Genomic DNA, 141,698 nt, shown 5'->3' with positions numbered 1-141,698 from the left:
ATAAGGCAGCTCCCTGTGTTCATATTTTCTCAACTCCATTAGGGTTAAGGAAGGGTGGGTTAGGGGAAAAAAGCAATGAGCCAGGAGGGAGCACCTGCCCCCCCTGTTTATCCTTTTTACACACTTTTGCTTGTGCACAAAAAGTGTAAGGTCCAGAAGGTGCACAAGGTCCATGGAGCTCCAGAGGAGATGCACTTGACAGTCAACTCATTTTTATGCTCCCAGCCATTCTCCTGAGCATAGCTTAGGCTGTCCCAGTGAGTTTCATAGCTGAATGGGGATATGAGCCTGGAGCCCCTTGATAGTGTTCCTCTCAACAAGTTCCCTGTTAATCCGATACTTCTGTTATGATTTGAGAAACAGCCCCCCCAGCAGCGTTTTTTACTGTTGTTTTGGCTCTTTCTACATTTGGCAGCCTTTGCCAAACTGGTGCCCTTCCACTGTTTTAAACTGCAACTCCCATTGGCCACAGCCAACAGAGCTGTGCTCCAAAAATACCACAGAATGCCTTTTTATCTCTCATATTAAATGCTTCTTTTCTAGTAACTTATTTAAGCGATGATGGTAGTTAGTTGTTGCAATTGACATTTGGAACAAGATAAATATATTTGGAACAAAGAAGTCCACCAGCAATTCTTGCTTTTTGAGAAGTGGAGCTTGAGATGTAGATTACTGTTTGCTCTCTTGACTTCTTATTTAGATAGCACCCTCAGTGTGTAAAGTACAAAGAGAGGAGCTTACAGTGTAAAATTTGACTCAAAAGAAGGAAAATGGAGGCAGGGGATGATATCCAGTTGTGCCCCTCTGCAAGTGAAATGGACTTCTGCTCACATAATGGGCTTCCTCTGCCTCCCATGGCAGCCCCTGTATGCCCTCAGATCTGCTCTAGAAGTTTGGGAGAAGATTTGGTAATAGGAGGAAGAGGAAATCTGGTCAGTGTTGGATATCATCTCTAGGGTAAATAGGAGATGATGCACATAAATAGGCATTGGAAGAATGATTTCTCTGAATGTTAAGTAAATGTTCTTGTCTCTCTCTCCCCTACCCCATCTCCTTCTGCTCTTTCCAGACAATGCAGGGGGAACAAAGTCCAACGACTTCCCTCATTGACAGAACCATTGAGATGAGGAAAGAAACGGAAGCAAAGAAAGTGGTCTTGGCATGGGGACTTCTTAACCTCTCAATGGCTGGCATGATTTATACTGAAATGTAAGAGAGACAAACTCCCCAAGTGTGTTACATCCTTCATGAAGCTGGTGGGGTTTGGCAGCCCAGTGTATCAGCAGTGAACCAGAAAGTTCACAGCTGCTCCCATGAATTCATCGAGGAGGTTTTTTGTCAAGCCACTCTGTCTTGGCCTCGGCCACAAGGGTGATGTTGAGCTGTTGTTCAAGGTTGTTATAGGAATTTCGAATGTTCATGGAAGTTCTTTTTAACACTAAACTGCTTTTTATGCACGCTAAGGTGTTGTTAATGGGTAAAGTTGGATGAATGCTGGGTTCAGAGTGGAAGGCCAACCCTCACAGCCCAGATTTGGAGGAGAGAACTTGGAAGGCCATTGTGAGGTACTGGAAACCCAGGTTCAAATTTCTGTGGAGCCATGACGTTCATCTTGGGGAAAATTTTATCTGAATCATGGGGAGCATTGTGAGGATAATTTCAGCTATATGTTATAAAACACTGAAAAGTAGCTGGTTCTTCCATATTGTGGGGCTACAAATTACCTTTGCCTGCCTTTCTTTTCTAGGTCTGGAAAAATAATAAGTTCCTATTATAACATTTCGTCTTGGTTACTATGGTATATTGGTAAGTACTTTGGACTAGATTCACCTGGGAACCTCTAGAAGAACGCAGAGGTTGGTTAACTAGACTGAGGATATCTGTGCGTTTGTGCCTTTTTTTTCTTTTAAGTGAGGAGATGATCCTCCTTTCCTTAGTTTAAGCCACCTTGTCCCCATGCTTGCTCACCCTTCCATCTTTGTTTCATCCATATTGGGGTGTAAATATGGTCAAATGCAAACAGAATACTGGCTTTCTGCAAACTGTGGTTTGCAATTCAAGGGCTAACCTCAGGATGTACACTCTCTCCTCACCCCTCCCCACTCTCTGTGGTGCGCAAGCCCCCTTTCCTTCCCATAAAAATAGTTCAGCATTACATGTGCCAGCATCCATGGCCGGGGCTAACTCTGATTAGACCACTTCTATGTTACGTTATGGTTTATTTCTAGGCGGCCTTTCCAAGGTGGCTTACACACAAATAGAAAAACACAAATGCAAATAAAAACAATACAATTTACAAAAATTCAAGCCAACAAAATCCTAGCGTTTCTAGAAAGCAACAACAGCTAAAAACCAAAAGCATTCATCTTCCTGGTAAAGGACAGTCCCCAGAAAAATGTCACTAAGAGCAGGGGTGGGGGGCAAAGCAGGTGGAAAAGCGTGCCCCTGATGGTCCCAGCACAGTCTTACCCCTGCAGCAGTCTATGGGTTAAGTGCGTGTGTATGTGGCAAATTACAAAGGATTAACTGTCCCTGACAGCTTTGGTTGCCAGGCAAGAGCATAAATGAAATGCGATTGGTATTTGCATGTACCCTCTGGTCCACTGTATGTGAATTAAGGAATTTCAGGCATTAGCTAAGCTAATCCCTGATGTTAAACTTCCACTGAGAATGCAAATACTACATAATAACTTGATGTTTACATTTGTAACAATATTTTTTAAAGAAACAGTGCTTGACAAAAAATACCTAGGAACAGAGTTTGAAACAGTATTGGTTTTAAGAAAATGTAAGAGTTTTATTGACCTTGCGATTATGTATTACTCTGATTTGCTCTTCTGGAATCTCAGATCAGCTGCTTTGGCAATATGCCCTTATCTTGATGGCTGATACCAAATAAACAAAGGGGTAATTTTGTATACAATGACTGCTGGGGGAGGGGGGAGTTGATACAGCTTGTGAAAATTCCTAAGGGTCCTGTGGCAACCTAAAGTCTTAATCTTGTGGCATAAGCTCTTGTGAGTCGCTGCCCACTTTGTCGGATGCAGGGAGCTGTCATCTGAGTGGGTAATTATATACACTCTGGCTACATAGAGAAGAAAGACCCTTATGATCCGTATTTATTTCTGCTTTATGTTGTAATATGACATCTGTGAGCTCTGGCCCATGAAATCATATGACATAATCACTGCAAGGCTCTTTGGCTGAATTCAACAATCCTTCTAAGCCCCGTGTGCAAAGGAAGGGTGTGTGCAAGCACAGCACCTCTTTGGAGGATTGTCTGAATCCAGTCACTGTTTTTTCTGCAAGAGACCATCACTATACATATTAACTTTTTAAATTATGCAGATATTTTGATAATCTTGATTACTTTAATTGTTGTAAACCGCCCAGAGAGCTTTGGCTATGGGGTGGCATATAAATGCAATAAGTAATAATAATAATATTTGGTGAAACCAGCATCTTCTGTACAATAAAATCTCAGAGTGGCTGTCAGTGTAAGTTCTTGCTGGTCTCGTGCCATTTTCAAACTGTTACGATCTCATATTTTGTTCTAGAACTTGTGTTTGCATCTTTGTTCAGCCTCAACGCCTTATTTGATTTCTGGAGGTATTTTAAATATACTGTGGCCCCAACCAGCTTGGTTATGAGTCCTGGACAGCAGACCCTCTTGGGCTTACAAAATGCAGGTAGGTGTGTTCTGCTAGCGCTTTTAAAAAAATCTGTAGTTCAAGTAAGTCATCATCAAAAATGTTTGAAACACTCATGCAAATACTGAACCGACAGAAGCGATGTGCAGTTGATATTCTTTGTGGTGAGAATTGTTGTCTCTTTCCAGCTTTCGCTGCACCCCTGGAGAGTAGAAAAGTTTAAAAACAAAAACAAATGCCTGAGCACTGTAGTGTGCTAAGATCTTGTGGGATATGCAGAAACTTCCTCAAGGACCGTATTTAGCCTACTCATAGGAACGTAGGAAGCCACTTTCTACGGAGTCAGGCCATTGGTCCATCTAGCTCAGTATTGTGTACCCTGACTGGCAGCGCCTCTCCAGGGCTTCAGACTGGGGACATTCCCAGCCCTACCTGGAAGATGCCGTTAGGGATAGTATATAGCAGACTCTCTTACCATTCAGCCATGGCCTTCCCTTCAGGGCCATATTGTCTTGTCTGCTGCTGCTCCGGGTTTTTTTTTTAAAGGTTAATTTAATTTCAGCTGTCCAGACTACTCCGCCACGTGAGCTGCTGCCAAAGAAAACGCCTCCTTCGACGACGCCTCCTCCTATCCAGGGGCAGAGTGTGCTGAGCTTCAGCCCTTCCCGCTCGCCTAGTGCCAGCCCCAAATTTGCCACCAGCTGCATGTCTGGCTACAGTCCTCAGCTTCAGGCTCTGTCGGGTAGCGCCGGCTCTTACAGTACAGCGATGAGCTATTCCCCAGGCAGCTGCTACAGTAAGGTACAGAGCTTTGTCATCCTGCTCTTCCCTTCTAAAAGCAATTAGTGTTTATAAGAGTGTTTTTTCATTTAGGGCTCAGAGCTCTGTGTGTGTGTGTTAGGGACATGTTACCTCTGCGTTATTAACTTAGATGGGCAGGCTGGGACTGGAACAGTGGCTGTGTTTGCTGATAAGATTTGAATAGAGGACTTGCACCTCATTTTCTTCTCTGCTCCAGCATGGTCTTGTGTTCAGCTGCCAGAGGTGACACGCTTATCCTTTTGCAATGCAGAGGACAGAATCCTTCTTCTTTTTTTTTCTTTTTTTTACAATAATTTTTATTCAAATTTTCATAAAACATACAAAACAAAATCATAAAACATTCAAAGACAAAAAACAAAACAAAACATAAATGATTAAACAAAAAAATAAAATGTTGACTTCCCATTTGTTGCAGATCAAATCAGTTATAGGTCTACAATATATAACAATCCTGTCCCTTAAATTATATTATAAAATCACTTTCCTCCAGTAGTTATCTTAATTAATCATCAAATCTCATTCTTTCCACAAAAAGTCAGAGAGGTTTCAATTCTTTAAGAAATATATCTATCAATTTTTCTCCAAATAAACATGTCGATTAATCCATCTCGTTAATAATAATAATAATCTTATTGTCATAACCATAATCCAAATAAACATATTGATTAATCCATCTCATCAAAATCTGTTAAGTCCAATAATTTCAATAGCCATTATTCCATTATCCATATTAATTCCATCTTCCATCTTCAATAGTCCTGTTAAGTCCGGTAATTTCAGTGTCCAATCTTCCATTATCAGTATTCCATAATAATCTTGCTGTCATAGCCATAGTCATATAATAAGAGTCTGATGGGAATTTCCTCTATCCCAAATATTTTCTTGCCATCAATTCTGAATAAGTTGCTGAAATATTGTAAAGTCATATCTCTGTTCTTCTTTTTTACAAAATGCACTGGCTCATCTCTTGAGAGTTTTTCCATTGTCACATGGCTGCAGTTAATTCCATAGATTTTCTCTATATCAAGCTCCATCACGTCATTCCAGTCCAGAAGATTATCCAAGCCATTGATAACTTTATCTCTAATATCTTCATTAATTTCTTCAGAGATAACGTTAAATTCCAAACAGTAGATTTTATTTCTAATATCCATAAACTCCAGATCTTTTTCCAATTCCACATTTGTTCCAATCTCCAAGGCTTGTATCTTCCCTTTATTTTTTCTTTTCTCATCTCTGATCTCATTCTCTCTCATCTCTGATCTCATTCTCCATAGGACAGAATCCTTCTAAGGATTTCTTCCTTATGGACTCCCTTCCCTTTTGGCTGTCTGCCAAGTGCCGCGGGCACGAACCAAGGTTAAAGGGTTAAAAGTCTATACTTGCCCCTGTATCTGACTGTAAAATTGCAGCTCTTCAGTACAGTATAAACGGGGAAGAGGCTGCTCAGCCGCTTGTTGGGATTCCGAGCTGTGTTCCAAGTAGTATATTCCATTTTGCTCCACGTAGGTCCCACCTTTTAGCCCTTCCCCGAGTACTACACCGTACCCTACCAGCATCGGTCCAATGGACAGCAGCGGAATGAGGTCCCGGTATCGCTCTTCGCCAACTGTATACAATTCCCCTACTGGCAAGGAAGACTATATGACAGACCTAAAGTCATTAGACGCCTTCCTTCGGGGGGAGGAAGAGAAGCACCATAGAGTTCAGCTGGGTAAGCAGTTCTGCTCCACAGAAATAATGTGCTTTTCCATGGAGTGTGGGGGCAAGCTGCTGACACCTGAATGAAAAGTATTGCTGGCCAATGTGTTCTGTATGTTTCTGATCATGTACTTACAGGGAGCTCAGATTCCAGTTCTCCTTCTAGCAGTCCGACCTTTTGGAACTACAGTCGTTCCATGGTAGACTATGCCCAGATGCTCAGGAAGTTCCAGTACCAACCTGCGTGCAGGTCCCAAGCCCCCTCAGCGCACAAGGATGAAGCCGAGTTGAGTTCCAAGCAAGCTGCTGAAGAGGTAAATAGAACAATGACATGAGATTGCTGGGTGGAGTGGGGAAAGGTTGCTTTTTGAGTGTTCTCAAGAAGCATTACATTCTAGTGCTAGACATCCTCATCGGGGTAGTAAGGCTTAATTTTTTGTAAAAATGCGTAGGATCAGTCAGTGACCCTCTGACTGGCTTGTTATATTTCTAGAAGATGGTATGATACTTTTGTGAAATTTCCTCCTACAGCTGTGCTCGGAGTTGCCATACATGTCGTCTTTTACAGGTTTGGGCAAGAGTGTCAATGAGCAGGCAACTGCTCGATCACGTCGACTCCTGGACTGCTAAATTCAGAAATGTGAGTTCTGCCATTGCTCTTTGAAACAAAGTGCGTCACTTGTCTGGGTGGTTTCTTGTTTGACTTTGGGGGAGGTAGTCAAATTAAGCTAATTAGGGATGGCTAGTAGATCATTCAGTGGGCCAGCTGCAATAGCCTGAAGGCCCATGATGCAGTTCTGTTCCTAAAGCGAAGTAGGTCTGGATTGTGTTTAAGTTTCTTGTTTGGGAGGAGCAATATTTATTGGTAGAATTCCACCTTTTGCTGTAGACTAATAAAAACAATAAAATACTAGCCTAAAGAACAACAAGCAAGATAAAAACAGATAAAAGACCTTTGAAGGGATCCCAGTTATCACAAAAAACCACAAGAGAACAGGACAGGCTTTGCATGGCACCTAAATATAATGAGAGGTGGTGCCAGGTGGATGGGGTTGGGAAAGAATTCCATGATTTGGATGCATTCACAGAAAAGGTCCCTTTTCCAGTAGACTCCTGCCAGACTTTAGAAGTTCAGGAACACCTGGTAAAGGATCTCTGAAGCTTATGTGAAGTGCTCCTTGAAAGAAGAGTGGGGAAAACATTTTTCTTCTTCTGAAACGGAAAATGATGACCAAAAATGAGTTCTCCTGATTTGTGGAACTCCTTCCCAAAGGGTATATAGCCATTTTCCATTAGTTCTGGCCTTGAAAACACTTTTGTTTAAAGTTGCTTTTATCTGCGATGCTGAGCTGAATTCCTGGTTATTTACTATTATATCATTTTTCATTTTAAATTGTTTTTCCAGTGGCTTAATTAGTTTTGAATGGGTGATGTTAGTCATGCTCAGTGTTCACCCATTGAAATAAATGGACTTAAGTAACATGTCCATTGATTTCAGTGGGTCTTCTCTGACTACAGCTGTTGGATATCATTCTGTGAGTGCTGAGCTGGATTGTGAGATTAGCAACTGCTGTTTTTAAGTGATTGTATTTCATTTAAGTGAGCTATTACCGTTTTTATAGTTTATAGCTGCCTTAGGAGGGCTTTGCCCTGAAAGGTGGGCTAGAAATATTTAAGATTAGATATTTAGTAATTAGGTTAAGAACACACAGGAAGCAGCTTTATGCTGAATCAGCAGACGGTTGGCCCATCCAGCTCAATATTGTCAATACCGATTGGCAGCAACTCTCCAGGATTCCAGGTAGGGGACATTCCCAGCCCCACCTGCAGATGCCAGGGATCGAACCTGGGACCTTTTATTTATTTATTACATTTATATACTGCCCCATAGCCGAAGCTCTCTGGGCAGTTTACAGCAATTAAAAACATTAAAAACAAATATACAAATGTTAAAACAAAAACAATTAAAAAACACAATTTTAAAAAATTTGAGAACAATTTAAAACACATGCTTAAAATGCCTGGGAGAAGAGGAAAGTCTTGACCTGGTGCTGAAAAGATAACAGTGTTGGCGCCAGGCACACCTCGTCAGGGAGATCATCCCATCATTTGGGGGCCACCACTGAGAAGGCCCTCTCCCTTTTGCATGCGAAGCTGTTCTCCTTCCACTCAGATGTGGCCCTTCAACCTTTTTATAAGTAAATTGCAGGGGGGGGGGGTAATCTTTCTATTGTACTGTGTTCCTTTAAGTTACATCCAATTAGTTCATTCACTGGCAGGTGGGTTGATTCTCCTTGCTCTTTCTGTTTATAATATTGTGTTATTTTTGGTTGTTTTTTCTTTGAAGATTTTTTACTTATATTACTTTTACTTATATTCACTTGTAAATCCATGACTGTAGAGGGGGTAATACTCTGCTCTCTGTAAGATTGCCTTGTTATGACCATTTTATTTCAGTTAATCCCAACTCCTTTTTATAGTGCACACAGTTCGGTCTTTCTTTTTTTCTTTCTTTCTAGCACTATCTGTTTATTATCTTATTTAGTTTTTCTTCTCTTCATGAAAATATTTCAAGAGTTTCAAGGCTCCGGGTTGAAGAAAATAACCGTCCTTCTATGATAAGACTATGATAAGACTAGAGTTTGAAGGGAAGTGCTTTGAATTATAGCTGCGTTATTTACTGTCTCTGACGTCGAATGGCCTTCGAATAGATATATACAAAGTTTATAAATTGTAGAAGTCCTGCATTCATCAAGCTAGTAATATCTTTTAGGGAGTAGTATAGAAAGAAAATCTGGAATTTATGAGTCTTAGCAGTAAAGTTAAAATGAGATAAAATATATTCACGGAGCTTCGTTGCTATGCGTCTTATCCTGTAGCCATCTTGGGGGGGGGGGAGAGAGTTGGGCAACTTCATTTTTTCCTCTAGCATTTGCCATGTTGACATGGGTATTAAAAATTTCTCACTGCTCCTTCAGTTTTCCTTTGTGTTTTTCTTTTCCCTCCTCTTTCTGCCATTTAGTGGATTAATGAAACAATTTTAGTGCCGCTTGTTCAGGAGATTGAGTCTGTGAGCACTCAGCTGCGGAGAATGGGGTGTCCAGAGCTGCAAATTGGAGGTATGATGACTTAGACAAAGGCTGTGTGCTGTTATCTCTTGCTGAAGGTGAAATTACTGGGTCTAAGTGGGGGAGAAACCTTCAAGAGAATTTATCAGTAGGGAAAAAAGATTCTTACAACGTGGTAGTAATACCTGTGCTCTCAGTAGTATTTAATAATTAAAGATGTCAGACTGGCAGGCACGCAGGTACTCCCCAAGCCTTGGAATGCCCTTCCCCAAGAAGCCTGCTCTGCTCCTTCCCTGATGGCGTTTTGGAGACTTCTGAAAACCATCTTGTTCCGGAGAGTCTTTGAGGAGGGACTGAACGCTGAGCCTGAAAAAGGCTTTATTTTTATTTTTTTACTTTTCCCCCCTTTCTAGTTTTAGCTCTTTAGTTCCTTCTTAATATCACTCCCCTTGAATTGTTATCTGTATTTTATGTATTTTTATGTTTTAAGGTATGATGGTATCGTGAGCCTCCCTGAGTGCCCCATTGTAGAGTACAGTAGGGCCCCGCTTACTGGCGCTTCGCATTCCGGCGTTCCGCTAATGCGGCAGCTTTCAATGAGAGGAAATTCCCTGTTTTAAAGCCGTTTTTGCGCTTTTGTGGCATTTTCACGTCATTCTCGTGCGATGCGCCCCATTATATTCAATGGGTTCTGCTTTACGGCGATTTCCGCTTTACGGTGGCAGTCCGGAACGGAACCTGCCGTATGAGCGGGGCCCGCCTGTAGAAGGGTCAGATATAAATATTTTAAATAAATAAGTAATATCTCAATGCTAAGAGGAAAAAGCATTGTGCCGTAGCAGCAGCTGTGGGGCATTTATTTTCCAGTAATGGTGGTATAAAGAGTTAGAGGGCCAAGGATGGCTTGGTAGAGAGGGGTGGCTCACCTACATCACAGAAGCTCCCTTTGCTGCTGCTGCCGCTGGTGACTTCAGTTCCATGGTGTGAGTGAGAATCAATTTTGCCTGAGGGTTCCTTTTGCCATTAACTCTGCAGCAGAAAACTCTTACTACGTGCTATAAAAATTTATTTCACTGTATAGTTTTCAAGTGTGATTCCCCCCCCCCCCGAGTCCACTTTTGCCCATATTTTGAGGTAGAGTTGGGAGTCAGGTGGCCGTGGTCTGCTGGGACACTATACGGATATATTTGCATATTTGTGGGCAGCAGAATATAACCTTACAGGTGAACTAAAAGGAAGTAAACAGGCCTTGTCATGACTGCTTCTTGAACCTCTGAGGCTTTTGCTGTCTGGAGGGTTTATGCGCTCTTGGTTTTTGTTTTTTTGCAGATGCCAGTATCAGCAGTCTGAAGCAAGCCGCCTTGGTAAAAGCTCCACTTATTCCTACACTAAACACAATTGTGCAGTACCTGGACCTTACGCCAAACCAGGAATATTTGGTAGAAAGGATCAAAGGTAATGAGTCGTCCCATAGAGTGAAGGTGTTTGTGTGCATGTTTGTTTTATTTTTTGCACCAGGTGTAATTTGCACTGTTTTTAAGCAAGCTTCTATTGCGTCAGCAAAAGGTCTCTGAACTTTGGTCTCTGTTTAGGCAGAGCTGTTGGGGGTGGGTGAAAGAGGGCCTGAGTTTTGAACAGCAGATTTTACAAATTGGCAATGCAGCACTTGGTGGCGATCCTGCTGAGGCTTTCACTATGTTGAAACCAAATGATATCGGTCTAAACCACCCTTTTGCCAACCTGGTGCTCTCCAGATGTTTTGAACTCCCATCATCCCCGGTCAGTACAGTGGTCCAAAGCATCTGGAGGGCACCAGGATGGCGAAGGCTGGCCTAAGCTTTTGAAACAGGGGTTGATAGGAATGTTTTGTTACTTTGTTTTTGCTGTGCTTTTCGTTGTTTGTTTGTATATGTTTTTGTATTTTTATTATGATATATTGTATTTTATTTTGTTTGTTCACCGCCCTGAGAGCTATTTCGCTAAGGGCGGTATATAAATTGAATAATAAATAAAAAATAAATAAAATAAATAAATTAGAACTGCCTTGTTCACTATCCTGATATATTATCATTGTATGACACAGTGACAGCTGCTTCAAGAACTGAATCTTTTTAGACCAAGAGAGTTCTTAAACCTTCCTTCAATCCTGCCCCCAAATAATTTACTATACAATTCTGCCAACCTACAGAGCTTTCTCAAGGAGGGTGCATGAGTTCATTCAGATGGAATCGAGGTGGAGACTTCAAAGCACGCAAATGGGACACTGATTTGCCAACAGACTCTGCAGTAAGCTTTGCGTGTTGTCCGCTGTGAATATACTTTATTAAGGCTCCATAGAATAAGGTGGGAGCATAAATTACTACAGACCTTAGAAGCAGGCGTTGCTCATTTCACCCACCTAGTCCTCTTACGTTTAAATGAGGTTACGTGGAACATATCTGGGTTGACATTCTTCCAGATTCTCATCATATGAGCTGTTCTGTTTGGATCTAAGCTGATGGCTGACTTGGCTGCATCAGATTCACCTTGTATTTTTTTATATTAGTTATATGCTACTCTTTTTAGAAACGATAGAATAAAACTGATTCCTAGTTGCATAAACACAAATCATTTGTTAGCAGGCATGAAGTAGATTGGTTGGTTCTGTCCCAGCTTGATTGAATGTGGACCTTTTGCTCTGACCTTGCCTGGTATGTGGTTTGCAACAACTTCTCCCCATGGGGATGTAGCCCTTGGCCCTGAAAACATTGCTCATCCCTGCCCTATACAGAACCTGGAAGATTGTGAACTAGATACATTTTTTGTAACCTCATTGCAGTAATCCCTTCTTCATTGGTTCAGTTGTCGAGCATCAGGTTTTCTTTTGGCGATGGTGGGGAAATGGATCAGTCAGATTGTTGGGCAAACCATGCAAGAATCCTTAAAATCTAACGTTGAGAAACTGGGGGAGCTTAACCTCTTCTACATATCTTCAAGGGAGTTACTCTAAACTCCCTAGGCTTGAGCCAACAATCAGTCCCTTTGTACATACAGGGAACTTTGATGTACTCACAGAGCTCCCTTGCTTTGCAGTTTTTCTCCCTGTTGCTTTCAATAGAGGAACCAAATATGCATGCACGTTCCTTGGTTCTTGCTGATCTCCATAGGAATGAGCAGTATATCTTATTCATCTGCACCTCTGGGCATATCAGGACACATGCAAGTTTAGGTTTTATTTATTTTATTATTTGATTTATATCCCGCCCTTCCTCCCAGCAGGAGCCCAGGGCAGCAGTTATAGTGAAATTGCCGGTTATAGTGGACAGGTATAGTGGGCGGTTATAGTGAAATTATAGTGGGCAGTGTGATGTCCCTGTATATAGATATTACTGTAAATATGGTAAGTGTGGGTTTATTAGAATAAATGAGGTAAGTAGGCGGAGTGAGAGGGGGAGTACATGGGCTAGAATGCTGCAGAATGCTGTATGATGGTTGGCTGAGCGTTTGAGTGGCTGAAGGTATAAATGAGAGGATGACAGTTGAGAAAGGGTTCTGTTGGTGAAGTTTGGGAGTTCTGTCAGTTGTTGTGGGTTAGAGTTGGTTGTGGGTTGGATTAAATTAGGCTGGTATTGAGGCAGATTATATATAACTAGAAACATAAAGAGTAACACAATATATGAAACCATACGCTTGTTATATATACCTTAAGTAATCTTGTTATTTCCTGGTGTTTATAAATAAATATTTCCTTGGTTTACCAAAGGCCTGATCCTTGGCTGGGGCTTTCACAGACCAGAGGGGTGAGCAGGGTATTTACCAAGGTGGAGAAACAGTATCAAATGGTGGCAGCGGTGAAGAGATAGTGTAACATCATCAAGTATCCAGGGCAACCCAGGGCTGTATGCTTTATTGGCACAAAGATACAGGGGGGTTGTGGCCTGTAAGTGCACCCAGGCACAACGTAGCAATAAGCCAGAAGGGAGACTAAGGCAAAGTCTCAAAGCAATATTGTGAAATAGGGAGTGGCTGGTGGTGCTGTCCAGCAGTGGGATCTTGCGAGATCTGTGCTAGAGCTGGTGAGAGAACAAATAAAAACCAGGATCCTGACTGGAGGGACCTTACAGGAGGTGGCAGCAGGTGGGATCCTGACAGGCAGTTATTATGAAATTTCGCACATATATACCACCTCTTGTGTCTTTTTAAGAATGAAGCTGTACTTTGTTGCTAATTAAGTAAAAATCCCTACATACAGTGATGGATAGATCAAAATAAGGCAGACTTTTCTTGTCGTTTTCAAAAATATTATTTTAGTATCATACAATGGGGAAATTTGTCTAATCCAATCCTGCAACTGCTGAAGAAGGACAGTACTGTGGAGTGACCCCATTTCAAAAGGCTAGTAGTCTGGACTGTGTTGGGATCCAGAGAGGAATGTTTATGATTCCTCATATTCTTTGCTCTAGGGCCATGCTGGCTTTTTCCCATTTGATCTCTGTAATCCAACTGTGAAGGAGAGTTCATTTGGTATCTGAATGTATCCAAACCATACCCACATTTGAAGGGTTGACTCTGCTGAATTGTAGCTAGCACTGAACTTGAATCTCATTAGATTTCATTTTTTGTGTACTGTAGCCAGCATCAAATCAGGAAACATGGAGGTTAAGTCTATTCAGGCAATCCATTTTATAACTGGCCGCAGAATGTAGGAGATTTTTCTTCCTCCACCTAACTGCTGGTTCTTAAGTGTCTGTGGGATGGGCACTAAACTGCGTTCCTTTCTCTTCTTTCAGATCATTATGCATGTGTTCTGCACATACCTTGACTCCAGGCTGCCACCTCATCCAAAATATCCTGATGGCAAAACGTTTACCTCTCAACACTTCCTTCAGACACCTGATAAGCCAGGTAATAGCATTCTTCTCGCATCTTATTACCCGAGGTGGGATGGTGTTTTGCCTCAACGGTGGTGGTATGCATGCAGTGATCATGAGGGGCATGTGAAGCTCCACACAAGCAGGGATGCCTCTGCTTCTGTGGAGCTCTGTATGCACACTGGCGCTTCAGAAAACATTTGAATATGACTTTTATGTATAACCAGCTGTACCCTGCCAGCTATGGGCTGGGTAACATAATTTCCTTTTATATAAACAAACACATAGGATTGTATCCAGTGATGATGCTGAGCTCATAGTAAGGCTTCCATCAGTGGAATGGGGTGGAAGCAATCTTCAGCTATTCTTCCTACTCCTGAGCCCCCCCATCTGCTCCAGAGGTTTTGGAGACCCTCTAGAGCTGTTTGAGGGGGGCTGGATTGGGAATTACTGAGGATTGCTTCATTCCCTGTTACACTGATGGAAGCCTTACCATCAGCTGAGTGACTCGTTGATCAAGGCAAAATATGAACTTGTCGTTCACAGACATTTCAAATGAGAACTTGTTTTGCATCTACCAGAGCATCATCAACCCTCCTCATTATGAACTTATTTACCAGCGACAAGTCTACAATCTTCCCAAGGTAGGAATGCAGCGGCTTCCCATTGATTCCCCCAGAACAGTGGGGAAACGTGGAAAGACTTGGATGGTGTTGAAAGCGCTAAGGGAGGCTCCCTGTGGGTGGGGATTTGAGCCATCTGTTAGAACGGGATATGACCCCACCTGTTGAGCGGTCATCTGTCTGTAAGAACTGGCAATTGCAACATTCCTTGAAACATGCAGATGCATCTGTTGCTGGAATGGGCTACAAAGCACTGGTCTTCTCCATTAACTAGGCTTGCCAGTTATCCTTCATTGTAAGTGATAAGACCTGCAACAAAATGTTGCATTGCATAGTGCTTCTGCTCAGAGCGCCAGCCAGCGACGCGCTTTTCTAGGCTCCTAGATATCAGTCCCGCTCCCGAGTACAGTCAACCAGTATCCAGTTCTTACTGAACACACTTAGTCCTCATTGTGCTGTTTTGGGGGTTCCTCCCTTTAAGGGTGTTTTCCCCCCTAAAGATTTCTTGTACTCTGCAAGCCTTGGGACTTCACTGAGCCTGCCGATACCTCCCTCATGTATAGATGGTGCTGTCTCAGGATCCGTGCTGCTGAGAATGAGCTCATTTTTAGTATATAGGTTACTTAGGATTATGGAAAAAATGGACTGCCTTCTAGTCGATTCCGACTTATGGCGACCCTATGAATAGAGTTTTCATGGTAAGCGGTATTCAGAGAGGGTTTCCCATTGCCTCCTCTGAGGCTGAGAGGCAGTGACTGGCCCAAGGTCACCCAGTGAGCTTCGTGGCTGTCTGGGGATTCGAACTCTGGTCTCCCAGGTCTTAACCACTACACCTCAGGGGGAAAAAAGTTTACTGTTGAACTATACTACTTTGGTATCCTGCTCTGTAGTCCTGAGAAGCTCTCAAAGTGGGTTATGAAAAGTTCTCACCAAAAAAAATGACATTCATATCTGGTATTGGGAACAGGCACGTCCTACTGAGGTTCTCTGATGCAAGAGAATGGGGCTGAGTAGCTAGATCTAGGCCTTGCTGACCCCGTAGCGAGGGCAAGTCTTGAGCCATCACTTCTGGGTTGGATTATGCTGAGTATTAAAAGGCTCGTCCATGTTTGACTTCATTATTCTTCTCTAAGGTCCCTCTCGTTCCTGATGCAATTTTAAAATGCTATGTAGGTCCCATATCTGGATGAACCAGTATTCTGTGTAATGTTGCTGTCAAGGCCAGAGTTTGAGGGCAGATGTCCAGGGCTCCCCTCAGCCCACAAGCAGGAGAACATCCAAACTCAGCAGGGCTGGTTTATCATATATTTTGAAGTAACTGAAGCTATACACACAACCATCTATAAACTGTCCACCCCATAAGATTAGTCCAAGGTCTAAAATTACTGAACACCACCACTGATTCTGTGCCACGGTCATGGAGCTTTGCCCAAGAAAAACCCAACTTCATGACCTGAGTAGCTTAAGCAAATGTATTGTGTTGTAGAGCTGGACAGCCACCCGTTGGGTATGCTTTAACTTGGATTCCTGCATTGAGCAGGGGGTTGGACTTGATGGCCTCATAGACCCCTTCCAACTCAACTATTCTATGATTCTATACATGCTTTTGAACAACTGCTTTTGCGTATGGGAGAAGCCAAAATGCTATGTAGAGTGCTAAAGGGTTCTTCTCTCCCTCCCCTCCCAGTAGGAAGCTGAGATTCTCAGGATGCAGAATTGTGCACCAACAGACTCTTGTGTGACTCAGCCAAGTGTGTATGCAACGTGAGCCTACCATAGTGCAGCTGCCTCTGGATTTGACCTTCTTTAACAACTCATTGCAGTTTAGGGGCTAAAAGCGATAGTAGGAACATACAAGACAAGCAGAGCAGTCGAGTTGGTCGGTCTAAATGAGACATGGAGAATACGTGCCCCATCCACCCCAGATGACGCTGGCCTCTGGCTCCCATCAGCCCCAGCCAGCAATGCCAGTGATCAGGGATGTTGAGTCTTGCTGTCCTCCCCGTGCTGCTGGATTACAAGTCTCCATCCTTGTCATGTGACTCCCTTCTTGTTCATTCTTACCCCTTTGTCTTTGAATTTAGGGCAGAAACAACTTGTTCCACACCTTGCTTATGTTTCTGTACATCATAAAGGCTAAAGAGTCTGGGATGCTTGGGTAAGTATGGTATTCTATGCATTCCTTTACCCAGGCTGATTTTATGCCCTTCTGTCTGGGAGGGAGGGAGAGGATGGCCATGTTGCCGGCTCTTCTTTTTTTAGCACATCTTTATAACGTCTTGAGCGATCAAGTCATCTATACTTCCTTTTCTTTCCTGCTGTGCAAGTCTGAGGTTGCTCTGAAATAAGTGTTTGCCTATTGAACTTCTGTATCGTTGGTGCTGCCTAAGAGGCTCTAAGCTCTCCAGCTGTTTATGAAGGGGCCATGGCTCAATGCTAGAGCATCTGCTTTGTGTGCAGAAGGTCCCAGGTTCGGTCCTTCATCATTCCCAGGCAGAGCTGCCAGTGTCCTGTCTGAAACACTGGAGAACTGCTGTTGGTCAGTGTTGGCAATATTGAACTAAATGGACTAGTGGTCTGACTTGGTATAATTTATTACATTAAATTTGTATCCTGCCTTTCCACCCAAAGGAGACTGTGTAAGGCAGCTTTCTATATCCGTCAGGAAGGAGAAATGATCTGGTCCCTGCCCAGAGAGCTTACCGTATTTGGATGGTGGGGGGGAGATAACAGATGCTGATCAATGGAGTGTGGAGGAATGACAGGTGGAAATATGTAACCTGTAGCAGAAAGCTCCAAAAACAGCTGTGGTGGCCCGCAAATGTTTTTTTGGCTAGTGTGAGGGGGTGGGGGCTGGAGGCTTGGGGAATAAAATTCCACAGTGGAGGGCTGGAGCTGCAGCCACACAAGTGGGAGTAGGAGAATGAAGCACAGTTAATTCAGCAATATCCATATTTTTAATATGAAGTGATACATTTGGTTACTGGATGGAAGGCTTTAACTTTATGCTGTTCCAAATGCTTCTGGTGCACCAACATTATTAAAAAAAACTAATGAGCGGTATAATTATATATCTCAATATAAAATGCATAAATTATGTTTGCAGGCGGGTCAACCTTGGCTTATCTGGTGTGAACGTTCTGTGGATTTTTGGAGAGTAGCTGCCAATCCCTCTAGCAGAACTCCCATTTGACATGGAGATAAACACTTCAGCCTGTTGTGGGAAGAGAACTCAGCAGCTTGCCGAACTTACTGCCTTGAAAACATGGTTTGGATATGTACAAAAATGTTTTTGTTTTTTTTAAAAAACAACAACAGTATTTGGTAAAATGTGAAATACTTTCAGCATCAAAGCCAAACTGTTTCTGTGAACAATTTCACTTGAAGATCATGATGGGGAAGTTCCATTGGTTTTAGATGAACTGACTTGCCTTTTGGAGATCACAGCTTCTAGATAGCAGAGCAGAAGATCACTTGAAGGGGCCTGTTTGCCCCACCCCACCTGTCTCTGGAGATTCACATAGGTATGACACCAAGTCAATGACTTCATGCATTGCTGAACTGAATCCAAGCTATCCAAGTGAGGCTGTGCGCTACTGGATGCAGCATCTGTCTTACTAGGCCAAAAAGAAGTTATCATGTATCGAGCCACAGGGACCAAATAAAACCAGGATTCTGTTTGGTCTCTAGGCCACAAAGATATGTGCCTTTCACCTCTAGCACATAAGTGGTTCGGTGTCCTTTGTTTTTAAAAGGACAGCACTGTAGCTACTCCAGCAACTACTACTGATTTGTTCTGAGAATACTCAGAGCAAGTTTTAAAGCAGAAAATAGCAGGTGTCCCTCCTTTGGCATGCCCTTTTTTCAGGGCACATTGAAGATGTGTATTTTGGATTCAAACTTAACTTTTTTATGGGATGCAAAGAAGTGAACTGCCTCTCAACAAGCTTCTAGATCTCAGAAAGAGACTGTTTTCCTTTCTTCCACACTGCACTTAAAAATATAGGGGTTTCCATTAGTCCATGACCTGGAGACATCTGCTGCTGTCCCAAGATCTGATAAAAGACCTGGCCTACAACAGTTGAACTTCATTATGCCATTCTAGCAGAGCTGTCCCATGAGTCTTATTGCCAAGCAGACTAGTAGTTTTTTTCCTCCTAGGTTATGACTGTGGAGGGTAGGCCGAATAGATGTCCCATGTCTTTGGATAATTTAACAGGGTGCACACAATCCACTAGAAATGTTTCCTGTCCAAGCCCTATCGGCATGCATGGATGTTGCTTCCGTTCATGTCAGCAGGACCTGCACAGGAGACATTCCTAGTAGGTTGTGGGCATCTTGGTTGCAGCTGTGCTGCTGTTTTCTTATAGGCGAGCAGCTTAACACCCTGAGTGCTTGATGGTTTTGGAAAGGAAGCTGCTGCTGGGGCAATTGTTACACCTTTTAAAAATATGGTTTCCCTTGCAAAAAGAACAAAAACTTAGCATGCACATCTTGTTACACCAGCATTTGACAAACAGAGCAATTTCAAATATTCTAACTCTTTTAAAGAAATGAGCTTAAAAAAAACCCTAACCCTCACCAATGTAATTCATAGCTCTGCAAGAGTAGTGTGCGATACAATTTGTACATCTCTTTTAATTAAGCCAGCCAGAAGATTGCAGCCCTTTGTCTCTTAATACAATTTTGTAAAACCATCCCTCAAAATGGTTTTCCTAGATCACGCCATGATCTGGTGCAGCATATTTGTAAGCAAGGCTTCCTTTGTTGCCTTGACAATGTGTGTTTGTGCTCTCTTTTGTAGGAGTGAACCAGCTGGTGAGATGGCAGAAACTGGTTTATGCTGCTTCTGCAGTTACTAGTCATAAGCCGTATTCCTGTTTATTACATTTTATTACATTTTTCTCTTTCAAGTCATGATTTTCTCAGGGAGTTGGGACCTTTGTTGATACCTATCTTGCTGCTGTCATTAAAACATTTTTTATTTGTGTTGGTGTGCCACAACTTTGTATTCTGCATCCCTTCTCTTCCCCCTGCCTTCCTCTTACACCACAAATGAGGAACCTATAGTCCTCCAGATGTTGGACTACAACTCCCATCATTCCTGGCCATTGGCAGTGCTGGCTGGAGCTGATGGTAGTTGGGTCACAGGTCTCCCATTCCTGCCTTAGGCAGTTATCCTTTTATGTAAGTACCAGAGAAGCGAAATATTTTGCAGCTAACTTCGCCTCCCATAATTCTGCATAGTCCTGTTACTGAGCAACAGTTGAGAGCAGCAGAAGAACCTGGCTGCAGGAACAGGCCCAGCATCCTGTTCTCAAAGTGACCAACTAGATTCCCTAAGGGGAAGCTGTCAAGCAGGACCTGAGCACAATAGCACCCTCCCCTCCTGCAGTTTTCAGCATCTGATACTCGGAAGCATATTGCCACCTACTGTGGAGGACGAACAGAGCCGCCGTGGCCAGTAGCCACTGATAGTCTTATCCTTCCATGTATTTGTCTAATCCTCTTTTAAAGTCACCCAAGTTAATCACTGTTTCCTGTGGGAGCGAATTCCATAGTTCCTTTTGAGCCCTACACAAGTCGCTACAGGGATGACAGGATATTTATCCCTCAACTGTTTTATTGTACTCTTAAAAGAAGCCTGTTAAATTCATCCTCTTTGACACAGCTAGTCTACATTGTATATTGGCCTTTTCTAATAGGCAGCCAGTGGTCCACCAGTTGACTAGTCCCTCAGATGCTGCTTTGGCCACACTCCTTGACATGGGCCTCTCCTCTGCTGCTCCTGGGGGCTGCAAACTCCCTCTGTCAAGGGTGAAAGCAGCAGGAGCAGTTTTAAAATATATGGCAAATATACTTAAGGGCTGGAAGCAAAATTTGAATGCCCTTTTTATACTTATATGAAGATATTTCAAGGGCTGGCTTGAGTTTTTAAAAAAATGTCTGAGTAACAATTGCAGGATGAAAATCCTATAAAAGTACAGCTTTTCTCAGTGAAAATTGCCAGCACGTCTTTGTAAAAATGAACCCCAAACCAGGCTTATTGTGTGAACCCCAAAAAAGGAAAATGTGCACTCTCTGGCTTGCCATGAAACTCCTCTGTGCTCTTTCCTGCTGAATATGTTACCCCCCTTTTTTTTTAATGGTTACCTGTGCCCAAACCTTTTTAGAATTGGTCAGGCTTCGTCTTCGACAACTGCAGAGAAAATCCACAGTTCAGTGTGGCTACTGGTATCCTTCGTCTCACTGTTTTGGTCTGCCAGTATGGATTTGTGCAGAGCTGTCAGCACAATAAGCCCTTGAGAGCTCAGATGTACAGTCTTGCTGTCTATACAAGAAAAAGAATGATCTCACTGGTGTGCTTGACAAGCAGTCGTCTTGAATGTGTTAATTTTTTTTCATATAAACCTAAGACACAGAACTTACTACCAAAGGACCTTTGTGTAACAGCAACAAAAAGAGGGGATAATTGTAAGAGCAGTCATCCTGACTGTATATTTCGGCAAATAATGGAAGCTGGAAAAACAAAAACACCTTGCTGGGCCTAAACTGTCTCGATAGCAAACAGAATCCATTTTGATTGGCCAGGTGTGAGACTCCATCTGCTAGCTAGGAATCTAGCTCAGTTAAGGAACTCCTGTAAAAGGGTAGTGATACTTTTCTAAGTTAATTTGAGCTCATTCCTTGGACCGGCAGAAAGCAACTATGTACACCAGTACAAAATGTGTGCCAACAGAGTGCCTGTATTAGCCAATGTAATAGGGAATGTTTTACCCATTTATGTAATTTTGACCAGCTTTCAGTACTTACAATTCTTGTCCTGTGTATGAATGTCGAGCAAGTATTGCGGTTCAATTTGTGGGTGATGGCAAGTGGGTTTTATGCCCCAAAAGGAATTGCTGATGGAAGCCAGAGCACAGCAGTGAGCGAGTAGGACTCCCCAATTCTGGAGAATTTAAAAGCTTGTTTGCTATTTTTCTGACATCATAAGAACATAAGAAGAGCCTGCTGGATCAGGCCAGTGGCCCATCTAGTCCAGCATCCTGTTCTCACAGTGGCCAACCAGGTGCCTGGGGGAAGCCCGCAAGCAGGACCCGAGTGCAAGAACACTCTCCCCTCCTGAGGCTTCCGGCAACTGGTTTTCAGAAGCATGCTGCCTCTGACTAGGGTGGCATAGCACAGCCATCACGGCTAGTAGCCATTGATAGCCCTGTCCTCCATGAATTTGTCTAATCTTCTTTTAAAGCCATCCAAGCTGGTGGCCATTACTGCATCTTGTGGGAGCAAATTCCATAGTTTAACTCTGCGCTGAGTAAAGAAGTACTTCCTTTTGTCTGTCCTGAATCTTCCAACATTCAGCTTCTTTGAATGTCCACGAGTTCTAGTATTATGAGAGAGGGAGAAGAACTTTTCTCTATCCACTTTCTCAATGCCATGCATAATTTTATTCACTTCTATCATGTCTCCTCTGACCCGCCTTTTCTCTAAACTAAAAAGCCCCAAATGCTGCAACCTTTCCTCGTAAGGGAGTCGCTCCATCCCCTTGATCATTCTGGTTGCCCTCTTCTGAACCTTTTCCAACTCTATAATATCCTTTTTGAGATGAGGCGACCAGAACTGTACACAGTATTCCAAATGCGGCCGCACCATAGATTTATACAACGGCATTATGATATCGGCTGTTTTATTTTCAATACCTTTCCTAATTATCCCTAGCATGGAATTTGCCTTTTTCACAGCTGCCGCACACTGGGTCGACATTTTCATCGTGCTGTCCACTACAACCCCGAGGTCTCTCTCCTGGTCGGTCACCGCCAGTTCAGACCCCATGAGCGTATATGTTACAATATGGTTACAATAATACTAAATCTTTTGAACTCTTATTCTGTGCGATCCCAAAATCTGAACTGTGCATTAGCATTACACAAGCGTGCGACTCAAGAGTTCTGGATTCAGTCAAGGGGCCATTATCTTTACAATGTAAAAATGACACACAATCTAGCTAAAACTTGACTCCTCATTTTAAAGTTTAGTGTTGGTAGTCAAAAGCCTGCTCAAAATGGAAGACTTAAAATACTTGTAGGGGCTCTGAAAGTCTCTGTAGGAAGCACAAAAGACAGCCTCATAAAGACTAACAGATTTAAAAGGATATGTGCTTTGGTAGATTAGAGCCCATAGTGGCATGAAATGCAAGAAGTGAGTCTTGGACAACTCTGTAATGCCAGCAGTATAGTGACTATATTAGCTTGAGAGACGGTGACTGGCCCAAGATCGCCCAGTGAGCTTCATGGCTGAGTGTGGATTCAAACCCTGGCATCCCAGGTCATAGATGTTGATGTGTTTTAATCTCTTTTTAGTTTACTGCTCTTTTAATTGTCTTTTAAATGTTTTTAATTACTTGTTTTTAACTTTTTTCATAATTTTAATGTTTCTTATAAACCACTTGGAGGTTTTCCTTAGTCAAGTAAAATGTAAAGTTTGTGAAATAAGAATGGGGGGAAATGCCAATACATAACTTTGGAACAAAAACAGGTTTGGAAACAGTACAATTATATGCCAAGTCTATTTGAAAGTAAGCCCCTACTGTATTAAATGAGATTGCAGCTGCAGAAAGGGTGGATCAGGAGATCTCTGGGTGCTCTACAACAGATCGGCAATTGCCTTGCTGGAAAAAAAATGTTTGGGCCTGTTTCTGTATGAAATTAGTTGTGAGCTTGATTCTGATACAGGCCATAACTATGGGCTAAGCATGTGCTCAAAGGCACCCTGTTCTTTAGGGTATGCCACTCATTCATTGTAGATTGTCTTCCAGGGTAAGGTCTTTAACAGTGGGTCTGTAAGTGACTGTGGAGGCCAATTCTGGATCCACACAGCCTCCCACAGTGAGGGCATAGGTTTCCAGATGGAAGATGGTCATGATGGAAGATGGGTATCTCTTAGCTGCAGGAGTTGTGTCAAATCTTCAGAAGCAAACCATGTATTTGCCATCATTCCTATTCACTGCAATGTAGATGGATGCCATTGCTCAGACATGGCACATAAACCAGGCAATTTGGACATAACCACTGATTAAGAAGGAGGCTTAGAATGTCGGATTCCAGGACTACCTAAAAGGAAGGGATTTTTAAATAATGGCAGTTTTCTGTGCTCAAATTTAGCCCTAAAACGGAGGGGGAATCTGTGGATTGTTGGGGCTCACACAATGGGCTACGGCTTGCACAATCCTTGGCCACTGGCCATGCTGGCTCATGGGAGCTGGAGTCCTACAACACCTGGAGGGCCATAGACTGCTGAGAAAGCAGAGGGTGGAGAAGCCTTTTTCAGCCCAAGGGCCACATTACCTTGTGGGAGCCTCCCAGGGGCCGCATGCCTGTGGTGGGGTGAGGCCAGCCAGAGGCAAAAAAGGAGGGGCAGGGCAGCTGATGTGACTCTTTGTACAGTGGATTACACTCCAGTCCCGCAAAAGTGACAGGTTTCTCCTCTACGCACACCTCTAGCCCTCATCCAGCCCAGCAAAAGACATTATTGTAGTTTAAAGACGCATTGGCACTAGGACCCGGGGGGGTGGTGGTGGCCTAAGGCGGGAGCATGGCTATGTGAGAGTCCCAAGGGCCAGCTAGACAGGCCTGGAGAGCCACATTTGGCCCCAAGGCCCCTCCAGCACTACCTGAAAGGATGACAAACCTCAGCGTTTCTGAACATGCGCAGCATGCATTCCCCTCACCACAACAACGCAAGAGTTATTCTTGCCTACGCTTAATCCGGGCTGACCTCTGCCAGACTGCAAACATTGCAGATCCCCATCATGCATTTAAAGCTCATCCAACGCACGCTTAAAGCACGTGACTTCCCCCAGAGAATCCTGGGCACTGTGGTTTCCCCTTCACAGAGCGACACCTTCCCAGCTCCCTTGACAAACTACAGTTCCCAGGACGCCAGATGCTTCGCGATGTGCTTTAAATGCTTGGTACAGACGTGCCGAGACAGGACCGTTCCCACAGAGCTTGCAGCAACTAGTTCTCACCCCCCTGCGCGCAAACACCCCCCCCCTGGCGTGCTTGTAGGGTGCCCAGACAGGCACAGCCGAGTTTATCGCATTCACACGGCACACCATCGTTGCATGCGTGGTATCCACCCGCCTCAGGTTGTCTGCACCTTCGTCACCCTCGGGGCGAAGAACCCGCCGAAAGGGAGGAACGCGTCTAACTGAGCTCCAGTCACTTCCCTGGGCCTACTCTTGAGTCAAGCTCGGTTGGCTACCGCCCCCTGGGAGGCCGCGGCGGGGCTCGCTCGCCCACGACGACCAAACGCGCCTGAGGACTGGCGCCTTGGACCCAAGAACCCAAGGCGCTGCTCCTGGCAGGGCCAGGCGGAGCTGCCCGAGCGGTGGGTGGCTGAGTGGCCATCAGCGCCCCCCGCCGGTCTCCCTGCGCTGCAACGCGCCCCCCGCCCCTCCTCGACAGGGGAGGTGCATGCTCCGAGTGCGCCGCGCCTCCTCCCGGGCTCAGCCCCTTGCACGTGCTTGGCCCGCCTGGACCGGGAGGAGGAGAAGGAGGAGGAGAGCCGTCGGCTCCTTTTCCAGTCCGAGAGCGGTGCGCACGTTCACACGCGCGGGCGGTCAGCCCAGGAGACAGCTCCGGGTCGCGGCCGTGGCACCGCTGCTTCTGCTCCTGCCATCATGTCGGTCGATTCGGATCACGCCCGCCGGCGGAGATACACGCACGACAACTACGGTGAGGTGCGGCGGCGGCGGCACCTTGCACGGAGGGGGCAGGAGTCGGGTCTTTTCCGTGGGGAAGGGAGGGGGCGCCTGTGCACGAGGAGGGCATTTGGACCGCGCATCTCTCCTTCTTCCACCATCACTCTTCGGTTTACGTGTCCTCCCACCGCTGCCTGCCCCAGACATCCGTATCTCCGATGGTCGGGATCCTTCTTCCCCCTCGGAGCTTTCTTCTTGCCTTCCCCAAATAGACGCGTGTCAGCCCGATGTTAGGCGCTGCTTCCGCCCTCCCTTCTCGTCAGTGGTCGGGCTTGGGGGTTTCCCCCTCGCTCGTCTGAGTACCCCCCCCGTCTCATCCCATCCCGGGACGTGCCTTTCGCTTGTAGAGCGACAGAAGGGCCCTATGGTCCCGCGCTCACGCAGGCGGGTAACGTGTGAATAGGCGCCGGCCACTTCTCCTTTCCTCCCTTCTCTCTCCTGTAATTGAATCTAACCCAGAATCAGGAGTGTAGCGGCGAATTCAGAAGTGCAGGGTCCCTTCCTGATAGTTACAGCGACACACCTCCCCCCCTTTTTGTGGTTGCAGGGTTGACAATGAGATTCTTGTTAATGCCTTCTACCACAACAACAGATGTCCCTAGAAGCCAATAAGCATGAAAGAGGAGAGTGTTAGCTACTTAGAGGAGTCTTCTCAGTGGCTGACTTGCCTACTTTCACTCTGATTGGCTCCATTCAGCAGGAAAGGACAAGGAAGTATACTGGAGGACTCTTTTCAGAGGCTCTCTTTTCACCCTTTCATGCTGATTGGCTCATAGGATGCTGGAGACATAGGGACCCAGCTCTCAAAAAAGTAAGGGGTCTAAGACCTCCAAGACCTTGGACGACTATACCCCTGCTCAGAATAAACCTGAGCATGCCACTAGGGGAGATTTTAGTTATCCCTAAATTGGCCTTGGGGAAAGGAATCCTTACCTGTCCTCCGTTTGGGAAGAGGGCATGATCCAGCTAAAGTTAATTTTCCCATTGAATTTGATGAGGCATAGATACAGTTTGGGGCCATCATAATATTAATATAATAAATAACTGCATTAAACAAAAATTCAGCAGCATCAGTGCACCACAACAGAGCCCAGAGAGGCACCACTGTCAAAAGGAAACTGGCAAGCAGTCATTTTTCTCTTTCTTTATGATTCACTAGAAAAGACAATGTTGTTGTTATGTGCTTTCAAGTCAATTATGACTTAACATATCAGGGTGGCGTACACCTATAAAACATAAGACACCTTTAAAAACAGTACTTCAAAGCATGTGATGAAAACCTGACACTGTTTTGTATAAATATAGAGTTGAGAGGTTTTTTCCTGCTCCTTTTGTGTTTGTTGTCTTCTGGTAGTGATAGGCTTTCCCCTTCAATTTCTAGAATGCATCCATACCAATATACTAAATCTATTTTTCTTTAATTTGGGCTCTGTACTTCACTTGCATAGCTGGTACAGCACAGTGGGGAGGAGAGCCTGGCTGGGAGTCCAAAGTCTGCGAGTTCAGATCGCCACTTGTGCCTCCTGGCTGTTATGGGCCTGCTAAAGATCACCCCCCAGTGAGTGGCTCAGGGCAGGGTTACCTGCCCTGCCACCTGTGCAACCGTAGGCAAGCTGCAGAGTCCCAAGGAGCGCAGTTGCCCCCCAGCCAGGGCCAACTTATCCATTAGGCACAGTAGGCACACTGCCTAGGGCCCACGATACTTTTAGGGGCCCACAAAAATGTTTTAATTTCTCTTAAAATCAGAAGGAAAAAATGAACTTTTAGGGTAGAAGAAAATGTTTTAATTTTTTTCTCACATCAGAAAAAAATGAAATTTTTAGGGCCCATGAAAATCTATTAAATTTTGCCTAAAACAAAAAAAAACAAAATGTTGAAGTATTTAAAGTTATATTAAAAATAATTTTAATATTGTTATTATTATGGTGGGAGGCGCCCATGAAGGCAAAAGTGCCTAGAGCCCACGAAAGTCATAATGGAGCCCTGCCCCTAGCTGGCAGTTGCGGACAAGGAAGGGGCTGGCTTGTGCAGCTGTGGCAAGCCGAGCAGGCCCTAGCTAGCTGGGGAGGACTAGTCTCAGAGGGAGGCAATGGTAAACCCCTCTGAATACCGCTTACCATGAAAACCCTATGAATATATCCAAAAAATATTCATAGGGTCTCCATAAGTCGTAATAGACTTGAAGGCATATAGCAACAACAATTGTTTATCCTATTCGTAGGATCGCCATAAGTCGGGATCGACTTGAAGGCAGTCCATTTCCATTTTCACTTCATTTGCAATCTTGAAATGTCTTTAGACACCAGAATTAGATGTTTGTCCAGACTTTGCACCCTGAAAGGGAAGGAAAACTTGAGATGGAATGTTAAGTAGCTCTTCTGCTTACTGAAATTAGCAGGTGAAATTGACAAAAAGTATGTTCAGGTGAGTAGAGTCTGGAAAGGTGTTGGTGTACATCCTGTTTGTAGGCTTTATGGCTGGCTGCAAGCATTGTTGGAAATCGGATGTTAGACTAGTTAGACTGTATAACTTCACTTTACAGATTTTGGCGAATGTCTTTGACTCCTGAGATGTATATTTTTAAGACCAACTGTAATTGTTGCAATGTTCTGATTTTACGCTGTGTTTAATGATGTCCCTTAACTCTTGTAACCTGCCCTGTGATCTCATGGTGAAGAGCAAGTAATAAATTAAAATAATACTAATATAATTAGTAATGGTCTCTTGGTCTGATCTAGCAGACTCCTTTTAGGTTCTTATAAACTCAGACAAGAGGTGCAGCTATACTCCAAGAGCTGTGGGCCATGAAATCTCATTTATTTATCTAAAACATTAGCAAAGGCATAATGTATCTCTTGGTTAATCTGGTTTAGCTATTGTTTATTGGCCTACAGCAGTACTACCCTGAACACCCCCGATCTCATCTGATCTCGGAAGCTAAGCAGGGTCACATCTGGGTAGTACTTGGATGGGAGACCGTTTGGGAATACCGGGTGCTGCATACTAATAGGAAAGCAATGGTAAACCACCTCTGAATGCCTCTTACCGTGAAAACCCTATGAATATATCCAAAAAATATTCATAGGGTCTCCATAAGTCGTAATAGACTTGAAGGCATATAGCAACAACAATTGTTTATTGATTCAGTGCACGGGAAGCTGCCGTACACCGAGTCAGAGCATTGGTCTATCTGGCTCTGTGTGTTCACCAACACCAACTGGCAGCAGATCCCTGGGGTTTTAGAGAGGGATTCTTTCGCAGCCTTACCTGGAGATGTTAGGGAGAGCAGGGTAAGGGAGAGCAAAGTTCCTCTAGGTATTTGTCTGCCCTTTGCAATGCTTAGGTTTAAAGCTTTGGATGTCTGGTCCCTTATTTGGATGCTCCAAATTCTGTGCCTAAAAGGGCTGGTGGGCTCTCCCTTGCTGGAAGCATTGAGGCAGAGGCACTACAGCAGTCTGGTTGGGATGCTTTACCTCTGGACTTCCTGCACTGAACAGGCAGTTGAACTAAACAGCCTATAAGGTCCTCTTTGATCCATTACTGCAAACTACCAAAGGCTCCCTAACTTTGTTTTGATCTGGAATGTTGTTTGAATGCAGTTGTGTTAGTTAACAACATGAATATAAATGGCTGGTTTATGTTTTGTGAATCATCTTGAGAAGGTTTTTACCTTTAATAATTTTAATAATAATAATTCTAAGTATACCTTTTAGGACTACGACCTGGGAGACCAGGGTTCGAATCCCCACATAGCCATGAAGCTCATTGGGTGACCTTGGGCCAGTCACTGCCTCTCATCCTCATGAAAACCTTATTCATAGGGTCGCCATAAGTCGGAATTGACTTGAAGGCAGTGCATTTACATTTAACATGAAACTACCATCTACTAGCTGTCGTCCCAAAGTTGTTTGGTGTCCGTCCATGTAGAGCAGTGGTTCTTAACTTTTTCCACTGCCAGCACCCCTTGGATTTCCAAAATATGCTCTCGCACCCTCTGAAAAAATATCATTCATTCTTTATTTTAATGTGTGCTTTACCCTAACTTAGCTACACTTGAACAACCAAGCGAGAAAATTCACCTAAGCCCATCCATCAGTGTTAAAATACTTAGGTACAAGGTTAGGGATTACAAGAAAAATTACATACTTAGATTTAATTTATTAAATTACATACTATAATCACAGACTCAAAAAACAGAACAACCTCAGAATAACTTGAATAATGCTTTGCACCCCCAGAAAAAGTGTCTCGCACCTCCAGGGGTGCGTGCACCCCAGGTTAAGAACCACTGATGTAGAGGCTTTAAGGCATAGGAAGCCTCTGTATGGTGAGTTAGACTAGTGGGCTAGCTAGCTTAGTATGGTCTACACTGACTGGCAGCAGCCCTGCCTGGAGATGCCATTTGGGATTGAACCTGGGACCTTCTGCATGCAAGGAAGATGCTTTGCTACAACTGTTTCCTATCCACTAGGATGGGTTTTATTGAGAAATGCCTGGCAAATGGAATTTGCACAGTAGCGCCCTTGTTCCCCAAGCTTGAGTTATGAGACAAGTAACATTTGAAGGCCACTTTCTAGATTACCAAGACTGGTGGCTTTGTTTGACAAGGACAGAACCTTCCTCATCTTCCTTCTCAAAGCCTTTTCCCAGTTTCATTGACACAATTGTTTTAGTTAATGACTGACAGGGAAGCCAGCTGCAGGAAAAATAAAATCCAAGATGGCTCTTGTTGCGCTGATGCCACTTAATTTGTTACCTGCTGGTGCAGTTTTTCTCAACCAGGAGTGCGTGGGAAGATCTTGGGGGAGGGGTGTGACTGTTTCCACAAATACGTACAAAATTAACAATATTAAAATATACAAGTATGGAATGTTATGTTCGGGAGGTGAGAGATCATGCACAGCTTATTACGTGATCCTCCCGTCATCACGGGTACGCAGTAGTTCAGCATTAGAGGGGAGCCAGGATGATTACGATTGATTGATTAAACATATATCCCACCCTTCCTCCAAGAAGGAGCCTTAGTTGTTATTATATGCCTCCAAGTCGACTGCGACTTATGGCAACCCTATGAATCAGCGACCTCCAAGAGCATTTGTCATGAACCACCCTGTTCAGATCTTGTAAATTCAGGTCTGTGGCTTCCTTTATGGAATCAATCCATCTCTTGTTTGGCCTTCCTCTTTTTCTGCTCCCTTCTATTTTTCCCAGCATTATTGTCTTTTCTAATGAATCATGTCTTCTCATTATGTGTCCAAAGTATGACAACCTCAGTTTCATCACTTTAGCTTCTAGTGACAGTTCTGGTTTAATTTGTTCTTTTGTTGTTATGTACCTTCAAGTCGATTTTGACTTATGGCGACCCTATGAATCAGCGACCTCCAAGAGCATCTGTCGTGAACCACCCTGCTCAGATCTTGTAAGTTCAGGTCTGTGGCCTCCTTTATGGAATCAATCCATCTCTTGTTTGGCCTTCCTCTTTTTCTACTCCCTTTTGTTTTTCCCAGCATTATTATCTTTTCTAATGAATCATGTCTTCTCATTAAGTGTCCAAGGGCAGCAAATAAAAACACTAAAAACACTCTAAAACATCATCATTCATCATCCTCATTAATAATATTAATATACTGCTCAATATGCAAAATCCCTAAGCGGTTTATGTAAAATTCCATGTCATTTAACAGACTTTAAAATATATTAAAACAAAACATCTTTCGAAATAATGAAGGGGCGTGGGTTTTTATGCTGGCTAAAAGGTCCCAGGCTATGGTCTGAAGGCATATAAGGTCAGCTCCCTGCTGAAGCTAAGCAGGGTCAGGTCTGGTCAATGCCTGGATGGAAGACCATACAATTCATATGTAAGCCACCTTGGGTTTCATGAAAAGAAAGGTGGGGTATAAATGTAATAAATAAATAAAACAAATAATAAATAAATAAAAGGGGCACAGGCTTCAAAAGGTTGAGAAACACTGGGTAAGAGGGAGTCCTGTCAAACTGCTGACCTGCCCCACATTTATTTATTTATTTCATTTGTATACCGCCCCATAGCCGAAGCTCTCTCAAACTGCAGTCCTGCCCCACATTCTCCTAGCACAGCCTTTCCCAACCAGCACAGGCTGATGGGAGCTGTAGTCCAAAACATTTGGAGGGCACCAGGTTGGCAAAGACCATCCAAGCGTGACAGAATGGACAGTCTAGTGTTGACGGATTGTTGGGTGACACATGCTAGACACAATGGGGAAAGTACGGTAATGGTTGACAGCACAGGGTTCTTTTGGGATTGTGATGTCTTCTGGAGTGGTTTAAAATTTAGCTAGATAAATGAGGATTGTAAAGCGTCTTGTGCTTTGCGCCCCTTATTTGCAAACCTTTCTCCTATCTTAAAGTGTGGTATGCAAGTGATAAATGGTACTCATCCATATGTCTGAATGGACAGCGGGGCCTTTCAAGACATTTTGTTGGCAGTTCACTCCCCACCCCTTTTTTCTGAGTAGTCCTGATTAAAGAGTAATTAGTGTGAAGATTTCAGATTTGAAATGCTAGGAGGATGAGATCACTAATTCTGTGCACCATTGGTCAACCTAGTCGGTCTGAATGCTCAGGGATGAACAGAGGTTTTGTTATTTAAAAGGGATTTAGATAAATTCATGGAGGATAAGGCTATCAGTGGCTACTAGGCACCAGGGCTGTGGAGTCGGTATGTCAAACCTTCGACTGCAACTGTCCGACTCCTTCATAAATGGCAAATGTTTATTAATTTTTCTACTGTCTGACTCCTTCATAAATGGCAAATGTATATTATTGTATTAATATTAATGTATTAATATTAATGTATTAATATTAATGTATTAATATTAATATTAAAATATTGATTTTATTTTGAAGTCGGGGTCAGTACATTTCTACCGACTCCGACTCCACCCAAAATTGCTTTGGACTGCGACTCCACAGCCCAGCTAGGCACAATGGTCACATCCACACCAAACATTTGACGCACTCTTACACCACTGGTAACAGTCATGGCTTTCCCCAAAGAATCCTGGGAACTGTCATTTGTTCAGGGTGCTGACCTCGCAGAGCTACACTTCCCAGCACCCTTAAAAAATTACAGTTCCCAGGAGTCTACCAGGACAGAAAGTAGTATAACAGTACTTTAAATGTAGGGTGTGGATGAGGCCAATGCCTATGGCTGCATAACGCACTATACATTCACAGCACGTGGCTTCCCCTGATGAATCCTGGGAACTGTAGTTCACCTCTCACAGAGCAAACTGCAGTTCCCAGGATACCTTAAGGAAAAGTCATGTGCTTTAAATGCATGGTGTGCAGGCGCCTTGGAATACCAGCTATTGGAAACCGTAGCGGGGAAGAGTTGATTTACTCTCAGGTCCCGCTTGTGGGCTTCCCATTGGGGCATGTGGTTGGCCACTGTCAGAACAGGATGCTGGACTAGATGGCCCTCCTTTGGCCTCATCCAGCCACCAGGCCCTGCTTACCTTGTTACATCTTTAACCTTTGTTGCCTATTAGTCGCAATGACTGTCTACTAGTTGCAATGTAGAAATGTACCGACTCCAACTCCGGCTTCAAAATAAAAACTTTTGTAGGAATTTAGGAAAGTTTTCTTGTTCAGAAATTTTAATCAAATAAATATATGTTATGTTCTATCAATCTAGCCTGATGATTAACGTGGTGGTGATGAAATGCCTTGTGCTACCATTTTACTACAGGAAATTTGTTATTACGAGTTAATATACATTTGCCATTTATGAAGGAGTCGGACAGTAGAAAAATAGAGGAGTCGGAGTCGAAGGTCTGGCGTACCGACTCCACAGCCCTGTTCCACGGTCAAATGGTCTGATCCAGCAGGACTGTTCTTACGTTCCTATGCAGACCAGAATACCTCCTGCTTCGAGAAGCCAGACCCCATAGAGAAGGGGGGGAAGGTGCCTTTCCTTCTGAAGTAACAACATCCAAACTCTCAGGGTGAGAAGCACGTGGTTTTTTTCCAGCTGGATGTGCAACTGTTGTTAAGGAGTTGCCAGATAAAGTTAGGCTTTTTCTTGATAGCCGTCCTTCTCAAACAACCCAATCTGAGCTGCCCTATTGTCTGTCTCCCACACTTCAAAAGCAATTATTACGAGGCACCAATGTGGCCTCTTGTGTGCCCATTTCAGGGCCTTGGCAGATGAGAACATCTTTACGTTGTGATTGCGTGGAATTCTGCATGCCTCTACTTCGGCCTCCTCTGCAAGCAAGCCCTCACCTTGCAGGGCTGATAATTTCCCAGCCATTTTTTTAAAGCTGAAACTGCAGTTCCACCCACTGCCCCCAGTGGATGCTGGTGCCCACTGGGACCAGAAGGGTGCAAGGCAGGGAGCTCAACAGTAGGGGGCGCCAGAGCCAATGATGGGCAGAACCAACTCATCCTGGTTTTGTTCCCATACTGATTGTAAGTAAGGAGGTAGGCAGGTGGGGGCTGGCTGTGGGCAGACCAAGCATGGTGGGCAGTGCCCCACTTGCCATCACAGATCAGCCTCCTCTGCTTCCCCCTCTGCAAGCTCATTGGCTGCTCCTCTTGATGATGCACGTGGCATGGTTGCACAGGCGTTGGTGGGCATTTTTGCTGGTTCGGGTACACAACCCTAATAATAAGCTATTTTTTTTGTGTGTGCATTTATAGCCCGCCCTTCACCATACAGCTCTGCAGCCTATTACATACATCTCAATACAACAATTAAACCACATAATACATCAACATTACTAGACCGTAAATTAAACCGAAACATAAGTAGCTGGAAACGGTAACAACACTGTAATGGGAGGGTTAGCCTGATCTCGCCCTCCAAGAGGCAAACACCACTGCAAAAAGATGCCCCTTGACCTGACTGTGTCATCTTTCTGGCACAAGATGAAGACCGTTTTATTCTTGTAGGCATTTGAACAGCACTGATGGTCAGGTTTTTGGTGGTCCTCCTGTCTGGAAGGGGTATATATTTTATGCTGTATTAGATTACCTTTTCTTTGGATGGGCACTTTTTAGTATTTTATAATGGTATAATTGGGTGTTAGAACAAATTAAACCAGAACTATCCCTAGAAGCTAAAATGATGAAACTGAGGTTGTCATACTTTGGACACATCATGAGAAGACATGATTCACTAGAAAAGACAATAATGCTGGGAAAAACAGAAGGGAGTAGAAAAAGAGGAAGGCCAAACAAGAGATGGATTGATTCCATAAAGGAAGCCACAGACCTGAACTTCCAAGATCTGAACAGGGTGGTTCATAACAGATGCTATTGGAGGTCGCTGATTCATAGGGTGGCCATAAGTCATAGTCGACTTGGAGGCGCATAACAACAACAACATTGTTTTGCCGATTTTTTAAATTGTACTTTATTGCAAATAGCTTCAGAACCCCTTTGGATGGCTGAAGCCATTCATTTAATTGGCAATCACTCATGGCTGAGTAAGATTGTCTTCCAGGGTAAGGTCTTTAACATTGGATCTGTCAGTGACTGTGGAGGCCAATTCTGGATCCACACAGCCTCCCACAGTGAGGACAAATGTTTCCAGATGGAAGATGGTCACGATGAGGATTTGTTTGATGTGCCTTCTGCTTAGCTTGTTTGTCCTGTTTTATTCTTGTATTTGAACAGCACTGACGGTCGGGTTTTTGGTGGTTGTCCTGCGTGGAGGGGGTAGATATTTTATGCTGTTTTAGATTACTTTTTCTTTGGATGGGCACCGTTTACTATTTTATAATGGTATTGTTTTGCTGAATTTTTAAATAGTACTTTATTTATTGCAAATAGCTTCAGAACACCTTTGGATGGATGAAGCCATGTGAGGCCAGGTGCATCTTAGAGGGGAAGGCGCTCCGTGTGAAATGCTTATGTGTCTCTACTTGTGCTTGTGGAATGTGTCCTCTTCTTCATTATTTGTTTTGTTAGGAATCGTCTTTTACATCTGTCTCAAGGCAATTTACAGACATACCATTGAAAAGCTAAAATATTTTTGAACACCATGCAGTAAAAACCAATAGCAGCTAAAGATACAAAATGAACAGGTAAGGCAGATGAAAGCTCACCGAAACAGAAATGTCTTCAGCTCTTTCCAGAAAGTGCAAATAGTGAGAGCCTGTCGTATCTCAACTGGAAGGCTGTTCCACAGAGTGCCTCATGTACATTACCTTAATAAAACTTACAACAGCCCTGTAAGGTAGGTCGGTGTTATCAACCCCGTATTGCATATGGGAAGACTGAGAGCGGGCCTTACCCCTAAGTTCACCTAGTGGCAAAGGTAGGATTTGAACTGGGCACCTGCTAAGCTGTAGCTGTGTCTTGGCCTCCACATTAGGCTACCTCTTGGTGTCTCTCTCACCCCACTATCCACCCCCCTGGCAGTGTCTGCTTTTGAGGGGTCTCTTGGGAAAGACCCCCTCAGTGAGCCTAGCCCCTTGCCACCATGGTTGCCAGCTGCTGCGGCTCCTGTGCCTCACCACGCCTCACCAGGCAAAGAGCCAATGAGCAAGCAAGCAAGCACCTCCTCTCCTTTCTTATTTCCACCACAGATGTTCCCTTGCTGATCATCTCTGGGCCAGAATGAGGATCAGGCGAGTGACCCAGCGGGTAGCAATGGTGGAGGGGAGAATCAGGTCCCAGGCGCTCTCCTCAGTGGGTCCTTGGCATGTGGGTCCGCCAATGGCAAGAGCTGTCACCCCACCGCAGCAACTGGTGCTTGAAGGAGGTTCCACTTGGCTAGCGTTGATCAGTCTGGATGGGCACTTTAGGCCAGGGGTGCCAAAACTCTTCCCCAGGCCCATCTCTTACTGGTCCCTGCCAGTAAGAGGTGTTGCCCTGCCTTGTCCTCTGACGATGCCTCGCACTTGTCTGGATGGAGGACAGAGAGGGGGGTGCGTGTGTGTGTGTAGAAATGAGCTTACTGTACAAAGGTAAAATTTGCGTGCATTGCTCCGCCCACTTTGACTCTGGCCCTGCCCACCACTGCCATATGGCCCTCAGAAAGTTGCCCAGAAGGGAATGCAGCCCTTGGGCAGAAAAAGGTTCCTTACCCCTACTGTAGACCAGAGGCGAGGAGCCTGTGGCCCTCCGGATGTTGTTGGACTCCAGCTTCCATCAGCCTCTGCTAGCACGGTCAGGGTTGATGGGAGTTGTACATCTGGAGGGCACCAGGTTGAGGAAGGCTGCTACAGGGATTCCTGCTTTAGGGCAGGGAACTAATCCATCATCCTCCCAGCTTCCTTGGTTTCCAAAAGGGGAGGTTCTGTCTCTCCCCCCTCCCCACCGGGTCTTGCTGTGGTGGGAGATGGAAACCCAGCAAGCTTAAAGTCAACAGGCCAAGATGTCTTGAGGATCAGCGGTTCAATTGGCCTTCGTTGGCAGAGCCTTGATGGTGCCTAATTGATTGTCTTGGTGCACATCATGTGGGCCTCGAATGAGCTGTGCATAATTCTCCTCGGTGTCCTCTGATCCTTGTTCCAGTCCGTTTGTTGTCAGCTGGCAAATTCATTGGTTTTCTGATGGGACATGTGACATGGCGCGGGCTCAGGTGGATGGGAAAGTTTGAAGACTCTCCTTTCCTGTTGCATGTTGGGCTCTCTCAAACAAATCCCTTCTCAACCCTCTCTCTCTCTTTCTCTGTCTGAATTAATGGCCTTCTATGTAACGTTTTCCAGTTGTTTTGCTTGCTGTAATCCTTGCAGCAACCTTGCAAGGTAGGCCAATAGTATCTGCATTTTTCAGATCAGTGTCACAGAGAGAGAGAGAAAAGCAATCAGACTGTGGCTTACCTAAAGCCACCTAGCATGTTCATGGTTTCAGATAATATTTAAGCCAGGATTTTATTTCCAGCCTCTTGAACAGAGGATGGAAACACTTGGATCCACAGAAAAGGCAACCCTTAAACAGATTTATCAGTTGTATTATTAGCCATATGTGGTTGGTAAAGCAGTAGCAAGAACAGCATAAATTAAACTCATTGAAACCTACGTAAAGACGTCTTGCTTCCTCCATTCACCTTGACTGTGGCCCTGCCCACTACTGCCATGTGGCCCTCAGTAAGTTGCCCAGAAGGGAATGTGGCCCTTGGGCAGAAAAAGGTTCCTCATCCTTGCTGTAAACCAGAGATGAAGAGCCTGTGACCTTATAGATGTTGCCGAACGACAGCTCCCATCATCCCTAGCTATTGGCCATGCTGGCTGGAGCTGATGGGAGTTGTAGTCCATTGACATCTGGAGGGCCAAAGGTTCCCCATGCCTGCCGTAGAAGTAAAAATACAACACTAATAAATTAAATAATAAATAAATAATTCACTGTCCTTCCGTGATACCCAAAATCAGCCGCTTGAGATGGCCACTTCGCTCTGCCTTAAGGATAGCTCAGGTCTATGTTGCTCCCTGGGAAGCGATGATTTCCCAAGGCCCCCAGTGCTTGTGCCCAGCGTGTACATGCAGCAACGCAAGAGACATCAGCAGAGCTGTTCTGATCACTTTGGGAGCGGTCCAAGGCGCTCTCTTTACATAGCAGAACTGTGACAAATTCCTGGGGGTGACCTTGTGTTGGTCTGCTAACAGCCTTTTCTTTTTCAAGAGTCGTGAGGCGCCTTGAAGGCTGACCACACTTACCTCCCCCAGCTTTTTTCAGTCAGTTGGTCTATCTTACCTTCCAGACTTCCCCAAAGACTTTGAGCACAAGGCCGACCTGCACCGGAGGGGGTCCCTCTGCGACAGGCACTGTGCCGCCATCAACAACCCACAGGGGGACGTGGGGGACATCCATTCTGGTTCTCATCAGCTTGGCCACAGCATCCTCACGCCCAGGATTCTCCCAGGTAAGCGCATGGGTGTGAAGCAATTTTATTCATTTTGTTTATTTATTGCATTTATATCCTGCCTTTCCTCCAAGGAGCTCAAGGTGGCATACAGACTTTCCCTCTGTCTCCATTTCATCCTCACAACAACCCTGTGAGGTAGGTTTGGTTGAGAGGCAGTGACTGGCCCAAGGTCACCCAGGGAGCTTCATGGCCGGGTGGGGTTTTGAACCCTGGTCTCCCAGGTCTCAGTCAGGGCCAGCGCCAGGCATTACTGGGCCATTGGGCACCAGGTTGCCCAGGGCACGTGGCTCCTGCCTGTTCCACCTACCTCTCTCCTGTCTCTTATGCTGTGCACGCAGGGCTGCCATCAACCAAGATGGCAGCGGAGGCTTCTCTAAGGGGCTAATGCCCCTGCCGCCATCTTGGTTGATGGCATGCATGCCTGGTATGCTATGTATGCATACATGCCTGCCATCAACCAAGATGGTGGTAGGGGCATCAGCCCCTTAAAAATGCCTCCACCGCCATCTTGGTTGATGGTAGCCCTGCGCACACAGTGCGTGCATCAGCAGAAGACAGGAGAGAGAGGTAGGTGGAGTGAGTGAATGGGCGGATGGCCTGGAAGTTCTAGGGTTGCCATATTGCTCGGTTAGCCGGGTTTTACCCGGATTCTATGGATGCCACCCGGTGCCCGGCTAGCCCTTAGGTGGCCCGGATTCTCAGCTTTAATTAAAAAAAAAAATTAAGTTTCTAGGTGGTCTGGTTCTCGAGATATACATAAAAATGTCAGCCGTCCCCCCGACTGTTAAATCTTTCTTTAAACAGTAGTACTATAGCACTTCGTAGCTTTAACCCCGCCCATTCAGCATTGCAGCCAATCAGGGATTGTGTTTCAGTTTCATTCACCTGAGGCAGTGTCTAGAAAACAAAATGGTGGTTTCCCCCCCTGTTTATCTGAAATCTCATAAATTGGGTAAGTATATACATTTCAGTTTCTTTTCCTCTTGTGTGCAGGAGTCAGATCCTGGGCAGTGTTTTCAAAACCTTCCCAATACTTGCTTTTGTGGGGGTAAAAGCATGCTAATCCCATATGCCCAGAGTAAATCCCATTGAATTCAGTAGGACTTACTTTTGAGTAGACATGATTATGAATGTGCTCAAAATCAATGGGACTTTGGAGTGAATGTAAAAAAGAATTGTGTTTGTGTTCTAACTCTTTCTGCCCCCTTCTGCAGTCCTATTTTAAAGCAAGTAGGCAGGGCTTACTTAGGTATTACAGTTTTTATTCTGTACGAAAGTAATACTGATTTTTTTTAAAACTAATACTGATTTTTCTGCAATGACCAACTGGTTTGACAATAAACTATTATATGGGCTGTATGTATTTATACATCTGCAGTGTGTGCGTGTGCGTGTATGGAGTCTTTCCAACACCCCTGTGAGGTAGGGTTGGAAACCAAGGCAGCTCACAACAAGAAATAAAGCCATTTAAAATCCAATAACCATAAAAACAAGTATAAACAGTTGCAAAACAGTGTAAAGTGGCATGATTCGGAATTTTGGGTTGTGTGAATGAAGTTGCTTATCACTTGAGGTTGCATTTCTGTCCCTGTTTGAGTAAGCCCCACTGAATATGCTGGGACTTGCTTCTGAATAAATAAACCTAGGATTGCACTATAAATATCTTTACAGTTTGTGTAAATAATAAATATATTTGATAGTCATGCTTATATAAATATTTCTTCATTTATCATATTTTTGGTTTTTGGTTAGGAATCCTGACTGGTTGTGAGATGCTTAGTTTTTTGCCTTACTCATAGGAATCTTGTTGTGGTTGGTATGGTGTTGCATTTAGGAAAGTGTTACTGCCTTCTGTGGGTTTTTTTCCTATTTGCATTTCACTTATCTTTAACCTCACTCTGTTACAGCTATAGAAGCAACAGCAGCATATGCAAGATAATTAACTCCCATTAGTGATAAGAACAAGAATTTATAATTATTATTTCAATTAAAACAAGAGGCTTATCAATACTTTGAAGAGGACCAGATACTTATTTTCTTTCTGAGCCCAGGACTGGGTCTTTCATGATGCCCGGTGGGGGGGGGAAGCAGGAGAGTAGTTGATAAGACAGACATCCTGGCATTGGTAATCTAATTAGCAAGGTATGTGTGGAGTTGTTGCACACTTCCAGGCCCAGTTTCATTTTGAGTATGGAGGTAGAACCTGTGTAGATGTGGTTGATCAAAGGGAAAAGAAATTTTGAGTTAAACAAAGCTCTGCTTTTATAAAACCTAAGAAACATACAAATACTTTGAATGTCTGAGTGCCTGCGCCAGTGGAATACTGGAGGAACTTGTAAAACTTGCTGCAACAGTATTTAGAACTGAGCATGTGGTGTGAAAGACTCCTTTTCCTAACATTTTGGCTTCTTGTTTTTCTCCACCCACCACATCTTTGAAATATATTGTATATGGTTAACTGTACTGCTGCCCTGACTTACTTTGTTTGTTGCTATTTTGTGTTTTTATTATGTTTTTATATTGATTGTGTATTTTTATTGTTTTTATTATATTTGTAAGCTGTGCTGAGCTCTGTTTTTAACAGCAAAAGGGCAGGATATAAATTCTCTTAATCAATCAATAAATACTCCCTAGTGTTGGAAACTAGAGTCTAGGCATTTAAGGCTGAAAATGTTGCTTTAAAAAAAAAAGATTTCTCACATCTTTCCCCAGTTTTTGGTGGTAATTCCTAGGCACAAAAACAAAACAACTGGACAATCCAAATATTAATATGCAAATAATATGCATAATATGCAAATACTTTACATAATATATATGCAAATTAACCTGCCCGGATTTGTGGAACTGGAATATGGCAACCCTAGGAAGCTCCCGCCCTGTGATCTGCAGCAGGGAGTCTGCCACGGATCGCGGCAGGGGAGCGCTACTCTCCCACCCTAATGAGGGGCCCTTTAGGAGCCCCTCTGGGCTGCAGGGACCCTCAGCCAGGGCCCGACCTGGCCACCGTTTGGCACCGGCCCTGGTCTCAGTCCAACACTCTAACCACTATGTCAGGGATGCCTCCTCTGATCCATGGATTTTGTGGAGGGGGCATAAAAGGAGAGAGTATTACTTCCCTTGACTGTGTGCACGTAATGTTTGACAGAGTGAATTTTGGCAGCTGGAATGTGCTGGGGGGTGGCAGGCGGACAGGGCAGGAGAGGGGCTGGTGGCCCCAGGGCTACCAGGTCTAGAGGAAGATATTCCCCCCCCCCAATGATTTAATTACTGTGTTTTTTATTGCTTTGTTTTAATGGGATTGTTTCATTGCATACTTTATATTGTGCATTTTAGTAATGGATGTTTACATTTTAATGCTTGCATAATTGGTTTTTATGTGTGTAACTGGTAACCCTATTTTGGCATTAAGCGGTATATAAGTTAACAAATGTGATAGTTTAGTAAGCGGATAATAGTAATAATAGCAATAGTAAAAACAATTAATAATAATTTGGTAAGAGAATAATGCTTATGATAGTCGCATCCGCACCGTACATTTAAAGCACGTGGCTTCCCCCAAAGAATCCTGGGAATTGTAGTTTACCCCCTCACACAGCCACAGTTCCCAAGATTCTTTGGGGGAAGAAATAGGTTTTAAAGGTGTGGCGTGCATGTAACTAATAATATAGTATTATTGTTGGTCAAAGGTCTGTGTGTGGTTTGTACGCTCAGAGCACAAGGACTCAAGCATGAACACAGGAGTCCACTAGGGGGCAGGCAAAGACAAGAGAGAGACCAAAAAACCAAGCCAGTTTGAGGATCGCTTTGCACTCTTGTTTTCTGCTAAAGGCCCTCTCAGTTGCCAAGCTGTCTCTTTGCCCCCCCCCCCCCGGTGAAGCAGGAAGACCCTGTTTGTTTGGCTTCGTAAAATAGGGGTGGCCAATGCATGGTCACTAGACTGTATCTGAACCCCCAAAAGGTTTCTTGTGCCTCCCTAAGACCCTCCCATGTGTCATTGTATTCAGAGCATTACCGACAGGTGGCTGGCTGTCCAGCTGCCTCTAGAATGCCTCCAGTGTCAGAGAGCCCACTACCTCTCTAGGTAATTGGTTCCATTGCCGTATGGCTCTAACAGTTAGGAAGTTTTTCCTGATGTCCAGTCGAAATCTGGCTTCCTGCAACTTGAGCCCATTATTTTGTGTCCTGCACTCTGGGACGATCGAGAAGAGATCTTGGCCCTCCTCTGTGTGGTAACCTTTCAAATGATGATTGCATTTACGCCCCACCATTTCTTCAAGGAGCTCAAGGTGGCATACAACAGCCCTGTGATGTAAGTTAAGCTAAGGGGCAGTGACTGGCCCATGGTCACTCAGTGAGGTTTATGGCTCAGTGGAGATTTGAACCCTGGTCTCCCAGGTCCTAGCCCAGTGCTCTGACTGCTACACCAACTGGCTCTAACATTTTAATTAGTTTTCTGTGCCCACCAGTGACATTTGTAGTCGCTCTCTGTGTTTTTCGACGGTCCCAAGGAGGGCTCTTCTTATCTAATTAAAAAGGGCTAGGATTAGCTTTTGAGATGAAGGAACAAGCCATAGAAAGTTAAGTTTTAACATTTTCTTCCCTGTTTTCATTGGGTCTTATGAAATCCTGTCGCTCCCCTGAGGTTTTCAAGCTGACTCTTTGAAATTGGGCCAAAGAAAACTATCTTGGAAGCATCTCTGAATGGCCACAGCTGACCACAGCTGGGCTCGGAGCATTAGCGATGTGCGAAACTGCCTGTTGGTTCATCTAGGCCAGGGTTCTCTACTCCAGCCTTTGCCAACATGGTACCCTCCAGATGTGTTGGACCACAGCTCCCATCAGGATGGCAGCTGTGGTCCAAAATATCTGGAGCACTGCATGTTGACGAAGGATGCTCTATATTCTTCCTGCTATTGACTTTCCCATGTGTTGGGCAGATATCTTCCTGTTACCTCCTTCCCAGGATCCTTTCAGCTGAAGATGCCAGGGCTTGAACCCAGGGCCTTCTGCATGAGCTAAACTGCTTTCTTCTCCCAGAGCCGCCATTGTGTTCTGGAGCCCATCACAACCAAGTTGTCCTCAAAGGCTCACACCTTGCCGTTCTCTCCCTCTCTGTCTCCCTCTCGCTCTTCCTAGTGTTTTCAAGTCCTTCCTGCTGCCCTCATCACTCCGAGGAAGTGCAGACGTGTGATGGCTGTTTGATGAGAACCACCCTCACGGCGGAGAACGAGGTGGAAGCTCACAAGCTCTCCAACAATTATAAGGTTTGCACTCTTGCTGTTCCTGGGAGTGAAGGTGGAAGATGGCAGGTATCGGAGAAGGTGGTGGCTGGGTGGACCAGTCTGCCATCTTGCCTGTCTTGCCATGGAGGGATGACGGAAAATTCCAAGAAAGACAGAAACGAGGGTGGAAATTGCCAATGTTCTCTTATTCCTGTTGGATTCCTTCCTTGAGCAGAGGGTTGGACTCGATGGCCTTATATGCCCTTTCCAACCCTACGATTCTGTGATTCAATTCGTCCCATGCCCAGAACAAAAATCAATCCAGCGAATATGGTCAGTGGCACTGGCACAATTATTTAGTTGAATATTGCCCTGAAAGACAGAAGCGGGTTAGTTTCTCACAAACAAATGAGAAAGATAGCTCCTGTACATTTTGCCCAGTATTTCAGGTTCTACAAACAAGGGTGTAGTCATCCAGGGTCGCAGGGAGTCTTAGACCCCTTACGTTTTTTGGGAGCAGGGTCCCTATGTCTACCATCCTATGAGACAATTGGCATGAAAGGCGAGTGTGTTGGCCACTGAGGAGAGTCTTCTAACTTGCTTCCTTGACCTTTCCTGCTGATGGGAGCCAGTCAAAGCGAAAGGAGGTGAGTCAGCCACTGAGAAGACTTGAGCAGCAGGTAAATAAACCTGTAGATGCTGAATTCGGTAATTCAGGCAATATGTCTGAGAGCGAGAAAGGACAGTCAAATGGTGACAGTGATACAGCAACAGAAAGCCGTCAGGTTGCCCTATAACGTTACGTTGTATAATCTTTGAAGGGGGTGTGACTGTGACTATGTTGAAGGGATCCTGCACTTCTGAATTTGCCAGTACACTGCTGTCTACAAATACTTGTTTTTTTAAAAAGAGAGGTGGGGATCTAGAGATTATGGTTTATCTGGGGAGAGGGGTGGCAGGTGCCCCCCTTGGCTATCCATGGCAAGGCTGCTTGTAAACTGCCGTGGCTTCCCCAGCCAAGAATCCTACAACCTGCTGAGATTGTGGAGCCGCCCTTGCAAAACTACGGTTTGACTCTGCAGCATACTTTGAACTGGTTTAGTAGATACACCTTTCAAGACACAGCATCTTGCTTCCTCTCGCAGTTTGGCTTTAAGAAATGGAAGAGCCACGTGACAGCCAGGCCCTGGGAAGACCGTTCAGAAATTGTGAAGGAGCTCTACTCGGACCTGAACATAATTAAAAGCCCCGCAGGTAAAAGCAGAACAAAGCACTGCTAATTTTGTGCCACTGGTCTAGCCTCACAATCTAACATTAACACCCTTAACTTTAACATCAGGTGGGGGTTGTTTTAAGAGCCCAACCCTCCAGTCTCTTGCTGAAAGTCAGAGTTGTTTGAAAGATATTTTACCTCACCTTTCTCCATAAAAGTGCCTCAAGGCAGTTTAAATATCATATAATACCACAGTAAAGTACAGTTTGAGCCGGTAAGATAAAACGGCAGAACCAGCTGATTAAAAAGGTAAGTGTATAACAAGTGAAGATGAAAGCCTGTTTAAAAAATCTCAAATGCTAGTAGAATCATAGAAGTGGAAGGTATCTCAGAGGTCATCCAGTCCAACCCACTACCAGTGCAGGGAATGCACTGCTACAGCATCCCACCTCTGCTTAAAAACCCCTAATGAAGAAGAGGCTGCCACCTTTCCAGGCAGTCTGTTCCACTGAACTGCTAGGAAGTGCTTCCTAATGTTTAGTTGAAATCCTCTTTCTGGTAGTTGAACCAGAGAGAACCTGAGTTGGCACCAAGCAAACATAATCTGGAGAGTTTAGATCATTTGGGTGCCTCCACAGGAAAGGCCCCATCTCTAGCAGGCATCCTCTTGACTTCGGAACGTGAAGGAATCCCAAATAAGTTTAAATTCACCCAGTCTCGCTTGAGGTGGTATTTATTGTTGTTGTTGTTGTTGTTTAGATTTTTTAGCTACTTGTTACCTGAAGGTCTGCAAGCGACGTTCGACTTACAATACTGTTAAAAACACAAACTAATATATCATACAAAACAAAAACAACTACCCTCCTAATAGCCGGAGGAAGATTTAGCACCACATTTAAAAATAAACAATATCATCTCAGTCTATCAAAAGTTAGACTGAGCTAGGAAAAAATATAAGTCTTTACCTGGTGCCAAAAAGATGGCAACGACAGATCTCATTGAGGAGTGCTTTCCACTGATGGGGAGCCACAACTGAGGAGGCCTTCTCCCTTGCCACCGCCCTCCAAGCCTCTCTCATAGGGGAGACCTGGGGAAGGACCTCAAAAGAAGATCTAAGGGTCCAGGTAGATTCATATCTTGCACTCGGGTCCTGCTTGCAGGCTTCCCATGGGCATCTAGTTGACCACTGTGTGAACAGGATGTTGGACTAGATGGGCCACTGGCCTGATCCAGCAGGCTCTTCTCATGTTCTTGTATTGGGTGATGCATTTCAGAAACAATTGGGGTCCTGAGCCATAAAGGGGTCAAACGCAGCACTTCAAATTGGGCTGGGAAGCATACAGACAGCCAGTGCAATTGGAACAGAATTGGTGTTATATGATCTGTTCACTTTGAACCCATCAACACTGAAGCAGCTGCATTCTGCACTAATTAAAGCTTCCAAACTGTTTTCAAAGGCAGCCTCACGTAAAGCGCATTGCAATAATCCTATTGCAATATTGGGTGGGGAATTGTTTTGGCTCTGCAGGCTCCATTCTTACCAAGATTGGCCTTGCGGGCCAAATTTGACAGGTGGGTGGAGCTGCCCACCTGTCAATCACCTGATACCACAATGACATCAGGTGTTTTGGCGGTGCTTTGAAGTCCCAAAATCGGTAATTCAAAGCACCTCGCAGGGGGCAAGATATTTCTAAAACGGAGGGACGGGCAGCCAAACTGAGCAGGATCCCACCGTATCCATAGGTGGAACTGGTGGGCGCAGCTAAAGCAGAATTGAACCCCCCTTTGCCCATCACCTGACATCACTCACCCATCAGAGTGATGTCAGCTGATTGACAGGTGACTGTGGATTTGAGAAAACTGGCCTTGTGGTCTCCCACCTCTGCCTTATCTGGAGAGACAACCCACCAAAAGTCCCCATGTCTGAAGGAAGGAAAGGTGGGCTGGATAGCCTTCTAGGCTTTTTAAAAAGAATTCTTCTGTCTAGGTTCCATGTTGGCGTGCGGGAATATCTTCTACCTGCTGTTCTTCGGATGGTGGCTTTCTTTGCTCTACTTCCTGGTCTCCGTGGTGATGTTCCTCACTGTGCTGGGAGCCCCCTATGGTGAGTCGAGGGGACTGGAGGAGCCATTTGTGGCTGTGGCTGTGGCTGGTGTTCAAAATTCAGCTTCCCTCTGGGAGCTGGGCGTGGGGGATAGGATTGAACAGGCAAACATGGAATGGATGAATGTGGGGGGTGGCGGGGAAGACAGTAAGACTTCCTTTGGTTGAGCCTGGAGATTTGGCGGTGGGGGAGCGGAGTTAAGCCAAAGGATTCACAGCGTCGGTGGCCTTCAAGGAAGAAGGGAAGGGCCCTAGCTCAGTGGGAGAGCATCTGCTTTGCATGCAGAAGGTCCCAGGTTCAACCCCCAAAGGCATCTCTAGGTAGGGCTGGGAGTGACTCCTGCATGAAACCGTGGAGAGCTGCTGCCAGTCAGTGCAAACAGTACTGAGCTAGAGGGACCAAGGGTCTGACTCAGAAGGCAGCTTGCTGTGTTCCTACCAAAGAGAGGTGGTCCCTCTGCTAGTTCACCTGCGCACGTGTTTTGGCCAGCTCCCATCATCCCTGATCGTGCTGGCCGGGGCTGATGGGAGTTAGTCTGAAATGTTTGGAGGGCGCCAGCCAGGGTGAGGAAGGTGCCTTCATGGGTGTGTTTTTTAAAAGATAAAATGGTATCCCTCCCTTCTTCCCCCGACTGCAGTCTGAAACAGTTCAATTCATTCTGTGGTACATCTAGGTGCGCCCACCCTGTGTAGGCCTTTTGTGTTGGAAGAGCGGGAGGAAAGGGCAGGAGAGCAACGTTGTGATTGCATGGAACTCTGCATGCCTCCACTTCGGCCTTTCCTGCAAGCAAAACCTCACCTTGCAGGGGGGATAATTTCCCAGCCAGTTTTTTTATGCAGAAACTGCAGTTTTGCCCACTGCCTCCAGGAGAGGCTGGTGCCCATTGGGATCAGTAGGGTGCCTAAACAGTAAGTGGACATTCCAGAACCAATGACAGCAGATGGAACCGACAAACTCTGGATTTGTCCCCCTGCTCCGCCCTGCTGAGTCCTACAAGGGCAGCCCTGGAAGAAGGGTGGCAGGCTGCACCACCCCCTGGGCTGGTTGTAAGTAAGAAGGGGATGGCAGGATGGGGACAGGCCCAGGTTGGTGGGGCAGGGGCCCATTTGCCCATATAGGCCAACCTCTGCTGGATCTTGTCCTTAAGAATTAGCCCAAGCCTATGGAAAGGGTTGGGGTGGGGTGCTCAGGGTCCCATCCAACCTGTTTGATTTGGAGCCTCTCCTGCCTTTCTGCCCCCTCCTCCAGGAAAGCTGTGTTGGAAACTGTCTGGATATTTCCTTTGGCCATTTGGAAAAGTGATTCAGAAGGTAGGGACCGGCCGGTTGCCCTGTAACGGAGGAGTTGGCAGCAACCTGGTCAGCTGCATCTGTTGATTTTGCGTGACGTGGTGTCTGGCTATGAAAGGCGGTTAAGGAATAGGCATCTTTAGGGCTGGGGGGTGGAGGAGGGATGTTTGGGAAGGGGGTGCAGGCATTTCCTTGAGAGATGAAATCTGCATGGCCGTTTACGGATCGGTCTCCTAATTGTCGCTTTCTGACACAACAGGCAAACTGAAACACTGCTGTCCTTCAAAATTTATGCTTTTCTGAAATTTGCAATGCAGGTTTTCTGGCCAAAATGTTGTACAAAATATTATTACTATTATTGTTGTTATGAATTCATTATCATTAACCTACCCCAGCGCAGGTTAAAATTTAGTATTACAAGCAATTAAAACAGATTACAATGACAGGAAAAGGGTGGATCCTGGGGGACAGAAGGAAGTGAAAACAATGTACAAAAATGCATACTGGGGGGAATTGCTTGCAAAATGTGCATTAAAATGCTGGCAAATTTTTGTGAGAACTCTCAACAATTTTTGTTTAACTGACTGGGAAATGAGACCCAGATGGATAGATTTGTCAGTCGCTACCATTCTTAAGCAACAGGGATCCTCCTCATGACAGATTTCTCTACTGTGGAATGCTGATTCAGCCACTTTTATCTCATAATTGCTTCCTATCTGGCTTTAAGGTTAATTATGGAACTCTGGTTGTTGGTCAGGAGCCACAGCTACAGCTTGGTTGAAATTGACTCGTGACTTTTCAGAAAGCATGCCGAGTTAAGGGAAGACACGACACCTGATGCCATGTAGACATGGGCGCACTGATGGTGCTGACTGCATAGCTTGTTGCACAAGTGTGTTTCCAACACCCAATTAACTTGCATCACAGCTCTAGAATGCATGAGCTAGTTGGTGCAGCCTGCAGATGAAAAACCAGCCTACAGACTTGGCTTAGCCTTTTAGCATTGTGGAAAATAATGACTGTGAGATATTGGAAGCTCAGTGTACTTTTGTCTAGAATTAGCATACTTGGATTAGATGCTGGGGAACAATAGTGTGGCCTTTCTGTCTGTCTCCTGTCTGTCCATCCACCATTAGAGATGGATTTCATGGCTCTTGAGAAAATTTTGCAAGGAAAATCTTTGTTCCTAATTACAATGTTTTGTGCTCCTTGTTTTCCACTAAAGAGTGCTCCTATTTAGAGATGGATGAATGTTGGTTGCTCATTTTTCCAAACTTTTATTCAGTTCGCCCTATTTCTTGATCAAGCCTGAGTGAAAATTACTAGACATTTTTCCTGCTCGTTTCTTCTCCCGTGTATTTCTTTTAAGGTCTCTGTTTTGGGCAGGCTTTTTGTGTTTTTAAAACCTATGTTTAGTTGTTTTTGTGGTATGCTTGTAAATCACGTTGAGACTTATGTGAAAGCTTATTATGAAATCAATTCATAAATTACTAAAATAACGAATGTACACAGTTTTGCAAGCAATTTTCCCTAATACTATGAATTTTTGTACATTAGTGAGAATGGCACCTGCGTTCTTTGTGTACCTGTTGGTTTAGGGAGTACAGATTTCTCCCCCCATCCCATACTTCTCTTCCATCTCCTCTGTCTGTCAGACAAAGACTTACAATCAGAATTGCAACATGAAGTTCAGCAAATACGACGCCATTGTTGAAGTCAATGAGGTGAAGGAGACGACGCCCCTTCTCACCCGGCAGGAGTCGGCTAGTCTGGACAGCACACCTCACTGGGTAAGGCTGGGGGTGGTGGCTGGTTGGTGCCACTTTCCGTTTGGTCTCATCACACTCCCTTCCCATGTGGAAAAGAGGCCAGTTTTGCTTGCAAGGATCCTTCCAGGGGAAGAGGGTGGTGTGTGTCTACGTGTGTACCCAAATAATTGTCATGACTCTACACCAGTGATTCTCAAACGGTGTGCCCAGGCACACTGGTGCGCCCTAAGAGGTGGCTAGGTGTGCCTCAAATATTATGAAAGTATATTTTAAAAATGAGAAGAAACTCATTTGTATAGGGTAAGTAATAGTTTTCTATAGTTTAAGTTATTTTTGTTCATAGTTTAAAATACATTAATATATTTTTAATTGTGTACACGAAGTGTGCCAGAAGATTTTTATGTTTTACAGTGCGCCGCAAACCAAAAAAGTTTGAGAACCACTGCTCTACACTGTCACTGTGATATAACTAGGGATGTGCTGGAATGCTGCCCAGTTCAGATTTGGTACCAAAATTTTGCATTAATTTGCTTATTCTCTATCATTGCGAATTGGATTTTTATGTCGTGATTTTTTGCAGCAATTTTTGAAAACGGATTTAAAAAAAAAAATCCACCCCTAAAATATTGATACTAAGAACAATAATTTTATCGATATTTCATTTCATTCATCAATCTTTCCTTTTTAAATTATTGATATTTCCTTTAAAAATATCAATAATGTTATTTTTTTTTTTTTTTTGCAAGGGGAAAAATGGATTGGTGAAAGCAATGGCTAGTGGACAGAGAAAGAACTGGAATCGATGGAATGCTTTCAAAATGGCATCAGCCAACAGATCCCATCCCTAGATATAACTTGCCGCTCGGAAGCTCATAGCGCTGTACTGCTTGTCTTTTGCCCCCTCTTCCTTCTCAACCCCCCTCCAACCTATGGGGAGATTTGGGCTGAGGGATGGGGGTGCAGGCTGTTCCTTCTCACCCACCACACCTCCATGTATTGCCTTCAAGTCAATTCCAACTTATGGTGACCCTATGAATAGGGTTTTCATGAGGCTGAGAGGCAGTGACTGGCCCAAGGTCACCCAGTGAGCTTCATGGCTGTGTGGGGATTCGAACCCTGGTCTCCCAGGTCGTAGTCCAACACCTTAACCACTACACCACACTGGCTCTGGATGGGCCCTGGCTCCGTGGCAGAGATTCTGCTTTCCTGGGATGTTTCATGAATTCCCACCTTCCTTACCCACATCTCGCAAAACATTTGTGGAGATTGTTTTCTAAGAGTGGCCCATCCTTGTCCATTGGTGCATTTGGAATCCTGGAGAAGAGTTAGCTTGGAATAATGGAAACTGCCTTAGACAGAGTCACACCCCTGGTCCATCTAGCTTAGTACTTTCTGCACTGACCGGCAGCGCCTGTGCAGGGGTTCAGGCAGGGGACACTCCCAGCCCCACCTGGAGATGCCAGCAGGTATTGAACCTGGGACCTTCTGCATGCAAAGCAGATGCTTTATCCACGGAGCCATGGCTCTGCTGGAATGAACAGTCTGGAAGCATTGTGTGGTTTTCTGACTGGTCCTTCCCATTTCCCCCCCCCCCCCGCCTCCACTAGCGGTGTGTCAGCACCTACGTCTGGCTCCTCTTGGGCTACCCGCTCCTCTCCCTTGCCCACGGACTGGTTTGCTTCATCTGCTGGCTCCTCGTCTTCATCATTCCCATTGCCAAGATGAACGGCCGCGCCGTCACCAAGGTCCTGCTCCTGCCCCCGGAGTGTGTCCATATACAGCGCTTGCGGAAGGTAAGGTGGCAGGTGGCGGTGGTTGTAGAATCATAGAATCATAGAATAGTAGAGTTGGAAGGGGCCTATAAGGCCATCGAGTCCAACCCCCTGTGCAATGCAGGAATCCAAATCAAAGCATTCCCGACAGATGGCTGTCCAGCTGCCTCTTGAATGCCTCCAGTGTCGGAGAGCCCACTACCTCTCTGGGTAATTGGTTCCATTGTCCTATGCCTCTAACAGTTAGGAAGTTTTTCCTGGTGTCCAGTCGAAATCTGGCTTCCTGCAACTTGAGCCCATTATTCCTTGTCCTTCACTCTGGGGCGATTGAGAAAAGAACCCAGCCCTCTTCTGTGTGACAACCTTTCATGTACTTGAAGAGTGCTATCCTATCTCCCCTCAGTCTTCTCTTCTCCAGGCTAAACATGCCCAGTTCTTTCAGTCTCTCCTCATAGGGCTTTGTTTCCAATTCTTTGATCATCCTCGTTGCCCTTCTCTGAACCTGTTCAGATGCACAGTCAGGTGCTGTGTGGGGCAGGGGTCCTGGAACTAGGCTGGAGTGGGCATCTACCTGAGCTCCTCTGCCTCAAATGCTAATGGCTTCTTCATTGGTTAGTTTGGTCCATGACTGGATGCAGTTTGGTGAGATGTAAACCTGTTAAGATCTTGTAGCCAGTTAACTGTCACTGGTGTTTGGTTTTATGTTTATGTTTTGGCAGCTTCTTAAAAGCTCATCTCTCTAATACTGAACTCACCTGGTGAGTGCCAACAGGATTGGCGCCCAAACTGGGCTGCTGACATTCAAGAGGGAGGTATCGGCATGCTTGGGATGACCCTGAGGTTTGCAGAAGAAAGTAAAAACGGGGGGGAGGGGGAGAACAGCCCAGCAAGGATAGAGCATGCTCAGTTGTCACAGAAATGTGGAGTTTCAGCCGGAAAAGGGACACTGGGCACTCGTGTTAAGAGGCGAGGATATACTGCAACATTTTGTTGCAGGTGCCATTTAACTTTTAATAGTGATAAGCTTGGCATTTGCATAGAGTAGCTCACCTCTGTATGTCCCCATCCAGTTCTTTGGACTCTCTCATGGTCTGTTAAGTGTGCTGTTCTTGGCACCATCTATGGTTACACCCATCTCCATCCTGTAGACTTGGCCTATTTGCATGATTCATATGGGCCTCAGCCTCAAACTATGGAAGAGGGCAAAGCCAAGCATGCTTTCAAAAAAAAATTACCGCTTGAATTCTGCAGTTGATCCCCAACAACAGTTCCTTCAGAGGTAAAATGCTTTGTATGGTTCTAAAATTGTATATTTGTTCAATGTTTTTAATTTTTGTAAATTGCCCAGAGAGCTTTGGCTATGGGGCGGTATATAAATGTAAGAACATAAGAACATAAGAAGAGCCTGCTGGATCAGGCCAGTGGCCCATCTAGTCCAGCATCCTGTTCTCACAGTGGCCAACCAGGTGCCTGGGGGAAGCCTGCACGCAGGACCCGAGTGCAAGAACACTCTCCCCTCCTGAGGCTTCCGCCAACTGGTTTTCAGAAGCATGCTGCCTCTGACTAGGGTGGCAGAGCACAGCCATCATGGCTAGTAGCCATTGATAGCCCTGTCCTCCATGAATTTGTCTAATCTTCTTTTAAAGCCGTCCAAGCTGGTGGCCATTACTGCATCTTGTGGGAGCAAATTCCATAGTTTAACTATGCGCTGAGTAAAGAAGTACTTCCTTTTGTCTGTCCTGAATCTTCCAACATTCAGCTTCTTTGAATGTCCACGAGTTCTAGTATTATGAGAGAGGGAGAAGAACTTTTCTCTATCCACTTTCTCAATGCCATGCATAATTTTATACACTTCTATCATGTCTCCTCTGACCCGCCTTTTCTCTAAACTAAAAAGCCCCAAATGCTGCAACCTTTCCTCGTAAGGGAGTCGCTCCATCCCCTTGATCATTCTGGTTGCCCTCTTCTGAACCTTTTCCAACTCTATAATATCCTTTTTGAGATGAGGCGACCAGACCTGTACACAGTATTCCAAATGCGGCCGCACCATAGATTTATACAACGGCATTATGATATCGGCTGTTTTATTTTCAATACCTTTCCTAATTATCCCTAGCATGGAATTTGCCTTTTTCACAGCTGCCGCACACTGGGTCGACATTTTCATCGTGCTGTCCACTACAACCCCGAGGTCTCTCTCCTGGTCGGTCACCGCCAGTTCAGACCCCATGAGCGTATATGTGAAATTCAGATTTTTTGCTCCAATATGCATAATTGTACACTTGTTTATATTGAATTGCATTTGCCATTTTTCCGCCCATTCACTCAGTTTGGAGAGGTCTTTTTGGAGCTCTTTGCAATCCCTTTTTGTTTTAACAACCCTGAACAATTTAGTGTCATCAGCAAACTTGGCCACTTCACTGCTCACTCCTAATTCTAGGTCATTAATGAACAAGTTGAAAAGTACAGGTCCCAATACCGATCCTTGAGGGACTCCACTTTCTACAGCCCTCCATTGGGAGAACTGTCCGTTTATTCCTACTCTCTGCTTTCTGCTTCTTAACCAATTTCTTATCCACAAGAGGACCTCTCCTCTTATTCCATGACTGCTAAGCTTCCTCAGAAGCCTTTGGTTAGGTACCTTGTCAAACGCTTTTTGAAAGTCTAAGTACACTATGTCCACTGGATCACCTCTATGTATATGCTTGTTGACACTCTCAAAGAATTCTAATAGGTTACTGAGACAGGACTTTCCCTTGCAGAAGCCATGCTGGCTCTGCTTCAGCAAGGCTTGTTCTTCTATGTGCTTAGTTAATCTAGCTTTGATAATACTTTCTACCAGTTTTCCAGGGACAGAAGTTAAGCTAACTGGCCTGTAATTTCCGGGATCCCCTCTGGATCCCTTTTTGAAGATTGGTGTTACATTTGCCACTTTCCAGTCCTCAGGCACGGAGGAGGACCCGAGGGACAAGTTACATATTTTAGTTAGCAGATCAGCAATTTCACCTTTGAGTTCTTTGAGAACTCTCGGGTGGATGCCATCCGGGCCCGGTGATTTGTCAGTTTTTATATTGTCCATTAAGCTTAGAACTTCCTCTCTCGTTACCACTATTTGTCTCAGTTCCTCAGAATCCCTTCCTGCAAATGTTAGTTCAGGTTCAGGGATCTGCCCTATATCTTCCACTGTGAAGACAGATGCAAAGAATTCATTTAGCTTCTCTGCAATCTCCTTATCGTTCTTTAGTACACCTTTGACTCCCTTATCATCCAGGGGTCCAATTGTCTCCCTAGATGGTCTCCTGCTTTGAATGTATTTATAGAATTTTTTGTTGTTGGTTTTTATGTTCTTAGCAATGTGCTCCTCAAATTCTTTTTTAGCATCCCTTATTGTCTTCTTGCATTTCTTTTGCCAGAGTTTGTGTTCTTTTTTATTTTCTTCATTTGGACAAGACTTCCATTTTCTGAAGGAAGACTTTTTGCCTCTAAGAGCTTCCTTGCCTTTGCTCGTTAACCATGCTGGCATCTTCTTGGCCCTGGCGGTACCTTTTCTGATCTGCGGTATGCACTCCAGTTGAGCTTCTAATATAGTGTTTTTAAACAACTTCCAAGCATTTTCGAGTGATGTGACCCTCTGGACTTTGTTTTTCAGCTTTCTTTTTACCAATACCCTCATTTTTGTGAAGTTTCCTCTTTTGAAGTCAAATGTGACCGTGTTGGATTTTCTTGGCAATTGGCCAGTTACATGTATGTTTAATTTAATAGCACTGTGGTCACTGCTCCCAATCGGTTCAATAACACTTACATCTCGCACCAGGTCCCGGTCCCCACTGAGGATTAAGTCCAGGGTTGCCGTCCCTCTGGTCGGTTCCATGACCAACTGGTCTAGGGAATAGTCATTTAGAATATCTAGAAACTTTGCTTCTTTGTCATGACTGGAACACATATGCAGCCAGTCTATGTCCGGGTAGTTGAAGTCACCCATTACTACCACATTTCCTAGTTTGGATGCTTCCTCAATTTCATATCTCATCTCAAGGTCTCCCTGAGCTTTTTGATCAGGGGGACGATAGATCGTTCCCAGTATTAAGTCCCTCCTGGGGCACGGTATCACCACCCACCACGATTCTGTGGAGGAGTCTGCCTCTTTTGGGGTTTCGAGCTTGCTGGATTCAATGCCTTCTTTCACGTATAGAGCGACTCCGCCACCAATACGTCCTTCCCTGTCCTTCCGATATAGTTTATATCCAGGGATAACCGTATCCCACTGGTTTTCTCCATTCCACCAGGTCTCCGTTATGCTCACTATATCAATGCTCTCCTCTAAGACCAAGCACTCCAGTTCTCCCATCTTGGTTCGGAGGCTCCTAGCATTAGCGTACAGGCACTTGTAAGCAGTGTCTCTCTTCAAGTGTCTTTGGCACTTGTGGTTAGGCCTGTGGTAATTTTGCTCTTCTGAATTTATATCCTGTGCCCCTGCTCTCACAATGCCTACTTCTAGGCCTACCCCTTTTAAAATTTCATCATTTCTTTGGTTTTTATCCCAGGGGGGAGGTTTATTCCGAACCGGACCTTTCTCAGCTCCTGTCGGGTTTCCCCCCTCAGTCAGTTTAAAAGCTGCTCTGCTACCTTTTTAATTTTAAGTGCCAGCAGTCTGGTTCCATTCTGGTTCAAGTGGAGCCCGTCCCTTTTGTACAGGCCCGGCTTGTCCCAAAATGTTCCCCAGTGCCTAACAAATCCGAACCCTTCCACCCGACACCATCGTCTCATCCACGCATTGAGACTGCGAAGCTGGGCCTTTCTGGCTGGTCCTGCGCGTGGAACCGGTAGCATTTCAGAGAAAGCCACCTTGGAGGTCCTGGCTTTCAGCATCCTACCTAGCAACCTAAATTTTGCGGCTGCATTTCCCCATGTCGTTGGTGCCAACGTGCACCACGACCACTGACTCCTTCCCAGCACTGTCTACCAAACTATCTAAACGGCGGGCGATATCCGCAACCTTCGCACCAGGCAGGCAAAACACCTTGCGGTCTACACGCCCATCACACACCCCACTGTCTATGTTCCTAATGATCGAATCACCCACTACAAGGATCCCTCCACCCCCTGGAGATATATCCTCGGCACGAGAGGATAGCTGCTCATCCCCCAAGGAATGGGTCCCTTCTAAGGGACCGTTTCCCTCTTCCTCAGCTGGATGCTCTCCTTCCCCGAGACCATCGTTGTCCATGATAGCAGGAGAGCTATAATCGTTGGAGTGGGACACAGCTATAACGTCCCTGAAGGCCTCCTCCACAGACCTCTCTGCCTCTCTCAGCTTTTCCAGGTCCGCCACCTTGGCCTCAAGGAAATGAAGTTGAGCCAGGAGCTCATTGCACCGAGAGCATACTCACGACTTCTGTCCAACAGGCAGATAGTCGTTCATGCTGCAGGCGGTGCAAAACACTGGAAAGCCCCCACACCCCTGCTGGCTTCTTACCTGCATAGTTTTGTTTAAGGTTTATTACGTCAATGGGTTGGAGACTGCGGTTTAGTTGAGGTCAGGGAACAGACGGGCAGAGTGGGGGGCTCTGGCCTCCTTGCCCTGCTGCCGAACTCGCTCTGCTGCTTAACTCGCCTTGACGCTTCGTCAGCTGGGGCTCCCTCTAGCTCGTGGAGCAGGCTCCCTCGCTAGCGTGCTCTGGCTTTATATGTGTGGCTGGTCCCTCCCAGCTACTGCTGCCAGCCAATGATGTGTTACTTGAGGCTGATGGCTATCAGCTGGGGCTTAACTCTTTAGTATTCTCTCAGGCTTCCTTCCTGAGCGAGGGGCGGGGCTGTTTAAGCTTTTGGCTGCTTTTAATCTCAGCAAGGGGCTGCGCCTTCCAGGCAAGTCTTTTGTGTTTGTTGTTTTCCTACCTAGAACAGCCTGACCTTTCTTTAACCTAGGGAAACAGAGCTTGTGGTTGTGTTTCAGGAAGGCTGAAGCTGCCCTTTTTAGCAAGGACTGAGCTGACTCTCTCCCTGTATGTATCGGTGGAGTTTCCTTTTCCCCCTTCTCTCCGACTGGAATTTAGCCTTGTTTACAGTGTCCCCTGAAGCTTTCCTGCTAGGGTGATGTTGAAAACTAACTTTCTATACGCTTCCTCCTCCTAGGATCTGTCTCCTAAGATATAGGTTCTTTCAGGATTTGGCTCCTAGCTCAGGGTGACCTTGGGCTGCCCTTATTAGTTATTTCTCTGAGCTGTTTTACTTCAATTTAAATAATGGAATAAATGGAAGCTACTTACCCTCTTTTCGCTCTGCTGCTTAACTCGTCTTGACGCTTTGTCAGCTGGGGCCTTGACGCTTCGTCAGCTGGGGCTCCCTCTAGCTCGTGGAGCAGGCTCCCTCGCTAGGGTGCTCTGACTTTATATGTGTGGCTGGTTCCTCCCAGCTACTGCTGCACATTTATTTATGTAATAAATAAATAAATAAATAATGCTTCAAAACCGGGGGAGGGGGGAGTAGCGCATAGCCCTCACGACTGGCTCTGTTGATAGCGTCTTCCTCCATGGATTTTAGTAAAGGAAGGGGCATTGATTGAGGTCACATCCACATCATACATTTAAAACACATGGCTTCTCCCCAAAGAACCCGTGAACTGTACTTTGTTAAGGGTGCTGGGAATTGTAGCTGTGTGAGGGGCAAACTACCGTTCCCAGGATTCTTTGGGGAGATGCCATAAGCTTTAAATGTACGGTGTGGATGCGATCTGATTGTGGTGGAAGGGAACTGTGGCCTGGATTTCTTCATAAGAACGTAAGAGCCTGCTGGATCAGGCCATTGGCCCATCTATTCCAGCATCCTGTTGTCACAGTGGCCAACCAGATGCCCCAGTGGGAAGCCCACAAGCAGGATCTGAGTGCAAGAGCACTCTCCCCTCCCGTGGTTTCCAGCAGTTGGTATTTGGAAGCATGCCACCTCCGACAGTGGAAGCTGGAAACTACTGATAGCCTCCGTGAATTTGTCTAATCCGCTTTTACAGCCATCCAAGTTTGTGGCCATCACTGCCTCCCGTGGGAGTGAGTTCCATAATTTAACCGTGCTCAGTGTGAAGAAGTATTTTCTTTCGTCTCTCCTGGATCTTCTGACATTCAGTTTTATTGGATGTCCACGAGTTCTGCAGTTATCAGAGAGGGAGAAAAACTTTTCTTTAGCTGCTTTCTCCATCATTTTATACCCTTCTATCATGCCACCCCTTACTCACCTTTTCTCTAAGTTAAAAAGCCCCAAATGCTGCAACCTTTCCTCATAGGGGAGTCGCTCCATCCCCTTGATCATTCTGGTTGCCCTTTTCTGAACCCTTTCCAACGCAACCATATCCTTTCTGAGATGAGGGAGCCAGAACAGTGCACTTCCAGGTGAGGGAGGCAGGCTCCTTCCACTACATTCCACTGCCATTCCATCCCTGAATGCCAGTCACTGGGGAACAACAGCAGGAGGTGGCTACTTGCCTTCACGTCCTGCCTGTGGGCTTCCAGAGGAAGGAGAGTGCTAACCTAGATGGACCCAACTTCGTCTCATCCAGCTTAGCTGCTCATGCATACTTACCTCGGGTGTAATCATGCACATGTAGTTGCATGCACAGACATCCCAAAATAATTGAGGAGAAGAAGGTAGGACTGAAGAGCCTTTTCAGTGGTAGTTCCACAAGCCGTGGAATGACCCCACTGAAATGCCTCTCTTCACAACTTTATATTCTTTCCTTGTGGTTGTTATGTGCCTCCATGTCGATTTCGACTTATGGCAACCCTATGAATCAGTGACCTCCAAGAGCATCTGTCATGAACCACCCTGTTCAGATCTTGTAAGTTCAGGTCTGTGGCTTCTTTTATGGAATCAGTCCATCTCTTGTTTGGCCTTCCTCTTTTTCGACTCCCTTCTGTTTTTCCAAGCATTATTGTCTTTTCTAGTGAGTTACATTCTTTTAGGCAACAGAAAAAAACCTACTTTTTTTGGGGGGGGGGTCAAGTTTATAGAAGGCTGATGAGGTAGGGTCATTTTTATGGCACTGTTAATTATGGAATTTATGATAATTATTTTAAGGTTTCTGTTGTGTGTTATGTTACCTTGTTTTTGTAAACTACCCTGGGACCATTTTTGGTGAAAGGTAGTGTAGATATCTCTAAATAGATGCGTGGGACATCATTTTGTAAAAGATCTCAAGTCACATCCACACCATACATTTAAAGCACTCTTACACCACTTTAACAGGCTTTCCCCAAAGCATCCTGGGAACTGTAGTTTTTTCAGGGTTCTGAGAGTTGTTAGGAGACCCCTCATGCTGCTACAATTCCTAGCAGCCTTGACAAACTACAGTTCCCAGGATTCTTTGGCCATAACTGTTACAGTGGGATAAACATACTTTAAATGTATGCACGTAATTGCAATTTAACAAAACAGAGGTTCTTATTGCACTAGCAAAACATTTCGGCTTCTGCCTTCATCAGCTGCTTTAAATGTATGGTGCAGATGTGACCTCAAGCTGGGTTTGCAGAGATGCTTTCAAATGGGCAGGAGTGGGCTTTGCTTCGGCAAGCTCATCTCTGCTTCTCCACTCCAGATAAAACGCTGGTTGTCTATCCCCTTGCCCTCCCCTCCCCCAGTGCTTCACATTCCAGTGTGTTTGGGATTTCCCCCACCCCTGCCAAGTGCCATCTGTACCTTCTGATCAAACAAGAGATGCCTCATTAAGCAACTTCTTTTTCCGCTTTAAAAAAACCCACACAACTCTCTTTGTGTGTATCTGTGGGAGGTCTGGCCAATCCTTGCTTCGAACAGCCGTGCCCTGCTCTGAGGATGTGGATGTGTGACTGCTGCAAAGGGCAGCCAATCACCACAAAGGACAACAGTCAGCCCTGTGCAAATCCGGCTTGTGCTGAAAGCCCCAAAGAACGTGTTTTCTCTGAACTCTATTCAGGGGAGAAGATTGTACACGTTGATTGTGCTTCCACAGGTGGTCTTATGTATATATTTATTTATTTATTACATTTATATACTGCCCCATAGCCGAAGCTCTCTGGGCAGTTTACAGGAATTAAAAACAAACAAAAACACAATTTAAATTTTTTTAAAAACAATTTAAAAACACATGCTAAAATGCCTGAGAGAAGAGGAAAGTCTTGACCTAGCGCCGAAAACATAACAGTGTTGGCGCCAGGCACACCTCGTCAAGGAGATCATTTCATAATTTGGGGCCACCACTGAGAAGGCCCTCTCCCTTGTTGCCAGCCTCTTAAGAACATAAGAACATAAGAAGAGCCTGCTGGATCAGGCCAGTGGCCCATCTAGTCCAGCATCCTGTTCTCACAGTGGCCAACCAGGTGCCTGGGGGAAGCCCGCAAGCAGGACCTGAGTGCAAGAACACTCTCCCCAGCTTCCCTCCGAGTAGGCACCCGGAGGAGGGCCTTAGATGTTGAGCGTAGTGTACGGGTGGGTTCATGTCAAGAGAGGCGTTCCATCAGGTATTGTGGTCCTAAGCCATGTAAGGCTTTATAGGTTAAAACCAGCACATTGCTGCTAAGTTTATTTGTTTATTTATTAAATTGATATCCTGCCTTTCCTCCTAGAAGGATGTGCCACTTTTCTTTCTGAGAATCAAGACAACCAAGGCTGTCTTGGAAACTATGATCTCCTGATTCATGTACCTGGCAGATATTGTTAACTAAAGCAGGAGAGGGGTGTCAAAGATTGCCCCCCTGGGGTCCCTTGACCTCAGCACACCAAGGGGGTTCTTTGCTTCTGAAAACAGTCCGAATTCCTTTGGGCACTGCTTCCCAGGCAAACTCTCCCTCTTTCAGGATTACGTTTACGATAGAAACTGCCACCACCCCTTTCTTAGCTTCCACTCTGAGGAAGGGGACCGCAGAGTGCTAACTGAGATCCTAGAGCAGACCTATTGTTACACCCTCTGCTGTAGGGCATTAATCCACATTAACTAGCGACCAGTGATCAAGGACTAGATTTTAGAGTCATAAGTTCCAAGCAATACACACCATTAGTAAAAGGGTTGTTTATTTAAAAGAAAAGAAAGGTACATACGAAAAGAGAGCAGCATCTGGTTCCTTTAAAGCTAATTGCCCTCAACCGGGCTAACAAGAGATACAATGACATAGCAGTAGTGAGAGATTCAAGCAGACAAAGGGAATACAACAAACCTGATCTAACTTAGCTACACTAACTTCAAGTTGAATGCCTGGTTCCCCAGTGGGTTACCCGCACTGTCAGTAAGTCAAGGTAGATGGAAATAGGAAATGGGAACCAGTAACTGAAGGATTACCCTTCATTTTATGGGGTTTAGCTGGCAACAGGGAGGGGTCCAATTAGCCATCCTAGGCGCCCCTTCTGTGATCACCTCCTTTGAAGATAAGGGAGGGCTAGACAGTGCCACCCAGCAGTCCTGATCTGTAATATTATTATATTTATTATATTTATATACCTTCCCATAGCCGAAGCTCTCTGGGTGGTTTACAGCAATTAAAAACAACAAAAACAAATATACAAATTTTAAAACACAAAAAAAATTAAAAACACAATTTTAAAAAAAATAAAAACACATGCCAAAATGCCTGGGAGAAGAGGAAAGTCTTGACCTGGTGACGAAAAGATAATAGTGTTGGGGCCAGGCGCACCTCGTCAAACAGATCATTCCATAATTTGGGGGCCACTCTCCCTGACCTTGATCTCAGGAAGCAGATAAGAGATAACAGATACAGTTCAGTTGCATCTTCTTGACAAATTGCCTGTCTGGCACTAAGCCTTGGAGTGCTCCAGCAGAGTATCCCAGGGATCAACAAAGCTCCCAGAATTCCCTCTGGCTGAACCATTTTAGCTTGACCAACTTTAGCTCAAAGTTAGCTATTCTTGACAAGGGGGACCTGTGGCCCTGCCAGATAGCACTGGACTTCCCAGCTGTCATCAGCCCTGGCCATCGCCCCCAGCCAGCACGGCCAATGGTCAGGGCTTATGGGACTTAGGGAGTCCAGCAACATCTTGGTTGGTGGGACAAATTCCCTGCCTCTGAACTAAAGCTTAAACAGCAGTGTTGATTAACTGATGTCAACTGCCTGTCTCTTGTCTCTGACACTCTATAGACAGAGGTTCCCCTGGATGCTGAAGTGGTCCTTTGCTGTTACCGTGCCGTTAATGCTTATTATTACAAATATGCTGTGGATGGGATCAACGTCTTTGCTGTCAGTATCCTTCTTTTGCTGTGGAGTTCTGCCTTTTTGGGGGGTGGGGTGCTGTGGAGCAGAGTCTGCACTGGTGGCCAGATGTCTCTTGGGAAGGTAACATCTGTAAATGCAATGCACCTCTTTGATCTCAGTTGTATTGTTAATTTTTTTTAAAAAAAAGGTCAGTTCTACAACCTGACTTGGTTATGTAAAACTGCCCATTTGATGGAGGTCTTTTGCATAAAGTTGCTTCTGCAGCTGTTGGGAATGCTGAGGGGCATCATCCGGGTAGAACTGGATTGCTGCTCCTTGACTGATCAGAAATGGCCAAGGAGGCTTTTCAGAACAAAGAGGTGGGGTGGAACACTCTGCAGATGCTTGGAGAACTCTTGACTTTAGAGAAATGTGCATTCATACCAGGTTTCCAGAGGATCCAAGGCTCAGATCAAGCCCAGAGGGCGGCCCCTTCTCCAGTTTCTAAGACTTCACCAGACAATATCCCCTATGTTTTGAGCTTGACCTCCGCCATAAGGACTGGAAGCCTATTTTGGTTGCAATGTTATTTATTATTATTTAATTTATTAAACTTCTGTCCTGTTCTTCCTCCCAAAAGGAGCAAACAAGTAATAACACAATAAAAACATTAAAAAACAAAACATCTTTAAAAAAAAAAAGTGCATCGATGCTCAGAGTATCTGAACTCTGGCCCTGCTGTCAGGCTGTGCACTTGCACATTGTTAGTGATCCCAAGAGATCTGCAGCTTGGCCTCAACCAGCCCGTGTATTTCCAAGCTCTGTCTTGACTGCCGTTCGCTTGTCCAAAGAAGAAGTGGGCCTTTGTCCACCAAAAGCTCCCAGGCCACAATGAGCAACTCTTAAAAAGACCTTCACGTGTGCTTTCCTTTAAATATCTACCGTCAGATCTGCTTCCCCTGGTTATTGTGACTCTAGTTCTGGGCTACGCGGATAAACACAACCATTACACCAGCTCCATGGTAAAGTTCACCCTGGCTCTGCTCTCCATAATGCCTCTCTCCTACTACATAGGCATGGCCATTGCCAGGTAAGACACTTTTTAAAAATTAACCTTGAGATCTGGAAACAAGACTCTTTTTCTCCTTTTTTAAAATTTAATTGACCCTATCAGGATTTCGTCATCACCATTAGATTCCAAGCTGCGTACACAGTGGTTTAGCTAGGGCTGGACTTTGGGGTTGAAGTCTCGGACCCCACTGCCCCCACCCCCAATCACCTAGAGAATGTCAGATGATTGGGGCAGCAGAAGCAAACATGCCTGGCGTCAGCATCTGGGTCGGCCTGGGCATGCCAAGATCCAACCAGGACTGATACTGGTTTGCACAGCCCCCATATTCTTCTTATTTAAAAAAACAAACATTTTATAGTTGGGGCTTAAAACTATGAACCGTGTGGAGTCAATGGGAAGAAACTGGGCTAATGGCACGTAATGTGAAAGTCCGAGTAGTCCAAGGGGCTGCATGGAGTGGCTGTATGGAATAACTGAATTAAATGGAGTAATATAAGGAAATGGATTTGCAGTAGCAGAGGCGCCTTCATGTGGGGGAAGCTGGCGGCTCTGATGTCTGGGAATCCGCTCCAGGTTTTAGTCTGAACTTTCAAGGATCTGTCCAAGGTGCTGAAGCCAGAGGAGATTCACTGCCCCCCTGATATCGGAGCCACTAGTCTCCACTGCCTTCATGAGATGGCATTGTTAACATCTCATGACGATGAGCTTCTTAGGGTATCCCTGGTGTGTTGGTGTTCTTTTAAAACCTCCAGTTTTCAGGTAAAACAGTAGGAGGTGACGTTCACTGTCATTCCTGAGCCAATGTGGGGGGTCTGGTTGGGCAGTGCTAAAGATGGGGGGCCGGGCCCCTTTTGGTCTGATCTTCGAATGCAGATTTGGCCAAACACCAGAAGAGCCAAGATATCTTGTGCTGGAACCATCCAAAGTGCATTGTAGTTAACTGCAGAGCATTGAAGTGTATTATATGGATCAGACCAAAGACAGCCTATCTAGGCCAGCATATCCTGTTCTCGCAGCGGCCAACCAGAGGCCTCCTCTGGGAATGGGGGAAAAACCTTGCCCTGTGGGAAGGCTGCACTGCCGTCTTTTTCTCTTTCAGCATCTCCGCTCAGAGCAATTTTGCGGTGGGGGCTGTGGTGAACGCCACGTTCGGCTCCATCACAGAGCTAACCTTCTATATCACCGCCCTCATCAAAGGCGCCCGCGAAAAGAACAAGTGCTACGAGGAAATTGTCAAGTCTGCTCTGACGGGGACCCTCCTGGGCTGTGTCCTTTTCATCCCGGTGAGTCCGTTGCTCCAGGGCCGTCCAGCTGGCCCTTCCCTCTTGAGTTGAATTCTGCAACCAGAACAGGGGAGCGTTCTGCGGCGTGAATGAATTTACGCAAGCGAGCTGCTTTTGCATGCACCTCCTTTCCAATGCTTCATTGCGTGACTTTGCTGAAAGCGTGTTGCTGCTTCTGCAGATCTTGGAGACTTGTGCTGATCCAATATTTTGTGTTTTCTGTTGGGGGGGGGAATGTGTCATAGGGATGGAGAACAGGATTGTCATGGAGCCTGGCTGGCAATCTAGTTCAGGAGACAAGGGGAAGCCTTGTTCCAGCCCAGCCTTCCCCAAGCTGGTGCCCTCCAGGTGTTATTGGATTCCAACAGCCGTCACTGTTGGCACTGAAGGCTGGGGCTGATGGATGCTGGGAGTCCAGCAACATCTGGCAGGGGGTTGGAGAAGGCACCGGCTTGGTTGGGAAGGCTAGGCTGCCCTTTCCTGCTTGCTCTGTGCCACTTCCAAATCCAGACTGGCAAATGCAAGGATAAAACAGCTGTGCTTCTCTCTCTCTCTCTCTCCTTCAAGGGGTTGTGTATGGTGATTGGGGGGATTCGACACCAAGAACAAAAGTTCAACAGCAGATCAGCCGGGGTCAGCTCTGCCCTTCTGTTCCTCTCTGTGGGAGGTAAGGGCTCTGTGTGTGCATGTGTGTGCCATGTGACACAATTCCTGGCGCATTGCTTGACAGATATCTTGTGCTGGAACCATCCAAAGTGCATTGTAGTTAACTGCAGAGCATTGAAGTGTATTATATGGCCAGTGTGGTGTAGTGGTTAAGGTGCTGGACTATGACCTGGGAGACCAGGGTTCGAATCCCCACCTAGCCATGAAGTGCACTGGGTGACCTTGGGCCAGTCACTGCCTCTCAGCCTCAGAGGGAGGCAATGGTAAACCACCTCTGAATACTGCTTACCATGAAAAGCCTTTTCATAGGGTCGCCATAAGTTGGAATTGACTTGAAAGCAGTCCATTTCCATTTACTAACTGTTTGAAGATCGGGGTGAGGAAATGGATCTGGCCTGTGAACCAGGTCCTTATCTCCCACGCAACCCTTGCAGGACAAGTGGGCAGGGCCACCTACTTGTCAACCACCTGGCATCACAACACCCATGCAGCTTTTGCCCACGATCAGCTGGTCAGCGGTGCCTGCAGCCCACCCCCCTTTGGCCCAGCACTGGAGGCTCTCCACCTCTGCTGAAGGTGGTGCTGTTGATTAGACAAAGGGACATTCTGATTCAAGGAGCAGCAAGCCTGTGGGTGAGTGGTCAACTACAAGAACAACTTTTTCCACTTAAATTAGGCTGCTGAAATGAAGAAAGCTAACCAGGGATGGATGTTTGCATGAAAGGGTAGTGAGCTCAGTTCAGTTCTGGCACAAAAACCAAATGCCTCGGCTCAGAATGTGCTCAGAGACACCCTTGTGCTTTAATTTGAATTGTGTGTCTCTTGCACCTAGCTCTGGTTGGTAGAACACGAGGGTTCTAGATCCAGCACCGGAGCAGATCCAACAAGGCTCTGTCCCATCTAGGGCCAGTGCCAGAGGGCTGCCAAGTTGGGTCCTGGCTGAGGGCCCCTGTAGCCCAGAGGGGCTTTGGAAGGGCCCTTCCTTAGAGTGGGAGGGTGGCGCTCCTGTTCCATGATCTGCATGAGTGTTGGGTCCTGCAACCTAACCTTGCCACAGATCGCAGAGAGGGAGCTCCCAGGCACCCTTTCAATACAGACAACGCGGGCTTCAATAAGCCTGCCCACACGCCCCACCTAGCTCTCCCGTCAGTGTGAATCCCATGTGCGCATGCCTGCCATCACCCAAGATGGTGGTGAGGGCTTCCCTAAGGGGCTGATGCCCCCACTGCCATCTTGGTTGACGGCAGGCAGGCAGGCATGCTACATGTGTGCATGTCATTCACATGACACGAGAGGTAGGTGGGGTGCGTGGGTGGGCTTATCAGCCCTGTGCCACCTGTATGGGGGGAGGTTGGGCTATGGTGCTGCAGGCCCAGGGAAGGCTGGTGCCCAAGGGCCCAATCATGGCTTTGGATGCTAAAGAATGTGTGCGTATCCACAAAACTTAGGACAATGGCAGCTCGAAAGAGGCTTGGCCAAAGTTGTCATTGCGACAGGTGAAAAAGGAGGGAGGAAAGGTTTGGATTCCATGGCGCAATACGTACAGATATGTGTAGACTCCTAGACCTCTGTTGCACCATACATGTAAACCACTGTTGTTCCACTTTAAGCAGTCCTGGCTTCCCCCTGGGAGTCCTGGGAAGTGTAATTTGTGAAGGGTCCTGAGAATTGTTAGGAGACCCTCCTCTTCCCCTGACAGAGCGACAGTTTCCCGACTGGTTTAACAATCAGTCCCTCTTCTCTGGGAACTCTGGGAATTGTAGCTCTGTGAGGGGGAATAGGGGAGTCTCCTAACAGCTCTCAGCACCCTTCACAGACTACACTTCCCAGGGTCCTTTGGGGGAAACCATGACTATTCCAAGTGATGTAATAGTGGTTTGAATGTATGGGGTGAATGTAGCCTTAAGAACATAAGAACATAAGAAGAGCCTGCTGGATCAGGACAGTGGCCCATCTAGTCCAGCATCCTGTTCTCACAGTGGCCAACCAGGTGCCTGGGGGAAGCCCGCAAGCAGGACCCGAGTGCAAGAACACTTTCCCCTCCTGAGGCTTCCGCCAACTGGTTTTCAGAAGCATGCTGCCTCTGACTAGGGTGGCAGAGCACAGCCATCATGGCTAGTAGCCATTGATAGCCCTGTCCTCCATGAATTTGTCTAATCTTCTTTTAAAGCCGTCCAAGCTGGTGGCCATTACTGCATCTTGTGGGAGCAAATTCCATAGTTTAACTCTGCGCTGAGTAAAGAAGTACTTCCTTTTGTCTGTCCTGAATCTTCCAACATTCAGCTTCTTTGAATGTCCACGAGTTCTAGTATTATGAGAGAGGGAGAAGAACTTTTCTCTATCCACTTTCTCAATGCCATGCATAATTTTATACACTTCTATCATGTCTCCTCTGACCCGCCTTTTCTCTAAACTAAAAAGCCCCAAATGCTGCAACCTTTCCTCGTAAGGGAGTCGCTCCATCCCCTTGATCATTCTGGTTGCCCTCTTCTGAACCTTTTCCAACTCTATAACATCCTTTTTGAGATGAGGCGACCAGAACTGTACACAGTATTCCAAATGGGGCCGCACCATAGATTTATACAACGGCATTATGATATCGGCTGTTTTATTTTCAATACCTTTCCTAATTATCGCTAGCATGGAATTTGCCTTTTTCACAGCTGCCGCACACTGGGTCGACATTTTCATCGTGCTGTCCACTACAACCCCGAGGTCTCTCTCCTGGTCGGTCACCGCCAGTTCAGACCCCATGAGCGTATATGTGAAATTAAGATTTTTTGCTCCAATATGCATAATTGTACACTTGTTTATATTGAATTGCATTTGCCATTTTTCTGCCCATTCACTCAGTTTGGAGAGGTCTTTTTGGAGCTCTTCGCAATCCCTTTTTGTTTTAACAACCCTGAACAATTTAGTGTCATCAGCAAACTTGGCCACTTCACTGCTCACTCCTAATTCTAGGTCATTAATGAACAAGTTGAAAAGTACAGGTCCCAATACCGATCCTTGAGGGACTCCACTTTCTACAGCCCTCCATTGGGAGAACTTTCCGTTTATTCCTACTCTCTGCTTTCTGCTTCTTAACCAATTTCTTATCCACAAGAGGCCTTAAAGGACTTAAAATGCACAACAGGAAAATACATCATTTATATACATTTGCAGTTGTCTTGTTAAATGTAACGTTCTGCCTAATAAATGTATACTTATCAGTTTTGTATTTTATTTATGTTCCGATTAAATAACTAAATAAAAATTAAAAGGGGTGGGAGGAAGGAGGTGATAAGCAGCTGGGGGCTCTTGTGGCAGCATAGAGATTGACTACTGTGTAACATTTGGGAGTCAGCAGCAGCAAGGACTACCAATGAAACATGCAGGCATCTGTCTGTGGGAGCTTGGAAACGTTACTTTTTTTTTGAACTACAACTCCCATCAGCCCAATCCAGGGGCCATGCTGGCTGGGGCTGATGGGAGTTGTAGTTTTAAAAAAGTAACTTTTCCAAGCTCTGAAATTTTCAAACAGCTGGCTGTGGCTGGCATGTATTGGCTAGCGCTTGTGGCATCACTGACACTGTTTCCTCACTACCAAACCCCAGGGGAGTCTGGAAAACACTTGTGAAACTGCCACTTGAAGAGCAGGGCTGATGTGTACCCCGTTAGCCTGGGAAGCAATTTGCTGATCCAGCATTTGCCTTGCTGTTGTATTTGTCTGTAACACAAATGGTGAAACCGAGTCCAAACAGCAGATGCAGAATATGCTGTGTGACCAGCTCTCAGAATCTTGCATTAGTCTTTGTCCTGAGAAACAGGCTGATTTGGGCCGGTGGGTGGTAAAGTTACAGAAGAAGACAATGATGATTTATTAATTGTATAACGCTTAATGCCAAGATAGGCTTCTAAGTGGTTTGTGAAGTATAAAAGCCAGCTACAGAAACATCAAAATTCACAATATATTTCAATGGGATTGTTTTAAACACCCATAATTAAATGTGGCCATTGCTATGGCCTGGAGTAGTGGATCTGCCGAATTTGGGTCTACATTTGGAGGCACCTGAAAATCAGCCTTTCCCATCTCATTGAGGTGAACTGAAGCTCAGGTGAGGAGCATTGCAGGCAATGAGCAACTGTCAGCGCTGTTAGAGGGCTGGCTCCATTGATGCGTCCATCACTCTCATCGGAGAAGGGCCTTCTCTGTAGTGGTGCCCCAGCAGTGGAACTTTCTTCTCTTGGAGCCATGGATGGTCATAACAATGATGGGGCTCTACTGTGTGATAAAAACATACTTGTTTTCTCTAGCTTTTGCAGATCAGATTGATTTGAGCCTGTTTTGTGATATTCTGTGGTGTTATTTATTGATACTGTTGGAAGTTTTTTGCTATTGTTATGTTCTGAATTGTTTTTATGATATTGTATTACTCTTGCTATGGAAGCCGCTTTGAGGTCACCTGGTGATGAAAAGCAGCATGCAAATATACTAATTAATTAATTAATTAAAATATGCAATAAAACAATCCCATTGAGACAACATTAAAACAGGAGATTTGTGTCAAGACAGTAAAACAGGAGACTGTCTAAGGATATGGGCTGGATGAGTTCTGGGTGGCGGTGGTGACCTGTTCTTTTTCCACCAGGTGTGTTTGCTCCAACCCTCTTCTCCAAAGTCTACGGGAGGCTGGTCTGTGGGGAATGTCAGAACATCACCCAAGAGCCGCCTGGGCGCTATGTCTGCCAGAGCTGCCGCTTCGACTTGGTGAGAGGACACCTCTGGGTTTCACTTGGAGCTGTCATTTGGCCAGCCAATCAGAGCCCTGTTAACATAAGCATACAGGATAGTGTCCAGCACACGCATTCTGTTAGCACAAGGATTTACGCTTACGCAATGAAACTTCCCCTCTTTTCCCCCTCGTGCACCCTCTTCCCTCCCCAAATCCTATAACAGATCTAGGGGTTGTGGGGTGGGGAGGAGAGGGGGGAAAGTTCTGCTACACAACTGATAAACAGTTCCATTACCACAGTGACGGATGCAAGCCACGCTCCTCTTTGCCCTGCGTTAGAGCTCCACTTGGATGCATTTTAACTTGCTGAGTTGTTCACATGCCTCAAAGAATGTACGCTTCTTTGCTTCTGAGTTGATGATAATTATGATTATGCTTAATGACAACATATCCTGCAAAGCAGTTTACAAGATGCAAAAACCTGTTGGACAAAGATTAAAATATACTGTAAACATCCACAATTAAAATATTCAACGAAACAATCCCAAGTTTGCAAACAAAACAGGTTTATAACTTCTGACAACAGCAGGGCCTGACATTTCTATTATCTCTCGGTAGATGGCGAATAATGGCACCCTCTACTACAGTCACGTTGAGTAAGTACCTCCTAGCTGTTGCTTGGGCTAGTCTGAGGAGCTATTACGCTGTTGTTTTCTTTTCTGGTCATGGGAAGCTTTGGCCGATGGAGCGATTTTGAGCCACCAAGTCTTGGCCCGTCAGCTGCAGGGACCCTTAATGTACAGTCTGTTTTCCCCATCCTTGACTGTGGCATTCTTCTGCTGCTGTCCCATGCCTGAGTCATTTCGCATCTGATCTGGCATGCCTACATCTTCAGGCACCCTGTAGCCTTTGTTAACAAGCACATGCTTTGCATGGGGAAGATCCCCAGTTCAGTCCCTGGAATCTTCTGGGTTTTTAAAAAAATCTTAATTAAATAAATAAAGGAACTCTGCCTGAGATCATGGAAAGCTGTTGCTGCCTGGAATGGACACCCCTGTTCATTAAGCATTCATTCTCATTTGCTTGCACAATTCTTACGCAGTGGTCAAATAATGTTTGGCCTTTATTGAGCATTCTTCCTGATTTGTTTGTGGGGAATTTGTTCAACAATGAACATTCATCCTGATTTCCTTGCGAGGTGCTTACATGTCTTCCTGTTAAGTCATTTGTTAGTTCCACATTTTTTCAGTGCATTTTCCTATCATTTGCCTCACCGCAGAAAGCCTGTTTCTTTTTTTAAATAGTGGGTTTGTTGCATTAGGGCAACAGAGTGCTTATTTATTTATAAGAATATTTCCAAACTGACAACTCGTTTAAAAAAAATAATGGGTGGTGTACCATAAAAGCATTATATTATAAAATTGTGAAATTCAAAACAAATGGCCAACACTGAATCTAATTAATTCTCTGAAAACACTTGAAAGACTTTAATTGCACAAACTTAAATTTCCCACTGCGAGCTTGAAACCCTTCTGCAAAATACAGACTGTCTGGAGCCAGAGGTAGTCTTGACTTGTTATAAATCAGCTTCTCTGTGCTCTTGACTACCCCTTAAGGTTTGGTTCTGGGGCTTCCCCAGGGCGCTGCTTCTACCCAGGTGGATGGGGAGGAGATGGGTGTTTGTGGAAACTCCTCCTGTGTCTTCTTACACTTGCAACGTTTTTGTGTGCGGCAGGCCCCTGGTGTATACGGTGTCGCTGTTGCTTCCTGCGGCTTATGTTATAGGGCTGCTCTTCACCCTGAAGACTCACTCACACATCTATGACATCCATGTCAGCGATTGCCACAGTAAGTCATGTTCTGAGCTCACTCGTGGCAGGTGGGGTGGGATGTGTGAAACTCTTAAGCCAACCCTGCCTTGATGCCTTAAGTCAGCCTTACCCAACCTGGTGTCCTCAAGATGTTTTGGACAACAACGGCCGTCAGCCTCACCTAGCACAGCGTGGTGAATCATCTTCCTGACAAGGTGCGCCTGGCCCCAACACTGTTATCTTTTTGGCGCCAGGTCAAGACTTTCCTCTTCTCCCAGGCATCTTAGCATGTGTTTTTAAATTGCTTTTTAAAAATGTGTTTTTAAATTTGTATATCTGTTTTTAATGTTTTTAATTTTTGTAAACTGCCCAGAGAGCTTCGGCTATGGGACGGTATACAAATGCAATCAATCAATCGATCAATCAAGGCTTCTGAATACCAGTTGCTGGGAGTTGCGGGCGGGCAGGAGTGCTCCTGCACTTGGGTCCTGCTTGCAGGCTTCTCATTCAGGTGTCTGGTTGGCCACTGTGAGAACAGGATCCTGGACTGGATGGGCCACTGGCCTGATCCGGCAGCTCCTTTTTTGAAAGATCCACCTTCCCTGCTCTGAACCTCTGACTTGCTTTATTACAATGGTGGAAGTTTTTCCAGGAGTGGACTGCTCCTTCCACTCACACCAGAGGGGCGTGGTTATGCAAATGACCTTGGTGCTGGTCCCATCACTGGATGGAGCCTCCTAGTTCTAGTCATGCTGGCTTCAAGGCAACTGGGCAGGGATGGGGGTCCAGTGGCCTTCCAATGTTGTCAGACTCCAATTCCGCCATCCTTGCCCATTGGCCATTGCTTGCCTAAGAATGCATGTCTTGGGTTCTCCCTAGTGCCTGGCCACCATCACAGCGCTGTGGTCCACTGGTCCCGCTGGAGAGCTTTAGTCATCCTGCTGGTGGCCACCCTCGGCATGTCCGCCTGCGCTGACCTGGCCACAGAGCACATCAGCCCCATCCTAAATAACGCAACAGTGTCTCAGGTGAGGAGGGGGCGGGGCCAGGACTGGCATGTGTGGCGGCCACAGCGCGATGCTGTCCTCCTTGACCTAAAGTCTGTTTCTTCTCCATGTTCCACCAACCCGCCTCATCTTATGAGATGGGTGACTACGAGGGAGGGGGCTTTTTCAGTGGTGGGGCTGCAATACAGGCATGCTCTCCTGGTGCACATGTTAGGGTCTTTGAGTGTCAGACTGAAGATCTTTCTGTTCTCCCAAGCCTTGATGCATTCTAGTTTTTAGAACGAACAGCTATGGCGCTGGGCTTCAGTGCTGTTTTATTGGTATTTCAATATCATTATTATTATTATTGAGACCCAGTGTGGCCTAGTGGTTAGAGTGTTGTGCTACGACCGGGGAGACCCGGGTTCGAATCCCCACACAGCCATGAAGCTCCCTGGGTGACTTTGGGCCAGTCGCTGCCTCTCAGCCTCAGAGGGAGGCAACGGTAAACCCCCTCTGAATACCGCTTGCCATGAAAACCCTCTTCGTAGGGTCGCCATAAGTCGGGGTCAAGTTGAAGGCAGTCCATTATTATCATCATTATCATCATTATCATCATCATCAAATTGCCTTAGACATGCATACACACATGCACACTTCATGTGTGTATGTATCTCTGTCTCTCTCTCACACACACACAGAGGAGGCCTTTCTTGCGTGCCCTCCAACTAGATGGGTGATACTGGGGGGCCTTTTCCGTGGTGGCCCTACCACTCTGGAGCTCCCTGCCAGTTGGCCTCCGGTAGGCTCTCAAGCCGCAGTCGATTTGGAAGGCCTTGAAAATGCATCTCTTTCAGGTGGTCTGTTTGTGATTAATATTCTTGTTGGCTGCTTCTTTGGGGGAATACAATTTTGGGGGTGCAGTCTGTGGAATTTACACACTTTTAGAAGTGCCACACTATGTTTGTTCCGCATATGCGTGTGGTCCTTCCTTTGCAATGGCAACCCCTGTGCTCTAGAATGTCCTCCCTATCGGCTTTCGGCAGGCGCCTTCATCATGCTGTTTGAGATGCCTGCTGAAAACTTTTCTCTTCCAGCAAGCCTCTCCAGGTGGTGTACACACCAAAGTGTTAACACACATGTGGGTCACACAAATCAAATCTTTCTGCACATGCCTTTGTGCACGTTTGTCCACACCTGAGCACTTTCAATTGAACTGTGTTTCCCATCCACACCAGGGGGCAGGGTTTGATGGGACAGATTCGCACTGTTTTCTTTTCTGTTCCCCTCAATTAGTACTTCCCCAGCCTCCCTGAGGTCCGCTGTGGGCATTCACACAGATATTTTACCTGTGCCTACCAGTAGTGTGGTGGCAAGTTCAAAAGTGCAGGGTCCCTTCATGTTCATCACAGCCATGCCCCCTTTTTTTGCTGCTGGGTTGAGAATGAGATCCTTGTTAATGCCATCTCCCACAACAACATGCATTCCTAGAAACCAATAAGCATGAAAGGGGAGAGTGTTAGCTATTGAGAAGAGTCTTCTCAGTTGCTGACTCACTTCCTTTTATTCTGATTCTACAAGCCAATCAGCAAGAAAGGACAAGGAAGCATGTTAGAAGACTCTTCTCAGTGGCTAACACACTCCCCTTTCATGCTGATTGGCTTGTAGAATGCTGGAGACATTGGAACCCTGCTCTTAAAAAGTGAAGGGTCTAAGACCCCCCCCCCCGAGACCCCGGATGACTACACCCCCGGTGCTTACAACTACTTATTTATTTTTTGAGATACAAGTTTTCCAATATTCCAGACTTGCACACAACTGCCATGTGTACACAGCCCCAGGCACAAGATATGGTTTTACTTGTTTAAATGCTTTATTGATTTTTATCTTTTTGGCAGATCCACACCATACATTTAAAGCACATCCAAAGCACATTTAAAGCACATGCCTTCCCTCAAAGCATCATGGAAACGGTAGCTGAAGGCTGCTGGGAATTTGTAGCCATTCCCAGGATTCTTTAGAGGATGTAATGTGGCTTAAATGTGCATTGGATGTGCTTTCAATGTATAGTATAATGTATTTTAAGGTCTGTTTTTATGATGTTTTAAAGTGTTTTTAGCGTTTGTTTGCTGCCCTGGGCTCCTGCTGGGAGGAAGGGCGGGATATAAATTAGATAGATAGATAGATAGATAGATAGATAGATAGATAGATAGATAGATAGATAGATAGATAGATAGATAGATAGATAGATAGATAGATAGTATGGACTGTTTTAATGATGGTCTTTATGCATATTTCCTTTTGATTGATTTGTGTATTTTAGTTTATATGTACTGAAACTGTTTGCCACTTTAAGAGGATTTTTTTTAACAAGCCGCTTATAAATGCCTCTAAGTAAAGAAATAATGCAGACTGTATCTTTCTCAGCACTTCATTGGCGTGACCATCCTAGCCATGGTGCCTGAGCTTCCCGAAATAGTCAATGGGATCCAGTTTGCCCTGCAGAACAACCTCAGCTTGAGGTAGGTCCCGTCTACGCCTGGCTCCAAGGATCTTCTGTTCTAAAACATTCTGGAAATGACTCTTAGCACGTTCGTCTCTCTCCATCTCTTAGAGTGGGATGGGGGGGCTGCACCCCCTTCTGGACCACCTCTGGGGGCCAGGGGTGGGAGGGGCCAGAGGCACAAGGTGGCAGGACAATGAATGCACATGGTCACCTTGGTATACTAGGCTAGTTTCTACACGATCTGTCTGAGCTCCATCCAAGCATGGTCAGAATTCAAGGCCACGTTCCAGCCAGGCGACAACACTGGGCAGAGCAGGGCTGGGGAAGTGCATAGCCTGAGGAGAATGGGCGTGGCCTGAGGAAGGCCTGTGGCCTGGGGAGATCTCCCGGGGCTGGAGAGAGAGGCCTGGAGGGGCCGGATTTGGCCCGTGAATCTGAGGTTCCCCACCCCTGGTGGTAAGCAGTCTGGTTTGAAGTTAGATGGGGGAGAAGAGGGGAAGTAGACAAGCATTGGGACAGAGATGTACCCTCAGGAGGCTCCATTGCAGGACTGTAGGCACCTGAAGTCCAGCCTCCTGTATACCACTGCAAGCATCTGTGTCTGCGTTGGAATTGCTTTTTATTATGTTTTTAAGGCATGATTCACTAGAAAAGACAATAATGGTGGGAAACACAGAAGGGAGTAGAAAAAGAGGAAGGCCAAACAAGAGATGGACTGATTCCACAAAGGAAGCGACAGAGCTGAACTTACAAGATGTGAACAGGGTGGTTCATGACAGATGCTCTTGGAGGTCACTGATTCATAGGGTCGCCATAAGTCATAATCAACTTGAAAGCACATAACAACAAAAACTTTTTCTTTCTTTAAGATATTTTTAAAGCTTTTAAAAAAATGTTTTTAAAGATGTTTAGTTTTAATATATTTTAAAGTCTGTTTTTATGATGTTTTAAAGTGTTTTTAGTGCTTTTTGCTGGCCTGGGCTCCTGCTGGGAGGAAGGGGGGGATATAAAACAGTCAAACAAACAGTAAGAGGCCTTTCAGCTCAGCCCTTTGGATTATATGGGAGGTGTAGTGGTTCAGGTGCTGGACTATGACCTGGGAGACCAGGGTTCGAATCCCCACACAGCCACGAAGCTCACTGGGTGACCTTGGGCCAGTCACTGCCTCTCAGCCTCAGAGGGAGGCAATGGTAAACCCCCTCTTAATACTGCTTACCATGAAAACCCTCTTCATAGGGGCGCCATAAGTCAGAATCGACTTGACAGCAGGCCATTTCCATATCTGCTTTGCCCAGTGACCCTACGCTTGGGATGTCAGAGCCTTTTCCCTGGTGGCCCCGTGCATCCAGACCTGCCTCCATCTTGCTGCTGCTGTTCTGAAATCTTTGGAGCTCACTGCTCTGGCTCCCTGAACTGTGGCCGCTGTGGAAGGTCCAGGAAATTCTTGGCCACCCTCTTCCATCTCCCTTTCCTTGTCTCCTCTCTGTTTCAGCATTGAGATTGGGAACTGCATCGCTGTCCAGGTCTGCATGTTGCAGATACCCATCCTGGTGCTTTTCACCGTCTTCTATGTAAGTAACAGGATGGGTGCCACCGTGGCATCCTCCAGCACTTCTTGTAGGAAACGTGAGCAGCCCTTCCGACGCTCTGTCACTGTCGCTCTCTTTCAAGTTTCTAGTCAGTAAGAAGGACTGAAGCTCAGCGGTAGAGCACCTGCTTTGCGTGCAGAATGCCTCAATTTCAATCCCCGCAACTCCAGGTAGGGCTGAAACTGTCCCTGTCTGACGAGTGACTCCTGCAAAAACCTAAGGGGAGCTCTTGTTACTCATCCACAGTCCTACGAGTTGATTCCTCCGAATTGTAAGACGAAATCTGCCTGTATTTTGTATTTTGTTTTTTTATATATCAGGCTTGGGGAACCTCTGGCCTGCAGACCAAGTGAGGCCATTTCCCCCCACGCCACAACCAGCTGCCCCATATATGACCTCAGCTGCGAGGCAGGTAAATTCAGGCTGCAAAGGAACATTCTGGAGTCTTGAAGTGGGCTCCTGATTGTTCCTTGACGAGGGGGGCTTGCATCTGGTGCCTCTTAAATGTGGTGCCAAAAGCAAGCCCTGCCAGGATTGGCTGCCCTCTGGAGTTCCCAGTGAGAAATTCAGCCAATTTCTGTGGAAAGCAGGGCTTTGTCACTGCTGATCAGCTGATGGGCGGTGACTTCAAGCCCTGCTGAGTTCCTTTGCAGCACAACTTGACATCAGGTGACTGGCAGGTGGGCAACCCTGCCTACCTGTCAAAATTGCCCAACGAGAAGGTGTGGTAGCTCAGGATCTGACCTGCCAGCTGGATCCTGTCCCTCTTTTTGCACATTTAAAGACGATGCTCTTCTTTCGCTTCTGCTTCAGTTAGCTGAGCGGTGTGATTAGAAAAGGATCCGAGAGTCTGGTTATCTGCTTTTATCTAAGCATCCAGTCGACACAGTTATGGTCTGCTTTGCTCACTCACATTCTTTCCTTTCTCCAGCCCACGGATTTCGTCCTGGTTTTCAGCGACCTCCACATCTACGCCAGCATGTTCAGCGTCGTCCTCATGAACTACATCTTTATGGATGGCAAGTGCGACTACTTCCAAGGTAACGGCCCCTTGCTTTCAAGAGCTGGACTCTGGTGCTGCCTGTCCAAAGCTATGCAGGCCCAGGAGACCACCACATCCTAGGCAGCTAATCCGGGCAGAGATGTGTATGAACATGTTGAGCTCCTGCAGTTACGTTGCCAGGGCTCAGAATTTGGGACTGGGTGCAGAAACGAGCATCCTTTTGAATCCTGGCTTTTTCTCACTAAGGAATGTTGTGATTATGAGAGGGTTTCCCCATCCCACATCTGAACGATGTTGGACCACAACCGTTTAAATGTTGGCCTGTTCTCTCCTCTCCCAGGCACTGTGCTGGTGATGGTTTACTTCACCCTCCTGGCTGTCTACTATTTTGCCCCTTCGCCTGATGGATGCTGAAGTGTTGCTGTGCTGGGCCCCTTCTTGCGATTCCCTATCAGCAGTTCCTTCCAAGAAACGTGCCTCTCCCTCAGGGACTCATCCAGGCCTGGCTTTTTTTAAAATAAAAATCAACAGCAGCCGCCCTCCAGGACGCCCCCTTCTTGCGTCCATTAAGGTAAAAGAGCCTCTCTTAAACTCCTGCCAGCCTAAAGCTTGTTCCCCCAACACTTCAGTGTTTTTACATGAAAGAGGGCTGCAAGCCATAAAAGGATGCTGGCAAACTCCTGTGGAGCCAAGAAAGAAAGTCCAGTCAGCATATGAGGCTCCTCACCCCCTCCCTCAGAAGATTCCCAAGGACCAGACACCTCCAGTGTCTGCTGTTTTTTTTTTTAAGACTCCTGATGCATTAGTGACTTGTTGGGTTAGGTCTGTTCACAATGGCTACCTCGTGTCCTGGTGGTGGTGCTCACAGGGCGACTTCCACGTAAAGCTGACACTGTTCTTTACTCCAGGCACAATAAAAAAAACCCTCTTGTTTTGAAGGCGTTTCCCGTTTGTCCTTGAATGCTTCTTTTCTTAAAAAACACAGCACTGAGTCGTCATCTCTTGTGCATTAAGAGGGAAGCTGTGTGCTTGTGACATTCTTTTTTTCCTTGGCTCGTTCACGAGGCCTCTGCGAGAGGCACAAAGGTAGGTAGATGGGAGTTTTGTCAGTCACCCTGAGAAGTTCAGTGGCAGCTTGTTTCAGGCTTTTGCTCAAGAAAGCTGCCTTATCCTGTACACAGGTCATACCCTTCATCTGTTTGGCTCAGTATTGTCCGTAGGGCATTGCAGACTGCAATTGTGACAGTCCATTTTGCTGGCCTGGAAACTGCCTTTTCTTTTAGATGAAGCCTCAACCAGTTTCCCATACTGGGTGAGATTTGGAATTGTCAAGAATGCAAAAGTTAACTTCAATTACTACTTTTTTGCCTCTAATACCTTGAGTTTAAGATTATTATTTTTAAACTGAGCCCATGAATAGAAAATTACGGGGAAGAAGAGTGAGCAGTTATCCAGAGAGGATACACCCTCTCCGAAGGTGGAGGCTTTACATGTGGATGGAAATAAAGTGCTTAACAGGCAGATAGCTACAGCTTGCAAATCTTCCTGCTCCAATCATAGTTGCAGTTTAAAATGGCATTAACGTATGGCTGCTTCTACCAAACTGTCAATAAAGATGTTATCTCATTCTTTCAATGGGAGGGGCAAAGCCACAAAGCTTCATGGCATCACTATGCTGCAATTGTTCCTGCTTGCGCAAGCAATGCTCATGAAAGTCTCCTTTTTATGTACACAGATCAGGACCTTCACTCAATACCCTGGAGAGAACTTTGCCTTCAAACCATATTACTTACCTCAGCCCATATACAGTTGCTGTAAGGTTGGCAGCATAACCTCTCTTTTGGTATATTTAAATATGCAAACAATTCACTCCCCCCTGCAGAATTTAAGGATCTACTCCCAGTTTGTGTGCAATTTCACATGTCCCTCACCCAGTTGCTTTAGGTAGCTGCCTGCAGAGACTACTTTGACAATACAGTGTTTTAACTACTGCCAGGGGAAGTTTGGCATGTAGAGGATTGCTGTTTCATAAGTCCAAAGGCTAGTTCAGTGTCCTGTGCCCAGCCTAATGCCTATAGGAAGCACACAAGTAGGACTTGAGCACAACAGTTTTCCCCCCACTTGTGATTCCCAGCAACTAGGATTCAGGGGAATACTGCCACTGACAGCAGAGGTAGAACAAAGCCACTGTGGCTAGTGGCCATTGGAATCCTTGCAAATTTGCCTAATCCTCTTTTAACACCGTCTGAGTTGGTGGCCATCACTCCCACTTATGTGAGCAAATTCCATAGTTTAACTCATCCCAGTCTGCATCTGTGCTGGAACTGCTTTTTAATATGTTCTTAAGCTTTCTTTTTTAAAATGTTTTCAATCTTAGAAGATGTTTTGATAGTTTTAAGTAATGTTTTTGAAGATGTTTTGTTTTAGTGTGTTTTAAGGGTTTTTTAGCAGCTGGTATAGCCCAGTGGGGAGGAGAGCCTGGCTGGGAGTCCGGAGTCTGTGAGTTCCAATCCCCACTCATGTCTCCTGGGCGTCAAGGGCCAGCTAAAGATCACTCCACAGTGAGTGGCTCAGGGGTTACGTGCCCTGCCACCTGTGCAGCTGTGGGCAAGCTGCATAGCCCCAAGGAGCCCAGCTGCCCCCCAGCTGGCAGTTGCGGACAAGGAAGGGGCTGGCTTGTGCGGCTGTGGCAAGCTGAGCAGGCCCTAGCCAGCTGGGGAGGACTAGCCTCAGAGGGAGGCAATGGGAAACCCCATCTGAATACCACTTATCATGAAATCCCTAAGTCGGGATCGACTTGAGGGCAGTCCATTTCCCAAGGGTTGTTTTTATGATGTTTTAATGTTTTTGATGCTTTTGTTTGCCGCCCTGTGCTCCTGATGGGAGGAAGGGCACGATATAAACAAATAATAACAACTTGGTGCTGTGTGAAGTACTTTCTTTTGAAAAGGAGCACCACCACTGTCACCTGGGCCAAAGCAAAAAGTGGGTGAAGAAGCATGTTGCAATGGTGAAGAGCACCAGCAAATCTGGAGTGGGGCTGGGCTGTTGGCAGTATCCCTCAGCTGATGCCTGACCATACCAACTCTCTATTTTATACACTGAGGAGCAGTTTCCAAATTTATAACACGTATCTATGAAATATTCAGCTCATGCACATGCCAAGTTAGTGCCATCACTACCTGTTCTGGAAGTGAATGCCAGTTTTTTAACTCTGTGCTTTTCTTTGTCTGGTCTCGTGATTTCAATTCCTTTCTTAATAATCCCTGCCACTGATCGTGCCTTTTTCACAACTGCTGAACACTGGGTTGAAATTTTAATTGAAGCCCAGGGATCACGTTTCCAAAACCTGTTTTGTTGTCAGTTACCACAAGTACATGTCAAGTCAGATTTTTTTTTATGCTGGTGAGCATCACTTTACACTTGCTTACATTGAATGGCTTTTGCAATTTCTCACACACATTCACCCAGTTTGGAGAAATCCTTTTGGAGCTTCTCGCAATCCTTGTGTTGTTACTACCTTTAACAATTTAACATCAGCACACTAGCTGCTGACCCCTCACTCCAGGTAGCTCATGAACATGTTAAAAAGCGCAGGCCCTTTAGGATGACCCCGCTTCTTACATTCCTCCATTGGAAGAACTTTCTTTCGACTCTCACTTCCTGTTCCTTAACAAGCTATTGATCTATTTGTATTGGTCTTGAAAATGTTTTTATTGTTACTAATTCAGGATGTTTCATGGGAAGCAGTTCATAAATGAAATAAAGAGGCCTGTCCTCTTATCCCATAAATGCTATTACTCAGGCAGCTTTAGCAAGGGGCTTTTATCAGAAGCTTTTTGAAAGTCAGTACCCAATGTCTACTGGATCATACTCATATACTTTATTGATACTCCCAAAGAATTCTAATAGATTAGTGAGACAGGACTTACTTTTGAAGAAGCCCTGCTGGTTCTGCGGCAAGACTTGTTCTTCTAATATGCTTGGTAATTCTATCTGTAACACTGCCTTCCACCAGCGTTCCCACAACAGACATTAAACCTCCTTTTCTTGGACTGTGCCCCTTCCGGCAGGAAGGGGTTACATACTTGAATACTCTGGCATTAAAAAAAGAACTTTGTGCAGTTTGAGATAAACACCATACCACATCTCTTTGCCATGCTGGTTTTTAAGTACATGGAGTTGCTTTGCTTGTGGAGGCCTATTCAAACATGTAAAGCAGCACTGGGCAAACCTGGGGCCATTCCGATGATGTTGGGCTCCAGCTTCCCTAAACCCTAGGCAGCACAACTGGGAGTGATGGGAGCTGCAGTCCAGCAACATTCTTCCCCGTGGTGTAACTCATCCACCGCTCAATAATGCATGAAGTGGTATAGTCAGGGAAGAGCTTTATCACCTGATTCTACTGCTTGTATATAAACTAGGTTTGCTGCAAAGAGGTAACATCAGCCACAGAGGGGGTGAATGACTTCAAATACGTGAGACACGCACAGGCTACTGGAGGCTGAGGACACACGCGCACGGGCTGCATTCACTTGCTTAAGACACCATGGCTCAGTACTACACAACTGAGGAATGGGAAGGTTACATACCACCTTGCACGCCTCAGTCCAAGACTTCCCATCCTGCTTTAGCAGCAAACCACCATTTGCCTCAGCGTTCCAACATGCAAACAGTGGTTTGCACTTGTCAAACATAGAATGGGAAACCTAGAATTGCAAACTAAGATCAAGCTATGATTTGGTAGCAACTGCAAACCATAGGGCTGCCTATTCAGATGTTGAGACAAAATTATGGATTGATGCTAAATCAGGCTCGGCAATCCTGAATCACAGCCCATGAGGAAAAGGCACAGGGAAGGACAGGCTGCAAGAGCCTGACCTTTTTCAGGGCTTGTTTCTGCGCCATTGAACCATGTTGTTGTTATGTGCCTTCAAGCCGATTACAACTTATGGCGACCCTACGAATCAGTGACCTCCAACAGCATCTGTCATGAACCACCCTGTTTAGATCTTGTAAGTTCAGGTCTGTGGCTTCCTTTATGGAATCAATCCATCTCTTGTTTGGCCTTCCTCTTTTTCGTCTCCCTTCTATTTTTCCCAGCATTATTGTCTTTTCTAGTGAATCATGTCTTCTCATGCTGTGTCCAAAGTAGGATAACCTCAGTTTCATCATTTTAGCTTCTAGAAACAGTTCTGGTTTAATTTGTTCTAACACCCAATTATTTGTCTTTTTCGCAGTCCATGGTATGCGCAAAGCTGTCCTCCAACACATTTCAAATGAGTTGATTTTTCTCTTATCCGCCTTTTTCACTGTCCAACTTTCACATCCATACATAGAGATCGGGAACACCATAGTTTGATGTAATGTGAACGCAGTGTTGAACCCCTCTCCAGAGAGAGCTGTTGTGCTCCCATCTGAATAAAACAAAACAACTTGACAAGAACCATCGCATGATTTCATGTACAATTTTTAAAAAAGCAAAAAAACCCAGTTTTTCAGGCTAGGTATGATGCTTGATTTGAGGGCTGTTTTGGTATACATTCTACAGGACTGCTTTCCACATCCATTGCAAACACGCGAGTTAAGACACAGACATGGTTTCCTTTTCCAGCATTTTTTTTAAAAAAGGCAAATACTGTCCACAGCAGAATGTCAGGCTTTTGCCCAGGCTCAAGAAGAAAAAAAATGCATCGGTGACAACATGACATTTCCTGGGAATGAACGACCAGTTAACATGAAGGGTTTTTTGGGAGGAAAATGGGGTTTTAAAACAAACCAACTCGCAGGAAGTGAAAGCAACTCAAAGGCCAGCAGAGATGAGTCCAGGATCTACCTAAGAAAAACTAGCGGCTGATACAGCTGTGGCACTGAACATGAATTTCCAAATTCTCTCCTCATACACTTGCAACAGGAAAAAAAAATACCATTAACATATTCACAGTTCTTTATCTCCATTAACTCCTTCACTGTCAGAGATATCAAGAACGATAGCTGGACAACGCTCTATCCCTTCCTGCCACCATCCAGGACAGAGAGAGTGTTGCACTGACACCCAGCCACTTGTAAATAAGTTAATCTTGAATCGGACATTTCAATATGAAAAGGCAATAAAATGACACACATTTTAGAAAATCACAACACGCACCAGTCTTTTCCAGCTGCAACATCTGTAAGACAACAGTTTTTAGGTCTTTTAACACTTTTACAGAGGCAGTGAGTGTAGCAAGAGCTATGAGGGATTCCAGAGGGAGCCAGCCTGTTCCCTTTCAAGCAAGTTGCTGGAATCGCTGCAGTGAAGCACATCTTACGAAACAGTGACTAGGAGACTTGAAGTGGGGAGGTGGGTCACAACATCCACCCTCCTTCCCTTCTGGGACTACAAGCATGCAGCTAAAGCAGTATAAATTAGTTCAGCAACAGCATCTTTTGTTCATGATGTATTTATAGGTATTCATAAATTAAAAAAAGCTGACTTCCATAAACTTTAAAATAAAAATTCACAGAAAAGGCATCTGATGTATTTTTGCCGAGTAAGGCTTTGGAGTCGGGCTTCCCATCTCAGCAGTGTCCTCGCAGTGCTCATAAATAGAGAGAGAAGGGGGGGAGAGAAAGGGAGAAGAAAGAGGAGGGAGGAGTCACTTTTTAAATTAGTGTTTTTAAGAACAAGAGGTTCTCATTTCAAGCGCTCGATGAGTCCCTGTGTGAGTCCAAGGTGCAAAAGCTGCGATCTGGTGAGGTTTGCTAAGTGGGGGAAAAAACCCAGAAGCTTCTCCCAGGACAGTTCCAGGAGGCTGGGCACGACCAGCCACATCTTAAAGAGAGAGCCAGTCCGTCTGTTCCTCTGAATGTCCACCACGCCCCCGTGGACGTACATGCAGCCGGCCTGCAGGGAAAGAAAACCAGAGAAAGGAAATCACTGCTGGGTTTGTGCAGAACTGCAAACGTCTGGATGCCTGTGAAGAAGAGGCACTGCCTGTGTTCAATGTGTCATCCAAAAGGCACTCCAAGCTTCACCAACAGGCAGAGGAGATGCTCTGACAAGATCACCAGCCAGGTTGCCCAGCACTCAATGAACGTGAGCTCCTTTTTTGTACTGTGCCTGACTTACTCACTGAGCGCCAACCTATGAATGGCTCTTTGACACACACATGCCCCTCTTCTGCTTCAGCTGTGCTGGCTGGGGCTGATGGGAGTCATAGGGCAAAATATCTGGAAGGCAGCTGTTACAAAGAAACCAGAAGGTAATTCTCAGGGCACAAAGAGGAGCTGCTTCCCAGAGATTTTGCCCAGAGCTGGGAAGGGTTCCCAGGGAGGCCCAGAGAAAGCACTAGGTATGTCAGCCAGAGAGGGAGAGCAGCGCAATTCCCACCTCCTGGGGAGGTGAAGTCAAGGTTTTATCTTTAATTTTGGGGGTGGGAAAGGCTTGCTGACAGCAACTGAAGGTGGGTTTGCCAGTGCCAAAGTTTTCACCGACGGCCAGGGTTGAAAAGACTCCAGTCTACTGAAATCTCTACTTCAGCTGGTTAGTCCATCCACCCTTCTTGGTGGCCATTTCTGTGCAACGTTATATAGGCCCTTAGAGAGGGGGTGGGGTTCACAGCCACTTACTGGGGTCACAGCAGCACAGTGGAAATATACAGGCTCTGGCATGACAGCCAGGAGTTTCACCCACTGGAACGTTTGCAGATTCAGTTTCCAGATGTCTCCCAATATCACTTCCCCGTTGTATCCTCCGCAGACAAAGACATCTGAAATGAAAGGCCACAGAGGGTCAGTAAATGGGCCTTGCACAGTTCTTCAGAATTTTCTTCAGTTTATCTTGCCAGGCTTTCTCTCTGTGGTTAATATGTGATTTTTCTTTTCACAAAAAAAAAATGTTAATCTTGCCTGTGAGTCTCAACTGCACCCCCCTAACCCAGTGTGTACAATAAGGGAGACCCAGGTTCAAGTCCCCACTTGACCATGATAACCTACCTTAGAAGACTGTTGCAAGGACGATTTGTTTTTGGCCAGGGGTGGGGGTGAGGGAGAAGATCATGTATGTTGCCTAGAGGTCTGCGTAATAATTTTTTTAGAAGTACATTTAGTCTGAGATATTTGGAGGGGAAAGAGACAGCATGGTAAATTTGCCCACATCCATCCATTTCCTTCCTGCCTTCCCCCTCTCCCGCCACCAGCCCACACATGCCTTCTTTCTCTGTAGTAGCCCCCTCTTTATGGAATACTCTCCCCTCTAAGGAGGCCCCCAGGCATAACCTCATTGTTTTAGCACCAGGCAGCACCAATGATATCATATACTGGTCTGTTAAATCTATTTTAATAACGTTCATGTGATTGTATTTTTGTTATTTTTTACTTTGGTTGTAGCTAGCTCTGGGATATTTTTTTTTAAGGGAAGCAACATACACATGTAATAAGCCTAACTGGGTCCAGTTGACGCACACGGCCCATTGTGAAGTTTCCCTCTCAGTCAGAGTGACCTTTCATTTCTCTCACAACAGGCTTTCCAACAATATGGCTCGGTAGGTTCAGACAGTTTAACCCAGTTGGAATTTCACACACCACAAACAGGAACCTCTACAGTTACACATTATTATTACTATTAGATTTATATACCATTTACATGCCGAAATGCATATAACCAAAGCAGCTGTTCTTACCGTTTTTTATCTGTACACAACTGTGACATCTCCTCGCTGCTGGGAAATCTGTGGAACAAAAATCTGACAGTGAGCAATTGAAACTGAAGAAAAGACTGCCCACAAAGGTGGGTTTCTTGTCACAGGGGGAAGTCAACATGAAGAGGGGCTTATCTTGAATTCCAAATAATTCTTGCTCCTGGCTCTGAAGCATTTCACAAGATCATTCAGCACCAACTGACCTTTAAAACATCCCTTTGTTAGTCCCCGTAAAGGGAGAATGGAGCAGGACCTCTCCTCCTGAAGCATGTTTAAGAGTTGTGTGTGGATGAGGATGTGATTCTAAGAACACTTTGGGCTCACTTTGCGAACTCCGTGGGACACTAATGTAAGATAGGATTGTGAGACCGATAAAAATGAGGGAGGGGATGAATGCCCTTTCTTTTGCACCACTTTAGCGACCCTGACTTGAAATGCATAAAGAAGAAACTAATCGAATTAAGACACTTTGAAAAGCCATCCTGAGTAGGGAGGTAACATTTCAAGAAAGGTTCAGGCTTTATTAGAGCCCAAACTGACTGGAATTACAAAATTTGAACTGTAAATGAACACATTTTTAAAAGTGTTTCTGAAATGTCAAATTTCCACAAAGAACGTGAATCCAAAGTTTTGTTAACATCTCACATTAGGAACAGAAGACTACTTGATTACGAAAAAATAAATCTGAACCCACCTACTACAAACATTAACTCAATTTATGCAACATTTTTGGTATGATTTCAGATTAACCTATGACTTTTTTGTTTTAAAAAAGAGAAAGCACCAAGGTTTTGAGAATATGTCCTTGGCTGTAGATTTCTTTTGAATCTCTGAGTCTTCACACACATACTCCTTTTTTCTAGCTACAACAATATTCTTCTTTTCAACTGTGATGCTTCCTTCTCTGGCTCTCCCTGTCAGGTTCCTACCTGCTCGTGGTTACTGCCTGTCTCTAGGCACCACCAGGGACTCCACCAGTCCGGACCGCTCTCTCTTATGATTTCTCTCCCCGCTCTAGCACAGATCTCAACAGATCCCCCTGCTAGGCAACCACCAGTAACGTCCCAATACTAGTATTCCCAGAGACTCTGAATACTGGTATTGTTATTCTCTTCACCGCTGCCACCATTTGTTACAGTTCCCCTTCAGCCTTGGTCATTACCTTACCCTCCCTTCTGGTCTGTGAAACCCCAGCCAAGGATCAGGCCTTTGGTAAACCAAATTAAGTATTTATTGCAGATAACAAAGCTAACAAGATTAACAAGATTTCTTCTTAAGGCACATAAGCATATGGTTTTACTCAATACTAATCCGAACTCCACCTCCCTCCTTCTTCACTCTCTCCTGGCAAACAACTCTCTCAAACCCCACCAAGCAATCCACTCTTTCTCTTCTCCCCCCAGATTCCACTCTCACTCCCTCACATTCCGCCAGATTTACCTGTCATCCTTTCATTTATACTGTCAGCCATTTTAAACATTCAGCCAATCATCAAGCATTCTATTGCCCATTCACTCCCCCTCCTCTTTCACTACTTACCATGTATACTCTAAACAACCAGCACTTACCATATATACACTAATATATAGGAACATCACATCAACCCCTGCCATAAATCCTATTTTTAAAAAGCCTACCTTTTTTCTTATGAGGCTTTGTTGCAATTTCTTCCCAAGTGTTTGTTTCAAGGTTGTAGGCATGGATCTTAAGCAACAGAAATAATACAATTATAAACAAGATAACAGAATAAGTGATGGCTAAACTCCACGCCTTTGACAGCAAGTTCACCCAGGAGCATCCCCACGCGAGATAGCCAGGTTCTAGAGGTGCATGCAATAGACCTCTCCTTCTCCATGGATTTGTCTAATCCCCTTTGAAAGCCTTCTACATTGGTGCCCATCACCACTGTGGAAGCACATTCCGTAGCTTAACTATCTGCTGTGTGAAGAAGCCCTAGCCGTGCGAGTCTTGTAAGGAAGATTTTTGTCTACTTGTTCACTGGGAAAGTGAGAAAAGGTTGCAGTTACAATCAGCCTTCCGGTATCTTTGGCTTTGGGCAATATCTTATCTGCAATCTCTGCATCTCACAGTCTGCTTGCCACCTGCTGTGGCTTCTCAGAGAAGTATTCCAGCCCCTGGAAGGCAGGCTCCAGCTCCTCCTCCCATCAGCTCACTGGGCAGGGCTCCTTCATGCTGCCCAATCCCAATGAAATCAAACAGCCACTGGGCAAATGTGCTCCCATTCATTTCCAAGGGGCTTGCACGGGGAAATTCTTGCTAGGTTGTGCCCTGTTATAGACTCAGATGATACATATTAGTATTCCTAATCTGCAAATATTTGCAATATCTATTGCATTTATCTCTACAACACACTAGGAGATGGTTTCCTATGTGCAAAAGTGATGTCCTGAGGGGAAAAAAGAGTGACCTGCCACACAATCAATGTCAGAGGTGTGACGGGTATCCAGATCGCCTAAGCCAAGCCCAACTCCATTCACTGGATCACTCAGCGCTCTGCATAAGCCCAAATACTGTGTTCAAGATTCCAACATTCTGCTATTAAAGTCCGCCAGTGCTTTTACACAGCACTAGTTATGGGCTTACTTTCTGATCTCCTCAACGGCTAGAAACCAACCTGATCAAAACTTTCTGCAGTTGATCCAATTACCTTGTCTAAGGAATAGGCTGTCCAAGAAGTTCCACCTCCTAAGATGTAAATCCTCTGCCCGTCATGTGCAATTTCATGCCTGTATCTGAAGAGACAAAGCCAGGATTATTTCTTGCTTCATCTACACATATTTTAAATAAATAAGTATTTGCTCATTCATATATTTTAAAAAATGTGGTACAGCCAATTTTCTGCTTATTTAGTCAGCCAAGGAATCATACTAGAACTTTCATAGCACGTTTCCAAATTAGGGATACCAAAAACAAACCCTGCGAATACACTGAGGGGTGGGGAGACACCAGAAAGTTTTGAATTGGAATTGATGTTTTAATAAGAATGTGTCTATCAAGATATCATTTTGGATGGATTTTGCCCTTAGCATTGTGGAAGTAGGATGAAGTGATCCGCTATGAACCAGAGAAATTTAATTTTAAAATGATTTATTACTGATCTTAAGTTGCAATACTGTTTATAACTTTGCTGACAATATAATGGGAGGGGTGCGTGTTTAGTTTACAGCCCAATCTTAGGCTTCCTCAGAAGTAGGCCCTATTGTGATCAGTGGGGCTTACTCCCTAGCTAAGCGTGCACAGGATTCCAGCCTTATTCTTGTAGAAATGGTAGGATTTCAGACTGTCCAGAAATGCCCTCCTGCTTCTCTAGGCTCACCTCAGTCTCTTTTCCTTCAGACATCCCACTTTCCCACCTCAGAGAGCAAAGGACACCTCCCTAAGAGGGCTTGTTGTGAAGCAGAGTCTCCCCCCGCCCCAGCCCTACCATGCACTTCTCTACAACAGGACTGGTCACCCTGCCCATCCTTCAGAGCCAGAAAAGGTCTGATTGTACTGGGGGTGGGGGGTGAGAAGACAGAAGAGATGAGGACAGCGTGGGGAAACAGTCAGGGTTGAAGGCTTTGCCCAGGGAGGAAGGCAAGGCACAGAGTGCTGACGGGGGAGCAGGGAGTCACCACTTCCCTGTCAAACAAATGTTCTTTATTGTAACAGAAGCATAGAAATAAAAGGGAGACTCCAGTCTGGTCACCTTGCAAGCGGCGTTACGCGGCAGGTGCCATCAAGAAGCAGCGCCTCTTTCCCAGGCCCGGCTCACCTTTCCTCCGGCATGTCACAGTGCATGTTGTTTGGCTTCAGCTGGCTCCACTCCCTGGTGTTGAGGTCCAGCTTGTGCAGGTCTGTGCTGTAAATGTAGCCGGTTGTCCCTCCGAATACATACAAGGAGCCATTAATGATAGCCATAGCCTGGTAAGGGAGAAGGAGACAGGCCTGTTGAGAAACTGAAGGGGCACTGTGCGAAGGCAGAGCTCTCCTCTGCTCAAGTGGACTTTTCAGTCAATTTTAAAAGAACCACAATTCCAGGATGTTGGTGGGGAAAATATGCATTTCAGAATCAAGCTCACTTGTTTCATTCGTTGATAGCCTGCCTTTCTGCCATACTGGAACTCAAGGCATCAAGCATATTTTTTTTTTTTGGGGGGGGGGGGGAGATTCCTAGGCAATCTCCCACCAAGGCACTGAAAAAACCCAGACCTGATTAGCCTCAGCATGGTTGCTGCCCTTACATGCCCAAGGACCATGCTCAATTGACTCTGTTTGTGCATCAACAGCCAAGCAGCGGCGACTTCTGCTCTGTACTAACAACATATTGATTGTCATGACCTCCAGCTAAACAGATCAGAAATACAGATGAGCATACGGACATCAAGGGGGGCAATGACTGATCCCCAGAAAAAAAATCCCTTGTCAACTGACTACAAAATAACTTCTTCATTGTTCAATCTCAACTCTAGCCTCTGTTGCCAAAACATTTAGCCTGACTCCCTCAAGTATTTCACACAAAGCTTGTTTTCATCTTTGCAACAAATGCAGCAGAGTCGTAAGCGTGTTGTTTACTCAGATGTAGAACCACTGAGTTCAAATCAACAGTTTTAACTGATCCTTGTTAAAATAAGAACAGCGGAGAGGTATAATCTAAACTTTTTTGAGTGATCTAATGGTGTGGAGGGGTTTACGAATGCACACTTCATTTCTCTTTGTTTAACTCTCTATCCTTGCACACTGATAGGACCATAAAACAACTTTGTGTTGCAATTTACTCATCCATTTCTTAGACTTACTTGGTTGATTCTGTATATTTGTGAAGGAGTTAATGCTTTGTTAAGATTTTATTTTTATTAGAGTGGTTTAAAAAAATCCACTATTATTCCACTTTAAACAGTCATGGCTTCCCCCAAAAGAATCCTGGGAAGGGTAGTTTGTGAGGGTGCTGAGAGCAGACTCCTATTTTCCTCACTGAGCTATAGTTCCCCGAGTGGTTTAACAGTCAGTCCCTCATCCCAGAGAACTCTGGGAACTGTAGCTCTGTGAGGGGAATAGGAAGTGTCCTAACAACTCTCAGCACCTTTCACATACTACACTTCCCAGGTTTCTTTGGGGGAAGCCATGACTGTTTAAAGTGGAATAAATGTATGGTGTGAACGCGGTCAAAGTTAAACAGTACGGGAGAAGGAACCCTGGCACCCATCAGGTAAGCAAAAGCCAGTTCTTATTTATTTATCTATCTATCTATTTAATTTGTATCCCGCCCTTCCTCCCAGCAGGAGCCCAGGGCAACAAACAAAGCATTAAAACACTTTAAAACATCATAAAAACAGATAGTAAAATACATTAAAACAAAACAGCATTAAAAATATTTTAAAAAACAACTTTAAAAAAGTGTTAAAAACATTATTAAAAAACATATTAAGCAATTCTGACACAGACACGCAGACTGGGATAGGTCTCAGCTTAAAAGGCTTGTTGAAAGAGGAAAGTCTTCAAAAGGTGCCAAAAAGATAGCAGAGATGGCGCCTGCCTAATATGCAAAGGGAGGGAATTCCACAGGGTAGTTCTTCAAGCCAAGAAGAGTGCCAAAGTTTACTCAGCTCCAGCACTAATATTTCCAAAGCCTCTGAGCGCAGTAACCACAGAGGCTGTTGCCTCTAACAGTTCTAAGGCCTGGAAGTCTTTGCTATCACCCACCCAGAGCAGCAGCAGTGGTCCCAGAAACACCTGGTTGGCTGGGGAGAACTCTCTGAAGAGCATCTATTCCTCCCCATCCCCCACCCAGGATCTCATATGCCACACCACCTTCCAAGGGAGCAGAGCCAGGAGCCAACTGATACCATTGACAGCGCCTGGTAGTCTGGATCTATAATTGCCAGGGCAATATTTATTAATTCATTATTGCATTTATATCCCACCTTTGCTCCAAGGAGCTCAAAGTGGTATACGCAGCTCTCTCCCTCTCCATTTTATCCTCACAACACCCCTGTGAAGTAGACTACTACTGAGTATGTACCCATGGGACAAAATTGTATGTCCAGAATTGGTTGTTGCTCTCTTTCTTGTTTTTTGGGGGGACTTCTTTTTTGTTTGTTATTTCATAGAATCATAGAACAGTAGAGTTGGAAGGGGCCTACAAGGCCATCCAGTCCAACCCCCTGCGCAATGCAGGAATCGAAATCAAAGCATTCCCGACAGATGGCTGTCCAGCTGCCTCTTGAATGCCTCCAGTGTCGGAGAGCCCACTACCTCTCTAGGTCATTGGTGCCATTGTCATATGGTTCTATCAGACAGGAAGTTTTTCCTGATGTCCAGTCGAAATCTGGCTTCCTGCAACTTGAGCCCATTACTTTGTTACTTTCATCCTCTTTGTATACTCATAAAACCCAATAAAATATTTAAAAAGAATAACCTTGTGAGGTAGGCTAGGCTGAGAGTTCATGAATGGCCCAAGGCCACCCAGTGAGCTTCATGGCCAAGTGGGGATCTGAACCCTCATCTCCCAGGTCCTAGTCTAACACTCTAACCTGTGCCTCAGTTACAGGCAGAACATCATCTGCCTATAAGTCTGATTTTACTATTATGGCCTGCTTTGAGAACCATTATGGCTGAAATGTGGTATTAAAATATTGCAATATATATAGACATTGGGGCAGCGGGGAGGGAGACAATCTCTCTGCCTTGGACGTATGGAAGATGGTTGTGGTAACTATAATGGTAAACCACTCTGCACATGCTCCAGTGCATTTTATTTTACCCTTTACAGGGCTAAGCCCCCACGAACTGTAGCTCAAATTAAATTCCTCTCTCTCTGACTTCATATTATGAAATCTCTTAGATGTACTCCAGTATACTTCATGCTCAGGGCCCCAAGAACTATTGCCACTCCGCCTTCCCTGATTTGAGGAGCTGAATGAGATCTGAATTAAGAAGTCAGCAACACAGAACTGCTCCCTGTCTTTAGAGGGGCTTCCTAAAATAGGGGTTGGCAGTTGCTGCAGTGGATAATCCCACCCTACCTGTCCATAGATGCGGTTTGGTTTCTTCCCTCGGCAGTTGAAGAGGGCCCAGCGCTTGTACCTCACGTTACAGACGTGGACGTCGTTGCCATTGCTCTCGCCAAATGGGATCCCGGTGCCACCAAAGACCAAGAGATTATTCCCATGCAGCACAACTGGCGAAACACAGAAACACAAAAGAAACATTTGACCTGAGGATTTGGCACCCCCAATTCCACCGTAGAACAGTACTGTCTACCGAATTGTTCTCCAAATAACCAAAAGCTGACATCACTATGAAAAGTGTGGAGAGAAGGGAGGAGGGAATCCTGCAGTCAAGGACAGACAGCCGTCACGCTGTGCAATCAGGGTGTGTGGGAACAGCACATGACTGGAGCAGTGAACAGTATGAACAGCCATGCAAACTGAAAGAGAAAAACATGCCAAGAAAACACAGGGGTGTGCCATTTTACCCAGCATTCAGTTATCTATGTAAAACTTATATTGCGTTCCTGTTAGTAAACAGCAATAAAAACCACTAACATTCACCCCCAGATCTGAATTTCACAAGCAGAAAGTGAGCTGCACAAATGAAATTTAAAAAGCTGCCTGAACAGCAAAGAGCTCCAGATGATTCACGGAAAATGCATCCACCAGGGAGGCTTTCCATAGGAAGTTAAGAGACAGGACATGGCTCCAGCATTCAGCATCCAGTGCCCCAAGCAGTAGCAGTTCTAAAAGAAAAGGGATGAGGGAAAGTCCCAAAAAACACCATGATCGTGTTTGGGGGGGGGGGGAGAAGGTATCACACCTTTTAGAATCTGAGACTCCTTTTAAGACTGTTTTGTGGCACCAGAACAGAAAAATGCAGCTTTCATACATTTATCTACAGCATAGATATGACCCAGGGGACCACCAGTGGCAGCAACTATCTGCAGTCAAATCCTTCTTGGCATCTGAGCCCACTGCTGGACTCTGATAAGACACTATTTTATTACCGGAGTTACAAGACAGATCTGGAAATAGCTCAGGTGAAAGAATCTTACTGTATTCCTGCCCTTACACAGGTGGGAAGGACGGGCTGTTAAGACTGAGCATTTACATTTACTTTGTACTACTGAAAGAATTCATCCCCTTCCACTCACGAGACATGGATGCCAACTCTCGTGGCATGTAACCCTCTGTGCCCATTTGATGCCAGGTGCCATTAGCAAAGTTGTATCGCCAAAGCTCCCTAAACAGCGGGTAGTCTTCGTTCTCTGGCCCTCCGGACTCATCGTAGTCAGGATTGTATCCTCCAAACACGTACAAGTTGGCATTGTCTGCCACGCAGCGGTGGCCGCTTCTGGCTGGTGGGACTCTGTGGCCTAAAGCAGAGAGACATAAGATTTTTTGAAGAGAAGCAAAATAGATTTGATAATTTGCGAGTGTAAGAGGCAGGCATTGCAATGGATGACGCTGCAGCATCAAGAAAGGCACAACTGCCTGAGAATATGTTTTCATTGCCAGGGTGGGGGGAGTTCCCAGGCTTCATGATTCTACAGGTGAGCCATGAAAGATACCCACACTATGTGTGCAAAAAGCTCCAGTGGCCAAAGACATGGAAAGGTGGCACTCTGCATGGTAACAGTTGATTTCCCACACACCTCTGCCTTCCAATCATATTTCACTACCATATTTCAATTAGGGCAGATGTGGGGAACCGCTGGCCCTCCAGATGTTTCTGAACTATAACTCCCATCATCCCTGGCCATGCTTGCTGGAGCTGATGGGAGTTGCAGTTCAGCAACATCTGGAGGGTGAAGACTCCCCACCCCAAACTCAGGGAATGTTCTATCGTTCTTTTTATTTTTTTTTAACAGTGAATTTTCATAAGAGAAGAGTCTTTCATGATTACCTGTTATGAATGCAGCCACACACACAGAAAAGCAAAAGTTATAGCCAGAGAAAAATATCTAAAAAACAGAAGATGAGCTGACACATACAAAGGCTACAACTCGAATGCTCATCTGGGACAAACTGCTTTCCCACATATTATTTCCAAAATCTTATTTCTCCTCACAAATTCCAACACACTGCCACACAACACAGTAAGCGAACAACAAAAACAGTTGCTGAAAAGTATAATTTTAAGTTTTGCTCAGAGCACCATAAGCTACAAGATGTCATATGCTGGCTTCATGAAGTGCTCATAGATTGCCACCTAAGAGAACAGCCCCAAGAGGGCTTCTTGAAGGAGAGGGCTCCAGAGTACAGGTGCTAAAAGACAAGGCCTGAACAGGTGGGCAGATGGAATGCAAAACAATGCCCTCTCTCAAAGATCAGAAAGGGCAGTGGTGCTCATTCAACAATCAGGATGCTTTTCTGGAATACTGTTCCAAATACAGGCACCTCTGGCACAGGGAACATCATTCACTTAGGCTGCATTCCTAGGAACACCTGGAGAAAGTTCCATTGAATTCATTTTTGATTAGGCAAGAATACAATTGTGTTGTCAATGGCATAAAGCTTATGGTGAGATGAAATGCGTTAATTTTGAGGGGCTTAACGTGATCATTGGGTGATTTCCAGTATCCAATGTGAGCCCAGAGGAAACAGCTGCTGGCTTGTATCTGCAGTTTGCATGCCCAATCAGAATAAAAATTGTGAATTCCTTACTTGGAAAATGGAAAAGGACTGCCTTCAAGTCAATCCTAGCTTATGGCGACCCTGTGAATAGGGATTTCATGGTAAGTGGTATTCAGAGGGGGTTTCCCATTGCCTTCTTCTGAGGCTAGTCCTCCCCAGCTGGCTAGGGCCTGCTCGGCTTGCCACAGCTGCACAAGCCAGCCCCTTCCTTGTCCGCAACTGCCAGCTGGGGGGCAACTGGGCTCCTTGGGACAATGCAGCTTGCCCACGGCTGCACAGGTGGCAGGGCACGTCACCTCTGAGCCACTCACTGTGGGGTGATCTTTAGCTGGCCCTTGACACCCAGGAGACATGAGTGGGGATTTAAACTCACGGACTCCGGACTCCCAGACAGGCTCTCCTCCCCACTGTGCTATACCAGCTGTCCTTACTTGCAAAGACCTTACTAAATATAAGTGATTCTGAAAAGTTTTATTTATCAAGAACTAGACGAATGCTAGAATTGGCAAAGGGGATGACAATTATCAGAGTTTTCTGAAGAACCATAACAAGAGGTCAGGGGGGCTGAATGTGGCCCTCCAGGCCACTCTCTCTGGCCCTCTGCCCAGGCCACACCTCTCACTGGGCCTGCTCTACATCCTCCTAGAGTGTTTTTGCCCGGCCGAAATGTGCTCTTAAAATGTGATAATGCCTCCAGAGAGGTCGAGATATAGAAACAAAGAGTTACAGTGGCAGAAAGTTTATTTGTTATGTGGGTGTTTTACTTGTAATCAAGTTCAATTAAAATGAGTTCTCAAGATTGTATTAATTCAAAATAATTCTGTATCAAATAATACATGCTCATTTATTTCTCCAAGGAAATAATCTTTATTTTAACTTAGCCAAACAGTATATTAAAATCCAATGTGAGCCCACTGGCATTCAGCTCCCCTGGTGCTACCTCAGCTACTGATTCAGTCCCAGTCCTGTTGAGGATGCCTTCTTGCCACGGGAGTGTTACCTAGAGGCAAGCTCTCGATTCTGTTCTGTTCAAAGTAACTGCCTGCTCCAGGTCAGGACAAGCACCCAGTGCCAACAGTGAAACTAACATATATTTTACACTTGGCCAATTAGAACAGGGTGTCTGCCAGCAGTGAATAGATCTTCTTTAATGAATGGGTCCAATCTCAGCTCTTTCACCACGGGAGCCGTTCACTTAATCCTCCTGCAGTGTGGAAGGTTTGTCATGATTCTTGTGGCGAGAGAAGGGCTGACCAGCAGCAGGCTCTATGGTCTTCTGGCTCAAGACTTCAATGCAGTCCTGGCTGACAAACTTCTCGAAGGCACCATTTCCAATGGTTTTCTATGTTGGTTACATTTTTTTTTCTGGCTGGTGGAGTCATCTTGTGGGCAAGTGTCACCTGACCAGATCACCATTTGAATAACTCTGGCCCTGGGCCAGTCACTGCCTCTCAGCCTCAGAGGAAGGCAATGGTAAACCCCCTCTGAATACAACTTACCATGAAAACCCTATTCATAGGGTTGCCATAAGTCGGAATCGACTTGAAGTCAGTCCATTTCCATTTCAATGCTCTTGCATGAGAAAGGAATGGAACCCATTTTTGAAATGGCCTTGGTTGCTCTAGTACCCTCTACACAGGGAGGGGGAAGCACATCCCTGTTGGTTCTCCTGGACCACTCAGCATCTCTCAGTCCCATCACTCATGACACCTTTCTGGATCATCTGACTGGGACAGGCTTTTGCTGTGGTTTCAGTCCTTTTTGGTGGCTAGCTTACAAAAAAAGTAGTGAGGTGGGGGACTTCTGCTCAACACCTTGGTCCCTGGTGTTTTCTTTTTAATATCTACAGGAAACTGCTGGGAAAGTCATCTGCAGATATGAGGTACAGCATCATCAGTATGGCAGTGACACTCAGCCTCTCCCTGTGCTTTTCATTGCTTTCCAGAAAGGCTGCAAATGCTCTGAATTGTCTGATAATGGACTGCATATGAGCTAAAAAAAACTACAACTGGACAAGACAGGAGCCCTTTTCAAAACCAACCCCCTCCCCCTGAGCTAGCCATGCTCCATGCCCCCACTAAGCACACATTCAGCAGTAACGTGAAATGGGACTTAAGTATGTGCAGATGGGAATAACCTCTAGATGTGCTGTTGGTCAATATGACCACTGATCCAGGGATACAGAAACAGCCCACTGCAGTACCCTTGGAAAATGTTCCGTTTGAGAGGGTTCCTAGGTAGCCAATACAGGTGGCAACCACAACCAAGAAGGAGTGCACTTGAACATCTTAGGCCAGTGTACCAACTACACACTCGCTTACAGAAGGCAGATCTAGCTACGGTTATGTATGTGCCCTAGTTACATCTAGACTGCATTACAGTACCATGTCTTACATCTTTGAACAATATTTGGAGTAGTGGGACTCTCTAAAGAGCCTTCAGTTGGCACAGAGAGGAGTGAGAGTTCTGAACTATTCAACTTCTTTGCCATACCAACTACACGGATTTTTTTTATTATTTCAAGTGCCGAGTACCCTTTTTAAAGCTCCGTATGGCTTAGAACCCAGATACTTAAAGGATCGCTTTTCCCAAGGTGAACCCTGATCTGTTAGATCATCCCGAGAGGCTCTTCCAGGCATTCCACTATCAGAGGCTTGCTTGGCGGTGGCACAGGAGAGCGCCTTATCTTTACATGTCTTACTGGACTCCCTATCTTGGCAGTGTTCTGACACCACCTGAAAATCTGTCGATTTCAGCAAGTTGGTCAATATCTGACCCATCCCTCCTTCCCTTTTTGCATTTTTATACTTACACACTGCATTTGATTCTTTCAAAAGTTTTATTTATTGGGCAGCTCATCTGGGCAGGAAACAGAAGCTATATAAACGACTGAAACACATGCAACTAGAGCTGCAATCCTAGACATCCTAACTTGGGAATATGCACCATCCCATGGGGCTTACATCCAAGAAGCATGCACAGAATCGGGATGCAAATTTAAAATGCAATAAAAACTTGTGCTGATTTACAGGGCAGAATTGGTCGCAGCCATAAAAGGTACCAAAAGCTGGTGCTGCACACTGGCTAAAGCCAGGAGCCTGGAAGCCTTCAGACAGGGGTGTGTCATTGAGGGTCTTAGACCTCCCCCTTTTTTGGGAGCAGGGTCCCAATGTCTCCAACATCCTATGAACCAATCAGCATGTGTGTTTGCCACTGAGAAGAGTCTTCTAACGTGCTTCCTTGTCCTTTCCTGCTGACTGTAGCCCAATCAGTGAAAGGAAGTGAGTAAGCTGCTGAGAAGACTCTTCTCAGTAGCGAACACTCTTCCATTTCATGCTTATTAGCTCATAGGGACTTCTATCGTTATGGAAGAAGGCATTAACAAGGATCACATTCTCAACCCAGTATCGAAAAAAGAGGACATGGCTATGACTGTCATTAAGGGGCACTGCACTTCTAGATTTGCTACCGCACCACTGCCCTCAGGTCCGGTCTCGCCTCTGCGTCGGCGGCCTTTGGAGCTTGATCTCAGCTTCAGCCACGCATCAGCAAACACACGGGAACGATAACGACCCCCACTTAACCCTGCAGGGTCAGGACCAGTCAGTGCTGTGGACCCAAGTTGCAAGACATAATACTCCAATCCTCTTTGGGCCATGGGGCTGGCGTGTGTAAAACAGGCGTGTACGTGGGGGCAACTTTACAGAAAATACTTCTTGGGAGGGTCCAAAGAGAGCCAACCGGGGCAGGCCAAAATGCCCTCCCCCCAGCCCAGCGAACTGCCTCCAACAGTGGTCAGCCACAGATACCCCCAGGAAGCAGCAGCAAGTCTGCCCCCCAAAACAAGGTATCTAGGGGTTAGCAGCCCCTCCCCACAAGCAGCCCCCAATGTTGTGGGGGAGGGGCAGCGGGGGGGCTCAATATGGCGGCGGAGGCACTCCCCCTTCCGCCCTTCCTCTCACTCACCGCCTCGTCCAGGGCCCGGCGGGAGCCTGACGAAACGGTTGAGGAGTCCCCCGTGCGCGGCTTGAGCCGCCAGTCCGTTGCCTCCGTTGCCGCCGCCCCCGCCGGACCCTCCTCGCTGCCGGTTTCCGTCCCAGCCTTCTCCGTCCGCCGCCGACATCTTCGGCCTCGCCGCCCGTCCCCTCAGAATCAAGCCCACCAAAACCGCCCAAAACGGAGCGCGAGGCCCGCGGGGGGAGGGGGCGGAAGGAGGAGGAAAAGGGAGAAAGCGTCGGTCCGGCTCTCTTAGCCAATGGGCATCGGCCTTGCACAGCGCCCGCCAATCGGAGGCGCGCTTCTTGGGTCGGCTTTTGAGGAGCTGAGGCGAAAGGGGAGGGGGACGTCCTCACAGGGAAGGGGGTGGGGACGCTCAGGCCAAAGGAATCGATCGCCGACTACCTTTGCGACGCTTCTCGCGGTGCGAGGCGTAAGGCCACGGGACGGGAAGCAAAGAAAAGGCAGGAGCAATCGAAATATAGAAAACGCGATCGACATCCTTTTCGCAGGGGACCTTGGGAATTGTAGTGCCGCGCGGGGAGGTCTCTGACCACTCTCAGTGATCTCGCAAAAAGGTACAATTCCCAAGACTTTTCGAGCCGGCCGTGACAGTGAAAGGACTACAGAGTCCGTATAAAGTGGATATGCTTAATATTAGTAACTAGGTGCATATCCCGCCTTTCCTTCAAGGAGCTTAAGGAGGTATACATGGCTGTCCCCCTCTCCATTTTATCTTCACAACAACCCTGTGAGGTAGGTTAGGCTCACAGATAGTATCTAACCCAACGTCAAGCAATGAGCTTCATGGTCAAGCGGGAATCTGAATCCCAGAATCTCTAGAGTTAGTCCAGCACTCTAACCACTACACCACACAGGCTTTCAACATATGAAGATACCTAGTTCCTCAGTCAGAGTGAGTGTCCATCTACCCAATAAACTCTACTCTGACTGGCAGCAGCTCCCCAAGGTCTCAGGCAAAGAGAGCCCTTTCTTCCACCTATTAGTTGAGATTCTTTTAAGTGGGAATGCCACTTAAACTTGAGCTCTGGGCATCCTCACACAACGTTCCTCAATTTTGATAAAACCAGATTGGCCAGCCAGTGTGGTATAGTGGTTAGTGTTGGACTGACCATAAGGACTCCTGGGCAGTAGTGTAGTGGCATATTCAGAAGTGCAGGGTCCCTTCATGATAGTCACAGCAACACCCCCTACCCCCCTTTTGGTGCTGTGTTGAGAATGAGATCCTTGTCAATGCCTTCTCCCACAGCAACAGATGTCCCTAGGAGCCAATCAGCATGAAAGGGGAGAGTATTAGCTACTGAGAAGGGTCTTCTCAGGGGCTGACTCATCTCCTTTCACTCTGATTGGCTCAGCAGGAAAGAACAAGGAAGCATGTTAGGAGACTCTTCTCAGTGACTTACACACTCCCCTTTCATGCTGATTGGCTTGAAGGCTGCTGGAGACAAAGGGTCCCTACTGGGACCCTGCTCCCAAAAAGGTAAGGGGTCTAAGACCCCCTGAGAACCTACACGACTACACCCCTTCTTCCTGGGTTCAAATCCCTGCTTGACCATGAAGCTCATTGGGTGACCTTGGGTCAGACACTATCTGTCAGCCTAACCTACCTCACAGGGTTGTTGTGAAGATAAAATGGAAGAGGGCGGACAACCATGTATGCCGCCTTAAGCTCCTTGAAGAAAGGAAATTCGAACTGCGAAGACCTAGGTTCAAATCTCTACTTGCCCATTATGATCAGTGGGTGACTCCCCCCTCCCAGCATAACCTACCTCAGAGTGTTGTTGTGGAGGTAATATGTAGAGTGAAAGAATCATGGATGCTACCTTTGAGCTCCTTGGAGGAGGGATGATGGAATCTTCCACCCACCCATTTTCAGAAGGGCCTGGCCAAGGAGGAGGCAGGGGGAGGTAGCGACCTTCCAAATCAGGTGTCATACGCACCACACATTTAAAGCAGGAAGCACAGAATCACGGAGCTACAATTCGCAGGTTCTTTAACAAACTACAGTTCCCAGGATTCTTTGGGGGAGTAGTGTTGCAATGTAAGTGCATGGTGGTAGATCTGGAGGGAAGACTGCAGCCCCTATGCAGCACATTTTGATCCCACTGAGATCTGTGGGACCAGCTTCTTGTGAGGAAACATGGGCTAGGGCACCACTCTCCACTGCTTCCAAGTAAATATGCATAGGGGCAGAGCTTGGAAAAGTTACTTTTTTGAACTACAACTCTCATCAGCCCAATCCAGTGGCCATGCTGGCTGTGGCTGATGGGAGTTGTAGTTCAAAAAAATAACTTTTCCAAGCTCTGCATAGGGGTCTGGCTGGCTTCCAGGTGCCTTTGGGACCAACCCAGTACCTGTGGCCCTCCAGAAGTTGTTGGACTACAGCTCCCACCATCCCCGACCATTGGCTAAGCTGAGTGGGGCTGATGGGAGTTGGAGTCCAACAGCATCTGGAGGGCTACAGATTCCCTACCCCAGATTAAGCCGCATTGATTGCCTTGTTGTGCGCAAAGAGACACTGCTGGCTACCCACAAAAGATCGTCTTATCCCTTATAGACTCGGTCGATCACTGCACTCTGCAGGTGAGGGCCTCCTGCAGATACCATCTCATCAGGAGGTCCGTTCTGCACAACATAGGAAATGGTCCTTTAGTCTGGTGGCACCGACCCTGTGGAATCCCCTCCCCTTAAATATTAGACAGCTGTCATCTCTGTTATCTTTTCGGTGCCTTTTGAAGACTTTCCTCTTTCAACAAGCTTTTTAAGAGACCTATCCCAGTCTGTGTCTGTGCTGGAATTGCTTTTTAAGATGTTTTTAAGTTGTTTATTAAAGTTGTTTTTAAGATGCTTTAATAGATTTTAAAGTCTTCTCTTTTAATATATTTTAAAGTCTATTTTTATGATGTTTTAGAGTGTTTTTGTTTGCTGCCCTGGCCTCTTTCTGGGAAGAAGGATGGGATATAAATGTAATAAATAAATAATAAAGAAAAGAAGATGGTTGCTACCATCCTCGTCTGCCCACCCCTCTCTCCTCTAGACCCAGGCTTTGAGAGCAGCGTGCGAGTGGCAATGAGAGCAGGAACCGAATCTCCTCGGATCTCAACTTTCTGGCCACTTTGGTGGAGGAAGCGGGGGAAGGATTATACGGAGGGACCAAGATGGCGGCGCCCAGCCCTACGGCTGCTGCTCCCGCCTCGGAGAACGAGGAGGGCGATTTGGGGGTTAAAGCCAAGTCCCCGGCCATCACGCCGCAGAAAATCCGGGAGCTGATAGATGGGGGGATCGCTCCGGAAGAAAGCAGCCTGGAAGGGTGAGCGGGGAGGACAAGGAGGGAGGAAAGGAGGAGCTGCCACCGATTCCTAACCACTCCCCACTCTCCCGCAAATACAAAGGGCCGCAGTGACAGGCGGCATCTCGCTTGCTTTCGTGCTGGAGGAACTAACCTTATCCCCGGTGCTCCTACAGACTAAGTGAGGGCCCCGTCTGCACTACACATTTAAAGCCATATCATACCACTTTATAAACAGTCATGGCTTCCCCCAAAGAATCCTGGGAACTGTAGTTTGCCAAGAGTGCTGAGAGTTGTTAGGAGACCCCCTGTTCCTTTCCCAGAGCTACAGTTTCTAGCGTTTCCTGGAAAGAGGAATAGACTGCTAAACCAATCTGGGAATTGTAGCTCTGGGAGGGGAAGAGGGGTCTTCTAACTACACTGTACCTTTAACAAACTACAGTTCCCAGAAATTTTGGGGGAAGCCATGACTGTTTAAGGTGGGATGTTGCTGCTTTAAATGCCCTGCTTTAATTGGATATAGAAGCCCCTACATGTTGTAAGAGAAGAAGTTACTTCCTTGATTAATAACTTTGTTAGAAGCAGTGTCTCCTGAGCGTTCTTTTTTGCAGTTGTGTAAAAGCAGGTGTGGATCAGTGGAGAAATGTGCTGGCTTTTTAAAGGTGGGAGAGCTTGAAGTAAAAGTAAAATGGCAGGTCAGAAGAACTGCCCTACTGGATCAGACCAAAGGAACACCTTGCGTTTTATTCTGTCCCAGTTGTCAGCCTTTGGAAAGGTCAAAAGCAGGGCAGACATCCTCGGTTTTCTGCCCTCAGGGGAGCCGTGGACTTAACAGGTGGACGATGATGCTTTAGGAGGAAAGCTTTTTTTCAGCCTGAGGGCCACGTTCCCTACTGGACAACCTTCTAGGGGCCACATTCTTGTGGTGGGCAGGGCCAGAGGCAAAAGCAGGCAGAGCAGCAAATGTAAATGTTACCTTTGTTTAGTAGTAGGCTAGTTTCTATACACAACTCACACATCACTCTCTTGTCTTCCATCCAATCAAGCAGGAGGCATCATCAGAGGTCAAGGACACATTCCATCCAGGCAAAAACCCTCAAGGAAGTTACAGAGCAGGCCCAGTAAGGGGTGTGACCTGAGGGGAGGGGTGTGTGGCTGAGGGAAGAGTGTGGGGCCTGGAGAGAGTTCCAAGGGTCAGACAGAGGCCTGAGGGGCTGCATTTTGCCCACCAGCCTGATCCCCTATCCCTGGTTTTTATAGTACTTACTGAATGTTCAAATTACTTTATACATATTATCTCAGCAATAACAACTGGTCAGTATCCTTATCCCTGTTTTGCAGGTTAGGAGCTGTGGCAGCAGCTGAGGGTGAGAGATAATGGCTTGCTGATGGCTGCCAATAAAAACATGGCTATGGTGAGGTTTGAACTGGTGGCTTCCAGCCTCTAGAAAAACTGGATGCCTGGACAGCATTACTGTATTTGATTATGTCCACTCTATGCTTCTCTTGTGCTGGAGCCTGAGTTCTGAGAAATGCTTTGGCTGGATCTCCTGGTGTGCTACTATAGATGCTCATTCTAGCAGACATCACCAAAATGGGAGCTGCCCTCTAAGAAATAGTGGCAGACCTGGCCAGTGTTGCAACCTGTTATGATGCTGGGACTGGCACTTTGCTCCTCGCCTGAATTCCCAACAGCTTCCTGCTTCAACTCATGCTATTGCTCATTGTCATAAATACGGGGAAATAAATATAAATAAATGATTTTTTAAAACCTATGCATGACCATATTAACTTTATTCAAAAATTGGGATGTGTGTGTTCTTATGGAAACTGAAATGTACTCTTAGGAGTGACTGAAAATTCAATGGTTTTGACACATTTCATTCTGTGCTTGCGGGCTTCCCCAGGCACCTGGTTGGCCACTATGAGAACAGGATGCTGGACTAGATGGGCCACTGGCCTGATCCAGCAGGCTCTTCTTATGTTATTATGTTCTTGTTATTTTTTATTAGATTTGTTAGTCACTTGTTACCTAAAGGTCTCCAAACAACTTACAACATTGTTAAAAACACAAATAAATATACTATACCATAAAAACAAAACAAATAACCACCTCCATAACTACCACACTAGTAACAAAGAATGATAAGCTACAGGGTTAGTGGGCCAAGATTGCTGGTCTTGAGCTGTTGTGAATTGTAGGAGCATATAAACTTTATTTTGGCCTGGGTGGAAGTGTATTTCTGATGGAAGACAGGAGTGAAATTGGTTATCTTTGCCACTGTGAACAGGAAATTGTCTTATGATCTGTTACCTACATTTCAGAAAGGATTCATCTGCTTTCTCTGAAGTAGCAAATGGGTCTCCCCAGACCGACGAGCTGCCTTTCGAAGCCACCAGTAAAGAAGCCTACTTCAGCAGAGTGGAAACATTTACCATATCCTTTTTTCTCCTGTTTCTGAGACGATGGTATCACTGATGATGGGGTGTGGATGGTGAATTGGAGGGCCTTCCCAATAATCAGGACCCACATCAACCAGTAGGAATTCCCTCATTTTGGGATTTGGATGCTGGCAAATGGCTGGGATTCATACCAAGTCAAGATTAGGCATGTTGTGTAGGTTAGATGAACAGAAGACTTGAGTGAGAAGACTGTTCAGTCATGGGGCAAGAAGCTTGGGAGGGTTGGGGAAGGGATGGCCAGCTGGGAACTGTTGGCTGTTTATATATATAGATGGAACTGATGTTGACTCCACCTGGAAGGGCCTGAGAGGTCCTTCAGCCAGCTGAGAAAGTTTTAAATTCCATGCTAGACCCATGGAAATAGCTTGGGAAACCAAAACCTTGATCTGAAGCGTACCAAGTTGTCCTCCTTAACTCAAGCACTCCCTCAAGTGGGCAGGCAAACCCCACGAGTTGTCTCCTTTGATCTGCGCCAAGTATGGATGGACCAATGTTGAGTGTGACATGTTGAAGTGTGCCAGCTGCCAGGCCTACCTCTGTGCCAGCCTACAGCTGGCTGTTGACTTCAGCAAGTGTAAGGGCTGCAGAGCCTTGATCTGTCAGTGTCTGATTGTTAAAATCCAAATGCAAGCCTAACTTGCTCAGTCCTGTGATTGCACTGTGCAAGTGTGATGTTTGGACACAGAGCTGAGCTCCCCGATAACTTCAGCTTTCATTTGAAAACACACAGCAAGCTTCTAATGCTTATGGTGGAGAAGATGGGCTTGAAGGTGTGTGGGCAGCGTCCAGGGAAATCACAAGCCAGTGGTGTGGAGTTGAGCTCAATTTCTAGCAGACAGGGAAGTAGGGTTCAGTGCCCTGTCAATGACTAGCAGAAGCCTATTATCTTGCTGCAGCAGTATTTGTATCCTGCTCTTTCTCCTGTGGGTTCAGGGTGGCAGATGGGGAATCGGTGGTCCTGTAGATGTTGTTAAACCCAACACCCATCAGCCCTAGCCAGCATGGCATATGATCAGTCCAGCAACATCTGGAACTCCAAAGGTTTTCAATGCCTGACCTAAAAGCATTATTTTTACCCCTGCTTTTCTCCATCTGCTCTACAGTTTGATGGAATGGCTACCGCAAGGGAATAGTTGGGATGACCAAGATTTGAATGAGGGGCTTCCTGATTCACAGCTCAGTCTCTTTGCCACTTCCTTTCACTTCTTTGACCCCAGCTCAAAGCAGGGCTGTGGAGTCGGTATGCCAAACCTTTGACTCCGACTCCTCTATTTTTCTACTGTCGGACTCTGACTCCACCCAAAATTGCTTCCGATTCCACAGCCCTGGAAGGCTGTGTCTTTTTAAATTGGAAGCTCTCGTAGGAGCATTTTTATTGCTGCCTGAATATGCATTGATCTTGGCATCACAGCATTTGTCTTCATTTGGGTCCTGTGTCATACACTGACACACAAAATGTTTTCCATCTTGAGTTATGGTGAAATGCTCAACTACAGCTGACTTCATGGGAAGCTTCTTTGACATTTTGAATTTATATTTTAAAAAATTTGTCAATCAAAATTTATTTTGTAGTCGGAGTCGGTACATTTCTACCAACTCCGACTCCACCCCAAATTGCTTGTGACTCTGACTCCACAGCCCTGGCTCAAAGCACCTACTGCTGCGGCAATGCTGGTACTGAGTAAACGTGGACCTTGGCAGTCCTCTCGGAGTCCTGTGTAAGAGCAGGTTATTACTATCACCAAAAATGCTGTCTTGGGTTGATGGAAGTTGTAGTCCAAAATGGCTGGAGGGCACCAGGTTGGGGAATGCTGTTGCACGAGCAGGGTTACCTTGTCATTCATCTGGTTGGAAATGATTTTTGAAGGTTGGTTCCTTCCCTTGGGAGACCCTGGTGTTTAGCATGTGTGTTTGCTTTCCAGACAAGGAAAGGTGCTCAGAGCTGAGGAAGGCTTTGTCAGCCGCTCACGAGAAGTTCTGCTTCTGGCCTGACAGTCCCTGCCCAGGTAAGCAGTGAGACGCTCTGGTGGGGGGAAAAGGAGGGAGTTCATCCCAGCAGGCAATTCCCCAGGCGCCTTCAGCACCAGGCATTTGGACAGTACAAATGGTCTTTTAGGGGCTGTTTTTTGGTGTTCATTCCTATGCAGGTGAGATTGTTCTTTCATGTTGCCCAGCTGTTTCTGCAGCTGAACACCTGTAGTACGTACTGTATATGTATTGTATTAAAGGATCTTCTATTGTATGTTATGCTTTGTATGAAATAGCCCTTGTAAATCGCTTTGGGACTTCTTCTGGCTGTTTAAATGATTGCATAAACTCAGGGATTGGGAATCTCAGGCCAGGGGCTGAGCATGGCCCTCCAACTCTCCTTAGATCATGCCTCCTCCTCCTCCTCAGCCCACATCCCTCAGCATCCTTGCTCTGCACCTTACTCAAATGTTTCATCTGGCTGGAAGGTGTGTGTGTAAATTTAGAAACATCTGACTTTTGCAAGGCTGGACTGTAGCCCACTGTCTGTTGTTGTTATGTGCCTCCAAGTCGACCGCGACTTATGATGACCCTATGAATCAGTGACCTCCAAGAGCATCTGTCATGAACCACCCTGTTCAGATCTTGCAAGTTCAGGCCTGTGGCTTCCTTAATGGCATCAATCCATCTCTTGGTTGGCCTTCCTCTTTTTCTACTCCCTTCTGTTTTTCCCAGCATTATTGTCTTTTCTAGTGAATCGTGTCTTCTCATTATGATAACCACAGTTTCATCATTTTAGTATCTAGTGATAGTTCTGGTTTAATTTGTTCTAGCCTACTGTAGGAAGGCTAAAAAAAACACACCTGTTGCTCCACCTACTTTTACCTTTGGCCCCACCCACCACTGGCATGCGGCCCCAGGAAAGTTGCCCACAAATGAATGCGGCCCTTGGGCTGTAAAAGGGTCCCCGTGCCTGCATAAATTAATTGACACCTGGAAATAGGGGTGTTCTAGCTGTGAATGGTCACTCCCTGCCCCTTTGAGGGTGGGGTTGGGAAGAGGTGCTTTAAAGGGTCCTTAATAAGAGTAGTTCCTAACCTACCCACTCGCCCTTTCATCTTACTGAGACCGTAGGCACAGGCAAGAGGTGTCATCGCTGGTCCGTGTTTCCACTTATGGTGCCAATGGTCATAGCCTCCCATCCTACCACCTTAGGGTGCTTTGGCTTTGGTGAGCCTCCAAAGAAAGAGGGTTTTTTGGCAAACACCTCAGGTTAGGTATTGAGATGAGAGAGCAGATGGTTCCAGGTGATTTGAGGAAGCAAGTTGAGCCACATGTGCTGAAAGGCAGGCTGCTGTCTCTTGGCAGACCCCAATGTTTGGAGACACACACCCATCTCCATTGCTAAGGCTTCTCAGGTTACTTGTCTTGAAGCTATTTCTCCTGAGGCAGGAATTGCTCTTTTTTAAAAAAGAAAAAGAGAAACCCTGCAACTTCTGCTTTTCTTTTTCCCCTTTGAGTTTTTAAAGAATTTGTGCAGAAATATAGATGTGTGTGTATAAAGTATCTGCGCCTTGTTCCTTGCTGCCACTGCTCTCATGGATGGGTTCCGTGTTGCTCATCTGCTGTGCCCACTGGCCTGTGTGTGTTGTTGTTTAATGCCAGATCAGTACACAATAAGATCACTTTCATCCATGATTTGATCGTGGATGAAGGTGCCGATTTGGTGTGCATTACCGAGACCTTGTTGGGTGAGCTGGGAGGAGTCGATCTGACCCAGCTTTGCCCACCTGGATACTCAGTGCAACGCCCGCACAGGCTGCGGGGGGGGGGGAGGAGGAGTTGCTGTGGTCTACAGAACTTCCATCTCTGTCACCAGGAATCCATTCTGTGTTGGAGCTAGCTGTGAGGGCCTGCACCTGGTGTCGGGCCAAGGAGACAGGAAACTAGGGTTGCTGCTGGTGTGCCATCCACCCTGCTGCCTGGCAGCTTCTCTGACTGAGCTGGCAGAGGCTATCTCGGCTGTGGTGTTGGAGGAGCGCAGAACGATAGTCCTGGGTATTTTCAGTGTCCATGCTGAGGCTGCCTCTAGTGTTCCGGCTCGGGACTTCATGGCCTCCATGACGACCATGGGGCTGTCTCAAGCTGTTACTGGCCCGACGCATAGGGCAGGGCACCCCCTTGACTTGGTTTTTGCTCTAGATGGACAAAGGGGTGGTCTGGAGATAGGGGGGTGGATGTCACCCCATTGTCATGGTCAGATCACTTCCTGGTGAAGTTTAGACTTATGGCTCCGATCCTTCACTGCAGGGGTGGTGGACAGATTAAGATGGTCCACCCCCGGAGCCTAATGGAATCCACTGGATTCCTAAATGCCCTCGGGAAGTTCACAGTAGACAGAGCAGGTGACCCTGTTGAAGCCCTTGTCACGCTGTGGAACAGCAAGGCGCTCTGGGCCCTCGACACAGTTGCCCCCGAGCGCCCTCTCCAGCCCTGTGGAGCCCGGCTTGCACCTTGGTACACCAGTGAACTAAGGACAATGAAACAGGCTGGATGACAGTTAGAGCACAAGTGGCGAAAGACGTGCTGTGAGGCTGATCAGGCACGAGTAAAACATCATAACTGTGCCTACTGTGTGGCGGTGAGGGCGGTGAAGAAGGCCCACTTCTCTGCCTCCATTGCATCCTCAAGTAGCCGTCCAGTGGAGCTTTTCCATATTGTTAGGAATCTGTTGACATCAACTCCAGGAAATGGAGCTTTAGACCCTTGGAGGCCCACTGTGAATTGTTTGCAAGGCACTTTGAGGGTAAAGTTGCTTGCTTCCGTAGCAGTCTTGATGCCCCCTCCACATCTACTGTAGTCCCCAATGAGGTGTCCAGTGCAACATCTGCTGCAACCTCTTGAGAACAGTTTCAGTTGATGCGGCCTGATGACGTGGACAAGGTGCTTGGGACGATGCGACTATCAACGTGTCCTCTTGACCCTTGCCCTTCTTGGCTTATTAAAGCTTGCCAAGGGGGATTCACCGAGTGGATCCAGGGTGTGGTCAACACATAATTGTGGGAGGGAGTGGTTCCAGCTGCCTTGAAAGAGGCGGTGATCCGACCACTCCTGAAAAAGCCCACCCTGGACCCATTGGTTTGTGACAACTACCGACCGGTCACAAATACCCCCTTCCTTAGGGAAGGTGATTGAGAGCGGTGTGGTGCAGCAATTGCAAGTACTCTTGGATGAAACAGATTATCTTGACCCATACCAGTCTGGGTTCAGGCCTGTTTATGGGACTGAATCGGCCTTGGTTGCCCTGATGGATGACTTTTAGTGGGAGAAGGACAGGGGGAGTGCAACCCTGTTATTCTTACTTGATTTCTCAGTGGCTTTTGATACCGTTGACCATGGTATCCTTCTGGGCCGAGTTGGTGAGATGGGCATTGGAGACACTGTTTTACAGTGGTTCCAATCTGATCTCCAAGATCGTTTTCAGAGAATAGCATTGGATGACTGTCTTTTGGACCCCTGGCAGTTGTGTTGTGGGGTGCCGCAGCGTACCATCTTGTCCCCCATGTTGTTTAACATCCATATGAAGCCCTTGGGAGCGGTCATCAGGAGATTTGGAGCGAGGTGTGTCAGCAGTATGCTGATGATACCCAGCTCTATTTCTCTGTAACATCTGAATCAGGAGAGGTCGTGCAAGCCCTGGACCAGTGCCTGTACTTGGTGGTGGGCTGGATGAGGGCCAGTAAACTGAGTCTGAATCCTAGCAAGACGGAGGTGCTGTGGGTTGGTGGTTCCCGAGTTCAGATAATTGGTCAGTTGCCTGTTTTGGGTGGGGTCATACTCCCTCTGAAAGAGCAGGTTCATAGTCTGGGGGTTCTCCTGGATCTACCTTTGTTGGTAGAGGCCCAGGTGACCTCAGTGACTAGGAATGCCTTTTACCAGCTTCGGCTGTTAAGACAGCTATGGCCATTTCTGGACCGGGATAGCCTGACCACTGTTGTCCACGCACTGGTAACCTCCAGGCAGGATAACTGTAATGTGCTCTATGTGGGGCTGCCCTTGAGGTTGGTCCAGAAGCTGCAGCTGGTGCAAAATGCAGCAGCGAGACTACTCACTGGGGCAGGGTATCCCCAACATGTCACCCCACTTCTGAAAGGATTGCACTGGCTGCCCATTTGCTACCGGGTCAAGTTCAAGGTTCTAGTGTTGGTGTACAAAGCCCTATACAGCTTGGGATCAGGATGCCTGAAAGACCGTCTTATCCCTTACATACCCAGTCGATCACTGTGCTTTGCAGGTGAGGGCCTCCTGCAGGTACCATCTTATCAGGAAGTCTGTTCTGCACAACATAGGAAATGGACCTTTAAGTTGAGACCTTATCCCAGCCTGCGTCTGTGTTGGAATTACTTTTTAATATATTTTTAAACCTTTTTTTAAAAATAAGATGTTTTTAAACCTTTTTTAAAAAGATGTTTTTAAACCTTTTTTAAAAAGATGTTTTTAAAGATGTTTTGTTTTAATATATTTTAAAGTCTGTTTTTATGATGTTTTAAAGCATTTTTGGTGCTTTTGTTTGCCACGCTGGGCTCCTACTGGGAGGAAGGGTGGGATATAAATAAAATAATAAATAAATAAATAAATAAAATATATTCCCATCGTTTGCCTAACCTCACAAGAGCCCACAGAGTTTGGCTGGCTCTGAAGACTAACCCTGAATCGGCAGTCCCTGATATCAAAGTGGGCCTCAGAGACACTGGGAAGCATCAAGATGCCTCCTACACTCTCTTCAGGGTGCCTGGGAGCCACAGGGAAATTCTCTCTGGTCATTCCCCCTGCTCCCTTTTCAAGCTTTCAAGGATGCCCTGCTGAAGGAGCCTGGCTGAACTGCTTCAGTAGTTCCCTGTGCAACTGTAGCATGGTCCAGGAGGTGTACTGACTTCTGTAGGGTGGAGCATATGAAGCTGTCTTATTTTGAATCAGACCATTGGTCTGTTTGGCCCAGTGGGCTGTCTATCCTGAATGGATGCAGCTCTCCAAGATCTTAAAGCAAAGAGTCTCTCCTAGTCCAGCTACCTGAGATATTTCAGTTAGGAATGCGAGGGATTGAAGTTGGGCCCTTCTGAGTGGAAATCAGGTGCTCTGCCACTGAGCTTTGGATTGTTCCTGAAAGTAGAGACTCATGCCGGCTCCAAACATGGTTGGGGTGGGATTTGAACCCATGGCTTCATTTGCACAGGTTGAGGGCGATTACCAGTTTTCAGGGAATGAATCAGGCACATTTTTGTCTTCCGTGGAGGACCTGAGGCTCTTGTGAGAGTTATCGGTTTAAGAAAGAGCATGTGTGGCATAACTGGGAGCGTTGAAGGGAGCAGGGGGAATGGTCAATGTGGATTTCCCCATGGCTCCCAAGCATGCTGGACAAGAGCATGTGAGGAGTAGAAGAGTGGCATCTGCTTTGAAATAGCAACAGGTAGACTTAGCAGTGCACTTGATCCTGACAAAACTGCTGACTTGATTAAACAATATAGTCACTTCTGGCAAACATTCAGATGTTTAGAAACAAAGTTGTTGACTGTTCTTAGACCTCTGTTTCTTTTGCGTTTTGAGTAGATCGCTTTTCCGTCTTGCTGGTCGATGAACCCCTTGCCCTTTTCAGTGACTTACTGGAGCGCTTTCAGAGCCTCTGCCAGTTGGACCTTCAGCTGCCCTCTCTGAAACCAGAAGATCTCAAAAGCATGGTAAGAGCTCTTGTGTCATTTGCGACCCTGCTGAGGATGGTGAGACAACCGTTTGGGAGGGGAGAGCTCTTTTGGTAAAGGTCTTCAAGCATCAAGTGAAATGTTAAAAGGAGTGGTTCATGACCTGCAACTCACCACCTGGAGGTGATCAAATGAAATTTGAGCTTCCAACCCTCAAACAAGGCTTAGAAAATGAGCCTGGGTGTAGCCTTGTTTTGAATGCCTGGGCTCAGTCCAGAAAACATAAACAGTAATATTAGAATCTCACTGGGCATGTGAAGGAGCCTTTCTCTTTCCACCGAGTAACTAAATAAGCCCTGGACATTTGGAGTAGAGGCAAGGGAGAGGACCTGTGGTTTGACTTGAGCTTTGACACCTCTCATGCTAAGAATAAAGATCCTGCCTTCTGAGGGAATGCCATGTGCCCTGGCCAGTGGCCCACGTGGCGCACATTCATTAGTGGGGCTGCTGGGAGCTGTAGTCCGGAATATCTGGAAAGCATCAGGCTGGGGGAGTCAACTAGGGCGTAACTAGGACTAGTTGGCCATGTCGCCTTTTTAGCAACCTTTCATTGGAGGCAATCAGGGCTGTGAGCGAGTCCTGGCAGAGGGAAGCCAAGTTCCTGATCCTTCCCTCTCAGAGTGGTGGAGGAGGGGGAGCTTATGTTGTCAAAGACAACCCCCCCCCGATCTGCTTCTCTGGATCCTGGAGAGTCTTTTTAATTACTTGCAAGGAAACTTACATGGCTTAAATTTCTCTTATCTTAGTTTGAAGCAGACACAGGGAACCTGTGGCGCTCCAGATGTTTCATGGATTTCAGCTCCCATCACCCAATTGATATATAAAGCCCTTAACAGCTTAGGACCGGTTTACTGAAGAGATCACCTTACCCCATATATGCAGATACAATCTCCTCTGTCTGCGGAACTTGCACTTCTACAAGTGCCATGCAATGTCCATTCTGCATTCAGAAGAAGCCGTTCCTATAGGATGGGGGCACCCGTACTTTGGGGCTCCCTGCCGCTTGCCATTAGGCAAATGCCATCACTGTACACTCTTTGAGACGCCTGCTGAAAACATCTGTTTTGATGGGCCTATCCAGACATGATTTGGTGACATCTGTCCTTAAATTTGTTTTATTGATTTTGGATGTTTTAAATGTTTTTTGTTTTTTTAAAATATTTTCTTCTTCTTCTTCTTCTGCATATTATTATTATTATTATTATTATTGATGTGTTTGCCATCCTGGGCTCCTTTGGGAGGAAGGGCAGGGCATAAATTCAATCCATCAATCCTGGACCATTGGCCACTCTGCCAGAGACTGATGGGAGTTGGAGTTCAGCAACATCTGGGGAGCAACAGACTCCTTCTCCCTGGTTTAAAAGTCTCTATGCATTATGGGATACCAGGATCTGCCTCATTCCAGGGCAAACTGTTGGCTCGTCTAGGTAGACTTTCCAGGGTCTCAAGCGAAGATCTTTCTCCTCATCTGCTCCCTGATCTTTTTAACAGGCAATATCAGGGACTGAAGGAGAACAAAGACTCTCTGACATGATAGCTTATCCATGAATATCTGTTTGTATTCTTTCTTTCTTTCTGAAACTGGAGAGATTTTTATTCTCCATGGCAGCTTTCCAAGTGCAGAGTTCCAAGGGTTTTTTGCACCCAAATCTCTGTCACTAAACAGAGAAAGACAGCTGCCTGGAGGAAGACTGTTAACTGGGTTTGTTTGCTTTCCCAGTCCTTGACGGAAGAGAAAATCAGCCTTGTTCTGCAACTGATTGAGGAGGAAGCCGACTGCAAAACAGAGAGTGAGAAAACGCCAGTCAAGCGTGCGTCAGACCCTTTTCAAATCCATGTCACGGCTTGCATCCTAGCCCTCTGTGGCTGGACTAGTAGGTATGTTGGCAACCACGATAAAAAAAACCTCATGCTCATTCACAAATGCCCCCATGTTCCACTCCTCTATCCCTCCTCATTCTCGTACTCTGCTGGGCAAAGTTGTGCCACAGCTGTCCTTATCCTCAACATCTGTATAAGGCAGCCTTTCCCAACCAGTGTGCCTCCAGATGTTGTTGGACCACAACTCCCATCAGCCTCAGCCAGCATTGCCAATGGCTGAGGCTGATGGGAGTTGTGGTCCAACAACATCTGGAGGCACACCGGTTGGGAAAGGCTGGTATAAGGGATGGGGAACCAGTGGCTCTCCAGGTGTTGCTGGACTCCTAACTCCCAGCAGTCCCAGTAGCCAGTGTGGTCAATAATCAGGGATGATGTACCATTTATATGCCAAAATGGCTTCTAAGCAGTTTATAGCATAAAATAACTGTAAAACACATACGTAGTTAAAATATCAAATTACCATGCAATTAAAACATTCAAACACCCTCAACAAAAATATGCAGTAAAACAAACCAGTTAAAAGCATGATAACTAAAATAGTTAAAAAAGAATAAAACCAAGTAATAAAATCCAAAGTTCAAGTGCAGAGGAATGTTTTCCCAAACAGATGTGGCTTCAGGAGCTGATGGAAATCCAGTACAGATGGAGCCTCTTGTATTTCAACAGGGAGGGCATTCTACGACACTGGTGCCTCCAGTGAAGAAACCCACCTCTGTGTTATAGCACAAGCTGATAATAATCAGGCCATGGTAAAGCTAACTGGGCTTCCTTTGGTTGACGGGCGTTCTAGTCCAGCAACATCTGGAGGGCCACAGATTCCCTTAAATTTTACCTTTGTAGTCCCTTTAGTACCAATCCCTATGTGTGTGTTGTATTTTACGTATTTTAATTGTATTTTATGTATTTTAATTTTTTTAAATGTTTTTGTGATTTTACTGTTTACAATTTTATGATGTACATATTTGATTTTATTTTTGTAAGCCGCCCTGAGTGCCCTATTATAGGGTAGAAGGGCGGGATAGAAATATTTTAAATAAAATAAATACTCCTGATCTCTATATGGTACCATCAGTGGACATGACACTTTACAAAATTGATAGGTCCCTACCCCAAGGGGGTTATAGTCTAAAATGTAGCTCAGGGGAGACAAGAGAGGAAGGGGAGGGAAATGGAGGGAGGGCGGAGAATATTATTGATTGATTATATGTACCTAACCTTAGGTAGGTCAGGGGATTTGGAGTTCAGTCAAGGGTGAGTTTCCAAGATGTGCTCAGAGTTCTGCATCTGTTGAAATTTGATGTTTGCTGCAGAAGTCCACATTGTGAGGGTCTCAATGCCACAACGTTCATAGCTCACAGGCAGAGCAACTCCTTTATACGAAAAAGGTCCCGTGCTTTTTGGGGCTGATGGGGGTTGTAGCTCATTTGGTTGGAGACGGCTGCCCTACAGGTACTTAGAAAGGGCAGGGCTTTGCATGTAATGTTATGGTTATGTATGGATACGGACGGTATTTGCTTTGGCCCCTGATTTGCGTCTTCCTTCAGCTCTTCTTCTGGGTCTGTACATCTCCCCTGCATCACCTGTTCTCGCTGCATGAGGAAGGTGGGGCTGTGGGGTTTCCACCAAATCGAGTCTGCCTTGCCTGAGACGGAGCTGCCCTCCAGCCTCACCAGCACTCCCATCCTTCCCGTTGACGGGCGCTCTGACAAAATCCCCGTGGTGCCCACATCTCCACGCCGGATGATCACCCGCAGCCAGGATATGAGCTTCCCTCTGGGCACTGAGCAGGTTAGACTCTGGGTTAGGGGCCTCACCTGGAAGGGGTGAAAATCCAGCCTTGGGCTTTGTTTCCTCTTCAGAATTTATCTCTTGTTGTTTTGGAACCACCTGCAAAAACCTTTATTTGTGCTCTTCCCATCCCTCTTGTACTCTGTTTAGACTTCCTCGGTCTCCTATGGAGGCGTTTCTGGATAGGGCTGCGTGTCCACCCCCTTAGCAAAAGAATACTCTCCATGCTAAAGTAACCCAAACAATAACCTACACGAAAAGCTGTGATCTATATAAATTAGGCAGGGTGAGCAAATTCTGCCTGGCTTATTTATTTATTTCCCCTTACTTACCTTCCTGCTTCTTGTCGCCGTGGGGTGATGTGGGGCACTTGGTTCCTTTTCTTCTGCTCCACCTTCTGATATTTCATCAGGCGTGGCCCCTGTGCGGGCTTCCCCCGGGCATCTGGTTGGCCTGTGTGAGAACAGGATGCTGGACTAAATGGGCCACTATGTTCTTATGTACTTTGAAACCTCTTCATAGGGACTAGAAACTTGATTTTAAAAAGAAACAGAAGAAAGCTAAGATTCACTGGCAGAGAGAATACCATGTTCCATAACTAGGGAACTGAATGTCTGCAGCAAAGAACATATGAAATAGCCTAAGGGCCTATACCAGGGATAGGGAATCTGTGGTCCTGTAGAATATGTTGGTCTCCGGCTCCCATCAGCCCCAGCCAGCATAGTCAGGGATGATGGAGCCCAACAAAATCTGAAGGGCCCTGCCTTCCCCAATCAAATTTTGGTTGGAATGGGGTGGGGGAAGAACAGAGAACTTTCTGCATAAGAATATGCCACCCTGAGCTCCTTCTGGGAGGAAGGGCCAGATATAAATTTAATGAAAAATAAATAAGAATATGTATTTGTATTATTTATTGGCTGTGGCTCTTGCAACATTTTCATATAAATAAAGCTTAACCAACCCCCCCCCCAAAAAAAAAACCTTAACCAAAAACACACACCATCTGTTGCTGGATCAAGCCAAGGCTCCAGGTAGCCTAGATCTCTGCATTCCCACAGTGGTCAGTGTGAAATTCACAAGTAGAGCAGGAAAATGAGGGCCTTTTGGCACTCAGAAGGTAGCTTGCCTCTGAACATGGAGTCTTCATTTCACCCTCATGGCCAACAGTATTGTATTGTATTGTATCGTATTATATATTAACAGTATATAATAGCCCTATTCAGGAAGGGTGGGTCTACTTGCTTGGGCAGGTGACCATCACTACATCCTTGGTGGTGACTTTCATAGCTTAAATGTGGAATTTAACTCTGTGGGGTAACCCTGGACAACAGGCATCCCTGTCAGATGGAGGCGCCCATAAGTGATTTTCTTCAAATCCGCTGTGATGTCCCTGGGCCCTTTGGAGATTCCCTGCCAATCTCCTTCCCCTGGCACTGCGGAAGTGCAGTAGGCAAGCAGAGCAAAGTGGATGTTTAATTGCCTCACCTTTACCAGTGAGACTTAAGCCCACCCAAAAATAGCCCAGTCGCAAGGTGCTACCACCTGCCAAATCAGTGGAGCCATTAGGGAAAGCGGCAGAGCATCTGCTTTGCATGCAGAAGGTCCCAGGTTCCGTCCCCAGCAGCATCTCCAGGTATGGCCGGACAGCCCTGGACAACCACTGCCAGTCAGTGTGGACAATGCTGACCTTGATGGTCCAATGGTGTGACTCCGTACAAAGCAGCTTTCTGTGTTCTGTCGGACTCAGAAGCAGCTTGGGGCTGATGAGCATTCTAGCCCAAAACATCTGGAGGACACCAGGTTGGCGAAGGCTCCCGTAAAGCATTATGGGAGGAGAAAGATCTCACTGGGGTACAAACAGAGCTTGGAAAATTACTTTTAAAAAGTAATAAATTACAGTTACAGTTACATGGCCCCCCAAAAGTAGTAATTAGTGTTACAGTTACAATTGCTCTGAAAGTAACTGATTACTTTACTTTTACTCAAAAGTAATTGCTACAATTACATTTTAGTTACTTTAAAAAATGCCTACGAGGTGCTGCCTTGGCTGCTGCACATCTAAGTAGCCTAAAACAACATTAAAAATAAGCACACACACAGAGGGTAGTAGAATATATTTTTTTATCCATAAGGTTAACAGAATGGCATAACAGAATCATCCCCTCACCCCACCCCCAGCAATGATGATAGTAATAACAATAATACATTTTTATTTTTGAGTCGCCTATCTGGCCGAGTGAACGGCCACTCTAGGCGACGTACAAAATGCAATAATACAATAATACCATAAAATACAATATAAAAACCAAGAAGGACCATAATCAGTAATAAATAAAACACCAGTTGGTAACAGAGTTAAAAGACTAACCCACCCCAACACACATATTTTTTGTATATATATATTGCCTCCAGCTCTTTTCTCCTTCCGCTCCTGTCAATTTTTAAACAATTGTTTTCTCCACGCCATCTCGCTCTCCACCTCCTCCCTCGTTGCCTCCTAAGCACCCACAGAGCATGAAGGAAGAGCAACGCTGCACAGAAGCCCAATTTGAAGCACATGGTTTTTATTCACAAATCAGAGGAGCAGAAGACTTCCCCTGCTCCCCCCAAGTAATGTGCAAAAGTAATGCTGGAAACATTACAATTACTCCTCAAAAGTAATGAAGTTACTACTCGTTCTGTTACCAGCAAAATGTAATGAAGTTACCCACTCGTTACTCAAAAAAGTAATAAATTACAAGTAATTTGTTACTTGTGACTAGTTACTTCCAAGCTCTGGGTACAAATCACCACACTGCCTGTTTCCAGTCTCTGCCCCCCCCCCACTCCCATCGAGGGTCAGCACCCACTTTTGCAAAAGGTTTGGGTAGGAGGCCCAGAACAGTAATGACAGCTGAGCCAAATTAGCTTATTCAGAAACCGCTTGGGTCATTCCCCAAATAACTAGCTGTCTTATTTAGAATAAAACCACAGAGCATTGAATTGCAGTCAATTCAATAAATAAATAAAGGTTCAAGCACCTGATACTTTCCCTAGCTGATATGCAGGCAGGTCATGCTTTGCATACAGCGCAGGATCCAAGCTAGGAGTTAGGCGCTAGGAACCAGAACTCTCTCTCCGCCCTCCTGGCAGAAGGTGGAGCATGGTCTCCAGGGAGCAGAGCTAGCTAATGCCAACCGAAAGCGCTCGGGGTAGGACAGCCTTTCCTAACTTGGTGCCCTCGAGATGTTTTGGACTACAACTCCCATTGTCCCTGGCCTTTGGCCCTGCTGGCTGGGGCTAATGGGTTCCCAAGCATTTGGAAGGCACCAGGTTGGGGAAGGCTAGCGTAACGCTTGGTTGTGCATGTGCAGGGCTTTTGCACGTGAAATTGATGCAGCGGCCTAATCTGTTTCAGGATGTTGGGAGAGAGAGGGGTTGAAATAAACAAAAGTCAGCCTTTTGTTGCAACGTGCACTGTTGCCCTTCAGGAAGGAAGGCAGGTTTGGGGGTCTGAGTGAATCAAAAGCTCAGAACAGCCTCACAAAAAATTGTATGTGATTTCTCTCCTGCTTATCCTTTGCAATCCAAGCAAGTGCCAAGGAAAGGGATTCCACAAGTTTCCCAGGACATGTTTGGCAAGCGCGCACATGCACACTCTCCATTTAGTCTGCTTCTGTGTTGGAATCGCTTTTTAATATATTTTTAAACCTTTTTTTTTTAAAAGCGATATGCTTTTTAACCTTTTTTTAAGATGCCTTCAAAGCTTTTTTAAAAAAATGTTTTTAAAGTTGTTTTGTTCTAATGTATTTTAAAGTCTGTTTTTATGATGTGTTAAAGTGTTTTTGGTGCTTTTGTTTGCCACCCTGGGCTCCTGCTGGGAGGAAGGGCAGCATATAAACCAAATAATAAATAAATAAATAAAATTTAATCCTTGCGCCACTAAAAGGGGACTAGCGTGAGTGAACGGATTGCTGACAATGCATGGTGCGCACAAGCATCTGCCACGTCACCTGACCTCACTCCTGTGCTGTGGTGCTCTCAGTACAAATCTGTTCCTTCAGTTTAATGCAGAATTACTGCCCTGGATCTTTTAAACTCTGCTTATCTTCCCCGTGTGTGTAGGGGAGTGGGATGGAGGGAGGACAGTCCCTGACCCCCTGGGATCCCTTTTGAGTTCCACTCCTTGCTGGAGCGGGGAGACAGCTAACTCCTGCTTTCTCACCCCTCCTTCCCTTGTGCAGCACGAGAAGAGCCCGTCCCCCGTGATCAGCCGTATGCGCAGCTGGGACAGCTCCAGTGAACGCGCCGACACGGAAGCAGCGAGCCCTACCACTCGGAGCCGGCCCGTAACCCGCAGCATGGGGCAAGGCGATGGGGGCGGCCTGGGGGCTGAAGTGCCCTCCAGCCCTCACCGGAGGGCCAAGCGGGCTCGCCTCTGCTCCACCAGCAGCTCGGTGAGTGCTTGGCAGTGGAAATGAAGAAGAATACGCCTCCTGTTTGTGAACACCCTGGCAGGAGGAAGGGGCAAACGTGAGCCTTACTTCTAGAACCCAGGTTCCAGGATAAAGTTCACAATTGCTGCTTATTTTATTTATTGCTTTTTGCAAAGCATTGCAAAGTGACGTTGTTGATGTTATATGCCTTCAAGTCGATTATGACTTATGGCACCCTATGAATCTTTTTTGGATATATTCACAGGGTTTTCATGGTAAGAGGTATTCAGAGGTGGTTTACTATTGCCTTCCTCTACGTCTATGGCACCCGGTATTCCCAGGCGGTCTCCCATCCAAGTACTGGCCTGGCCTGACCCTGCTTAGCTTCCAAAATCAGACGAGATCGGGCATGTTCAGGGCAGTATGGCCGTAGGCGCAAAGTGGCATACAAAATGTTAAAATGCAGTTTGTCGAACATTTAAAATCCATAACGCAGAATAAAACATGATAATAAAGAAGGTGTTCATCTATCAGCAAGAATAAAAAAGGTGAAACCTACCCTGCTCAAGGTGAGCACCAGGCCAGAATCATATCACATCATTAAATTCAAATTGTGATGGCACCTCAGGCAACCTCGGCCTCATCCCATCTGATGGGAGGGAGTTCCTGGCTAACATAGAGTGTACCCCTCTGCTCAGACCACATATCCCTTTAAAGAGCTTGCCGGCACCCAAGGAAAGGGAACCTATTTCTACAAGGCTGCCTTTTATCAGCCTAGACCCTTCCCTGGAGTCTCTCTGAAGCCTCTCAAGGTCACATCGTTTATGGCTCCTAGGCATGGGGGTGTATAAAATAAGCTGAGACCACAACAGCTTTATGAAACAAAATCTAACGTTTACTAAGACAAAAATAAGGAGTTTTAGGGAAAGGTAGTAATTGAAAAGGTTACAGAAAAACCAGCATATTCCCATACACCAGGAAATCTGGTAGCTTCTAATTTTTGTGCTCTCAGACGAGAGACCTGCTATCTCTCCCATACACAGTGGAGTTCTGCAGTCTTCTCATATTGAGCCCCAGAGCAGGGCAGGTGTAGCAAGTTAACCCTTTAATTCCGCCAACACACATACAAGATATGCATCCCCATATAATACACAACAGGCAGAGTCTACACACAGACAGTCCGTTTCTGCCAAGTCCAATCAGCTTTGCAGGCAGAAGGTCCCAGGTTCAACAGGTAGGGCTGGGAGAGAGACTCCTGCCTGAAATCCTGGAGAGCCATTGTAGACGATACCTAGCTAAATTGACCAATGGTCTGACTTGATATAAGGCAGCTTCCTTTGCCTTATGCAATGTACAGGAATACCCCGCTTTAACGTACGCAATGGGACCGGAGCGTGTATGTAAAGTGAAAATGTACTTAAAGTGAAGCAATTATCTATGCATGTACTGCATGGCAATCGCCACTAGATGGCAGCGGCGTCATGCCATTAAGTAATTGCGAAGCACGCGTACGTTAAGCTGGGTATGGGGCGTATGGAGCATGTATGTTATAGCGAGGTGGCGTTAAGTGAAGCAACGTTAAGCAGGGTATGCCTGTATATTTCTGCCTCTCATCCTTCCATGCTGGTACCCTAACCCCCATCCCCATGTCCATCTGCCTATACCCGTGCCCATGCCCTTGCAGCCGACGTCTAAATAACTTTGTTTCTTGAGCTCCTCTCCCTCCCTTCCCCAGCTGCCACCCCCGGGGCATTTGCAGAACTATCTTGTCACGAGGAGAGAGAAGAAGAAGAAGCAGGAACAGTTTCTTCTTAAACAAACAACATCTTTTCCATTTTATTGTATCTTTTTTTAAAAAGATCAATACTTGTTGTGATAAATCTTATGTAAACCATTTTGTGAGCTCTGCCTGAAAAGCAGTATATAAATGCCTTCATAATAAATAATAACAGTGGAAACAAGTTGCTGCCATTGGTGCAGTGGGGTGGGGGACATAATGGAGGAAGGGCCCCCACAAAGACTGTGGTCCCCACAAAGCTGTGGAACTGTCCCTGAAGGGCTTCCCTAACTGTTTCTCTATCTAGCCAAAGCAACAGCAAATCAACCTTCCCCTTCCTCTTGCGCTACTCCACTTGCTCGCCCAGGACCCAGAATTAGAAGCAGGGATAGAACTCAGTGAGCAGCCTCCCAGCCTTACACCGGCTGGCCCCTTGATCTCAATAGGGAATGAGCCAACTACATGTGCAGCTTTCATAGCGCTGCATCACTTAATGCAGGGCAGCACTAGGAAAGCTACACATGTCGTTCACCAAGTAGCTAAAAGGGAGACAGGCACAGCCTTCGTTATGTTGCCGTTACGTACTGGAGGTGCTTGTGGGGTTGGAACCCTAAAGCTAAAAGGGAAAATGAGATTCGTAAGCGCAGTTGTCATAGACACGAGCCAGCACTAGGGTGATTGTCATGAGTGGTGGTGGCACAGCTGGCTGGGAGACAGGAGAAGGGGGGCTTCCCTGTGGCCTCACCCAGGCTATGAAAAGCTGTGCCTATGCAGGTTCATTTGATGCAAGCACACAAACACTTTTGACTGTCCGCTCCTTGGCTGAAGTGTTGCCACCACTGCACCTGTCTGAGATCCCTGGCTAAGGTGCTTATTTTTGGCACCTTTTCTGCCTGCTGAGTTGAAGAGCTGCATTAAACTGACTCCTTGTTTCTAAGAGAGTTTTTATATGCGGGACCTGACTTTTGATTTGACGTTCGTGTGTGCTGCTTGTTTTAATACGTTGAGAGCAGCCCAAAGCATTGTTTTCCAGTGAAAGGGTGAGATATACCATTTTGAATGAAGGAATTAAAAAACTGATACATTAGTCTCCCCCAGCAATCAGGTGAGGGCTAAACTGCAAGACTAATCTACTGCAGCTGCATTAAGAGAGAGAAATTGGCCACAGCAAATATTTGAGGGTAGGATTACCCCCCAATTTTGCCAAAATTGAAATATGAGTGAAGGGGGACTCCCCCAAGGAATTGTGATGGGAGCAATATGAGTTTTGATAAGACTAGCAAAGTTTCTCAGCAGAGTGGCTGCACCCAGTCTTTAGTACTTGAGAGGATTTGCTTCTCTCTTTGATAGCTTTGAATTATTATTATTATTATTATTATTATTATTATATTGCACTCAAGTGCCTCAAAGTGACTTGCACTTGACTTGCACAGTAAAAATAAAATGTTACTAAAATCAGATAAAAGCAGCAATTCTCAAAAACTAAAATACTCATCAGACAATATACCTAAAAGGAACAAGGCCTACCCCCCACCATCTTAAAAGATGAGGACAACAAAGGCCATTGACATGTCTTACTACCCTCCCAATTAAAAAAAATCAACCATAACCCTGGGTAAATAAGAATGTTTTTGCCTGGTGCCAGACAGGGATGGTGCCAGGCGTGCTTCCCTGGGGAGAGCATTCCACAAATGGGAAGCCACCGCTAGCTTAGACAAACTCCCGTCCTCCTCCCATTTAAGTGCCTGGCTCTTCTTTCTCCCTCTCTTAGGATTCATCTGCCCGGAGCTTTTTTGACCCCGTCTCCCAGCACCGTGACTGGTGTCCGTGGGTCAATGTGGTGAAGGAGAGCGCAGCCTATGGAGGGGCTGGAGAGGGCCACCCAGAGGTGAAGGGGGAGCCTGGCTGGCAGATGGTCCTGAAGGCTGTCCTGGCTTCCAGGCGATCGGATAGGCCCGCAGATAAAGAGTTGGAGGTGAGAACTTCAGTTTCCTTGCCCGTGGGCTATGTGGTGTTTAATGTCTGTGGTAGAAAAATTCCAGTTGTTTATCCAACTTTTCCCTAAACTTTTTCGGACTGCAGCTGTGCTGGCAGGGGTTGATGGGAGTTGCAGTCCAAAACACCTGGAGGGCACCAGGTTGAGGAAGGCTGGTGTATCCAGGACAGGTCCCATAGAATCATAGAGCTGGATGAGGTCTTGTTGGCCACCCAGTCTGCCTCCCTGCTTGATGCAGGGAATCCATCAAGAGCATTTGTTTGTTGTTATGTGCCTTCAAGTCGACTATGACTTATGGCAACCCCATGAATCAGCGACCTCCAAGAGATCTCTCATGAACCACCCTGTTCAGATCTTGTAAGTTCAGGTCTGTGGCTTCCTTTATGGAATCAATCCATCTCTTGTTTGGCCTTCCCCTTTTTCTACTCCCTTCTGTTTTTCCCAGCATTATTTTTTCTAGTGAATCATGTCTTCTCATGATGTGTCCAAACCTCAGTTTCATCATTTTAGCTTCCAGTGATAGTTCTGGTTTAATTTGTTCTAACACCCAATTATTTATCTTTTTCGCGGTCCATGGTATGCGCAAAGCTCTCCTCCCACACCACGTTTCAAATGAGTTTATTTTTCTCTTATCCGCTTTTTTCACTGTCCAACTCTCACATCCATACATAGAGATCGGGAATACCATGGTCTGAATGATCCTGACTTTGGTGTTCAGTGACACATCTTTGCATTTGAGGACCTTTTCTAGTTAGAGACGGCTGTCCATCTTCTGCTTGAAGGCCTCCAGTGATTGACGGTCCGTCACCCAACTAGGTATTTGGTTCCATTGTTGAAGTGCCCTTACACTCGAGAGGTTTCTCCCAATGTTCACTCAGACTCTTCCCTGCTCTAAGTCCAGCCCGTTAGATCTAGTCCAGTGGTTCCCAGTCTGTGGTCCGTGGACCACCAGTGGTCTGCAGGCTTCACTCAGGTGGTCCATGTTGTGTTTGTGGATTTGTGGTTGAAGACAGGAGACAGCACATTGCACTGAATATTCATACTGAATTTTAACTGGGTTTCTATTGCTTCTTTCATTTACATATTGTATTTTATTGTCTTACAGTTTCAATAAATTCTGTAAGATATGATATGTAAGAAATGAAATAAATACTAGGAATACAATTCAAAGTCGTACAGCATCTAGAACAGTGGATTGCAATTGCTACAACAGGCAGAAAAATCATTATGAGTGGTCTGTCAAAACTTTCATCAGTTTTCAAGTGGTCTGGGGGGAAAAATGTTTGGGAACCACTTATCTAGTCTGGGGCGGCAGAGGATAAGTCTTTGTCCTCTTCTATGTGACAGTCTTTCAGGGATTTGAAAAGTGTTTGTGCCCCTCTCCCCTCTCCCGGTCTCCTCTTCTCCAGGCAAAATGCTCCCAGTTCCTTTTAACCTCTCTCTTTATTTGACTTGTTTTCCTTATCCTTGTTTATCTTCATTATCACCCTTTGAACCCATTCAGATTTGTCTACACCTTTTGTCCGGCACCCATTACTCCAGATGAAGTCTGACTGATGAGGGATAAAGTAGAACTATTATGACTTGTGACTTGGAAACTGTGGTTCTGTTAATGCAGCCTGGAGTTGCATTTGCCTTGTTTGCAGTCATCACACTGCTGTGCCCAGAGATAGTTTGTGCTGTTTTACCTTTATTCACATTAATATAGTCTCAGTTGTCTTAACCTTATCTCTCTTCCCTTCACACTCCAGAATCTCTCCATGAAATCCTGCAAGGTGTTCCGGATTTTCCGGCAATGGGAAGCTACCTGTTCCTCCTGAGGACTTCTGGCCTTTGACGGCATCGTGGAATGAACCTACTAAGTGTAATGGATGGAACTTTCTCTCTCTCTTTTAATTCATAGAAAAAGACTATTATTTGCACTGGAGGCAAGGCTGCCCTGGGAAAACTTGCCTTCACTCCAAACTCGCAGCCTGGAGCAATCTTTGAGGTCATGCCGAAAACACAGGGAAGATGTGTAAACTGTGCAGCCACTGGCGGCCATTTTTTTATTGCCTTCTTTGTGTTTACCTGGCCATTTCCTGAAGCCTTTGCACTGGTTCTCACTTGTCTGGGTGATTCTCCAGCTCAAGTGGGGTTGAGGTTCCCAAATGTGCCCTTGCTTGAGCTGAACTAGATCCACCTGAGAAAGAAGATGGGACAGATGGAAGGCTCTGCATGTTGCATATTTGGGTATGTCTTTCCTGCATGACTGAATCGGCTTTGCGGCTGAGCCTCACTGCCCTGCTGCAAGGGATCCTGGGAAGTGTAGATCCGTGACGGGTCTGGGGATATCTGGCAACTTGTTCTTAGCACCTGCACAGAAACTACAGTTCCCAGCAAACCTTGGGGATTGGAGGGGGGGCACTGACATTTCAGTGAGTTAAAACCAGATTAAGTTTGCAATGTGGATGTGACGCTTGTGTTGATTTTTGTAGCCAGGCTGAGCTCTGGTCCATTTGAAACACCTTTGGGAGAATTTGATGTTAATAAAACATTTTGCTGTCTTTTTATTCTTTAAACGTCACTTAGACTTGTTTTTTTTTTGCATGTGAGATTGCCAAGAACCCAAGCTTTCTGTACTGAGAAACTTTATATTCCTTATCAAATCAGCCTAAATAGCTGGATATATTTATGAAGATTATACATTCCAGTGTAACATTTGTTGGAAGAGGGACAGGTACAGATTCCTTGAAAATATGTCTCTGTATTTTCCCCCAGATTCTATCCATCCTTGTGTTTCTGTAAAGACAGGGAAATAGGTCTGGGGATTTTAAAGACTGAGAGGAAATGCTTAAAATGAAAGTTGGTCTGTTCCATTAGCAGGGCTTTGGGTATGATGCAATTCTGCAGGAGCACAGAAATCCTCTTCCTGAGAATCTCTTCTTTCATTTCATATTATTCAAAGTGCAAGTTGCTAGTCCTTAAGGCTGCAAAATATATGCTTGAAGGGCAATGCCTGGCGATATCTTGGATGCCGGGGACATTGGATGGCTGAGTAATACTTTCAGGAGCCAAAGGATGGGACTGCAGGGTCCTGCATAGTGCCTTCCTATAAGTCGAAAAGCCAGAGTAGATAAGGCGAAGTAGGCGGAAAATACAGAATAAACTGTGCTGAGCAAGATTGTGCAAATGGATGCATAGCAATGTGTGAACTCCCTCCTGCTTGATTCAGAATCAGCTTGGTATGTACAAGCCTTTTCCGAGAACTCTCAAAAAGCCTCACTTTCCCCAAGAATGTATTTTCCTATTTGTAATGTTGGTTCCTCTGTGTTGATTGTCCTGTGGGCCTGTGTTGAGCCCCAGTTACTCCAGGTTCCTCGGAGCGAGTGGGCAGAGGAGGACGAGACTTCTGAGAGCCTTGGAGGTGGGGGGGAGCGTTAGCAACCCTTCCTTCTCCCTGGACACATCCCCGGGCGGCTTAGAGCTGGTTCCACCTGATAGCGCCCTGCCACCTGCAAGCGCGCTGCCAGAGCCATTGCGGAGCGATCTCACGCATGCGCCAGCTGCAACCCCTCAGGATGTCCCACCTGAACCTTCAAACGTTTCCCCTTCAACCAGCTCCCCACCCCCTGAAATTGAGCCGGCACCTAATGAGCCTGTACTGCCAGATGAGCAGGCGGAGGCTCTCCCGCCTTCACCCTGTGCGAGACGGCAGGAGAAGCAGTTCGGTCAGAGGGAGGGTCTTCGAAGGAGTCAGAGATTACGAGTGAAGACCTTTCCTACTTAAGGCGGCGTGCCCCTGATTGAGGTGCTGAGTCAACTTCTCCACACGCTGCAGAGACTGCTTAGTTAGCATAGTTAGCATCAGTAGAGAGTTAGTCTAGTCAGGCTTATGAGACGCGCTGTTTTTGATTGTATGGTGACTCTAATAAAGCAAGAATTATTGCCAGACCTGACCAGGGCTGTGGAGTTGGAGTTGGAGTTGGGAGCAATTCTGGGTGGAGCCGGAGTCGGTAGAAATGTTCCGATTCCGACTCCGACTCCTTCATAAATGGCAAATGTATATTAACTAGTAATAACAAATTTACTGTAGTAAAATGGTAGCACAAGGCATTTCATCACCACCACGTGCATCTTTTTTGAACTACAACTCCCACGAGCCCAATTCCTGGGGCTGATGGGAGTTGTAGTTCAAAAAAGTAACTTTTCCAAGCTCTGGATTCACGTGGTGGTGATGAAATGCCTTGTGCTGCCATTTTACTACAGTAAATTTGTTATTACTAGTTAATATACATTTGCCATTTATGAAGGAGTCGGAGTCGGACAGTAGAAACATAGAGGAGTCGGAGTTGGAGTTGAAGGTCTGGCATACCAACTCCACAGCCCTGGACCTGCCTCCATCTCCTGTGTCAAACTCTGGGCAGGACAGCCTGCACCTCATTGCTTTGGCCTCTTCAAAACATAACCTGCTGGAGCCGACCAATGGCCCATCTAGTCCAGCCTCCTGTTCTCACAGAGACCAACCAGATGCCCGTTATAGGAAGCCTGCAAGCAGGACCTGAGTGCAAGAGCACTCTCCCCTCCTGCAGTTTCCAGCAACTGGGATTCAGAAGCATACTGCTTCTGACCATGGAGGCAACACATAGCCAACATGGCTAGTAGCCACTGATGGCCACCTTCTCCTCCATGAATGCTCTTTTAAAGCCATCCAAATTGGTGGCCGTTACCTTGCAACAAGACATGGATTGATTCCATAAAGGAAGCCACAGACCTGAACTTACAAGATCTGAACAGGGTGGTTGATGACAGATGCTATTGGAGGTCACTGATTCATAGGGTCGCCATAAGCCGTGATTGACCTAAAGGCATATAACAACAACAACAATCACTAGAAGCTAAAATGATGACACTGAGGTTATCCTACTTTGGACACATCATGAGAAGACAGGATTCATTAGAAAAGAGAATAATGCTGGGAAAAACAGAAGAGAGTAGAAAAAGAGGAAGGACAAACAAGAGATGGATTGATTCCATCAAGGAAGCCACAGACCTGAACTTGCAAGTTCTGAACAGGGTGGTTCACGACAGATGCTATTTGAAGTCGCTGATTCATAGGGTCGCCATAAGTCATAATTTGCTTGAAGGCACAAAACAACAACAAAACCTTGCAAAGGTAGTTCTGATCACCAGCCATGGCAGAGAGCTTCTTGGAAGTCTAGCAGCTCCTTTCCCAAAACAAACACACCCAGAAACAAGAGAAGGTTTTAAAGCCAGACAAGGAATTGTCACCCCATAAAACATTTGCAAGAAACAATCCAGAACTGTTGACTCATGCAGAAAAGGTACCCACCAAAGAAAGGGCTACCTGGTTGGGTGGTCCCCTTGCATTGTTCACAGCAGGTAGCTCAGCGAGAGGCCTTCAGTTCAAACTCCAGCACCTCTAGAGAGGGCTGTGAGAGACTCCTGGCTGAAGCTCTGGAGAGCTATTCTGGAGACAGTGCTGAACTAAATGGGCCAATGGCAGTGGTGGCTCCATGGCAGTGGGGCAGTGGAATCCACTCTGGAATTTAGTCCAGACTTCCAAGGAGCTGTCCAAGGTGCTTTAGCATGGAGTCACCAGCTGCTGTTGGCCAATGGCATAACTAAGGCAGCTTTCTATATTCTACCTTAATGAATTAGAGTTTCACTAAGGCCCTGCCTGCACAATACACTGAAGGCAGTATTTTACCACTTTAAACAGTCATGGCTTCCCCCAAGGTATCCTGGGAGCTGTAGTGTGTTAAAGTTGCTGACAGTTGTTAGGAGACCCTATTCCCCTTGCAGATCTACAGTTGTCAGACTGGTTTAACAATCAATTCCTCTTCACAGAAAACTCTGGGAATTGTAACTCTGCAAGGGGAATGGGAGTCTCCTAACAACTTTCGGCACCCTTAACAAACTACAATTCCCAGGGGAATTCTTTAGGGCAGTGGCTCCCAACCTTTATGAGTATGGGACCCCCTTTGTAAGCTGAAAAAAATTCATGACCCCCCCCAATTGTAATTTTAGTCTCTGTTAATTGAAAAAAATGGTGAGTGGCAAAATCACATCTCCAAATACCCCTTTCTATAAAAAGCTCCCTGCAGACAGGGAGGTGTTGCTTTCTTAATGCAAAGGTCAATCGAATTGGGATCCCCTTCCGCCCCACAGTCTGAAGATGTATAGTCCTGTCCCCTAACACCAGTGGTTTACAGTGTTGGGCTAAGATCCAGGTTCAAATCCCCACCCAGCCATGAAGCCCACTGACCTTGGACCCGACACAGCCTCTCAGCCTGACCTATCTCACAGGGTTGGTGTAAGGATAAAATGGAAAGGGGGGGAACTATGTGCAGCACCTAGAGCAACTTGGAGGAAAGGTGGGATATAAATGCAATAATAATTAAATAAATACATTTCAGCTGCAGTATGTGGACCCCAGCCTCAGTCAACCTGCTGAGCTTTTTTGAAATCATCATCATCATCACCATCAAGAAGCAGCAATGTGGTTGTGGTGGGGATGCTAGATTGTGAAGACTAAAAGGTGGACAGATTGAGGAGGGGGATTCGTGCTTTTAGGCCTTGAGATGATCATCAGAACCGATAACCTGGTTAGCGTGCACTTGGGGAATGAGAGTGGAGCAGAAGACAGATCAGTGCGCGCGCACACAGACACACCTGCCCCTCCAAGCTCTGGTCCAGGTAGTAAAGACTTCTTTTTAAAGAAAAAATTTTTTTTACTGTTTGTGGCTCCCTCTGGATTACTTCACAGCCCCCAGGTAGGGAACCACTGCTTTAGGGGAAGCCATGACTGTTTAAAGCGGAATGATACCGCTTTAAACGTGTAGTGCTTATGTGGCCTGAGAGTTATTAAGAAGGGCCAGTGGCCCATCTAGTCCAACATCCTCTTCTCACGGTGGCCCCTTTGGGAAGCCTACAAGCAGAATTTGAGCACAAGAACAGGGGCTAATGTTAAAATAAGAGCAGCCGGATTGAGCTGAATGCTGACCACACACTGGTGCAGAATCTCATTTTACATTCTGAGCAGGATGAGAGCCGGCAGAGGCAGTTGGGCGAGGAATGGCACTTGTATTCATAATACAATCTCTGACCATTATGAGCTGGATGAATTATTTTTCCAAACATTAGCAACACCTCCTAACAGTGATGCAACTTTGTTCAGCTTGTGTAATTTAGACAGGCTGCTGAATCCCATTTTTTTCTGGGGATGGAATTTCAGTTTCCTGGGTGCCAACTTTTAATTTTCTTGTTCCTTACATAAAGTGTAGTGTCTGCCTCTCTCACTGTCCAGCTATGCCAATTGTTCTCTGCTTTCTCATTCCTTGTTTCCAAAGTTCCAAATTTTCTGAAAACCTGAATTTTGGAGACAAAGGGCACCGTGCAAACGGAGTGCATTTTGAATAGGCTTGACTTGTTGCATACTATACTGTATTGCAGTCGCTGCTTTGTGGGTTTCTTGGGAAGAGCTGTAGTTCATCGGTGGCACGGCTGCTTTGCATTGTTATTTATTTATTTTATATCCTGCCCTTCTTCCCAGCAGGAGCCTAGGGCGGCAAACAAAAGCACTCAAAACAGACTTGAAAATATATTACAACAAAACATCCTTAAAAACATCCAGAAGGTCCCAAGTTCAATCTCTGGTTAGGGTTAGGAATGTCCCCTTTCTCCCGGACAGCTGCCGGTCAGTGTAGCCAATGTTGACCTAGATGGTATAAGGCAGCTTCCTTTGTAGTGTGGGAGAAGAATCTGAAGCTGATGGGAATTGTAGTCCAAAACATCTGGAGGGCCCCAGGTTGGCCTAATCCATTGCCTGGAGCAGCGAAGAAGGGGAGGTCCCTCCCTGTGCATTAACCAGCCCAGCGGGGCTTGGCGTAAGGTGGGTGGCTGACCTTGCCGAAGTCTGCTATCTTAGCAGTCCAAGTCACAGCTGAGTTTCCTGCATGTTGGTTGATAGTTCATTGGGAGGAGCTTAGCTTGCGGGTTTTCTGTGAATTCACAGTTGTCAAGGAAAACAGCTGTTTTGTTTCCAGACTGCTGCCAGTTTCATAAGACCCTGGCTGACGTTGCAAGGTTTATCTGTGCTCTCAACATCTGCCAAGGAACTCCTCCTCCCTTTGTCAATTCCCTTGGAAGTGTCAGATGCTCAGGTCTGAATGCTGGCAAAATGCAGGCTGGAGAAGAAGCAAGTAGCTGGGGAGGTGGAGGGGGGAGATGATTGTTTGCAGTCATTTGGTGCGCAGGTGGGCAACCAGGGGCCCAGGAGCTGCATGTGGTCCCCAGACTCATTTAATGTGGTCCTCAAGGCCTCCTGAAGCTGCCTCATTCTTCCATCTCTTTCTCTCTTCCTTGTTTTTCTTGGCTTTTTAAGCCCCCCCCCTCCTGTTTAGTTTCAGAATAATTAGAAGGGGCAGCATTTTATTTGATGATACATTTATGGGTTACATACACACACACACACCAATTTTCCTTAATTGTATGGCTTGTGGTAAATACCCTCCATCCCCGGCTGAGAGAGCTAGTGTGGTGTAGTGGTTAAGGTGCTGGACTACGACCTGGGAGACCAGGGTTCGAATCCCCACACAGCCATGAAGCTCACTGGGTGACCCTGGGCCAGTCACTGCCTCTCAGCCTCAGAGGGAGGCAATGGTAAACCCCCTCTGAATACCGCTTACCATGAAAACCCTATGGATAGGGTCGCCATAAGTCAGGATTGACTTGAAGGCAGTCCACTTCCATTTCCCCCAGTTGAAATAATAGCCGTGGATGTGTGTGTATAGCCCACTGAAGTCAGAAAGGAATTGCTCTCACTTGATTTCCAGAACAGCAGTTGTGTTGAACTGTTGTACTGCAAAAACAAAACACCCCACATCTCTGTATTGTTATTTGAGAGTAGCCCCACTGACTTTATTTATATTTATTTATTTATTACATTTGTATACCGCCCCATAGCTGAAGCTCTCTGGGCAGTTTACAACAATTAAAACATAAAAACAAATATACAAATTTAAAAACACATATTTAAAAGCCAATTAAAACATGAAGACTTGTGTAGAATTGGGAATTCTAATCTGAAGTAGCCATAGGATGGACTTTATTCCAGATTACCTAATCCAGAACATGTATGACTCTGGCTCCAACCATCATCACTTCTGGCTCAACCCACTGCCAGCGTGCAGCCTCTAACAGATTACTCCAAAGGGGATACAGCCCTTGACAGAAAAAGAGTTGCTAACCCTTGATTTAGTATGTTTTGTATCCCACCTTTCTTCCATCATGGCTTACCCAGGCAGTCCCCTGTCTAATCATTAGCCAAACCCAGACCTGCTTAATTTCAGCAAGCTGGCCGTACCATATGCCCTCAGACCACAGCCTAGGCCAGCCGTGATGGAACGTGACATTTCTTCGGAGCTTTATAAAATGCAGAGCTATAGGATTGGCTCTCCGGGATCACTTGATTCCCAGATCCAGGGGGATTCTGGTTTGCGTCATTGGTTTCCAAGCTGGCTTTGGCCTAAAAGCCCCAGAGGTGAAGGGAGTAAGGAAGTGGTGCCGGACCCTAGAGAGGAAGCCTTCATGACAGAGACTGCATAAGAGGTGGTATATATATAATATATAATTAACAAAAGGGGCTAGTTTTCTGACTGTCTTTTTCAGCTGATAGGCAACATTCTGTGGCCATTGAGTACGGTCAGTCATCACCAGGCTGGGTTTTTTTTGGGGGGGGGGGGCTCCTTAGGATTTTTTTTATTGTACTTCTGCAAACCTAGGGGTTTCCCCTGGAATACCTTCCTCTTGTTTTTCAGTAGTCATATTTTGCCTATATTTCTGTCGGCACTCGCCGGTTGAGATTGGTACTAGAGGGAGTATAAGTTGTCTCTCATTATCCCTCCTGCAAACACCTAGCAGGTAAACATTTTGGTTGGTATTGAATGCTAGTCCTACTCAGTGGAGACCCATTGAAGTTAATAGGCATGACTACTTTGTGGTCATTAATTTCAGTGGCTCTACTATGAGAAGGACTTAGTTGAATACAACCCCTTTCTTTATGTAAGAGAGGAACATTTTTTTGGTGGGGGGAAGTTTTATATCATGGATCAGTTTGGACAGGCGGGTGCATGCGAGTGCATTTAAGGGACACCTTTTCACTTCTGCCTTATTGGCCGGATAAACTACTTTGCCACTGCCGTTTCCCCTTTAGATAAGAAGAAAAACAGGGTACATCTAGATGTTGCTGTGATGGATGTGGGCGCAGCAAGGAGATGAGAGACCCAAGGAGTTTCTGATTGAGGGGGAAAAAGAGAGCTTCAGCGTCAGAAGGCATAAGAGCACAGGAAGCCACTTTCTCCTGAGTGAGACCATTGTTCCATCTAGCTCAGTATTGTCTACACTGACTGGCAGCAGCTCTCTAGGTTTCAGGCAGGAGCTCTTTCCGTTCCTACCTGGAGATGCTGGGGGCTGAACCTGAGACCTCCTGCATGCAAAGCAGATGCTCTGACACTGAACTATGGCCCTTCTCAGCCATCTGGAGCAGAGCTGTGAGCAGGAACAGGTAAGGCGGCATCGGTGGCTGCCTGAAGCTGCCCTTATCCAGCCCACACCTTGCAGCAGCTCTGCAACTGACCGGCAAGGGACTGGCAGACTGGATCCACCCTGCAGGCCTGAGGGACTCTGGCTTAGTTGCCCTTAAGGCAGTCCACCTGTCTCTGAGCTGCACGTCTTCGGCTCACACAACCGAATGCCAGCAGTGTGGCTCTAGCACTGAAGATAATGGTGATAATCTCTGATTCAAATCCTGGTATACCTAAAAAGCTCACTGTTGCTTAGAGCTCTGGACTTGAAGGTTTTGAAAGGAGGCTGAGGGCTGCAGGAGGTCAGGCCCACCCCTCCTCTAAAGGACCCAAACCTCTCCAGTTACTAGTCTTGCCTTTATATTGGGTCATCAGGATTTATCCTGCAACCTCCCCCCTTATTTATTTATTGTTAAATAAATCCTGTTCTGTTTGATTTTATATAAACCGGCGGAGAGCATCAACAATGTAAACGTAGGTTTCTGCGTGAATGTGTGGGTACATTCAAGCATCTGATTTTCCCCGCACCCTTTTAGCAGACAGGGCAGCTGTCAGGTTGGAGGCCTCATGCACTAGTCTGGGGTCCTGGGAATTATTTATCCCTCTTTATTTACAAATCCAGAACCCAGAGATTCTTTCATATCCCAACCAGGGTTGATGTGGGGAAGATGGGTTGTCCACTACAAATGTATCTTGGCTTTCCCCAGAATTATCCTGTGAACTGTAACTCACTTGAGGTTGCTGAGGCTTGTTTTAGCCGTTCCTTGACTGCACCCACCGCACAGAACTATAGTTCTCAACATTTCCTGTGGCGGGAGAATCTTAAGCTGGGCTTGAGTAAGGCCTGGTCTACACACATGGCAGAACGAGGCGAAAGAATTTGTACTGTGTCGCTTCAGTCTGCTGGTAGTGGGTGCTATTTTTAATGCTCCCCCACATGATACAGTCCCTGCAAGCAGAAAGTTAACCTTTCAGGGAGAAGGGTTCGAAGTGCTCAGCCTTTTGCTAGTTGTGCTATTTTTGTTTTTATTTGCAGGATGTTACTAACATTAAAAAAAAGGTTCCCCTACCTATGATTGGAAATAGTGTAGTCAGTTTGCCACTTCAGCACTCTGCTACCTCATCCAGATACATTAGAGTGGAACTAAGCCAGCCTTTCCCAACCAGTGTGCCTCCAGATGTTGTTGGACCACAATTCCCATCTTTCCTGACCTTTGGCAATGCTGGCTGAGGCTGATGGGAGTTGTGGTCCAACAGCATCTGGTGGCCCACTGGTTGGGAAAGGCTGATCTAAGCTATAGATCTGGTCAGGTGTGGCAAGTCTTTGACCCTCCAGATGTTGCTGAACTACAACTCCCATCTGTGATCATCCATGATTTGTTATTGTATTTTCATTGGAAGTTGTAATTCTTGCTTTTTTAATAACGTTGTTACCTTGTTATTTAATTTTTGTAAATTGTATTGTTTTTATTGATATGTATTTCTATATTTGTATTTATTTTTTGTAAGCCGCCTTGAGGGCCTTTTGGGCAAAAGGCGGGATAGAAATAAACTATCACCATCATCAGCCTTAGCAAGCATGGCCAATGGCCAGGAATGATGGGAGTTGTGTTTTAGCACAATTGGGCGGGCCAAAGGTTCCCCACACCTGAGCTAGATGCTCCCAGAAAATTCGCAAGGAAGGCATATATTGTACTGACTGCAGAGAGATTGCACTGTGTAATCTGCTTGCTATTTCATGAGTTGATTGTCATTTTAATGTGGAATGTTCCCATGTGGAACATGCAGCCCCTCCACCTCCCATCAGCCTGAGCTATGGCCAACGGTCAGGGATGGTGGGAGTTATAGCACAGCAATATCTGGAGGACCACACATTCCCCAGCCCTGGTGTCCCCTGCCCTGGGCTCCTTCCTGACAAAGGCAACAGCTTTACTCTCCAGATTGTCTCCTACCTACTGCCACTGAGCGATACACTCATGTTCAAAGGTACTCTAAAATGTAGATGTACTGCCTTTAATTCAATTCTGACTCTACGAATATGGTTTTCGTGGTAAGCGGTATTCAGAAGGGGTTTCCCATTGCCTTCCTCTGAGGCTGAGAGGCAGTGACTGGCCCAAGGTCACCCAGTGAACTTCATGGCTGTGTGGGGATTCGAACCCTGGTCTCCCAGGTCGTAGTCCAACACTCAAACCACTATGCCACACTGACTGTCTGAGAGGTACTCTAACTACCCCTTCATAAGAAGGTGTGAGGATTCCTCTCTCATTTCCTTTTGAGTCCCAACTGCCTAATTAATTGATTGATTAATTAATTGCTGGATTTATATCCCACCCTTCCTCCCAGATGGAACCTTCAGAGCTCCGCCATCTCTCTCATGTCCATCCGGGAGCCTCTCCCCCATCGAGGTGAGGGCTCTTCTCATCACTAGTCACATCCTTAGCCTGCTTTGTTCATACTCCTACCAGTGGGGTGTGCTGCCCTTGACTTTACAAACTCCTCCCTCTCTCTTTGGTAAGGCTTGCCAATCACTTTTACTCGCCTGCAATCTCTCTTAATTCGCCACAGGTGATACCCTGTTCCCTTATTTCTGCTTTAGGATTGCTTTCCCTGGGTTTGTTTGTTTTTGCCTGTTTTATTAGCTGGCTCTCTGCTTCTTCCACCTCCTCCTCTGTTTCACGCTCACTCACATATTCACACTCCCCTTTCTGTCCTCCGTTCCAGTCCACCCACTCTCACTCTCTCATCTTCACGCCAGGCTCCTGCCCGACCTTCACATGCACACACACTTTCTTTCTCCTGTCTCACGGGCTTCCATTCATCCTCAATCTCTCTGCTGCAGCCTCTCTCGCAGTGGTGCCTGGTGGCTCCATGTCCGTGAGGGGCAGTGGAATCCACTCCGGGTTTTAGTCTGAGCTTTCAAGGTGCTGTCCAAGATGGCTCCTCCTTCCTTTCCTGCTTGTTTCCCCTTCTCTTTCCCGCACCCCATGCAATCTCTCGGCCTGTCTTTATCCTCTTTCGGGCTGAGCGGTATTGTGTCCTCAGCACACTCTCTCCACAACGTCGCTTCTTGTCCGACTGCCTCACCCTCAAGTCGGACTGCCAACGCCTTGGTGAGCCAGAGAGGATGACCTCTCCTGTCATGACCTCTCCTGACAGAGGGGTTGGCAACCTGCAGCCCGAAGCCTTGGCCTAATGGATGGAGTTGGCAAGGCGGGAGGGAAAAGACATGTCCGTGAGAAAGAGCATTGCAGGAATTAAAAGGGGTGACAGAGTACGGATGGGGGAGAATAGCCGCTAAATCAGACTTAGTATCAGATTCCGACTGAATTCAACACTCTGCTATCTTTTTGGACCAGCACTGATTTTTTGCAGTGAGCTGCAGCTGTAATTGGCACAGATTTCCCCCCCTGAATTTTCCCCCAATTTTACATAATTATCTTCATAATTTCTTCTAAGTTGATTCATTTGTAACAGTGTGTAGGTGTCATAAATAGGGGGGAAAGCCATGTGGAACACCATGATCATTTACACAGGCATTTATGTGAAAAATTATGCAATTTTTTCCCCGGAACCAAAAGAAAAAACACAAAGCAGCAGACTGAATCTGCAAGCACCAAAGCAAGAGGGAACAAAAAAAGGGCAGATCGGGATAGAATAATAGAATTGTAGAGTTGGAAGGGGCCTATAAGGCCATCAAGTCCAACCCTCTTCTCAAAGCAGGAATCGAAATCAAAGCATTCCCGGCAGATGGCTGTCCAGCTGCCTCTTGAATGCCTCCAGTGTCGGAGAGCCCACTACCTCTCTAGCTAATTGATTCCATTGTCGTATGGCTCTAACAGTTAGGAAGTTTTTCCTGATGTCCAGTCGAAATCTGGCTTCCTGCAACTTGAGCCCATTATTCCGTGTCCTGTACTCTGGGACGATCTAGAAGAGATCCCGGCCCTCCTCTGTGTGGCAACCTTTCAAGTACTTGAACAGTGCTATCCTATCTCCCCTCAGTCTTCTCTTCTCCAGGCTAAACATGCCCAGTTCTTTCAGTCTCTCCTCATAGGGCTTTGTTTCCAGTCCCCTGATCATCCTTGTTGCCCTCCTCTGAACCTATTCCAGTTTGTCTGCATCCTTCTTGAAGTGCGGAGACCAGAACTGGATGCAGTACTCAAGATGAGGCCTAACCGGTGCTGAATAGAGGGGAACTAATACTTCACGCGATTTGGAAACTACACTTCTGTTAATGCAGCCTAAAATAGCATTTGCCTTTTTTGCAAGCACATCACATTGTTGGCTCATATTCAGCTTTGATCAACGACAATTCCAAGATCCTTCTCACATGTCGTATTGCTGAGCCAAGTATCCCCCATCTTATAACTGTGCATTTGGTTTCTTTTTCCTAAGTGTAGAACTTTGCATTTATCCCTGTTGAATTTAATTCTGTTGTTTTCAGCCCAATGCTCCAGCCTATCAAGGTCCCTTTGAATTTTCTTTCTGTCTTCCATGGTATTAGCTGTGCCCCCCAATTTTGACGGACTATCGGAATACAAGCAGATCAGAACTAGGCAGCGAACCCTCATCCCAATGGCAGAGTAGGCACCCTTACCATTAGGCAAAATGAGGTCGCTCCCTCAGGCAGCTGATGTTGGATATCAAGAAACAGAGCAAATTATTAGTTATTTACTGCATTGTTTTATTTTTCTGCCATGTTGGAGGGTGATCACTGGGTGAAGCTGACATTTTTCTCTCTCTTTTTTAATTAATCGTTGTCAGGTTTTAATTCATCGTTGTGAGGTTGTTTATGCCATGATGGTCTTCTTCCTTAACAAAGTATTGCAAGAGTCTTGTTTATCCTTTACTAATATCTTCCTAATCCACTGTGATATTTGTGCGTGTGTGTGAGTCCTTAAACAGCATATCCTCTCTAGGCTCTGGAATCAGAAAAGCAAATTGGAGACAGAGAG

The 141,698-nt window shown here is 45.9% G+C and overlaps 4 protein-coding genes and 2 pseudogenes across 8 annotated transcripts in view; 4 read left to right on the top strand and 2 right to left on the bottom strand.

Annotated features, from left to right (window-relative positions):
- The window catches only part of TMEM209 (transmembrane protein 209), a 23,052-nt gene extending 3,348 nt beyond the window's left edge, over window positions 1-19,704 (top strand). For all 3 annotated transcript variants that reach the window (XM_061638031.1, XM_061638030.1, XM_061638032.1), the window contains exons 2-15: window positions 1,070-1,209; window positions 1,748-1,806; window positions 3,558-3,689; window positions 4,213-4,451; window positions 5,982-6,186; window positions 6,312-6,487; window positions 6,742-6,813; window positions 9,196-9,292; window positions 10,571-10,696; window positions 11,430-11,527; window positions 14,011-14,125; window positions 14,638-14,735; window positions 16,799-16,872; window positions 17,821-19,704. In XM_061638031.1, the coding sequence (XP_061494015.1) occupies window positions 1,073-1,209; window positions 1,748-1,806; window positions 3,558-3,689; window positions 4,213-4,451; window positions 5,982-6,186; window positions 6,312-6,487; window positions 6,742-6,813; window positions 9,196-9,292; window positions 10,571-10,696; window positions 11,430-11,527; window positions 14,011-14,125; window positions 14,638-14,735; window positions 16,799-16,872; window positions 17,821-17,875 (1,683 nt within the window). In that variant the 5' untranslated portion in view covers window positions 1,070-1,072 and the 3' untranslated portion in view covers window positions 17,876-19,704. The remainder of the gene's footprint in view (window positions 1-1,069; window positions 1,210-1,747; window positions 1,807-3,557; window positions 3,690-4,212; window positions 4,452-5,981; window positions 6,187-6,311; window positions 6,488-6,741; window positions 6,814-9,195; window positions 9,293-10,570; window positions 10,697-11,429; window positions 11,528-14,010; window positions 14,126-14,637; window positions 14,736-16,798; window positions 16,873-17,820) is intronic.
- Window positions 19,705-24,599: 4,895 nt separating this feature from the next.
- On the top strand, window positions 24,600-79,435 carry LOC133363261 (uncharacterized). The gene is made up of 20 exons (XM_061582651.1): window positions 24,600-25,450; window positions 38,168-38,329; window positions 43,469-43,596; window positions 44,700-44,808; window positions 46,755-46,871; window positions 48,120-48,181; window positions 49,816-49,950; window positions 51,537-51,722; window positions 62,813-62,915; window positions 63,815-63,956; window positions 65,038-65,221; window positions 65,789-65,888; window positions 70,519-70,637; window positions 71,221-71,258; window positions 72,338-72,450; window positions 73,293-73,441; window positions 75,827-75,921; window positions 77,398-77,476; window positions 78,426-78,534; window positions 78,838-79,435. The coding sequence occupies exons 1-20, from the start codon at window positions 25,396-25,398 to the stop codon at window positions 78,909-78,911; spliced, it is 2,259 nt and encodes a 752-aa protein (XP_061438635.1). The 5' UTR covers window positions 24,600-25,395; the 3' UTR covers window positions 78,912-79,435.
- Window positions 28,363-28,481, top strand: LOC133363457 (5S ribosomal RNA; annotated as a pseudogene).
- A 4,516-nt stretch (window positions 79,436-83,951) lies between the features above and the next one.
- KLHDC10 (kelch domain containing 10) lies at window positions 83,952-101,133 on the bottom strand. The gene is made up of 9 exons (XM_061638029.1): window positions 100,777-101,133; window positions 95,328-95,549; window positions 94,204-94,358; window positions 90,954-91,102; window positions 89,847-89,931; window positions 88,816-88,882; window positions 87,161-87,208; window positions 86,109-86,248; window positions 83,952-85,383 (listed from the first exon to the last, which is right to left on the bottom strand). Exons 1-9 carry the CDS (start codon window positions 100,931-100,933, stop codon window positions 85,174-85,176), a joined length of 1,233 nt encoding a protein of 410 aa, XP_061494013.1. The 5' UTR covers window positions 100,934-101,133; the 3' UTR covers window positions 83,952-85,173.
- Window positions 100,551-128,721, top strand: ZC3HC1 (zinc finger C3HC-type containing 1). Of its 3 annotated transcripts, none has more exons than XM_061638027.1 (10): window positions 100,551-100,657; window positions 106,442-106,553; window positions 107,003-107,153; window positions 108,502-108,585; window positions 114,155-114,282; window positions 116,024-116,181; window positions 117,729-117,972; window positions 122,196-122,408; window positions 125,936-126,139; window positions 127,912-128,721. In XM_061638027.1, exons 1-10 carry the CDS (start codon window positions 100,566-100,568, stop codon window positions 127,978-127,980), a joined length of 1,455 nt encoding a protein of 484 aa, XP_061494011.1. In that variant the 5' UTR covers window positions 100,551-100,565; the 3' UTR covers window positions 127,981-128,721. The 3 variants fall into 3 exon arrangements, with proteins under 3 accessions (XP_061494011.1, XP_061494012.1, XP_061494010.1); XM_061638026.1 differs by lacking the exon at window positions 100,551-100,657 and adding an exon at window positions 103,876-104,137; XM_061638028.1 differs by lacking the exons at window positions 100,551-100,657; window positions 122,196-122,408 and adding an exon at window positions 103,873-104,137.
- Window positions 122,704-122,822, bottom strand: LOC133363555 (5S ribosomal RNA; annotated as a pseudogene).
- Window positions 128,722-141,698: the final 12,977 nt, after the last annotated feature.

The sequence above is a fragment of the Rhineura floridana genome, chromosome 8, assembly GCF_030035675.1.
Source record: "Rhineura floridana isolate rRhiFlo1 chromosome 8, rRhiFlo1.hap2, whole genome shotgun sequence".
NCBI lineage: Eukaryota > Metazoa > Chordata > Lepidosauria > Squamata > Rhineuridae > Rhineura > Rhineura floridana.
This window is presented reverse-complemented; position numbering and strand designations above follow the sequence as displayed.

Coding starts and splice junctions, on each gene's coding strand:
- LOC133363261 (XM_061582651.1), top strand. CDS start 25,396: ATGTCGGTCGATTCGGATCACGCCCGCCGGCGGAGATACACGCACGAC. Junction 38,330..43,468: donor CACGCCCAGGATTCTCCCAG/GTAAGCGCATGG, acceptor CGCTCTTCCTAG/TGTTTTCAAGTCCTTCCTGC. Junction 48,182..49,815: donor TTGGAAAAGTGATTCAGAAG/GTAGGGACCGGC, acceptor TCTGTCTGTCAG/ACAAAGACTTACAATCAGAA.
- KLHDC10 (XM_061638029.1), bottom strand. CDS start 100,933: ATGTCGGCGGCGGACGGAGAAGGCTGGGACGGAAACCGGCAGCGAGGA. Junction 91,103..94,203: donor CAAACCGCATCTATGGACAG/GTAGGGTGGGAT, acceptor CTCCCTTACCAG/GCTATGGCTATCATTAATGG. Junction 88,883..89,846: donor CAGCCTATTCCTTAGACAAG/GTAATTGGATCA, acceptor CTGTTGCTTAAG/ATCCATGCCTACAACCTTGA.
- ZC3HC1 (XM_061638026.1), top strand. CDS start 103,986: ATGGCGGCGCCCAGCCCTACGGCTGCTGCTCCCGCCTCGGAGAACGAG. Junction 106,554..107,002: donor GCAGAGTGGAAACATTTACC/ATATCCTTTTTT, acceptor TAACTCAAGCAC/TCCCTCAAGTGGGCAGGCAA. Junction 107,154..108,501: donor GGCTGTTGACTTCAGCAAGT/GTAAGGGCTGCA, acceptor TTTGCTTTCCAG/ACAAGGAAAGGTGCTCAGAG.